Consider the following 144179-nt stretch of genomic DNA (forward strand, 5'->3'; position numbering starts at 1 on the left):
GGTGGCCGGTTCGAATCCCGCTTGGAGTGCATACTGTCGTTGTGTCCTTGGGCAAGACACTTCACCCACCTTTACCTGTGTGTGAATGTGTGTGAGTGATTGGTGGTGGTCGGAGGGACCGAAGGCGCAGAATGGCAGCCACGCTTCCGTCAGTCTGCCGCAGGGCAGCTGTGGCTACAGAAGTAGCTTACCACCACCGAGTGTGACTGAGGAGTGAATGAATAATGTGATGTAAAGCACCTTGAGTATTAGAAAGGCGCTATATAAATCCCATCCATTATTATTATTCGTTGAAACAGGGCGGACCACGTGAAGGTTGCAATCTCCCACCTCCACCACAGACTTAATAAGGGGCATGATTTCCTGACTTCCCCTTTCTGAAGCCTACAATAAGTTAGTCTGTAACACAAGGCGTAGCTATGGGCACACGCATGGGCCCCAGCTACGCCTGCCTCTTTGTCGGGTACGTTGAACAATCCTTGTTCGAGGCGTACCAGGGCCCCATCCCCGACCTCTACCTCCGCTACATTGACGACTGCTTTGGTGCCACCTCCTGCACCCACACACAACTGACTGACTTCATCCACTTCACCACCAACTTCCATCCGGCACTCCAATACACCTGGACGATTACCGACACTTCCCTACCATTCCTTGACCTCACCATCACCATCGCAGGGGACAGACTCCTGACCGACATACATTACAAACCCACTGACTCACATGGCTATCTGGACTACACGTCTTCCCACCCTGCCCCCTGTAAAGACTCCATCCCCTACTCCCAATTCCTCCGCCTACGCCGCATCTGTTCCCAGGACGAGACATTTCATACCAGGGCATCGGAAATGTCCTCGTTCTTCAGGGAACGGGGATTCCCCTCCGCCACCATAGATGAGGCTCACACCAGGGTCTCATCCATACCCCGTAACACTGCTCTCTCTCCCCATCCCCGCACACGCAACAAGGGCAGAGTCCCTCTGGTCCTCACCTTTCACCCCACCAGCCGTAATACAACATATAATCCTCTGCCATTTCCGCCACCTCCAACGTGACCCCACCACTCGCCACATCTTCCCATCTCCCCCAATGTCTGCCTTCCGCAAAGACCGCTCCCTCCGCAACTCCCTCGTCAATTCTTCCCTCCCCTCCCGCACCACCCCCTCCCCGGGCACTTTCCGTTGCAACCGCAAGAAATGCAACACCTGTCCCTTCACCTCCCCCCTCGACTCCATTCAAGGTCCCAAGCAGTCGTTCCAGGTGCGACAAAGGTTCACCTGTATCTCCTCCAACCTCATCTACTGCATCCGCTGCTCTAGATGTCAGCTCATTTACATCGGAGACCAAGCGTAGGTTGGGCGATCGTTTCGCCGAACACCTCCGCTCAGTCCGCAATAACCTACCTGACCTCCCGGTGGCTCAGCACTTCAACTCCCCCTCCCATTCCCAATCCGACCTCTCTGTCCTGGGTCTCCTCCATTGCCAGAGTGAGCAACAGCGGAAATTGGAGGAACAGCACCTCATATTCCGTCTGGGGTCCTTGCGTCCTTATGGCATTAACATTGAATTCTCCCAATTTGGCTAGCCCGTGCTGTCTCCTCCCCTTCCTTAACCCTCTAGCTGTCTCCTCCCACCCTCCCATCCGCCCGCCCTCGGGCTCCTCCTCCTCCTCCCCTTTTCCTTCTTTCTTTCCCCACCCATCAGTCTGAAGAAGGGTTTCGGCCCGAAACGTCGCCTATTTCCTTCGCTCCATAGATGCTGCTGCACCCGCTGAGTTTCCCCAGCAATTGTGTGTACCTTCGATATTCCAGCATCTGCAGTTCCCTTTTGAACAATACGTTAGTCTTGTTGACATTGAGCGAGATGTCATTGTTGTGGCACCACTCAACGAGCTGTTTATCTTTTTCTCAATACTGACTCACCACCGGATGACCACAATGATGTCCTCAGCTAATTTATAGATGGCATTGGAACTGCTCTCCCAGTCACGGGTGTAGAGAAGTGGGCTTAGCAAACAGCTTTTTTCACCTGCACTAATTAACAATGAGGAGGTGTTGCTCTGCTGGAGGTCTGGGGATGAGGAAATCTAGGATCCAGTTGCAAAGGGAGGGACAGAGATCAGGATCAAGTTCATTGTATTTGAAGTTGTGACAATTTCCTACCATTCACAGTAGAGAATCAATTTGTGCCATTTGGATATAATGCAGGGAGCTAGGTTTAACTAGATAGGCTGGTGGTGCATGTAGTCAATTGCTTCAAAAACACATGTATAGCAGAACTGGTCATTCTGCATTGACATGATGTTGTAAATAAATGTGATATTGTCTCCTCGGTGATTTGTGCATTTGAGAGGAAAAGAAAGTTTTGAAATATTACTCTTCACTTTGCACTTTTAATGCAGAAAGTATTAATGAAGTCATTAATATAAGTAGGAAAACATAGGAAAAAAAGGAAAAGTTTGTGGAGGTGACCAAATTTGCATCAGCCTTTGGGTTGAAGACATGCTTAGGCGAAGAACCACAGGGCATTTGGAGGGAATTTCAGATAATGGAGCATCAAATGGGGAGAAGCCAAGTGACCATGGTTATGGGACAGTATGTTACAAAGGGCAGGCTGCTGCAAAGAGTAAACTATGGTCTTCTTCTGCCCTCCCAGTACCATCTGTTACTGCATCTTAGCTGATAGGATGCAGGCAGATTTCACTCAACATTCTCTTAAACCAAGGTAGTAGGCAAACTATTGGATACACAACCGAGACAGATCCTGTCTTCACTTAGGTACCTTGGAAAAGGATCCATTTATGGCCTCCTGCAAACAGCCTTTTTTTTTTATGGCCCTGGACACACATTAAAACTAAAATCCAGTAGATTACGTTTGTACATTTTACCAACTGAACTTTATTAAACAATTGTTATTGGTGATAGGCTGTAGCTGCTGGATCTGATCTGATCTGTATTTATGCCTAAAATATTCTGTCGTGCTGCAGCAAGCAAGAATTCCATTGTCCTATCTGGGACACATGACAATAAACTCTCTTGACTTGACTTGACTTGGATGATTCAAAAATCAACAGATGGGAGTATACACTAAATTTCCCGTCTACTAGTTTCACCACGTTTTGTACCTAGTGGTCAGCCTGTTTGTATAAAGACCGGCTCAAAAATAAATTGTGCTATTGGTAACTTGATAAAATGTCACATTTCCTGTCTATTAGTGTTAATCAGTTCACATGTTTGCATGCAAACTAGATTAGTTAAAAATGATACTTGCATGGTATTTCATTATCTTTATTAAATGTCAAAAAAATGTTACAGTAGGATTCCTCAATTTAACAAATTTCAGTGGATTATGCAGTCTGGAGTGGACACAGACAAAAGAAAGTTCATATTTGACTTTCCATCATGCGTACCAATCATTTGAAAGACTAAAAAACCTTAATTCAGTTCTTTGCCAGACAGTTTTTCATTAAAAAAGGTGGCATATTTCAGAATTGTGATTCTATTGATTTCTCTCCTTCTACTCCATTTTTGAATATACAGAATATGAAAATTGTTGTAAGTGAATTAAGCAGATTTATGATGGTTTGCTTTGTACTGAGGGTTGAACAATATCAGAAATAAGTTTGCAGTGGTTAACTTTGGTTCTTCCAGACTCCAAATTGTACAATTCTTGGCAATACAATAGAAGAATCACAATGTTCTACAGCCAATTTATAAAATTTTAGTTAACCAAAAAAACCTAAAACCATTTTAGCAGGCTAAGAGACATCGCAAATTTTAAAAGGAGATAATGGTAGTATTCTATCTACACACTAAATAGACTTTTAATTATAAACATGCTGAAAACACAAGTCAGTCATTGGTCATTAAACCCAAACAAGCAGGTTATCCTTCTGGAGCCTTACGAAATATTTAACAGGTCTTGCGTGTATTAAACACTTTCACAACTCATGAAATATTCTGCTAAATTTTGAGTCAGGGAATGAAAACAAATGTGCCCCAGTGTAGTCATATTAACATCAAGACACAAAGAGCTATGGAAACAGGTGCAGTTCCACTCTCATACTTAAATACAAGTTTTCTACCTTTAAATAAGTTCACTTTCTCATACGCAATGGAAGGATGAGAGAAATCAATGCATTCTGAAAAAACTAATCATCATAACTGACTAAACATCATAACTGCATCACTATCTATGTATGCAAACTTGCACTTTTAGTTATGCATCACAAAGCAAGTTCAAGTATATTATATACTAGATATAAATCTGTACATTTTCCAAAAGAAAACATCTAAGAAAGTCATATAGACAAAAGTTTTAGAAAGACGATTGCGAGGACACAAACATTAAAGAGGAACACGTACAAAATTTGCAGCCCCTGGGTGAATGAAAGTTGAATCTAGTGACCACAAGTTACAATCCAAACACTTGAACAGCTCAAGATTCCCAAAATGCAGGCTGTGGCATCAACCTTTAATTTTAGCAGCTTGCTCTTCCTTCTGCAAAGCTTGTCGCAAGGCTTTCAAGCTTTCTGCAATTAAAAAGACAAATATTTTAATATATAGAGACCAAGACAAGTTTGATGTTCAGATAAACAACATTGATCACTTCATGAAACGGAGTCGCAATACTTGAATACTCAGGTCTGATTTTGCACTCCCATTAAGCAATATCTTAAACACAAAAAGATAACTGAGAGCAAATATTGCTATATTAGTCAATGCTCCAAAGTAAATTAAGTGCATTATTCTTTATTTTGATAAAAAATCAAAAAATACACATGCAATTTTTATAAGATAGCAAACATTACTAGTATAAATACCATCTCAGAATGCGGAAAATGTCAACTTTAATTCATTTTGTGGGTTTGAGATCATTGCTGTATAGATTACTTGCTGTTACGGGATTGAGCATCTTTTTCATAGTTCGTCGAGGTTCAATGACTACACTGATAAACATTTGTTCATATTAAGATGGAGGGTTAAAACTAGATTGGCCAGGTGGGATTCAAAGCTGCAGTGAGGCAGAGAGGTTGGAACTTGATACAGAATTATATACTTAAGAAAGTCTGTTGAGTTCAATTGCATTTAATTGTAAGTTCATAATTTCTAGGTGCAGAATAAGGCAATTCAGCCCATCAAGTCTCCTCCGCCATTCAATCATGGCTGATTCGGCTCTCAACCCAATCCCCTGCCTTCTCCCCATAACCCTTGACACCCTAATGGGCCTGTCCACTTAGGCGATTATTTGGGCGACTACAGACGACTACTGCAAAAGTTTTGTCGTAGGTTGACGTAGGTGTTGTTGTAGGTTGTTGCCAGGTGTCGTAGGTAAATTCCATTAAACAAGTCCCTGGCAGTCGCCTAAAGAGTCACCTAAGTGGGGCAAACCCATAAATGTCTTAATTTCTCATGTTGAAAAATTAGTGGCGACCAGAATTTTAACACCGTGGAGAGTAGCGAGAATTCTCGTGACGTAGGTGCAGTGGTAGTGGGTTGCCAGGAGGTCGTAGGTTGTCGCTGTTGCTGACCGGTGAATTTCATTGGCTCATTGGGGGAAAAAAACTTAAACAATAGTTTTCAGAACCGACCAGCAATGTTAATGTCCGCCGAGCTTCACAGGCGTGTTTCTCTGGCTTCTTAAAAGTTGTTTCCACTCCTTCTCTCCACCCCATCTCCCCCACTCTTTTAAAGGACTTAAGTGACCCTTCCCGTACACTGTGCTTTGACCGTCTTAATTACAGCACCCCCCCCCGCTTGCCCTGTCCCCCAGCTGGTGAAGGAAGTTAGGGGTGTGTGTGTGTGTGTGTGTGTGGCGCTGTGTGTGGCTGTGTGTGTGTGTGTGTGTGTGTGTGTGTGTCTGTGTGTGTGTCTGTGTCTGTCACCTGCTACGATTTGACAGTCGCCTGAAAAATTGCCTAAGAGGGACAGGCCCATTAGTAATCAAAACTGTCAATTTCCACCTTAACAATATCCTCCACAACTGCCTGTGACAATGAATTCCAGATTCACCACCACCTGACGAGAAATTCCTTCTCATCTCCATTCTAAAGGCACGTCCTTTTATTCTGAGCCTATGGACTCTGGTTCTAGAGTCTAGACTAGCGAAAACATCCTCTCCACATTCACTCAATCTAGGCTTTCATTTCAATACAAGAGGCCTGATGGGCAAGGTATATAAACTTGGCATGAATAGGTACGTGGGACTGGGCCATTATATCCATTACGGAAATGCGGTTAAGGGAGGGACAGGACTGACAACTTAATATTCCAGGTACAGTTGCTGCAGGCAGGATAGAGGTGTAAGAAGGAGAGGAGGGGGAATTACATTTTTGATAAAGGAGAACATTGCAGCAGTAGTCAGAGATAAAATTACTGCGGGATCCTCCAGTGAGACTATGGGTAGAGATGAAAAATAAGGGGGTGATCTGGTTGATCCCATTGTCCTATTGGCTACAAAAGAGTCAATGGAAATTAGTGGAACAAATATGAAGGGAGATTCCAGAAAGTTGCAAGAAGAGTAGAGTTGTTTTACTAGGGGATTTTTACTTTCTAACATAGAGTGGGACTGTGTGAATAGCTTAAGTGGGTAGGATTTGTTGAATGCATTCACAATAGTTTCCTCAGGCTATATAGAGTACAAAGCTTGACCTACACTTGGGAAAATGACTGAGGTGCCAGTAGGGGAGCATATTGGGACCAGTGACCATAGTTCTATTCGTTTTTAGATTGCTAAAATGGTTCAAAATTTAGTATAAATCGGGCCAACATGGACTGGAATAGGTTGTTTGCAGGGAAAGGGACATCCAGTAATCCGGAAGCTTTTAATAGTGAGACAATGAGAATTCAAGGTCTGCATGTTCCAGTTAGAGTGAAGGCAAGGTTGACAGGAGTACAAGAACTCTGGATGACGAGAGATATTGAAGCTCTAGTACAAAAGATGGAGACATGGGACAGATACAGGATCAAATGACTCAGGAGGTGTAGGGGATGCAGGAGTAAACTCGAGGAAATAAAGATGGCAAAACAGGGCATTGTTAACTGTTTGGAGTATGGTGTTCAGTTTGGTCGCCCTGCTATAGAAAATATGCCAATGCTGGAAAGAGTGCAAAAATGATTTAAGATGTTGCCCCGCTCTCATTGACCTTCTTGGTTACATAAACAAAAACGGAATCAAATTCGTGAGATACGATCTCCCATGGACAAATCTGTGCTGGCCATCCCTAACCAACCCCCACCTTTCCAAATGCATGCACATCTTATCCCTCAGAACCCTTTCCAGTAACTTACCTACCACAGATGTTAGGCTTGCTGGTCTATACTTCCCATTTTTTCTTTAATTAAATTTGCAAAATCAAACAAAAATAATTAGCTTCAGTGTCTCTTTCGATACATCCAAAGCTAGTGAGATGTATCAAATGAGGCACTAAAGTATAGTAACATAATAGTTTTGGGATGTTAGGGAGAGGGATACATATGTTGACCTATATGTAATCTCAGACACATTGCTTGCAATCATTACACCAATGGTTGGAAAAGAGATGGTGATGGGAGCATGCAGTGGAACAAAATGGACCATTGTAAAATGTCATGCCCATTTTGCACTAAAGGGCCTGTCCCACTTAGGCGACTTTTTAGGCAAGTACAGGAGTTCCCGCATTCTGGGAACTAGTCACAGCCTCAGTATGGTCACCGCAAATATTTCAACTTGTTGAAAATATTTCTGTGACCGAAAATTGGTCGCCATGGAGAAAATCGCTAATCCTGTAGTTGTAGGTGCGGTTGTAGTGTGGTCGCCATGTAGTTATACGTAATCGAGGTAGTCGTAAGTAGTTTTAGTTAATCGCCTTTGCTGACCGGGCATTTTCATTGGCTCATTGGGCAAAAAAACCCATAAGCACGAGTTTTCAGAACCAAGGATAACCAAGGACAATGTTAAATGCCCGCCAAACTTCACAGCTGTGTATCTCTGGCTTATTAAAAGTTGCCTGGCTTCTTAAAAGTGTCTCCACTCCTTCTCTCCCCCCCCCCCCCTCTTTTAAAGGACCTACCGTACACTGTGCTAGCCGTCTTAACCTTCCTGTTCATTGCGGTGTGCGTCTGTATCACCTTGGCTTTGCACCGTGTGAATTTCAGACAGCACTCCCCCGCTTTCCCTGGCCCCCACCTTTGCGATGTGTTTGTGTGTGTGTTCCACTCTGACACTCGCCGTTCCAGTTCCCGGTTTTTCAGCGAGTGCCGCGAACTTGACAGACGCCGGCAGTCCGCTGAAAAATCGCCCAAGTGGGACAGGCCCTTAAATTCACTGATCGTAAAGAACAATGGCATATTAAAGCAAGTGGCCTTTTGTCACATTGAGTCTAATTTCCAGTTCCTTTAGTGAAGTAAGATGACTGATGAAAGGTTGAGAGCATTATGAATTGCACAGATATTCAACCCTTTGTTTTTACATATTCAGATTAATTCTCCTTCATTGAATACAAGAACATAAATTTGAAAACTGTACTGTCAAATTCTTCGAATATTTCCATCCTCTCATCCATGTACGATTGCAAGATGTTGGTGTAGGTTTCAAGATTAAAGTCAGGTAGTTGAGTCATCTTCAAGAGCTTGTTATCTGCATCGCCCCACTGCAGTAATTTCTGGTGAAAAGATAAATCATTACTTTCCATATGAAACTACACCCTCTTCTGGTGATTGTTGGTATAGAGAACAAAAAATTAAAAGAAACATTAAGCATTAAGCAGATGCAAGTTTACAAAAAAGTGCTGGAGTAACTCATCAGGTCATGCAGCATCTCTGGAGGGCATGTTTAGGTAACGTCTTGGGTCAGGACTTCTTCAAACATTAAGCATTCCTATATTTGGCATTGCTCATAGTGGACTAAATAGCTACTACCCTGTTCAACGATGGTTGTTTGGCAAAATATTTGGGAGTCATTTCCTTTTAATTTGCTTTGCAGGATCCTTTGAGGATCATTGGTACATTTTTATATTATGAATTATTTGGTTATGTACATCATAATAAAAAAACAGTTTCATATGAACAAGGAATTTCATTGCAATTAATCTATCCCAGGCAGTTTCCCCACAACGGTGGGAGATGCAACAGCTGACCCTACACCACCTCCCTCACCTCCATCTAAAGATCCAAACAGCATTTCTAGGCAAGACAGATTAACTTGCAACTCCTCCAAACATGTCTACAAGCATTCAGTGCTCTCAATGTAGCATCCCTTACATTCGTGAGTGTGCAGACTAGTCACTGCCTTGCTAAACAGCTGCACTTTAAACAACAACTTGATCTGGAGTTCCTAGTTGCAACCTATTTTAATTCCTGCACCAATCTTTGTCCACAGCCTCCTCCACTATCAGAGTGAGGCCAAATGCAAACTAGAGGAACAGCACCTCAAATTCCACCTGGATAGTCTAAAATCTGATGGCAAGATCACGGAATTCCCAAATTTCAGGTATTCTGCTCGTTCCTTTCTCTCTCCTTCTGATATACCCAGGTCCTCTCACACACCACCTTTTCAACCCACATCCCATTCCCATCACCCAGTTTATTCCCCCATCCACTTCATCTGTACTTCACCCACACTCCAACCACTGTTCTCATCTGCCAACCCTACCTCCCTCATCTGGTTCCATGCTTCACTTGCCTGTCTATCTGACTCCACCATCTACTGTCCTTTCTTGCCTCTCCCCATCACCTCGCAACCTCTCCATTTCCACCCTTCCCTCTCCCTGACTCCATCTGCCAATTAACCATTCCTCATTGGAAATAGACACAAAGTGCTGGAGAAACTCAGTGGGTCAGGTAGCATCTCTGGAGGAATAGGATGGGCGACGTTTCAGGTCAGAACCCTTTTTTAGGCGGCTCCCTTTGGTCTATCTTTTACCCATCTTTAAACCAGCATGTGCAGTTCTTTGTTTCTACATGCCCTCCTCATCTGTATCACCCATAGCTTGCCATTTCTTGCCCCAACCCACCCTGTACCGGCTACTTCCCCGCTACTCCTACAGTTCAGATGAAGGGGCTCGACAGAAATGCTGACTCTCCATTTCCCTCCATAAATGCTGCTCAACCTGCCAAGTTCTTCCATCAGATTCTTTGTTGATCAAGGCTCCAGCGTCCGCAGTCTGGTGTCATCAACTGCAATGCTCTGTTTTATATGGAATTCCAAGGAAAAAAGGGATTTGGCGGGAGGCACTGCCTAGGACCAACCCTATCATATGTATTGATTCAAAGGTAGAGTACCATATCTTTGTGGTCTCATTGACATTACGAAATCAAAATATTCTGGCAATCATGAAAATTGCTTTGTGCTATTGCCAAAATACATCACCATTCCAACAGAGGTAGAACAATACTGGATGAAAATAACTTTCAGGCTCATACTGCGCTAAAACAAACTAAGGTTGTAATATTCCGGGGTTTGGAAACAGCACAATTATTTGGTCTCTTAGTTAAATGTTTCTTTATCAAATATCATCTTGCAGGATATTACGAGCAGACTAGTAGGTTGTTCTATTAAAATTAAATAAGTGATTTGTATTTTTAGTCAAAGTTTTCTTAAAATATTAAATACACAAGCATTTTAACAAACTGGATCAAGAATTCCATCAAAACATTTAATGAAATAGTAAATCATGAATCAAATAAGATATTGTTAGAGAGCCTTAACTGGATAAAAGTAGCCCACTGTAAGTTGGAGGATGGGGAGGAGAGAACACCGAGGGAAGGCCTGTTATCTTAGTTCTTCCAGTTGTAGCACTTAAAGCTGTCCCAAATATAATTAGCTAAGATATTGTGGGGACAAATCAGAATCCTGCCGGTGTAAACGGTTCAGTTATTCACCCACTGGGGAAAAAATAAATTAGTCAATATTATAATTTTTGCAAAAGAACGTCCATTTCTTACCTGCTGAATTTCTCGATGTTCATCCACCACCTGTTCTTCCAATTCAAGTAGTCTAGAAACATCTACGTGCATGTCACAAATCTTTGATGGTGCCTCCTTAAAATAAAAGTTTATACATATGTAAGAAACCTTTTAAGTTCAAATTTTAAGAAGCTTGATTCAGCTGACAAAGACCAATGCCATTTAGTTAAACGTGGATGTAGATTATTTCTAAAGTGTTTGTAATTTTAGAAGTAACAATGTTTTAGTCTTGCAACGTACTCTAAATCAAAGGGAAAATTGGGTGTAATCATTCTTGTTGCATTGGTGGCTTGTCTCCAAATTTGAGCAAGAAGATTATGTAATTGAAGTAAAACATGACCTGATGTCAGATATTACAGCTTTCATCAATTATTATCTCGACCTTGGCCTTAAGTAAGATAAATGACACATTCAAGTAACTGGCTGATTTTACTATCTTTACCTTCGACATTATGGCCAATTAACCTTAAGGTTAGATTTCAGCCAAGCCAACAACAATTTTTAAACAAATACCATGAACATTGGAAGTCTGTCCTGCTACAGATTAATATTAAGAACCTGAAAATAAAAGACCCCAGCTCAAATTATTCTGGTGTTCGCTAAACACAAGTCAGAAGCATTTTGCTTTTATTCGAAATTCCTATAACATTGACTAGACAGCACAACTTATTAGAATGGACAATTAGTAAAGTTAGTTTGAGCAGTTTCATTTTTAGAAGGGTGTGGAGTAGAAAATTGGGGAAAATCAAGTTGAAAATGACAAAGCATCTGAGTATTGTTCCCTTCGTATGTTGCTTAAGAGCACTATACTTTTAGTTACTTTCCTACATTAAGAAATAACTTTGATCAGGGCTGTTTCAGATACATAAGATGGCAGTGATTTGAAATTCTTGAACTGCATCCCATTTTCTTATCCTCATTGAATAAATATACCTGCAACTTCTGTTTCATGTGTACACCAAAGTCTCTACTCATTCATCATGGTGCATTATATATTCCCAATAGGCATACTAGGCAAGGACACATTCTCCTCAGAAGTTAGATTTTTCTATTGATCTGGGCACACCAAAATGCAGCCAACCAGACTAACTTCAAATTATATGCTTGTTTCAGAAGATAATACATTATTCACAATGAGCCACACTCGTCTACAGGGGTAAATCTAAAATGTCCTGCACTAAGTGGACAATTAAAAACAATACAACCTTGACGTGGTACAGGAGATGCAAGGGGACAAGTTTAAACACTCATGTTGGAAGTGAAATAATGTTTACCTAATTTTGGTTTATCTACCTATATAGTACTTTCCACATACAGATTGAATACGTTTCCCCAGTAGCCACCCCCATTCCACCCATTCTATTACTGTGTACACTCAGAATTGCTCCAATAGGAAAAAAAATCCCCAGTACTGGCTTACCAATACTTTTCCAGAAAACCCTCCTTCCTTAGTACTGTCATTGTCAGAGGGTTTTCAAACACAGATCATTCACATTCTGCTGGGAATATTATTGTCCCTTTTTGAACTTGAAATAAAAATGCTACTGCATTTGGCAGATAATATAATAAACATAATTTACCTGAAGCCACAACATATTGAAACGTTATGTCTAGAATGCTCTGCATTTCCAGTTTAACATACTCATTGCCCGAGCATCTGCACTCTTCTAGAATAAGAGTGTCAAATACTTGATCAATTCCCTATCTTAAGGCCCATTTTACTCCACAATTCCTCTCAGGATTTCTTGTCCCATTTTACTCATGATCACTAGTACCATTTATTTTGTCAATTATTGACTACCAACTCAGCCTCGGTATTCAGCTGTATTTTATTAAAGTCCTTTATTAACAACATTCCAGGAGGCATAGGGGTAAGGGGTGTCATCAATGACCAAAAACTCAACTAAAACTGCATGCAAATATACTATGGCCGAGAGCAGGACAGAGACAGGGTGACCTTTGTTTGAATGATTTGCCTCAACATTTTAAAACTCCTTCCTCCACTGACAAGACAAAAACGTTGCATGATAGAATATTCCCAATACATCTGGATGAATGCTGCTTCAACAACACTCAAGCAGTACAGCACCATCCTGAACACCAGCCCGCTGCAGTGTCAACTCATCCACCAGCCAAACCATGTCCTCCACCATCCGTGCACCACAGCTGGATTATGTTCCAATAAAATGCCTCTTATGCCCGTCCCACTTAGGAAACTTGAACGGAAACCTCTGGAGACTTTGCTGTTCCCGGAGGTTTTTGTCAGTCTCCCTAATGGTCGAAAGTGGTTTCCGCTTCTTCTATATTCCGGCGATTATTTCAAAAAATTCGAAACCGGCCGCGACTAAAAATAGGTTGCCGTTTTAAAAATCATTCATTTTTTAGTCGAAGCCGGTTGTGTTGCTAGTTGAAGGTGGTTGCAGGTAGTGAAGGTAAGACCTTTTGAATTTTTTGAAATAATCGCCGGAGCATAGAAGCGGAAACCACTTTTGACCATAAGGGAGATTGACAAAAACCTCCGGGAACCGCACGGAAACCTTGGGTGGGGCTCAAAGTCTCCAGAGGTTTCCGTTCAGGTTTCCTAAGTGGGACAGGGGCATTAGTTAATCATCTCGATATGTTGTAACACTCCTAGACCCATAACCTCTCTAGGACGAGGACAGGGTCATAGGGAATAGGTTGAATTAGTCCATTCGGCCCATCAAGTCTACTCAGCCATGGCTGATCTATCTCTCCCTCCTAACCCCATTCTCTTGCTTTCTCCCCATAACCTCTGACACCTGTACTGAGGGTTAAAATAGAATACAGTAACCTCAATCATTTGTAGGTACGTGCCAGGTCATACATCATTCTAAATGTGAAAACTTGAGATTTGTTCGCCAGGTACTCAACAGCATTGTGAAAATAACCACCGTGGCTCAACACACAGCAGTTCACCCTCTTTGACCAATTAGAGATTGGCATGCATTAAATACTGGCCAAGTCAGCAACATGCATCCCAAGCAAAAACTCTAAAAACAGCCCCGTAAAGTAACCAGCTTTGGAAAAAGGTTGTGTCACACCAAACACAACTCTTCAAAGGCAGCCGTGCGTGCTACCACTTCACTGCTGAAAATAAACACGCAGATAGTGCCAGAGCCTAGATAATGCAACAAAAGGCAATTCAGCATCACATTTCATTAAAATCGTAAGTTTAGAAATGTTGATACAGATTTCAAGCAGTTCCCCGAATAAAATCTGAAACAGCCCTGAGATTTGGGAAAGCTAGTAAGAAACTATTAGCCTAACCTGAGGTACGTCCAAACCACCTTGCGCTGTAAACATTTCCTGATTCTCACTTAGAACTTCATTTTTGCCAGGCTTTAAAGACAATATCAGAGGGGAGAGTGAGAAAGACAGTGCTCTACATGCGTTACCTTAACAGAGATTAGATTACATTCCGTAGCAAAAAAAATGAGAACAAGGAGCATTGTTTCCAGTTCTCCTGTGAGCTTTTAATAGCGTCTCACAAAAAGAATTGTCCATTTTTGATACAAATTTGATCAAATTATTCTGCCAAGACTTGTAAACAATGCAAAACAATTGATATTGTCTTTATGCATGCATTCACTGTGAAACCAAAAAGGTACCAAGCAGTAGATGTTTAGAACATGCAGTGTTAATTTTGCCAATGTTTTCTTTGTACAGTAAACCCTCTTTAGAAAGGACCATTGAGGGGGAAATGGTGTCAATTATTGCCAATTGTCCACTATAACGGAGTAAGAGATTACGGAGTAAGAGATTACGGAGTAATAGAGTATCATTGCACAAGTAATAGAAACAAAGAACGGCAGATGCTGGGTAATACACAAAAGGAGACAAAGTGCTGGAGTAACTCAGGTCAGGCAACATCTCTGGAGAACATCGATAGGTGACATTTGTGGTCAAGGTATTTTTTTCAGACGCTGTCTTGAACTGGGCCTGGAAATCAGCCCTGGTCCGCTGCCGCTGGGGGATAGGAAGAGTCATTGGTCGCGGCCCTCAGGCGGCGGGACTGTAGGTAAGGGTTAGTGGTTGCAAGCATGGCGTAGAAGCTGTGTGGGCTGGCAGTAGTGGGGAGAGGAAACCATGTCCCGCTCCGAGAGATTTCACAACCACTTCCCGCCTGGACCTTAACTCTATCTCCTTCAAAAAACACTAACCCGCCTGATCTGCTGAGTGTACGTGATACTTTAACAAAAAATGGATTTTTGTTACTGCAAGCTAAAATACGAAAGACCGTTTGTTGCATTGTTTAATGGAGTTAAAAGTCCATTGAAGCAAATGGTTGTCAATTTCAATTACCTCTGCAGAGTAACCAGCTTAAACAGTTTGTCCGTTATAATTTAAATTTGATATTAAGTGGTCCACAATAACGAGAGTTTACTGTACTTAAAAAATGGTCTTCAAAAATTATACAAATTGCATTGCACATCATTTTACACCAAAGCTACATTAATTCTCAAGACCAAGATTAAATTAACATTAGGTGACAAAATAGTTAATAGGAATATTTATGATACATTACAATGAATAACTATGCAGAAAAAAATTATGATTACGTGGCAGAGTGCTACCATTAAGCCAATCCTGAATCCAGAAATTGGGACGAAGTTTATTTTTGTAGAATAAATATGCAATATGTTATCTAAACTCAGTAAGATGTTATTTTATTAAAAGATTTGCCATTTCTAACTATCTGCATTAATAGCGATCTTTTCCATTTTACTTCAATGAAATGGACCATTCTTTTCCAAAAAAAAAGTATTCTTACGTGGAATGGGATCCATGTCCTTGTTTTGAGCAGATGGTTAAAATAATTGAATGGACAAGTAAAGCCACTAATCAAATTTGATACAGAACCTCATTCTTTAAAATGAACTAAAAATGTAATATACAAGACATTGTTCCCTCCCAGATGAATATGTTCAAGTGAGTTTATTGTCATGTTTGTCATATTAACATTCCGGTGGCGCTGGTGTCAGCAGCCTCCACCTACAGCCCGGTATCTTTTTGTTTTTTTGTTTATTTAGTTATGTTAAAGTGTGTTTTTTTGTGTTTTTATGTGGGGGAAGAGGGTACGGTGCGGGGGATACCGTTCTTCAGTCGCTTCCTGGAGAGGACGCGACTATTATTCGAGTCGCGTCCTCGCCCCCCCCCCCCCCCCACCCCAGCGACCTACCTGGATTGGCGCGGCCTTTCCTGCCGGGATTGACCGGAGCTCCAGCAGTGGCGGGACAGCGCTGTAACATCGCGGGGCTGGCGATGCCTTACCGGGGGTCGCCGTCTGGAGCCCGGAGTGCTGGACCTGCTGCACCGACATCATGGAGCTGCGGTTTGCGGAGCTCCCAACGCGGGCGGCGCTGATGGGCAGCGCGGGGTCCTGCGACTCTGCCAAGCTCGGCCTGCGGACTCGGGAGCTGTGGACTCCGGCTGCGGGAGGCGGCTGATCTGGAGGAGGATGATGTTCACCGTCGGGGTTCGGCGTCGGCGTTCCACCAGCCCGGCGTGAGGGCCTGAACATCGGGCCACCCGGGGCGGCGACTGCGGGTGCCCGGAAGGCCCAGACCACGGATGAACATCTGGGAAGAACGGAGGGGAGGCTGGCTGGACTATGGTGCCTTCCACACCTTGGTGCCATTTATGTTATGTTGTGTCGTGGACTTTCTGTGTTTGTGCTTTTTTATAAATTCTATTTTATTTTTAATATGTTTTATTATTAATTATTTATTAATTTTTATGATACTGCCTGTAAGGGAAATTCATTTCGTTGTCTCTAATTGAGACAATGACAATAAATTGAATACAATACAATACAAACATCAGAATCAACCCGAATTCATGGGACATCTTATGCCCAGAGAGTGAGTTCATGAAACAGATTATTCCAAATAATCACCAGGCACAATTCATTTGGCAGCAGAAAGATGTAGTGAGTTAACTTACACTCTGAAAGTACCCTGCACAAAGTCCAGTGCTGAAATTGGGGGAAAAAAAGATTCCAAACAATTTTAGTTTAAAATAGATCAGAATGTTAGGTAATGAAAATGTCAGAAAGTTAGTAAAAAATGAAGTGGACATTGCCTTGGAAACCCAGAAATTATAGAAGTCCTGCAATTCAATATCCATTGGTTTGGCTGCTGTCTAACCAAGACACAACCCACTCTTCCTCTCTTCCCCCAATCCCCACCCCCTCCCAACCTCCACATGCATCATGATTAATTTAAACTCATCTGGTTCATTGGAAAATTATACAACAGTGTAACAGCTATATACAAAAATAATAAATTTAAGCATGTTGGTATATTAATGAGATTAATTTTAAATAGTCTTGAAAATCTGCCAGTCCCGCAAAGAAGATCTGAGGATATCAGAGATTTACTGTGCTTTTGGCACGTGCAAAATTGTTAATGTCATTTCAAAATATCGACTTTAGAATCTGAGATTATTTCAAAAGAGCAGCTCCAAACCATACTTACAATTTGCTCACAAAGCAACCGAATATCAGACTGTTCCAAGGATTCATTGATATCGTTCCCTTGAGAGATTGTAGAACATTCTGGTTCATTGGGAGCGTCAACACACAGTTCTTTCACCCTTTAACAGATATGAATACAATTCAGCACCACTGTAATTACTTAATAATGGGCAATTAAGTTTAAGTCACACAAGTGTTTTATAGTTCTGCTAATGCTAGATTCACCCAGCAAAGACATCTTTAAATTTTTATACAGTACCCTCCATAATGTTTGGGACAAAGACCCATCATTTATTTATTTGCGCCTGTACTCCACAATTTGAGATTTGTAATAGCAAAAAAATCACGTGGTTAAAATTGTCAGATTATATTAAAGGCCATTTTTATACATTTTTTAATACATTTTTATACATTTTGGTTTCACCATGTAGAAATCACAGCAGTGTTTATATAGTCCCCCTATTTCAGGCACCATAATGTTTGGAACACATGGCTTCACAGGTGTTTGTAATTGCTCAGGTGTGTTTAATTGTCTCCTTAATGCAAGTGTAACGAGATCTCTCAGCACCTTGTCTTTCCATCACCTGTGGAAACTTTTATTGCTGTTTATCAACACGAGGATAAAAGTTGTGCCAATGAAAATTAAAGAATGAGGCTAAGAAACAAGAATAAAACTGTTGGAGACATCAGCCAAACCTTAGGCTTACCAAAATCAATCATTAAGACGAAAAATGAGATTACTAATCGCAAAGGGACTGGCAGGCCAAGGACGACCTCCACAGCTGATGATAGAAGAATTCTCTATATAATAAAGAAAAATCCCCAAACACCTGTCCGACATATCAGTAACACTCTTCAGGAGTGGATTTGTCAATGACCACTGTCCGCAGAAGACTTCATGAACAGAAATACAGAGGCTACCATGCAAGATGCAAACCACTGGTTAGCCACAAAAATAGGATGGCCAGGTTACAGTTTGCCAAGAAGTACTTAAAAAAGCAACCACAGTTCTGGAAAAAGGTCTTGTGGACAGATGAGATGCAAATTACCTTATATCAGAGTGATGGCAAGAGCAATGTATGGATGAGAGAAGGAACTGCCCAAGATCCAAAGCATACCGCCTCATCTGTGAAACACAGTGGTGGGGGTGTTATGGCCAGGGCATGTATGGCTGCTGAAGGTACTGGCTCACTTATCTTCATTGATGATACAACTGCTGATGGTAGTAGCATAATGAATTCTGATGTGTATAGACACATCCCATCTGCTCAAGTTCAAACAAATACCTCAAAACTCATTGGCCAGCGATTCATTCTACAGCAAGACGATGATCCCAAACATACTGCTAAAGCAACAGAGGAGTTTTTCAACGCTAAAAAAAAGGTAATTTCTTGAGTGGCCAAGTCAATTACCCGATCTGAACCCAATTGAGCATGTCTTTTATAGGCTGAAGAGAAAACTGGACGGGACTAGCCACCAAAACAAATGTAGGCTAAAGATGGCTGCAATACAGGCCTGGCAGAGCATCACCAGAGAAGTTGTCCATGAATCACAGACTTCAAGCAGTCATTGCGTGCAAAGGAGATGCAACAAAATACTAAACATGACTACTTTGATTTATTTGACATTGCTGTGTCCCAAACATCATGGTGCCCTGAAATAGGGGGACTCTGTAAAAAAACATTGCTGTAATTTCTAAACCAAAATGTATAAAAAATCCTTTATTAAAATCTGACAATGTGCACTTTTACCACATGTGATTTTTTCTATTGCAAATCTCAAATTGTGGAGTACAGTGGCAAATAAATAAATGACGGATGTTTGTCCCAAACATTATGGGGGGCACTGTACTTCCACTTAATAACCCAGGTAGGTACATTATGCTTATACTATCTTAATTTACAAATTGTTGTTCATGAAAGATTACTTCGGATAATTGTATTTTTAAGTATCGTAGCTTCTTTGACAAAGATTTTCGAGCTCAAGAACAATACGAGAGATGTTATATTGGAACTCATGGCCAATAGCTTTTTGATTTATACATTTTCAGTTAATCCTTTTTCAAAAATGACCTCTTCATGAATCAAGGAACAACTCATTATAACTCTCCCCTGAGCACATTTTTAAATATCTGAATGCAAGGAACTAATACATGACTGAACAACAGGCATGGCACATTGAATTAATTGAATACCGTCTTATGCTCCCATTTGTCTTCTTCATAAAACATTCCCAAAATTGAACTACAAAGTTTCAAAAGTTACCTGTCTGCATATCTCAATGTGTTTAGAGTGTGCTCACACGAATTTAAGCCTGGTGAAATCATTGCCATCTAGAAAAGAGAAGAAAATATTACCTGATGATAATGACAAAAGGCTTTCCACAGATCTACAGTGCCCTCCATAACGTTTGGGACAAAGACCCATCATTTATTTATTTGGCTCTGTACTCCACAATTTGAGATTTGTAATAGAAAAAAAATCACATGTGGTTAAAGTTCACATTGCCAGATTTTAATAACGACCATTTTTATACATTTTGGTTTAACCATGTAGAAATTACAGCAGTATTTATACATAGTCCCCACCCCCCCCCCCCCCCACCACATTTCAGGGCACCATAATGTTTGGGACACAGCAATGTCATGTAAATGAAAGTAGTCATGTTTAGTATTTTGTTTCATATCCTTTGCATGCATAGACTGCTTGAAGTCTGCGATTCATGGACATCACCAGGTGCTGGGTGTCTTCTCTGGTGATGCTCTGCAGGCCTGTATTGCAGCCATCTTTAGCTTATGCTTGTTTTGGGGGCTTGTCCCCTTAGGTTTTCTCTTCAGCATATAAAAGGCATGCTCAATTGGGTTCAGATCGGGTGATTGACTTGGTCACTCAAGAACTGACCCTTTTTTAGCTTTGAAAAACTCCTTTATTGCTTTAGCAGGATGTTTGGGATCATTGTGTAAGAAAGAACTGCAGATGCTGATAAAATCGAAGGTAAACACAAAAATGCTGGAGTAACTCAGTGGGTGAGGCAGTATCTCTGGATAGAAGGAATGGGTGATGTTTCGGGTCGAGAACCTTCTTCAGACTGATGTCAGGGGAGGGGGCGAGACAAAGAATAGGATTAGGAATACTTTATTGTTACATGTGACGAGGCAGTGAGATTCTTTGCTTGCATACACAATGTATGTATAAATAGCAGCCACCTACGGCGCTGACAAAGTTACAAAGCACGCTGGCTCCCCCTTTTGTCCCCCCCTCCCCTCCCACCACAGCAGTTCCCCCACACCGGGTCCCCATTGTATTTTGTGTGTCCCCCCCCCCCCCCCATTGTCCTTCCACTCTCGGCGGTCCTCCATGCTGGGTCCTCCATTGTTCTTCCCCTCACCCTTCTCTCCATGCTCTCATCGACCGCGGGTCGACCCGCGAGGCTTCACCACCGCCACGAGGCTTCACCGCTGCAGCCATCGAGGCCTCACCCCTGTCGACGCCCCACTTGATGCCTCCGTGCTGCCGACCTGGGCTCCAGCTGCGGGCTCCGTTGGCCGCTTCGCCCGACCCAGACTTCTACCCACGTGGCCCCGGCTGGGCCCTATCCGGGCTTCTACATGGCGATCCAGGAGGCATCGAGACCGCGGCGCCTCAATAGAATGTAGGCGGAGACAGTAAGAATGTAGGTGGAGACAGTAAGACTAGTGGGAGAACTGGGAAGAGGAAGTGGATGGAGAGAGAATGCAAGGGCTATCTGAAGTTAAAGAAGTCAATGTTCATACCGCTAGGGTGTTTGGGATCATTATCTTGCTGTACAATGAACCCCCGGCCAATGAGTTTTGAGGCATTTGTTTTAACTTGAGCAGATAGGATGTGTCTATACACTTCAGAATCCATTATGCTACTACCATCAGCAGTTGTATCATCAATGAACAGTACCAGTACCTTCAGCAGCCATACATGCCCAGGCCATAAGATCCCCACCACCGTGCTTCATAGATGAGGTGGTATGCTTTGGATCTTGGGCAATTCCTTCTCTCCTCCATACTTTGCTCTTGCCATCACTCTGTTACAAGTTAATCTTCGTCTCATCTGTCCACAAGACCTTTTTCCAGAACTGTGGTTGCTCTTTTAAGTACTTCTTGGCAAACTGTACCCTGGCCATCCTATTTTTGCAGCTAACCAGTGGTTTGCATCTTGCAGTGTCGCCACTGTATTTCTGTTATGAAGTCTTCAGCGGACAGTGGTCATTGACAAATCCACATCCGACTCCTGAAGAGTGTTTCTGATATGTCGGACAGGTGTTTGGGTATTTTTCTTTATTATAGAGAGAATTCTTCTATCACCAGCAGTGGGTGTCTTCCTTGGCCTGCCAGTCCCTTTGCGATTTGTAAGCTCACCACGTGCTCACTTTCTTCTTAATGATGTTCCAAACAGCAAGCCTAATGTTTTTCTGATGTCTCTAAGTTATATTCTTGTTTCTCAGTCCCATAATGGCTTATTTGACTTTCATTGGCACAACTTTGGTCCTCATGTTGATAAACAGCAACAAAAGTTTCCAAAGGTGATGGAAAGACTGGTGAAAAGACTAGGAAGTGAGAGCTCTCTTATACCTGCATGAAGGAGGGAATTAAACACACCTGAGCATTACAAACACCTGTGAAGCCATGCATCCCAAACATTATGGTGCCCTGAAATGGGGGAATTATGTATAAACACAGCGGTATTCTCTACATGGTGAAACAAAAATGTATAAAAATACCCTTTAATAAAATTTGACAATGTGCACTTTAACCACATGTGATTTTTTTTCATTACAAATCTCAAATTGTGGAGTACAGAAGCAATTAAATAAATGATGGGTCTGTCGCAAACATTATGGAGGGCACTGTACATGAGGACAACATTGTTTCTCACAAAATGTTAATATATTTTTGCTATTTATGCATGGCCCTTCACATGTCATGTTGTTATCAAATCTTAAGTCACAAACATTCCCATCTTCCAGTTTATTTTGTGAACAATCTCATACAGAACAGAAGACATGGGCAAATGCTTCTAGCCATTAGAGAAAAAACAAGTGCAAAATCTGTGGTGGGCTACCATTTGTTTTTGGCTTTGAATCTTAGATGCTGTGTAATGCAAACACGAGCTATGGATACACCATTGGCCATCATTTGCTGTAGAGTTAATGTGCACTGAGTGTACAATATGTACAGCAATGCATTGCCAAAATAAATCAATATTTACAGATAATTACTTTTCAGCATCCATGGCTGGAAATAAAATAAAAAAATAATTGGATTCTGATATTCTCCTGTGAAGTGAAAGTCACCCGCAAATACATTATATGTGGAAAAATCATTCTATATAATGTTACTGTTAGGATCATATACAAATAATATTTAAGTTAAAATAAGTTTTACTTGATATAACCCTTTTAAGAAACAATAACCCTCCCTAGTGCAGAATTTTAAATACCCGAATTAAAGGAACTAATACACAACTCTGTAAACGACTTGAATCAGTTGAATAATGTGTCAGGCTCCATTCTCCTGTGAAGTGAAAGTCACCCATGACTACATTATATGTAGAAAAATCATTCTATATGGGATCGGAAGAGCTGATGTTACTGGTAGGATCATGTACAAATATAATACAATTAAATGATAAGATTATAAACCCCACTTTTCAAATGTCAACATTGATATTCATTTGAATGCAGAAATTTGATTGTGGACATTATAGACGTGTTAAATCATCAAATGAATATTGAAGATACCACATGCAACTACTCAGATGTTAAAATATGTAACTGTAAGAGCATTCAATTGCCATCTGGAGGAGGGGGGGGAAGAATCACAATATTCACTAGAAGCAAATCTTTATCTTGGGATGAAATCCTACCATGCAGGTTCTCGAGTTTTCACCAATAAATGAATCTCTCAGCACCAAAGTTAGCTTGCTCGCTCGGAAAGGTGTATAGCTATTATTCTGGCCCAATGATCGAATGCACTCCTGGAAAGCAAGGAAGTAATTATGGCAAAGCATACATGTAAAAATGTTTAAGCTGATCGATTAAGCCTTCCATTTCTTCTAATATACCATTTCAATAAGGCAGTTTAACAAATTGGCCAAATCAGTTAAACATACGCCGAGTTAGAAGTGCTATTTCAGTAGAAAAATGCGATATAATTTTTCAATGGAGTAACGGCAGAATGAAAGGCAGCATCCAGACTAATTTTGTACTCGAGCTTGACTTGTAATATTCGTGTATTATGTTATCTGATTTTGTTTTAAAATAGCATTGAAACAAAAAGTTTTTCACTGTACCTTGGTGCACATGACATGACACATGAAATATGATATAGCATTTTTCTACTGAAATAGCACTTTAACTCGGCGTATGTTTAACTGATTTGGCCAGTTTCGAAGTGCAACTAATTATAGTAGGTCGCGTCTATCCCCTCTTAATTGTTCTTGTGTATCGCCCACCAAAAATGCATAAGAACTTTATAAGCCAATTTGCTGATCTGATCTCTAGGCGTTTGCCCAAATTTGACCGAGTCTTGATGATTTTAACATTCATGTCTGCTGTCCTACAAAGCCTCTAGTGAGTGAATTTATGCACCTGGTTGAGTCCTTCAATCTGACTCTACTTACCACTGGACCCACTCTCAAACTTGGCCATACACTGGACCTGGTGCTATCGTCCGGTCTCCCAATTTGTAATATAGAAATTATTGATGCTTGTCTGTCAGATCATAGTGCAATTATATTTGATGTATCTCTGCCTTTCTCTCACTCAAAATCCCATCTCCATGTTCGCTACTCCCGCTACATCAACTCATTGATTGCCAGTAAGTTCTCCGAGGCTCTCATAGCTGCTCCCGACATTTGCACCATCGAGGCTCCCCCCCCCACCCCCCCCCCCCCCTCCCCTCTCTGCACTGACAATCTCATTTTTTATTCAATACCACTTGCTCTTCCATCCTGGATTCTGTTGTTCTTCTTAAAATGAAAAAGCCTAAGCCTCAAGATTAGCCTTGGCTCAATGACACTAAGAGAGTGCAGAAAATCAGAATGGAAGTTTCAAATGTGATAAGCTTCAAATTTCCTTCAAATTTCTGAGAAACAATCTTCTCAAATACCAGGAAGCAGTAAAGTCTGCGAGAACACAATACTTCTGCGACCTTATTTCCAAAAACGCTCAAAATTCCAAGGTCCTATTTAGTACTATTACCTCCGTCATATGTTCCTGCCAAGTACAAAGAATTTGTATTACTTTCTTTCTGCGTTTACTTTTATTGGAAAGGTTATTTACATTCTTCAAACAATTCAGGTTCCAAAGGCATCACACTTAAGAGGTGCCAGGTATTTTGTATTTACATATACAAGTGCAATGGAAAGATGGGTCAATAACTGGATAATGCAAAGTTAAGGTCCATTGGTAAAAAAGGAGATTAGCTGTGAGCTTTTAGTCTCTAAAACTTCCTGAAAGAATGGAAAAGACAAAAGGGAATTTGGAACTTGGGAAACAATCCAAGACTAAGTAACAGTTTGGATCACTAACAATTTTTTTTCAAATTGATACGCTGAGCCCAAGTCTATTTCAGATTTTCCACCACTGCAACAAACTTTAAAAAAAAATAATTTTCTTCTCCTTTCTTCTTGAAGGAATCAACATTTTACTGGGATATAATCAATCATCCTCAAATACCATTCTGACATTCATAAAATCAAGATAAATAGAAATTATCCAGTTAATATATCCAAATGTGAAGTATTACCTTCAAGGCAAGTAGACTTTTATTGATTTCTGAACTTTCCATTCGTGTTAGTCTGTCTGCACTATTAGTGTCAGCACCTCGCTCATTTCCAGCCAGATCAATGAGCGAAAACTGGCCATAAAGCTTATCCTTCTTTCGTAGAATTATTTGGAAGACTGCATGTGACCTGGATGAGTAATTATTTGCAGAGGTTTGCCCCGAAGTCCTATAAAAACAAAAAAGGAACCTTTTAGAAGCAAACTTGAAGACACCAATTAGTTTTTGAGAGAGCTTTTAACATTGTGCTTTTATAGCATTATGCTGTATGAATGATGAATGTTAAAATGTACAAATAATGGACAAATTCCTGAATGTGATAAGCCACCAGCACTTGCTGCTCACATTCCTGCAACGCTTATTTCTACTTGAAATGACCAAGAACTTCCTTATTAGCCTCATTAGCAAACTCATTCCATGTTTGGAGATAAGGCACCTCTCAACAGTGCAGAACAAGTCTACATTCAAAATGTGTCTTAAAGTTGCAATAATAGAGTGTGCGGACAACAAGTTGAGATTATAATCAGAGAATCCAAAGCCTTATTAAATGAGAATAACAGGCTCAAGGAACTCTTGATCCTAACTCCCATGTCTGGATGATGACTTGGAATTGTGCTCTTGCTTAAATACAAAGTTTCCAAGGGTTTGCTATATTTGTACAAATTAAATTTTGATTGCGAGGATTTAGAATACACTTTGCTCTACCAAAGCTCATACTTTGATTCATATACACCAGGTAGAAACTAAGTCACCAGGTCGAAACTATTTTTTACACAAAGTTATCTCGAGATTTTTTAAACACAAATGTCCACACAATTTTTAAAAAACAACTAGACAGGTGGGACCCATTGGGTCCCTGTCACACGGGAGGCCTGGTCCCCCAACGTAACCAATTCCCCAAACGCAATATTCCACCTCACCCATATCTCCCAAGGGAGGCCTGGTCCCCCAACGCAACCTGCTCACCAACACGATATTCCATCACTCACCCATAGCCCACAACTGTGCAGGTGCGGCTCCTTTCCCCTCAGTCCCTGCCCCTTTTTAAACTTAACAACAAAAACAATTCCCTTGCCCTGCCACTGCCCATTACAGTGTTCCAAATCAGAGGACTCTGTGTCCTGTCTTTGTAACATTGTAACGGACATGGGAATTGGATTTTTTAAAAAAGTTTAAAAAGAGAGAGGGTGAAGGAGGGAGTGCTGGGCGATGAGGGGAAATGAGCCGCGCCTGCACAGTTGGGGCTATAGTGAAAAGTTAAGTGAAATGTTAACATTTTTTAAGTTTAAAATGTGAATAACTTGTAAAATATAATATCAATCGGAAGGAAACTTTGATAACACACCACAGGACAATGGTGTGTTTAAGAAAGAACTGCAGATGCTGGATAAAATCGAAGGTAGACAAAAATGCTGGAGAAATTCAGCGGGTGAGTCAGCATCTATGGAGCGAAGGAATAGGTTATGTTTCGGGTCGAGACCCTTCTTCAGACTGATGTGTGGGTGGGGGAGAGGGCGGGAAGAAGAAAGGAAGAGGCGGAGACAGTGAGCTGTGGGAGAGCTGGGGAGAGGAAGGATGGAAAAAGCAAGGACTACCTGAAATTGGAGAAGTCAATGTTCATACCACTGGGGTGTAAACTACCCACGCAAAATATGAGGTGGTGCTCCTCCAATTTGCAGTGGGACTCACTCTGGTCATGGAGGAGGCCCAGGAAAGAGAGGTCGGATTCGGAATGGGAGGGGGAGTTGAAGTGTTGAGCCACCGGGAGATCAGGTTGGTTAACGTGAACTGTGCAGAGGCGTTAGGCGAAGCGATCGCCAAGCCTGCGCTTGGTCTCACCGATGTAGAGCAGTTGATACCTAGAGCAGCAGATGCAATAGATGAGGTTGGAGGAGGTGCAGGTTAACCTCTGCCTCACTTGGAAAGACTGCTTGGGTCCTTGGATGGAGTCAAGGGGGGGAGATAAAGCAACAAATGTAGCATTTCCTGCGGTTGCAAAGCGAGTAAGGTGGCCCAAAAATGGTAGCACTATCAGGTACTGTTTTGGCGTAGTTCCGGGAGCACATGGGCATGCAGGCAGAATCACAAACGAGAGTTTTAGTAAAATATATAAATATTATCTCAAATGTCCCTTAGCCACTAATCCCAAAATAATTGTTATTTCATTGTCTTCAATGCAATGGTTTATTTTCCTTGGGATAGAGAAGATTGAAGGGGGCCTGATAGAGATATATAAGTTTATGAGGCATAAATAAGGTAAATATGATAAATTTTTTCTTCGGCAGTGATATTTTAGACCATGTGATTTCAGGCGAGTAACAAGAGGTTTAGCAGAGATCTGGGGTAGAATGTTTTCACTCAGAGCGTGGTTGCAAACCAAATGTCACTTCTGGTATTCTCACATTTGAGAATCGCCAAAAGATTGATTAGTACAGGTGTTAGGGGAGAAGGCAGGAGAATGGGGTTAAGAGAGAAAGATATATTAGCCATGATTGAATGGCGGAGAAGACCTGATCGGCTGAATGGCCTAATTTTGCTCCTATCACATGAACTTATTACTGGCAATAAACCAAGTGTAGGCAAATCAAATTAGTATAGTTATGTACTTGTTGAAAGATGGATTTGTTGGGCAGAAGGACCAATTTCTGTGCTGTATAACTCTACCACTCTGACAAGTTATTTTGCACCACTGTATTTCTTCTTGTACAAATCAACCTGGGTTGAGGGGAGAAAGCAAGAATCCCTGACAAAGAAAATTGAAAGATTGAGTGTGGAAAGAGATAATTACCTGTAATTACTCCCCATATCAATATTCATGATCACATCATCTACACAGAAGACATCCTGCTCTAGCAGCCCTACTATCTGCACTTGTTGTTTGTTGTCTTCCATTATACGCAACTTTGTTTTCTTATTCAAGAGATCAAATACCTGCAAGAGAATTTTCAAAATGCGAATTAATCAATAGTCAACTAGGGTAAACAACATTTCTTTCAAGTGTACAATATTAAATATGCTTTTGCTTGCTCAACTTTTAGCTTCACTGAGAGAACACTAAAAGATAAGCAGTAAAAACCAGATACAGAAAAAGAATGAAACCTACTGCCTATTAATTTTTTAAAGACACCAAATTTATGACCATTTTCCAAACACACTTCCTTCATTGAGCTTCTTTTGAAAGTCACGTTCTACATTTGCCATTTTGCTAATGCTGTTTGACTAACTTTAACTATTTAAAGCAATCATTTCCTTTCTTCAGTAGTGATATTTTAAACAATTATACATCAGCTCTGACAACTTCCAAATATAAAAGATTGAACAAAAAAGTTAAGAGCCTGTTAGCCAATAATTTCCTTCAATAGTTATTGACTGCAGCATACATATATAGTTACATTCATCCGTAATTTCAACACCTTCTTTGACAATGGATAGGTCGCATCATCGCCTCCATCATCATTTAGTTAAAATGTGGGGGATAGTTAATTTGGAGACATATTTCAGCAAATAAACTAGTAAAATGCACTAATGATAAGTCTCAACTACAGAAGAATAAATGCACAGAGGCGGTTCCCATCATAAACACACTATGTATTGACATGAGTAACTAGAAGCAACTTTATACAGGCTGGGAGCACACAAATACACCTTTAAAAACAAATGGTGCATTTTTCTCCATTTCATTTTTGCCTGTTGAACAGCCCCATCCTCAATTACTTTTCTTTCTGAATTGTTTCAAATTCCTTGAGAATTTGAGTGCTTTTCTAGCTCACATTTTTATTTTTATGATTTCCATTGGTAGTTAGCACACAACTTATATACACCTTTGATTTATGAAATGTGCACTTACCTTACCGCTATAGATTTCAAAAAAGCTTACAAATACTTTCAGATTAAGATCCTTGTATCGGGGCTGTTCAAGCAGCGAAAATACATCTTGAGCTGAAGGAAAAAAAAGGAAACTTAATAATTGTGTCACAAACACATTATATTTCCATCCATTTTTTATCCATTGCTTACTTGCAAGTGCGTAGATTCCTTTGGAAGAGTCTTGATTCTTCCCAGAGAAATCACCACCCATTGTCTAAAAAAAGGAAATATTAAAATGTTTGTGTTACCGGTACACTGGAATAGTTGAAGAAACAAGACTTGCTGTTGCAAATTAAGACACTGTCACAAAAGCAGACAATAAGTCATGCAGGTAACATCCTCAATTTCCCCTCATCTTATTATTTTCATGTGTCATAGGTTGGGGCTCACATTTGCGAGGATTCAATTAGTCATAGATCGTGGAAACAGGCCCTTCAGCCCAACTTGCCCACATCCAGCCAAAGCTACACTAGCCCCACCTGCTTGCGTTTGGCCCATATCCCTCCAAACAAGTCCAATCCATGTATCTGTCTAACTGTTTCTTAAATGTTGGGATGGTCTCTGCCTCAACTACCTCTTCTGGCAGTTCGTTCCATACACCCACCACCCTTTGAGTAATAAAGTTACCTGCCAGATTCCTATTAAATTTCTTCCCCATCACCTTAAAACTGTCCTCTGGACCTCGATTCTCCAACTCTGGGCAAGAGACTCTGTGCATCTACCCTCGATTTTTATCTAGCTTAGATTTTTCCAGCATCTACAGTTCCTTCTTAAACAACTGTGCATCTACCCGATCTATTGACCATATGATTTTATACACCTCCAAGATCAACCCTCAACCTCCTGCACTCCAAGGAGTACAGTCCCAGCCTACTCAACCCTCTCCCTATAGGTTAAACCCCGAGACTCTGCAAACATCCTCAAAAAAAATTTCAATTGGGATTTATTATCTATTTAAGGTGGTTCACAGCTTCCTTTGTGGGAACACCTCTGGGTTTTTTTTTCCAGATGGCCACTTATAAACAGGCATGTACTATATTTCACCAGTCCTTGCTTTTATTCTGTTTTCCTGGCACTGGATTCGCCATCCCAGCACTAGAACCATAACTTTAAATTATGCTCCAGATTTTGTGCAATGAATTTGCACCAAATTAGAAATGGCATAGGTTCAACTTATATCACTAGACAAAACAACTTCAAGGCAAAGGAAATAAATATTTACCAATTGATTTATTTAACAATTATTGGCAAGAATTAGAAACTATTTAATTTTAAAATGTGCCCTTTTAAAAAGGTGTTTGAATATTTTAGCTGACCAGCTGACCATAAATTCTCCATTTTAGGTGAATTTATTATGGGGAACAAGGAAATGGCAGACAAGTTGAACAGGTACTTTGGGTCAGTCTTCACCAAGGAAGACACAAACAATTTCCCTGATGTACTAGTGGCCAGAGGATCTAGGGTGACGGAGGAACTGAAGGAAATTCACATTTGTCATGAAATGGTGTTGGGTAGACTGATGGGACTGAAGGCTGATAAATCCCCAGGGCCTGATATTCTGTATCCCAGGCTACTTAAGGAAGTGGCTCTAGAAATGGTATACGTATTGGTGATCACTTTCAAATGTTCTATAAATTCAGGATCAGTTCCTGTGGATTGGAGGGTAGCTAATGTTACCCCACTTTTTATGAAAAGTGGGAAAGAGGAAATAATAGACCAGTTAGCCTGACATCGGTAGTGGGGAAGTTGCTGGAGTCAATTATAAAAGATGATATAGCGGCACATTTGGAAAGCAGTAACAGGATCGGTCCGAGATAGCATGGATTTAAAAAGGGGAAATCATGCTTGACTAATCCTCTGGAATGTTTTGAGAATGTAACTAGGAAAATAGACAAGGGAGAACCAGTGGAAGTAGTGTACCTGTACTTTCAGAAAGCATTTGATAAGGTCTCACATAGGAGATTAGTGCAAAATTAGAGCACATGGTATTGGGGATAGGGTGCTGACATGGATAGAAGATGGGAGACAGCACAGGCTAGCCAAATTGGGGGAATTCAATGTTGATGCCATAAGGAGAGCACCCGCTGAGTTTCCCCAGCAATTTTGTGTACCTTCGATATTCCAGCATCTGCAGTTCCCTTTTGAACACAGTGACTAGTGGGGTTAATGTTTCCACTTTAAAGGAAATTACCCGAAATTCGGGAGATTCTGGTTGTCCTGGTAATTTTAGGGAAATGGATTAATTTCGGGAAATTTCCGCATCCGGCCCTTGAAAGGGGGGGGAAAGGTAATACACACAGCATTGCCGGTTTGGCGCTCAACGGTTTAAACGGAGCGCTGTCAGTTTAGTATGTGGGAATTTAAACAAAGAGCTGTCGGCTGCAGCGCTATGGGTTCTAAATATAGCGATACCGGCTGCAGCGTTATGGGCTTTAAACATAGCACTATGGCCACATTATTTTTCAGGCAGTGGTAGAATTCCTAGTGGTGAAAAGTTACCAGTGGGCGGTGGCATTGCAGTTACATTGGGATTGGCTTTATTTTACAGAATGGTGGGTGGGCTCAAGGGGCCGATAGGGAGAGAGGGAAGGGTAGAGAGGAGGGAGAGTGGGAGGGAAAGTAAGAGAGAGTAGGAGAGGGAGAGGGGGAGAGAGAGTGGGGGAGGGAGGAACTGAGACACATGAGAGCTGGTTGAAAAAACGACGACAGACAAAAGCTGTTGGAGGCAACGAAAGCTGCCTTACATAACACTTTACAAGTGAGTAACAGAAGCAGGCAGATACGGTGTAGTTACATAGATCTATTTTGCCTTGTTCTTCTTTGTGTTGTTAACGTGCGCCCGCGAAAAAACCCCAATAGCACGCAGGAAGCATTTTTGAACATTTCAGGAAATACCATCAAATTCCAGGAAATTTGGGATTTTATTTAAGGATTTTTTTGTTTTGAGGAAGCACTGAACGGTTTAGATCAGGGACCTCCAAACTTTTCTGCGTGAGGGCCACATCATATATTTGGCACATTTTTGCGGGCCGTAGGAAAAAATTAAGAAATGTCAGTTTTGCTGCACGTTCTCGATCTTGGAAGGAATATTCCAGTTCCGATGCGCAAACAGGGGTAGTGGATAGACATGATAGCCGGTGGCATCCGCGGGCTTTGAATGGACTTTGGTCACTCGCGTTTTCTCTGAATCGGAGATAGAGACGGCGAGAAAGCGAAGGGAAGAGTTGGGGCTCGAGCAGAGGAAAGTGGGAGCTGGTTGGAAACTGGCAGTGAAAGAGATGAAGCGTTAATGCGACGAACGAGAGCAGGAACCAAGGATACAGGCATGATGTACCTGAGAGAGAGGTGAGGGAAGGGTCTGGCGGCAACTCAAACAAGGAATGAACTATGCACTCTACAGGGAGAGAGACAGAGCCTGAGCACAACGGGCTCCCACCTGGAACGGGGAATTCAGTTTGAACCCATTCTTCCAAAGATCCGTTCCGAAGAAAACAAATCTGTTGTGTGGAGAGCAAATGCTGCAAACATAATACAACTTTGAGTCGCTGGACTTTAGGACCCGGGGAGCCTGGAGCTCAGAGCTTGCTGTGGGTCGGATAAAATCTCATGGCGGGCCGGATGTAGCCCACGGACCATAGTTTGGTGACCCCTGATTTAATAATAATAATAATAAATTTTATTTGTGGGCGCCTTTCAAAAGTCTCAAGGACACCTTACAGAATTTAACAAGAGTAAAAAACATATAATCGGAGTAAAATAAATAGTAAAGACATCACCAATACACAAATTAAAGACAGAATTCGATCCAAAGACAAAAAAAATCAAAAACACAATGTGAAGAGAGCAGCGGCAGCTAAACCGCGCCAGCGTCCACTCTCCCTTCCGACAGCCATCTTGGACACAAACTAAGATAATCACTTACACACAAAAATCATCCCCCCACAATGGTTACCACTGTGGGGGAAGGCACAATGTCCAGTCCCCATCCCCAGTTCTCCCAAAGTCAGGCCTATTGAGGCCTCCGCTATTGCCTCCACGGAGGCCCGATGTTCCTGGCCGTTCTCGCCGGGTGCTGTTGCCCCGGCGTCGGGAGAGTCCTCTCAGCGGCTGGGCCACCTGGAACGGCCGCTTCCTTACCGAAGACCGCGGCTTCCGAAGCCGACAAGGCCGCGCCGGTTTGGAGCTCCCAGGCTCCCGATGTTGAAGTTGGCGCCGCCCGCTCCGCTCCGCAGACCCGCAGCCCGGAGGTGTTGAACTCGGCGGTCACAGCTCACCGGAGCTCCAGCGCGTCGATCCAGCGCGGCGACCCAGGCAAGGCATCGCCCGCTCCGCGATAGCGTTCCAGCGCTGTGCCGCCACCGAAGCCGAGGTGCTGGGCGGTCCCCGCCAGGAAACGGCACTCCACGCCCGCTGGTAGGCCACGAGGACGGGTCGACGGGGCAGCCCGGAGAAAAAGCTGCTTCACCGACCAGGTAGGGACCTAGAAATATAGTTACCCCCTTCCCCCCACATTAAAAAGTATATTTCTCCCACAAACAAAACACAGGACTCACTAGAACTACAAAAAAAAAGTGAATTAAACGGACGGCTGCTGGTTAGCAGCCGTTCCCCAAGATGGCGCCTCCTCTGAATTAGATGAAGGGATTCAAAATAACATCAGCAAATTTGCAGATGACACAAAACTGGGTGGCAGTGTGAACTGTGAGGAGGATGCTATAAGGATGCAGGGTGACTTGGACAGGTTGGTTGAGTGGGTGGATGCATGGCAGATGCAGTTTAATGTGGATAAATGTGAGGTTATCCACTTTGGTAGCAAAAACAGGAAGGCTGATTATTATCCAAATGGTGTCAAGTTGGGAAAAGGGGAAGTACAAAGAGATCTGGGGGTCAATGTTCATCACTCACAGAAAGTAAGCATGCTGGTACTGCAGTCAGTGAAGAAAGCCAATGGAATGTTGGCCTTCATAACAAGAGGAGTTGAGTATAGGAGCAAAGGGGTCCTTCTGTAGTTGTACAGGGCACTAGTGAGACCACACCTGGAGTATTGTGTGCAGTTTTGGTCTCCAAATTTGAGGAAGAACATTCTTGTGCAGCGTAGGTTCATGAGGTTAATTCCCGGGATGGCGGGACTGTCATATGTTGATAGAATGGAGCGGCTGAGCTTGTATGCTCTGGAATTTAGAAGGATGAGAGGAGATCGTATTGAAACATATAAGATTATTAAGGGATTGGACACACTAGAGGCAGGAAATACGTTCCCGTTGTTGAATGAGTCGAGAACCAGTGGCCACAGTTTAACAATAAGGGGTAGGCCATTTAGAACGGAGATGAGGAAAAGCTTTTTTACCCAGAGAGTTGTGAATCTGGAATTCTCTGCCTCAGAAGGCAGTGGATGCCAATTCTCTGGATGCTTTCAAGAGAGAGTTAGATGGAGCTCTTTAAGATAGCAGAATCAGGAGATATGGTGAGAAGGCAGGAACGGGGTACTGAATGTGGATGATCAGCCATGATCACAGTGAATGGCGGTGCTGGCTCGAAGGGCCGAATGGCCTACTCCTGCACCTATTGTCTATTGTCTCTGGAAATATCAGACATTCATAAACATTCCAAGCATTTTGATAGCTAGTCGTTTGGATAAATCCGGGATGGGAAAGAGTTAGCTTTGGCAACTTGCTCTACTTAAGCACTGAGGCAGACCAGACAGAAAGATGCAGTTAAGAAATGGTCCAAATGTTGCTCCCCTCAGTGAAATCGTGAGCAATATCAATACTCGGGTTCAGGACATTCCTTAATTCAATCCAGTTAATTGCAGTATGGCAGTGCACCTTCTGCCTGTGGCTGGACTCAGCTGGCCTATCCAGCATAACCTCGTTCAGATGAATGGGGTTTCGATACTGGATGAAAAATTTGAGCAAATGGGAGGTCTTTCCCCTCCCTCCCCATCCCACATTCATTAGGCTTAGTACTTCAAGCCCTGTTTTCTAATATCATTCTAAATGCAGATCATAAATGATTCTAGAGCAAAAATAACATATCAGTAACTCCATACAACCCCAAACAAAATCATAGGGTTAAAATATTTTTTTTACAAGGAATCCACGTTATGCATAATATCTTACATGAGTCTTGCCACTTCCAGTCTGCCCATAGGCAAAACAGGTAGCCATTCCTCTTTCAAAGATGGTTTGTACCAAAGGCTTTGCTGTGAACCTAGGATAAAAAATTACATTGAAAACACGGCAACATTTTTACAAACATACATAATTATGATCAAACTCAAGGATTTAATTGCTAAGCAGGAACAACATGAAGGTCTTACTGCAGAACCAAGTCATTTTGAAACCAAAGATAGGCTACTAATCCCAAATTTGATAGGATCGAACATGTCAGAAGTGTAATCTGTAGCATGCATTAAGATTCAAATCCAGGCAGTTAAGTACTTTATATAACTGAATGCATTATTATTACATTTCAGCAAGTTTCTTTTCAGAATTTCCATGTGCAAATGCCTCCCAAGATAACTTGTTTTCCTCGGAATAAACCGACTAAGAAAACAACAGCTGAAAGAGTCAGACCTGAAACAAAACCACAAGCATTCAGGCTTGGGTTACCCATGTTTGGGATGCAGTTGTATACCTATGGAGAACACTATGGGTAAACAAGGCCAGATCATTGAAAAATATAACATACATTTTCCTCAAGCTAGTAATATTAAAATAAACGTTGCAAAATCTGAGCACCAAGTAGATTGCAGAGCAGCCACCGCTCAAACAATCCACACCACTATATATGTACCAATTTACCTCAATACACATCAATGCAGTTTATCCCATCAATAACATCCTATTGGATTCTATTTTTTGTAAATCCAACTTCCTCTTAAATGTATACATTCTAATGTGATAGTTCCACATATTCATTACTTAAAATCTCCATTAGCTTTATTGCCAATATTATCCAAATAGCTGAGTTCTTGGCTTTTCTGCCATTGACCACTTTATATATGTATTTAGTTGAAAATAATTTGAGTTTTATCAAGGATCTTGGTTTTCTCTTACGTAAATATCCAAGCCTCCCGATTTTCCTGCGAGTTGCAGCTTTGATATAAAACAGGTTTTTCCCCCCAATTCTAGTTGCCTTGTGTAATAAAACTTGAAAAGCACCGTTTTAAATGCAGTCTCAAGGTGACATACAAGCAAATTGTTTCCTTCTAGTTCAAGAATTTAGCCCTAGTTAATTCTTCAAACAATTTAAGACTTTGTAATGCTTGGTTACTTCAGTTAATGAATTGTGCACCTTGATTCCAATGTGCCTATATCTTACCTTCGACATGTGAGGCTACCTCGTTCTTCCTACTGAAATGCATAATTTCAATTTCCCACTTAATTAGGCTGAAATTTGTTCCAAACATATTTTATTTTTCTGCTTATCACCTCAGTTCTTTATAAAATGCTGCAACTGTGTTCATTCAGAAATAATGATAATAATGAAATAATAATTCTTTCTTTGTGATCAAACCATTAATTTGGATTTACTGGGTCATTTTATAATATAGATATACACAACAGGAATGTCTACAAAACAATGCATTTGAGATATTGGACAATTTTGAGATGCAATTGGACAAATTGCCTAGTTCAGGGAAAAATCTTTTTAGCACATTTTGGACATAAAGTTAAACCAATACATCTTCATATAACATCAAAGGAATTGTCTGAAACATTGTTAGAATAACCTAGAACAATTCAATTTTAATTTCAAAGAATGGATAAAATTTATGGTTGAACATAAAATTTGGCAATATCAAAGCCACAGCTCAAATCCAATTCAAAATATGCTATAACCATATAATAACCATATAACAATTACAGCACGGAAACAGGCCATCTCGACCCTTCTAGTCTGTGCCGAACACGTATTCTCCCCTAGTCCCATATACCTGCGCTCAGACCATAACCCTCCATTCCTTTCCCGTCCATATAACTATCCAATTTATTTTTAAATGATAAAAACGAACCTGCCTCCACCACCTTCACCGGAAGCTCATTCCACACAGTCACCACTCTCTGAGTAAAGAAGTTCCCCCTCATGTTACCCCTAAACTTCTGTCCCTTAATTCTCAAGTCATGTCCCCTTGTTTGAATCTTCCCTACTCTCAGTGGGAAAAGCTTATCAACGTCAACTCTGTCTATCCCTCTCATCATTTTAAAGACCTCTATCAAGTCCCCCCCTTAACCTTCTGCGCTCCAAAGAATAAAGCCCCAACTTGTTCAACCTTTCTCTGTAACTTAGTTGCTGAAACCCAGGCAACATTCTAGTAAATCTCCTCTGTACTCTCTCTATTTTGTTGACATCCTTCCTATAATTAGGCGACCAAAATTGTACACCATACTCCAGAATTGGCCTCACCAATGCCTTGTACAATTTTAACATTACATCCCAACTTCTATACTCAATGCTCTGATTTATAAAGGCCAGCACACCAAAAGCTTTCTTTACCACCCTATCTACATGAGATTCCACTTTCAGGGAACTGTGCAGTTATTCCCAGATCCCTCTGTTCACCTGCATTCTTCAATTCCCTACCATTTACCATGTACGTCCTATTTTGATTTGTCCTGCCAAGATGTAGCACCTCACACTTATCAGCATTAAACTCCATCTGCCATCTTTCAGCCCACTCTTCCAACTGGCATAAATCTCTCTGTAGACTTTGAAAATCTACTTCATTATCCACAACCCCACCTATCTTAGTATCATCTGCATACTTACTAATCCAATTTACCACACCATCATCCAGATCATTGATGTACATGACAAACAACAATGGACCCAACACAGATCCCTGTGGCACCCCACTAGTCACTGGCCTCCAACCTGACAAACAACCATCCACCATTACTCTTTGGCATCTCTCATTCAGCCACTGTTGAATCCATCTTGCTACTCCACCATTAATACCCAACAATTGAACCTTCTGTGAGGAATCTTGTCAAAGGCCTTACTGAAGTCCATATATACAACATCCACTGCTTTACCCTCATCAATTTCCCGAGTAACCTCTTCAAAAAATTCAAGAAGATTAGTCAAACATGACCTTCCAGGCGCAAATCCATGTTGACTGTTCCTAATCAGACCCTGTTTATCCAGATGCTTATATATATTATCTCTAAGTATCCTTTCCATTAATTTTCCCACCACTGACGTCAAACTAACAGGTCTATAATCGCTAGGTTTACTCTTAGACCCCTTTTTAAACAATGGAACAACATGCGCAGTACGCCAATCCTCAGGCACTATTTCCGTTTCTAATGACATTTGAAATATTTCTGTCATAGCCCCTGCTATTTCTACACTAACTTCCCTCAATGTCCTAGGGAATATCCTGTCCGCTATATTATATATGAATTGAGAATGACTCCAAATTTAAAGAAATAACAGTTGAGGAGACAGGTCATAAGATAAGAGACCTTCATGGTTAAAGTCTCACTATCGTGTATCCGTACCCTGCTCATTTCACACACCTCCATATCAGTGAAAATATAATTAATAATCACTAAAACCAGGAATATATTACTGCTGTTCAAACTGTCACTTTCAAACAAGATTTACAGTACCTATATACTTCTTCGTTGATAGCTGAATCATCAAAGACATAGTCAAATTTGAAAGGCTGGTTATCCAAGAACTTGGTGAGATCAACTTTCATCTTTGGCTCATGCACAAGGACAACATTTTTACTTGAAACGGTAATAACATCAATCTCTTTTTTCATTTTTTCTGTGAAGTAAAAAAAGATTAAACCCCAAACAGGTCATTTAAGAAATCATATCCACTGCCACACCTACTCTTACGTTAGCAAGACTACGTTATTCCCTTTTATTCAAATATTTGCAAACCTATGATTAACACATGCTATTAAGACATGTGGCTAACCTCTCTTTTCTCAACAATGCACAATATCTTTAATTATTATTATTTTTTTAAGTTATCCATTGAGTGCAACAGAAAGAAAAAATCTATTCAGTGGGAAAGAACCCTGAGGGTCTTGAGTTTTAAAATAGCACACCCAATAAATTGCTTATTTCCAAAAGCATGATAAGTGGACAATAATTCACATGCATTTGGCAATTGAAAAAAAAAGCTATTTTCATTTGTTTACTGGAGTTTAATAAATATAACTACACTGGCAACTTCAGATTTAAAGTAAAGGTCATAGTTCACAAAAAGGTAGGGAAGAGATGGAATAAAACAATATTTAAAATGGGTCCCGTCTTAGGATCCTGCACAGTAGTTTCATAATATGGAAGTTTTTGTATGTAGCCTTGATTCTAATACTGTTGAATAAAGAAGTTTCACCCAAATTCCTTCCTGGATTTCCTAATGATCATCTTAAATTTGTGATCCTTCATTAGGATACACAACAATTGGTAAATGGCTTTATGAAGCATAAGCTATCATGTATATACGATCCTCTTCGGATTGTTTACCTTGTCGTGGTGAAGAAGCTTGCTAGTCCCCATGATTCTGAGAGCGATGCCGACGGAGGCACCAGCTTCTGGTAGGGCCACCCATGGCGGAGTAAGGTCGAGGATGAGGGTCCAGACTAAGAACAATCCGATCCAACCTACAAGACCTCAACGGCGGACCAGGCGGACAATTATCTTGAACTCAATGGCTGTGAAGGCGAATGAAGGCTGCAACAGATCTATCAGCTCCAATTGTCTTGGTTCCCTTGCCATTGGAATAAGTTGATTGATTTGTGAAGGACCGTGTGCTTCTTGGAGTGCAACATCAAGTATACGTTTAACAAACAGGCATCTTCGTTCTGTGAACAGCACAAAACCTCCAAAGACTTTCGGCGATCGGGAAAGGGCAACGGGAGCAGGCCATGTGATGGCTGGAAGCTCCTAGTCAAGAACTGGCACGGAAGCGGCAAATACTTGATTCAATCGTTCAACTTTGGACAGAAGCAGGAAAGTTGTTCGGTAGCAGTATTCATGTCTGAGCAGCCCTATTTAGGATCCACTCTGCTCACCCCGAACTGGGAAGGGGCTAGAAAAGGTGCCCTAAAAATAGTCTGCTTCGTCTCGTCCTGTCTTGAAAGCCGCATCCATTATGCGGTCGAAAACCATCAAGAAACAAAATTATGAAACTCAGAACTTGGAATATACAAACTCTGATGGACAACTCAAACTCAGACCGACCAGAGGGAAGAACCGCCTTTATTGCTCGGGAACTCCGAAAATTCAGCTTTGACATCGTTACTCTGAGTGAGTCCCGCAGAGCTGGAGAAGGGAAACTAAAGGAAGAACAAGGTCAATACATCATTTTCTGGAAAGGTCTTGATCCTAAGCAACCGAGGATCCACGGAGTAGGTTTTGCCATCCGAAGCAGCCTACTTCAGAAGCTGACAGAACCACCACTGGGAATCAACGAACGTTTTATGACTCTACGAATCCAGCTCGTCAAGAACCAACACACCACCACCATCATCAGCGCCTATGTTCCAACTCGGGACACTGAAGATGAAGTAAAGGAGAACTTCTACGCCCAACTTGACCACGTCCTATCCTCTGTTTCCAACGACGACAAGATCATTCTCTTAGGAGACTTCAATGCCAGAGTCGGGACAGATCATAGGCTCTGGACTGGAACAATCAGCAAGGAAGGAGTTGGCAAGGTCAATGCCAATGGAGCACTCCTCCTCCCCAAATGTGGTGAACACAACCTGGTGAATACAAACACCTTATTTCACCAGAAAAACAGGCACAAAGTCTCCTGGCAGCATCCACGTTCCAAACACTGGAACCTCGATTACATCATCGTACGATCCGGTGACCAACAAGATGTACTGAAAACAAGAGCTGTTGCTGGTGCCGACGAGTGCTGGACAGACCATCGTCTCATCTGGTCCACCATGAGAATGAAGATTCTGCCCAAAAGGAAACATCAAAACCAGAACACCATCAACAAATTCAATGTTGACGTCCTTCAAGACATCAACCATGTCCAGAAGTTTCAACAAAAACTTCAAGAACAATTGACTCAACAAATCCCACCATCTGTCGAAGAACACTGGAATCGATTAAAGAACGCTATCATCGCCTCCTGCAAGGAAACAATTGGGTTCTGGTAAAAAAAACGATCAGGATTGGTTTGACAATAATGACAAACAACAACAACTCATCGATGAAAAGAGAAAAGCTTTCATCACATTGCAAAATGACCAACAGTCGGCTACCAAAAGGAAGTGCTATCAGAATGCAAGGCTGCAGTCCAGAAGAGCACCCGAAACCTGAAAAACCAATGGAGGAGGGAGTAAGCTCAGGGAATCCAACAACTAGCAGACGGCAACGACACTGGAGGCTTTTTCAACCCCATCAAAGCCATTTTTGGTCCATCCACTCACGGTCAAGCCCCTCTCAAAAGCAAAGATGGGTCAACCATTCTGAAGAGCAATGCTGACATCAATTCTAGATGGAGGGAACACCTTGAAGATCTAAATCAAATCACCTCATTTGACAGGAATGTGATCCCCAACATTCCAAAGCAGCCTGTTGCTGACTCCCTAAGCAGATTACCATCACTTGAAGTCAAAGAAGCCGTCAAAACCTTGAAAAACAACAAGGCAGCTGGACTCGATGGAACACCAATCGAGGTCTACAAAATTGGAGGTAACCTGCTCCATTACCATCTGCATCAACTTCTCATCAAGATCTGGATAAACAAAGACGTACCAAGAGATTTTAGAGACTCAGCAATCGTTGCCATCTACAAAAGGAAAGGCGATCGATCTGACTGCGAAAACTATTGTGGAATTTCCCTATTAGCAATAGCAGGCAAAGTCCTCCCCCACATCATGAACAACCGACTCAAACCTTTAGCCGAGAAGATCCTTCCAGAGACACAAGCCGGTTTTAGACCATCATGTGGAACAGCCAAATTGATCTTCACAATACATCAACTACAAGAAAAATGTTGTGAACAACTTCAACCTTTGTGCGTGCCATTCATCGACCTCACTAAGGCCTTCGACTCTGTATCAAAGGAACTCTTATGGGACATCCTATCCACCTTTGGATGTCCTGAAAAGTACATTCGAATCCTGAGACTCCTCCCCGATGACAGGCTTGCCACAGTCATGGCCAACAACAGCAACTGTGAGCCATTTCAAGTCAGATCAGGAGTGAAACAGGGATGCGTGATTGCCCCAACACTGTTCACCATCTTCAATTTGACAACCATCCACATCATCCAGGATGACCTACCACCAGGAATCGTCTACAGAACAGATGGCAGACTTTTCAATCTTGCCCGTCTCAAGCCCAAAACTAAGACATCTATGAGCTCCCTCATCGAGTTCCAATACGCAGACGACAACTGTGTTGCAGCTCTCTCAGAAAATCATCTGCAACAGATCCCGACTGCCTTCAACAGTGCCATACACAAAACTTGGACTTACCATCAACTCAGGTTATCTACCAATCGTCACCAACTGAGATAAATCGGAAAGAACCGTCAATTCAACTTGGTGAAACAACCCTGGAAAATGTGGATCACTTTCCGTACCTTGGAAGTCACCTCTCCTCCAATATCGATCTTGATGACAAGATCCAACAACGCCTTAAGTGTGCTGGAACAGCTTTTGGACGTCTTCGAACGAGTCTTTCAAAATTGTGACATCCGAACAGACACCAAAATGTTAGTGTACAAGGCAGTGGTGATTCCAACGCTCCTGTATGCATCAGAAACCTGGACACCATACCGACACCATCTGAAAACACTTGAAAAGTTCCATCAATGATGTCTTCGGAGCAGCTTAAATATCAGTTGGGAAGACAGAAGAACCAACGTCAGCGTGCTGAATGAAGCGAAAACATCTAGCATCCACGCCTTCGTCATCAAGAACCAACTAAGATGGGTAGGTCATGTTGTTCAGATGGAAGACAAGCGTCTACCAAATCAAACCTTCTACTCCCAGCTTAAAGAAGGCAAACGGAAAAGAGCCGGACAAAAGAAGAGATTTAAAGACGCCTTAAAGGCCAGCATGAAGAAATGTGCAATCGACATCGACAATTGGGAAACCAATGCCAAGGACAGGAAACTCTGGCGAACCTTCATCCAAGAAGGAACAGCGACCTTCGAAGCCAAGAGATGTGCAGAATTAGAAGAAAAGAGAAGAAAACAGAAAGAGAGGCAGCAACAACCAAAGCCCGATCTGCCATCTGGAATTACCTGTTCTGAATGTCGAAGAACTTTCAAAGCCAGGATTGGACTCATAAGCCACCTTAGAGTCCATAAAAACAACAGAACGTAAAAACAACAGAACGTAGACCATCATTCTCGACCTCGAGGGATAGCCACGACAATCATGTGTTTAAAAAGGAATCTAGTGAAACACAGATGCAGGGCTCGAAACTAACGGTTGCCCGGGTGCCAATGGCGACCTAAAGTCCTGCCGGGGAACCTAAAAGCTGTGCCATTTTGCCCGGCTCGGCAAGCACCTACCGTTCAACTCTGAGCGGGCCCCCCTCTCTATCTCTCTCTGTCACTCTCCGTCTCCGCCCGCCATCCGTTTACCATTGTGAAAGCAGATCTGACTTCTGGCACATGATGTACAGAACAGAGCTAGCGAGGGCATGAGCGAGAAAATGTGCAAAGGTGAAACTTTGTTTGCCTATTCAAAACAGGCATAAAAGGCATTTGGCTTATCCAGTAGAGTTGCGTCATAGGTAGAGATCACCCCCAACGTCAGCTTGTAAGGGTATTTAAGCTCTGCCACAGTCACCTTGCATAGACTTAATTGAATTGAGCCTCTAGCTAGTTTTTGAAATGGCTCTTGGAAATCCTCTTGGCATTTGGAGATTCTTCTTGAAAGGGATTATTCTTCCTGAAAGTCTTGGATCTTGACTTTAACAGAGAGTGAATACCACTGTTCATCCAAAGTTTCTCATAAGGGTAGGCCTGTCTTTGATAGCAATTGAGAACGCATTTCTTAATGAAACTGTTGATGTTGGAGATAATACTCATTCAGGCTAGATGAAGTGGTCTTGAACATGTTCCAGTCTACCAGGCAGTCTCGATATAGATCCTTGGCCTCGTCAGACAGCTACGGTATTCCTGCCTCGCGATTCAGTCTCTACACACCTACAGGAGCAGCACTGACAGAGGATTGAGACATGGGTAGGGGTAGTTATAAATGCAACTGATGGTGGTATAGCAGTGGTTAAGCGTGTTAACAATGCATATGGTAGGAGACATGATGATTATAACTGAGGAGTACATTAGCACGAGATTGGCACTGCACAATTTAAGTACAAGGCAATGCAACATATTGAATGGTAAATTTGATTTTAGAATTTATCAGACCCATAAAAGGTGGATACCCTTCCTCACTCCAAGGCAAGACAAAGCCAAGCATTGACGATAAATTCCAAGCACTTTTAAGCCTACGGGGCAGCACAGCCTCAAAAATGTGCAATATTTTCTTATCTACAATTATAATATAATTGAACAAACCTTTTCTGCTGAGTGGCCGTTTCCGGACACAGACGCATATTTTGTGCAACTCAACCTGAAAGAATTTAAAAGGCAACATAATGAAAAGAGCACTCAATGTAAGATTACACCCAAAATCTTCAATTTCTGCAATGAGACAAATCACAAATCCCAAGGGTGCAATTGTCTGGACTAAGCTATGGTCACTATATTGTAAATATTTAAGATAACCAGCACAAAACCATAATATCGGGAGAAAGCAGGAACAGGGTACTGATTCTCGATTATCAGCCATGATCATATTGAATGGCGGTGCTGACTTGAAGGGCCGAACGGCCTACTCCTGCACCTATTTTCTATGTTTCTATGACTGTGCTTTTGTAAACAAGTTTTTTAGCAGTCAGTTCAAAAGTATTACTATGGTATCTTTATCTTGCGCCACTGTTCAAGGTAGACTTCAGTTTCATGCTACAATTTGCTAGAACAGGGCAAGTGTACTCTTCAGATGCCAAACCTTGAGGCCAGTTCTCTTTGAGGATCAAGGCAAAGAGTACGGCATCACTGATAGCCATTACATCCAAATCATTAAGCATGATACAAGATTATTACTCACAGGATCGGAAGTAGACTGAGGATGATAATAATCTAGAGATGCTCTAAATTCTGTAATCATTTTCATGAATTCCCAGTTTGGATTGCTGGTGTCATATTCCTGTAACAATTAAAAAAATGAAAAATATTTAGCTGCAGAGAGCTTTTAAACAATAAATTAAAAATAGATTTGCATTTTATACGAAGTATAAATTACACACGGTAAAGTGAAATTGCAGGGAAATATCATCTTTTAAGATATAGGGAAAACTGAATCAAGACAGTCCAAAAAAAAAGTGTTTTTTTGGAGAAGGTATCAAACTTCAAAGTTACATTTTATATTCCAACAAAGATGCTATTTATTCAACTTGCTCCATGTCTGGATGTGCACAAGTTCCTACCTGAGTACGTTTCCCCCTTATTTCGTGAAGCTGCGTTCGCCTATCATCCCGCTGTTTCTTCATTCTTTCAGTTTCTCTTACACAAGTGGATTTTCTTCCTGCAAAACATTTCACTACTAAATTCACTACTAGGATTTTAATTTTACCAGAAACATGAACCAGCAGGGAAAAAACGAACATATGCAGCAAATTCTTTCATCAATTTCTCATGAATTACTTAAAGAAGCAATGTATTTATGGACCCACAGAATATTTAAACCTACCACATCATTCAATTTACAAGGGTACGCAAGTAGTCTACAATTTGAGAGGGAGATGGGTAAATCGGAGGTGTCGGTATTACAGTCGAGCAAAGGGGACTATGGAGCCATGAGGGAGGAGCTGGCCAATGTTGACTGGAAAGATACCCTAGCGGGGATGACAGTGGAACAACAATGGCAGGTATTTCTGGGAATAATACAGAAGGTGCAGGATCGGTTCATTCCAAAGAGGAAGAAAGATTACAAGGGGATTAATTGAATACCTTTATTGTCATTCAGACCTTATGGTCTGAACGAAATTTCGTGCCTGCAGTCATACATACAATCATACAATAATAAACAACAATAAACACAAATTAACATCCACCACAGTGTATCCTCCAAGCACCTCCTCACTGTGGTGGAGGCAAAAATCTTAGGGTTACTGTCTCTTCTCTCCTCTTCTCCCTCTGCGCTGAGGCGATTCCCCACCAGGCGATGGTACAAACAGTCCCGCAGCTCACCGAACCCCGCAAACGGGCCGGTTCAAACACTGCGGCCCGGGGGTGGTCGAAGCTACCGCCCTCCAGTCCAGCGTACGCAGCCGCTGGCCCGCGGCTGAACCCCAGACTCAGGTCACCGCCGCCAGAACGCCGTCCCAGCCACCGGAGCACCGTTCCAGTCCCGAGCCGGATCGCCCTCATGTGAGTACCGTTCTCCCTTGGGCTGGGCCACTCCGACAGGAGCACCATTCTCCCTCGGGCTGGGCCACTCCGACGGGAGCGCCATTCTCCTTTGGGCTGGGCCACAGCCCCTCACGGGAGAGTCTCTCAGCCCCTCGCCAGGCCGCTCTCACGAGAGCGCAGTTCCAGCCCCGGGCTGGGCCACCCTCACGGGAGCGAGCCCAGGGCGAGTCCTGTCAGCTGCCTTCAAAGTCCCGAGGTCGCCGGCTCCGCCATTAGGCTTCAGCATAGACGGAGGCAGAGAAGGGGGATACGACAAAAAGGTCGTAAGGGGAGACCGTTACTGACACGGGAAGTCAGGGAGAGTAAAAAAATAAAATAAAGAAATATAACATAGCAAAGATGAGCGGGAAGCCAGAGGATTGGGTAACTTTTAAAGACCAACAGAAGATAACTAAAAAGGCAATACGGGGAGAAAAGATGAGGTATGAAGGTAAGCTAGCCAAGAATATAAAGGAGTAAAAGCTTTGTTAGGTACAGTGGCTTGCAAAAGTATTCATACCCCTTGAACTTTTACACATTTTGTCACGTTACAACCACAAACGTAAATGAATTTTATTGGGATTTTATGTGATAGACCAACACAAAGTGGCGCATAATTGTGAAGTGGAAGGAAAATGATACATGGTTTTCAAATTTTTTTACAAATAAAAAAACGGAAAAGTGTGGCGTGCAAATGTATTCAGCCCCCTTTACTCTGATACCCCTAAATAAAATCCAGTGCAACAATTGCCTTCAGAAGTCACCTAATTAGTAAATAGAGTCCACTTGTGTGTAATCTAATCTCAGTATAAATACAGCTGTTCTGTGAAGGCCTCAGAGGTTTGTTCGAGAACATTAGTGAACAAACAGCATCATGAAGCCCAAGGAACACATCAGACAGGTCAGGGATAACGTTGTGGAGAAGTTTAAAGCAGGGTTAGGTTATAAAAAAATATCCCAAGCTTTGAACATCTCACGGAGCACTGTTCAATCCAGCATCCGAAAATGGAAAGAGTATGGCACAACTGCAAACCTACCAAGACATGGCCGTCCACCTAAACTGACAGGCCGGGCAAGGAGAGCATTGATCAGAGAAGCAGCCAAGAGGCCCATGGTAACTCTGGAGGAGCTGCAGAGATCCACAGCTCAGGTGGGAGAATCTGTCCACAGGACAACTATTAGTCGTGCACTCCACAAATCGGGCCTTTATGGAAGAGTGGCAAGAAGAAAGCCATTGTTGAAAAAAAGCCATAAGAATTCCCGTTTGCAGTTTGCCACAAGCCATGTGGGGGACACAGCAAACATGTGGAGGAAGGTGCTCTGGTCAGATGAGACCAAAATTGAAGTTTTTGGCCCAAATGCAAAACGCTATGTGTGGCGGAAAACTAACACTGCACATCACCCTGAACACACCATCCCCACTGTGAAACATGGTGGTGGCAGCATCATGCTGTGGGGATGCTTTTCTTCAGCAGGGACAGGGAAGCTGGTCAGAGTTGATGGGAAGATGGATGGAGCCAAATACAGGGCATTCTTGGAAGAAAACCTGTTAGAGTCTGCAAAAGACTTGAGACTGGGGCGGAGGTTCACCTTCCAGCAGGACAACGACCCTAAACATACAGCCAGAGCTACAATGGAATGGTTTAGATCAAAGCATATTCATGTGTTAGAATGGCCCAGTCAAAGTCCAGACCTAAATCCAATTGAGAATCTCTGGCAAGACTTGAAAATTGCTGTTCACAGACGCTCTCCATCCAATCTGACTGAGCTTGAGCTATTTTGCAAAGAAGAATGGGCAAAAATTTCAGTCTCTAGATGTGCAAAGCTGGTAGAGACATACCCCAAAAGACTTGCAGCTGTAATTGCAGCAAAAGGTGGTTCTACAAAGTATTGACTCAGGGGGGCTGAATACATTTGCACTCCACACTTTTCAGTTTTTTATTTGTAAAAAAATTTGAAAACCATGTATCATTTTCCTTCCACTTCACAATTATGCACCACTTTGTGTTGGTCTATCACATAAAATCCCAATAAAATACATTTACGTTTGTGGTTGTAACGTGACAAAATGTGGAAAAGTTCAAGGGGTATGAAAACTTTTGCAAGCCACTGTATATGAAGAAGAAAAAAACTAGTTAAGGTCAAAGTTGGACCCTTGAAGAATGAAATGGGTGAATTTATTATGGGGAACAAGGAAATGGCAGATGAGTTGAACAGGTACTTTGGATCCGTCTTCACTAAGGAGGACACAAACAATATTCCTGATGTAGAGACCAGAGGATCTGGGGTGGCGGTGGAACTGAATGAGATTCACATTAGGCAGGAAATGGTGTTGGGTAGACTGATGGGACTGAAGGCTGATAAATCCCCAGGGCCTGATGGTCTGCATCCCAGGGTACACTTAAGGAAGTGGCTCTATAAATCGTGGATGCATTGGTGATCATTTTCCAATGTTCTATAGATTCAGGATCAGTTCCTGTGGATTGGAGGGTAGCTAATGTTATCACACTTTTTAAGAAAAGTGGGAGAGAGAAAACAAGGAATTATAGACCAGTTAGCCTGACATCGGTGGTGGGGAAGATGTCGGAGTCAATTATAAAATATAAAATGGCGGCACATTTGGATAGCAGTAACAGGATTCGCAGGATCCGAGTCAGCATGGACTTACGATGGCGAAATCATGCTTGACTAATCCTCTGGAATTTTTTGAGGATGTAAGTGGGAAAATGGACAAGGGAGAGCCAGTGCATGTAGGTTACCTGGACTTTCAGAAAGTATTTGATAAGGTTCCACATAGGAGATTAGTGGGCAAAATTAGAGCACATGATATTAGGGGTAGGGTGCTGACATGGATAGAAAATTGGTTGGCAGACAGGAAACAAAGGGTAAGAATTAATGGGACCCTTTCAGAATGGCAGGCAATGACTAGTGGGTACCGCAAGGCTCGGTGCTGGGACCGCAGCTATTTACAATATACATTGATGATTTGGACGAAGGCATTAAAAGTAACATTAGCAAATTTGCAGATGACACAAAGCTGGATGGCAGTGTGAACTGTGAGGAGGATTCTATGAGAATGCAGGCTGACTTGAACAGGTTGGGTGAGTGGGCACGTGCATGGCAGGTGCAGTTTAATGTGGATAAATGTGAGGTTTTCCACAGGTGGCAAAAACAGGAAGGCAGATTATTATCTAAATGGTGTCAAAATGGGAAAAGGGGCAGTACAACAGGATCTGGGGGTCCTTGTTCATCAGTCACTGAAAGTAAGCACTCAGGTACAGCAGGCAGTGAAGAAAGCAAATGGCATGCTGGCCTACATAACAAGAGGAGTTTAGTATAGTGGGTATTGTGTGCAATTTTGGTCTCCAAACATGAGGAAGGATATTCTTGCTATTGAGGGAGTGCAGTGTAGGTTCACGAGGTTAATTCCCGGGATGACGGGACTGTCATATGTTGATAGATTAGAACGGCTGGGCTTGTATACTCTGGAATTTAGAAGAATGAGAGGGGATCTTATGGAACCATATAAGATTATTAAGGGTTTGGATAAGCTAGAGGCATGTTCCCAATGTTGGGGGAGTCCAGAACCAGGGGCCATAATTATGGCTCGTACCAAGTCATCCAACGCCTACCCTAAAGTTTTGTGATCAATCAGAATGGAAAAACTGACACCATATCCGTCGACTGATTAAAGCCAGCATACGTCGAGAATCAACCGACTACCTCACCCACAGAACCAGCAAAGTCACAAGACCCCAACACTTCCTGTCAAAGAGCTCCCACACTGCAGTACCAAACAAGATCAGGCTGTAAAATCAATCCGCCACACTGGTACGGGGCAGGACAAAGCCAGGCGGTCGCCACCTTGTATGACTCGTTGCCTGAGGGGGGAACTGTGGCGCCAGCTACAAGAGCCCAATATCAACTCCCATGCTCAGACGCACTAATTGGTCTTATCTGCACACGGGTTATGATTAGTGAGAATTAAGGTAAGAGGCTTCTGAAATAAACGTGACTCAAGATGTCTGGCTCAGCTAAGTGTCGCTTGTTCTCTACTTCCTGTCGTGAGATTTTGTAGATTATACAATACCACCTCATCTGTGAAACACGGTGGTGGGGGGTGTTATGGCCTGGGTATGTATGGCTGCTGAAGGTACTGGCTCACATCTTTATTGATGATACAACTGCTGATGGTAGTAACATAATGAATTCTAATGTGTATAGACACATCCCATCTGCTCAAGTTCAAACAAATGCCTCAAAACTCATTGGCCAGCGATTTATTCTACAGCAAGGCAATGATCGCAAACATACTGCTAAAGCAACAAAGGAGTTTTTCAAAGCTAACAAATGGTCAATTCTTGAGTGGCCATCATCTGATCTGAACCCAATTGAGCATGCCTTTTATATGCTGAAGAGAAAACGGAAGGGGACTAACCCCCAAAACAAGCATAAGCTAAAGATGGCTGCAATACAGGCCTGGCAGAGCATCACCAGAGAAGACACCCAGCAACTGGTGTTATCCATGAATTGCAGACTTCAAGCAGTCATTGCATGCAAAGGATATGCAACAAAATACTAAACATGACTACAGGTGCACAACCTTTTATCTGAAAGCCTTGGGACCAGACACTTGTCGGATTTCGGAATTTTTCGGATTTCCGAATGGAAGATTTTTAGCGTAGATTAGGTAGGTAGCGCGGGCGGTTTGAAAAGTCTGGAGCGGCTGCCTCCTCCCCGGAGACCAGGGAATCATAGTAAATCATTGCTTAAATGTTAGTCAGTTAGTTTGGAGGGATTTTATGTGGTGGGGGTAGAGGTGAAGGGGGAAACTTTAATTGTTAGTCCCCTACCTGGTCGGAGAGGCGGGGAGCGGGCAATGCCTTACCAGGTCACCGTGCAGTAAGTTCCGGAGCGCTGTGGCCGCCGACTCCCAACATCGCGGAGCTGGGGGCTGGGGGCGTCCGGCCGCGGGCGGCGCCGGTTGGAGCTCCAACCCCGGCAACTCTACCCCTGGCTGCGCGGCGCTCCAAATCCAGCGCGGCCCGCGGCCGGACGCCCGCAGCCCCAGCTCCGCGAATGTTGGGAGTCGGCGGCGTCGCAGCGCTGGGATACCAGCAGGGAGCGGGCAATGCCTTACCGGGTCGCTGTGCGGTAAGCTCCGGAGCGCTGTGGCCGCCGACACACAACATCGCGGAGCTGGGGCTGCGGGCATCCGGCCGCGGGCCGCGCCGGATTTGGAGCGCCGCGCAGCCAGGGGTAGAGTTGCCGGGGTCGAAGCTACAACCGGCGCCGCCCGCGGCCGGACGCCCGCAGCCCCAGCTGGGAGTTGGCGGCCACAGCGCTCCGGAGCTTACTGCACGGCGACCAGGTAAGGCATTGACCGCTCCCCGCCTCTCCGACCAGGTAGGGGACTAAGAATTAAAGTTTCCCCCTTCACATAAAAGCCCTCCAAACTAACTGACTAACATTTAAGCAATGATTTACAGATGTTTAAGTGTCTCCCCGGTCTCCGGGGAGGAGGCAGCCGCTACAGTAGTACAGACCTGGGCTGACCGTGGGTCGTTTCGGGTCAAGTTTGGCGCCAAACGCGAGCTTTGGTGTGCAGACGACATCCTGGAAAAAATGGCCGGTTTTCTGAGTTTTTGGGTTTCCGGAACTCCGGATAAAAGGTTGTGCACCTGTACTTTCATTTACATGACATTGCTGTGTCCCAAACATTATGGTGCCCTGAAATGTGGGGGGAGGGGGGAGGAAACTATGTATAAACACTACTGTAATTTCTACATGGTGAAACCAGAATGCGTAAAAATGGCCTTTATTAAAATCTGACAATGTGCACTTTAACCACATGATTTTTTCTATTACAAATCTCAAATTATGCAGTAGAGGTAAATAAATAAATGATGGGTCTTTGTCCCACGCATTATGGAGAGGACTGTACATAGTGCTTCCCCACCCCCCATGGAGATATTGCTGACAGTTACATGGGACTATATTGGCAAATCCTGACAAACTTTGGACAAAACTATAAACTAAATTGCTTTACCAAGGAAACCTCCTCTAAAGCCATCTTTGTGGCGAAGTGACGTGATGAAGCCATGCTTCATGATTGTAAATAAAGTTTTGATCAAAGCCTATCCATTACATGTACCATAGCACGAGGAATATTCCTGAATCTCATCACAAGGTGATGATGAATGACATGTTTATATCCGATCAGATGGAGAACAAAAATATCAATATAATAAACATTAAAAGAGAGCTTCAGTGAGAGTGTGCATTTAATATCAAAACAGGCCGTGTGACAAGCCTTTTACCTGCAGAGACGTTCTTGTAGTTTACAGGTTCTACTTCAGCCATTCTCAAATTGGGCGCAATTTGTACTTCCAATGCAGCTTGTGCTCTTGAACGAGTGGACCGTACTTGGAAAACAGATTAGAAAAAGACCATATTTTAACATCTCAAAGCCTAATTCAGTGACTACTCATTTATCCCCAAATCTATTTTGTATTAAGGACCCAGATTCCATTTTACACCCAATACAACACCAGAACCCCTGTAGAGCAAACCATCCAGCAAATCCATTTTGACCTGGCCACCATCTTATGCAACTCCCATTAATGCGCGTATAGCACAAAGTAACAGTCCCACCTACATTATGGAGTGTTTGCTATTCATACCATCTGATCGCCACTTCATCAGCAGAAATTCAACAAATGTCCCAAAATGTGTAATAAAATGGAATATCAAAAACACTGAATTATTAAATAGACTTGGCAATACCAATTTTGTTTTTTTAATGGATAGAGCGCACTCTGCACTGGTCAAGGAACAAGGCATATCCTAGAAATAGAAGCTGGCAAATAAGGCAGAAAATAAAATACAGCTAGGTTCTCTGGATGGTGTTCTACATTTACACTGATTATACATGCTGTCAATCAGAAGTGAAATGGTCAAGCATTCATACCAGTGAAAGTTTGTAATTATTTAGATAAAACTATAAGCGTTGCACTCAGGAAACACTTTTAATATCACCTCAACATAGTTCAAAGTGTTAAAAAGAACCAGTGCTGCAAAAACTAGACTGTACTTCATTAAAGTGATTGAAAGATATGATACAGTGCAACTTGGTGAATAGCATCAGTAAAGTTACCTTCATGATCATCAGAGAGAGGGTCTAGAATATTCATCACATGAAAAGATAAAAACTCCATTAGATTCTGCAAAACCTTTTCCTCTCTTCTACCAACCCAAATGGTTGCAGACAAACAAATCAGTTTGATATTAATTTGTATTTAGATGCAAGATCTTATTTAATTATGAAGTTTCAAACATTTAACATTGCTTCCCATATAGTAATTAAATCAACCAGCATGCTGTAACAATACAATAGACTTTCAGGTCAAACTTAGAATACAGATATATTTTTTTTAATTACAACATTCCAATTTGACATCTTCATCCACCAATGGCAGAAATTAAAGCTCTCAATTGCAACGAGAACCAAGCAAATGAAGTGATATTTTAATGACACTAATTCTGCATTTGATACAGTCTGGTTGTTTATGATTTATTGGAAGAATTTATTCTCTCAGTATTTTCTCCCACACCTTTTCCTTCCTGTAATTATCACCTGCTGACAAACGTATAATTTCACATCTACCAAGGTCAAGAGCCAAGTGGAATTTGCTTCCAGACCTTAAATATCATCAGGTTATTTCTGTGTCCCAAAGATTATGGTGCTCTGAAATAGGGGGACTATGTATAAGCACAGCTGTAATTTCTACATAGTGAAACCAAAATGTATAAAAATGGCCTTTAATAAAATCTGACAATGTGTATTTTAACCACATGTGATTTTTTTCTATTACAAATCTCAAATTGTGGAGTACAGAGGCAAATAAATAAACGACGGGTCTTTGTCCCAAACATTATGGAGGGCACTGTGGTTACAGGAGTGAAACAGTGCTGGAACGCTTCCATTGAGTTATGTTGCATTATTGAACATCCTCTCCACATTCCCCATTGAGAGAACCTATAACTAGAGATCACTATTTAAATCAAGATGAGGCAAAATTATCTTATGGTTTTGTCATTGTAACACCTCTGTCAGTGAATAATGAAAGGTGTGTCTGATTGTTATTTTAAGGCAGAAGTTAAAAAAAAAATCTGGATAAACTACAGGATGAAAAGCTACTGGGAACAACGTTGAGGTCAGCATCATTGCTTAGCTCAAAGGGCCAAGTGACCTACTCCTGCTTCCAATGTGAATTCTAATTTGTATATAATGACTGACCAGCATAATCATACAGAAATCTGCCAGTTAAGCAATAGCAGGAAGGATATATTTTAATCAATATCCTTTCTCAAACCTGTAGCACTTTAACTTAATTAAATTGTTTTACCTAAAAGAAAAATGGAAATGGAAATGGAAAGAACAGATATTATTGGTTGAAAGCCCAAGATCATAATTATTTATTAGATTCACCTCCATCATGCAATCCGTGATATCTTGCACACAAATAATTACATTTGGTTTTAAAAAAAGGTCCATTATTAGGTAAGGGGGTCCAATGTTATTCCTTTGTTTAAGAAGAGAAGTAGATCATGGGCCAGTAAGTCTCACATCAGTGACTGCGAAGCAATTGGAGAGGATACTTTGGGATAGGATCTATTCTCATTTGGAAGATAATGAGCTAATTAGGCACAGTCAGCATGGCTTTGTCTGTGGCAGGCCATGTCTTGCAAACTCGATTTGAGGTATTTTTTTCTTTAAAAGAGGTGACAAAGGTGATGTGCAATGAGGAGAGGGCAGTGGATGTAGTTTACTTGGATTTTAATAAGACATTTGATTTAAATGTTTTTATGGTAGGTTGATCCACAAGTTTAAGATGCATGGAATCCATGGCGAGATGGTTGTTTGGATTTAGAACCGGTTTACCCATAGAGGACAGTTGTGATGGAAGAGGGTTACTCTGACTAAAAGTCTGTGACCAATGGAGGTCTGCAAGAATCTGTGCTGGAACCTCTTGTTTCTTGGTTTCTTGGTCCTCCAAAATATTCCAAATGGAATTTAAACTGGAGGTTTGTGATAAATATAAACTTGGATGTAAATGCAGATGGAATTTTACATATTCCGATAGAGATTTATCCCGTGGTCCAAAATCGCTTTATCTGAAAAATTCTTGCATTATTTCCAGAGTTATTAATGAAAATGTTCACAAATCTCAAAAAACGTGGAAAAAACTGTATTTCACTTATTCCCTGTGCTTAGCCCTGCTCACAACATTGTTGCTATCCATGTACACTGAGTCCTGCTAGCCCTAGCAAGTGCAAATGCTTTTTTTAAAAGTCACAGTACACTGAGTTCTGCTAGCTAGCAAGTGCAATTGCATTTTTCTTTTAAGTTTAAAAATGAGGGAGGGTGAATAAGGCAAAATGAGCAGCCCCTGTGTTGGAGAAACGGACGAGTGGTGGAATATTTCCTTGGGGAATGGGTTGCGTTGGGGGACCAGGCCTCCTGTGGGGGATATGGGTTAGTGGTGGAATATTGCGTAGGGGAACCGGGCCTCCCGTGTGACAGGGACCCAATGGGTCCCACTTGGTCTAATCTATTATTATATAAAACTCTGTGGCTGCCGCCTGCCGTCCGGCTGCCTTTCTGCCTTTCGATTCGTTCCATCGTGTGATGTCACAATGCCCAATACTCGATGTCCAATCGGAATGGCCGATGCTCGCAGATGTCCAATCGGAATGGATCCATTTACATGTACGGCTGCCGGCTGCATTTCTTCCTTTGATTCCTTGCCACGCCGAATCCAGACGCACAATCGCCGAGATCTTTTCCATTTCGGTAGAGATTTCACTTTTCTTTCTAAGTATCCGCTCCTCATTACATTTTGTCGTGTTTAAGTACACCTTTTTAATCAAATCCCCCCCCCCTTTTCTTCCCCCTCCCCCCACCCCCCAATATTTCAAAAATAAACTGGCTTCTCACCCATAGAAGCAGCCATTTCGGTAGACATTTCACTTTTCATTCCAACTATCCACTCCTCATTAGATTTTGTTATGTTTATGTCCACATTTTTCATTAAATCCTTCTCCCCCCCCCCCACTCACTCATTTTGTCGCTTCCTGCTGGCCAGCGGCCATAACGGATGCTGGCGCCCGCATCTCGCCTCAAAGACGCCATTTAAAACCAGCCGCACTGCTCATTCCTGAGCCGCTTGAGTTGGAGGACCACGTCTCCCGTGGGGGCTACGGGTAGGGAACGGCTGCGTTGGGGGAGCAGACCCAACAGGTCTGCCCTTGGTCTAGTAGCTATTAAAACTCTGATCTTGGATGTGGATTTGTATGTTTATTTGTTCGTGTGTAATCACATCTTCTCGAAAAACGACACGCTAACAGTAAATTTTTTACATATTCCGATAAAGATTTATCCTGTGGAGTCCAAAATAGTCGTATCTGAAAAATTCATGCATTATTTCTTATTAATGAAAATGTTCAGAAATCTCAAAAAACGTGGAAAAACCCCGTCTTTTCTTATTCCCTGAGCTTAGCCCTGCTCGCAACATCGTTGCTATCCAAGGCAAAATGAGCAGCTCCTGTGTAGTTGTTGGCTATGGGTGAGTGGTGGAATATTGTGTTGGGGGAACGGGTTGTGTTGGAGAAACAGGTGAGTGGTGGAATATTGCCTTGGGGAACAGGTTGCATTGGGGGACCACGCTTCCTGTGGGAGCTATGGGTGTGGTGGAATATTGCGTTGGGGAATGGGTTGCATTGGGGGACCAGGCCTCCCGTGTGACAGGGACCGAATGGGTCCCATTTGGTCTAGTAACGATTAAAACTCTGATCTTGGATGTGGATTTGTGTGTTTATTTGTTCATGTGTAATCACATCTTCTCGAAAAAACGACGCACTCAAGGTAAAATTTTCACATATTCCGATAGAGATTTATCCCATGGAGTCCAAAATACTCTTATCTGAAAAATTCATGCATTATTTCTCGAGTTATTAATGAAAATGTTCAAAAAACGTGTGAAAAAACTGTCTTTTGCTTATTCCCTGAGCTTAGCCCTGCTCGCAACATTGTTGCTATCCAAGTACACCGAGTCCTGCTAGCCCTAGCAAGAGCAAATGCACTTTTTTTTTTAAAGTCACAGCACACTGAGTTCTGCTCGCTAGCAAGTGCAAATGCATTTGTTTAAAAATGAGGGAGGGTGAATAAGGCGAAATGAGCAACTCCTGTGTAGCTGTTGGCTATGGGCGAGTGGCGGAATATTGCGTTGGGAGAACGGGTTGTGTTGGAGAAACGGGTGAGTGGTGGAATATTGCCTTGGGGAACAGGTTGCATAGGGGGACCAGGCCTCCCGTGGGGGCTATGGGTGAGTGATGGAATATTGCGTTGGGGAATGGGTTGCGTTGGGGGACCAGGCCTCCCGTGTGACAGGGACCCAATGGGCCCCACTTAGTATATAGCATATTACTAAAACTTTCATCTTGTTTGTTTTTAAGTCTGCCTATCTGTGATTATTCATGCCCGGAACTATGCCAAAACGGTACACGCTAGCGCTACATTTTCTGGACCACCTTACTCACATTTGTCCTGTGGTGTGTTTTTAATCGTTTCGTTCAGATTGACGTTATACTTTACAAGTCATTCACATTTTTTATGTTACAGAATCCCACTTTGTGAAAAGTCTTTCGTCTGCACTGGCAGTTAGCAGCTATGAAGTCACAATGGGATCTCATTTACATAAACTGCCCGTCAACAGTGTTCGACCCAGTGCAATGATAAATTTGTTACATTGTTGTAAGGAGAGGGGGGAGGGGGGTAGAAATGTTATTTTAACATTGTGTTTAGTGGAGGAGTTGGATAGGGGAGAGGAGTGGGGGAGCAGGGAGATAGCGGGAGAGGAGGGGAAGGGAGAGGGGTTATGGAGGGAGGCAATGGCAGTGGATAGGGGAAAGGAGAGAATGTAGGGGAGGAGAGGAGAGAGAAGAGGGGGAGGGGGTGTTGGGGATATGGGGAAATGAGCCATGCCTGCGCAGTTGGGGTGTGGGTGAGTGGTGGAATATTGCGTTGGGGGAACGGGTTGCGTTGGGGGAACGGGTAAGTGGTGGAAACGGGTTGTGTTGGGGGAACGGGTGAGTGATGGAATATTATGTTAGGGCAACGGGCCCCACTTGGTCTAGTATATTATTTTATTATATTATTACATTACTAAAACTCTCACCTTGTTTGTTTTTGAGTCTGCCTGTCTGTCTGTAATTATTTATGCCCGGAACTATGCCAAAATGGTATACGATAGCGCTACTATTTTTGGACTACTTTACTCACAATTGTCCTGTGGTGTGTTTTTATCAAGTTCCGTTCAGATTGATGTTATATTTTACAAGTTATTCACATTTAACTTTACAAAATCCCACTTTTGAGAAAAATCTTTCACCTGCACTGGCAGTTAGCAGCTATGATAACACAATGGGATCTCATTTACATAAACTGCCCCTCACCCGTTTTCCACTGGCAGTTAGCAGTGTATGACGTCACAATGGGATCTCATTTACAAAAATGCCCGTCAAGTGTCCACCCAGTGCAATGAGAGATTTATTACATTGTTGTAAGCAGGAGGGAGGGAGTGGGGGAGGAGTAATACATGCATTTGAATTTGCATTCATCTTTAACTTACTTGCGATTCCATTCCTTGGCAGAGCCAATTCACGTTTTGGGATCTAAAATAGATAATAAGGTATTTATTGTAACTGGAAGGGGAATGCAAAATGTTCCATTTAGTCCCTTTTTAAAAAAAAATACAGCTTTCCATTATTTTATGATCTCAGCATAGACATTGAACATGCAATAGCCAGTTTCATTAAGAGTGGAAAATAATTGCACGTGACAATTAATAAACTAAATTAGTTTGTACCAATAATATACTTTTCCAAAACAAACAAATATTTGATTCAATTACACAAAAACATGAAAAGAGCCAGCTGAGAAATTAAGCAATGTAGTTTGACCTTTCATGTTAGGGTTCAGGTCAGCAGAATCCATAGGTACATATTTGGTAGATTTCGTAGTAATCTCTAAATAATCTTAAAATTAGTCAAATTAATTGATATGTCAAGAAATTTCATACATAGTGCTATGTAAAACATACAAACAGCCATTGCTTTCAGCTCAATTATTTTGCCATTTTTTGGTAAGAAATTTCACTAAAGATGCCTACAACTTCTCCCTCCCCACTCTCAAAAGATGTTATGTCCCATGGGTAGCTTACAACCCAGCAGGAAACAGCATCTCAGTTCTCTTGGGTAGCTTAGGATGTTGAATTATCTACACCTCCCTCCCCTCTCCATTAAAAGTCCATTATCCAGCTCCACAGCTCGCAACTACATATCCCTCTTGGGCGTATACCTGTCTCTAGCCAACAGGTGGACTATCGGGGAACCCCATTGCCTGAGGTCATCTGTTGCCAGCCCTGATATGTCCTGTTTTTTTCAACACCTCCAATTCCCCACAATCGTTCTGAAATAGGGTCACCTATCCATTTGCTCCAGAAATGCTGTCTGACCAGCAGAGTTGCTCCAGTATTTTGTGCTTGTCTTTAACAAAAAGATGCCATTTGGAATTCTCTTTCAAACCCCAAGCTGGAAATGGTCCTCAAAACCTCTTGTTTCCACATATGGGCGTTTACTCAAGATGGGTAAATCGAGTTGGGGATACACAAATAAACATGGCACACTTGGGAATTTTTGTGATCTGGAAAATCCACAAGTCACACTTCAAAGTTATTTGTTAATACTCTCTCACATTAAATTATTAAGATATTAGAGTGGCATTCCAGTGAACCTGGCAGGTTTAAAGTGCTGGAATCCAGGCCAAAGTGAGGGAATGGGGAGCACAGCAAGCATCATCTTGCGAGGCTGACCATTGAGTAAATCCAGATATTGAGCCATTGGGACCTCCGAATGGTCAAATATTAGATAATCAGTGTTACTGTTTCAACTATGATTTAACTGAATAGTAGAACATGATTAATTGAACTATTCCTGCATATGTGCAATACTTTTCTCCACTTAGCTACCATTCCTTGTGGGGAAAATGAGTTACCAGTCAAATAAGGATATTGCAGGAATTAAAATAAATATATCAACTCCCATGAGCCAAGAAATTAAAACTTGCCTGTGTTCTCCTTCTTGGGAGGCTTGGAGGTGGCATCTTTTCTACTAAGTTAGGATTTAACAACAGCAAGTTTTCAATGTCAATCTAAAAAAGCAAAATAAATGTATTCAGAACTCAACACAAAAGTTTGTGACAACATAAAACAAGTTATGTGTAGGTTGATACTCAATGAGTTCTATGGTGAAGGTAGACACAAAATGCTGAAGACAGAAGGGTCTCGACCCAAAACGTCACCCATTGCTTCTCTTCAGAGATGCTGCCTATCCCGCCGAGTTACTCCAGCATTTTGTGTCTACCTTTGATTTAAACCAGCATCGACAGTTCTTTCCTACACAAGTTATATAGTGATATATACCAAGATGCCTTTACTACAAAACAAATGTCAAATGCATATGTCATCATCCATAAGTTATCAGCATACAAACCTATCATGATCGTTATTATATGGAGACAGAGCAAATATCTGAAAATTTACAAAATAGGAAAATGTAGGTGCAGGTTGTGCATAAAACGCAGGGTTTTTATTTGTGGAATCTGAAAAAAAGACTACAGTGATGGATGAATATTTCCTTGTCATCAGCTACGGGATTTCCACAAGATGACAATTTAATTTGTCTTAACCACACTTCAACATGTAACAGATCTATCCTTAACCTTTTCCCAAACGGCTATTCATTTGGAGGCCACAGGATAGCTTATGGATGATGGGGGCAGGGATGTGGGGAAGGGGATTTCCAAACACATCCCAAGCTCCTACTACACTGTAGCTATTCCCACTTCCTAATTTCCCACTAATTAAGGATAGATGTTTAATAATCACATTCATGCTAACTATGAACATGGAAAATAAAGTATCACCTCCCCACACAAAAAAAAAACATATACAGAAACCTCACCAGCACTTAGAATGCGTTCCCAGGAACAAGTGCGTTAACGAACTCTGTGCTAAAAGAGCTGCCATAACGTTATACTTGGAAGAGTTGTTGACAGTAATGCTGCACCACGAGCTGGTGCAAATACCAGTCCCCTCATTGTGTGCATTGCAAAGACCTAGTGCAAATTACCCCAGGTTTGGAGAGCCTGCTTAGAAACATTAGTGTTGGGCAGGCTGGGGCAAGCAGAGCAGTTGCTCATTGCTGAGATACCAGGCTCAGGCTACATTCTGTCCAGCAGGGAATTATGGGCCATTGCTGAGAATGGGTAGAGGATGCGACACGTATTGAAAAACAGCTCTAAACTCTGTGTCCCCACTGGATGTGATGGAAGCTGCCACCTTCCATTCTGTCAACCTGCACAACTCTCCCAAGCACAAAAAATGCAGACTGAGGCTTTATAATACTCATTGCACAAACCTGTGAGGACCACAAACACTATAACAATTCAATGCTCTGTGGCACAGCAATGGCAGTGAGGCACCAGTATAACTGTGCTTCATTACAGTCAGTGTCATAAATATGGCAATGGAAACACAGGACGGCACAATGGTAGAGTTGCTGCCTTACAACACCTGGGACCCAGATTTGACCCGGACTACAGGTGCTGTCTGTATGGAGTTTTGATGTTCTCCCTGTGGTCACGTGGGTTTTCATCAGGTGCTCTGCTTTCCTCCACATTCCTAAGTTGTGCAGGTTTGTAGATTAATTGGCTTCCATAAATTGTCCCTCGTATGTAGGATAGAACCAGTGTGAACGGGTGATCGATGGGCAGCACGGACTGGGTGGGTCGAAGGACCTGTTTCCATGCTGCATCTCCAAACTAAACTGGCCCATTGGAACACTGAAACCACATTGACCATCAAGCATCCATTTATGCTAATCCCATTATTTGTTTTCTTGCAAAAAAGGTTCAGAACTATTAATTTATGTTCAAACAAGAATAAATAGGAAACAAATAAAATGGTGTTAAGTTAAAACAATACTTTGTGTCAGTCTTCATGACAGATGGTACCGGACATGTCCAAAAGGTAACACGTTTGTTTCACGTGACAAAAAAAACCACTATCACCTTTGAAAAAGTACACCATCTCCAAAAAAAGCAAGATTCATATCTGACAGAGGATTTCATTACCTCTTTGGCTTTCGATATGGAGTCCTCCAGCCACTCGACTCTTACGACAGATTTTTCAGCAGTCACTTCAGTTATACTTGCATCTTGTATCACCCCTATGAAAAATGGTGCCATAATCATCATAAATGAAATATGGATAAACAAAATACATTCTCTTCTTCCAAGCACGAGTAACATAACATTGTTGTCTCAAGTATATAGCACCCATTTTTTAAAGCAATTTTTCATGCTTAAAGTTTATTTATTGGCATCTACATAACGAGTCATTGACCCAAACGCTGTATTCAGACTTTGCAAAATTGACTAGGCTGGGAGTGACTACTCCTTAAACATCTGGGGTCAAATTTCAGGAGAGCTGTCCCACAAGTCCCGCATTTGATTAAACTTGGCCAAATGGACTCCTAAATTATGTCACCCACCAGGGGAGATGCGGAGTAATCTTCAGGACAGGAATAAGAGTCTTAGGGTTTCCAATATCAACTCCAGTACTGAAAGTTTCATGCTAGCAGCAAACCTCCTCGGGAGTACCAACCACTGTCTTCCCTCAATAATGTGCTCCTCCATGTTGAATAATGCCTGGAAAAGGCATAGAAAACAGGGCAGAGAAAGTACTCTAGCTTTGGGATCAACATCCACTACTATGAGTGACTTAATAGACCACCACTGACAGATTATCGTCCCGAATGTCATAACCTGCAGGTCTAGTTTTTTTTAAGCAGGGACTGAGTGAACCAAAGATAGACAAAATGCTGGAGTACCTCAGCGGGTCAGGCAGCATCTCTGGATAAAATGGAAAGGTGATACTTCAGGTCAGGATCCATCTTCCGACTGATTATAGTGAAGGAAGGGGGGTGGGAGGGGAGGAAACTTGAAGCAAGAAACGAACTAGGACAAATTAGGGCCTGCAACAGATTACCTCGGGCAAGGAGGTTCCCTGATAGTCCAATTGCTGGCTAGATCCATCTTAAAGGCATCTCGAGAACTTCACTGCCAGAGCCTGTTTTTAACCATTTTGACACATTCATTTCACGCAATATCAAGAAATAGCCAAGAGCACTAGAAATAATAAAAGGCTATATATCATTCCAGATATTGCATTGAAGACCCATGCTCCATGCACCTTCTTTCTAACCTGGTCTGTTGCATTCAGTGCTCACAATATGGCCTCCTCTACATCAGTAAGACCACGAATTGATTAACCAGTTGTTCTGTAGAGCACCTACATTGTCTGCAACAGTAATCTTGAGCTTCCTGTTGCATATCATTTCAACTGCCTTGCCCATTCCCAAACTGACCTGTTCATCTTCTGCCCTCTCCACTGCCACAGACAGGCCAAATACAAACCAGAAGGACCTCTTCTTTCTGCTTGGGTAGCTGCAACCTAGTGGTATGAATATTCAATTATCCAATTTTCAGTTACCCTTGCCGGTCAAACCCCTTCCTCACTCCCACCAGTCCACCCAGATTCTCCATTCTTTTTTTTACTTGAAGCCAGATTGAAATTGTTCAAAGATATTATTTGTTTTCAAGGTAGGTCTGGAGTTGAGATGAAACTACCCTCTCAAGAATTTTGGAAATGAATGGCAAGTTGGAAATAGGCTGGTAGTTGTTTTAGTCACTAGAGTCCAAACCAGATATTTTCAAGGTTGGTCTGATTATGGCAACTTTCAGTGAAGAGGAAACTATACCAGTGCACAGAGAGGAGTTAATAATGGAGGTTATCAGGGAAATGATAAAAGACAGGCATGCTTTAACTAGGGTTGTGGCGATTGGATCCAGGTGACATGTGGAGTTATTGGACTTATGGGGACAGTTCATGGTGCTTATTGATGGTAATTCAGTCTGCATGATGCTGGCAGAGGTCAGCTGCTCATGGATTGTGTTAATTTTGGAGTTGAAAAACTTCAAAAAAGCAGAGCATTGTTCATTGGAAAGGTTACTGTTCATATTGGTTTCAGGTGGTTTCAGTAGCCTTTTCACTGTGGAGAAGAGAGTTTTGGTATTTCCTTCACCCGTGCTGATGATATGTGCATAATAAGAGGTTTTAGCTATTGAAAGCTATTTTTGTAGTGGAGTAGATGATCAAAATACATTTGTTTATGAACAGCAAGTTCAGTCTTGGTGCAGCCTTTCCAGGCGTTGACCTAAAACTTTGAGTAGTTCAGGTGTGTACCAGGGAGCAGTATGGGAAAATGAGACAACCCATGTTTTCAGAGGGGATATATAATCAAATGCAGAAGATAAAGTGTTGTTGTAGTAGTCCATTAGATCTTAGAGTGAGGAGGCTGGAACAGGAACAGGGTTCGAGGTAATTAAACTGATGAGATCTTGTGGATTACATGTCTGATGTTGCGGTTTGACATGATGCGATGCACCCTTGATTTACTGAGCGGTAGGTTGGTGTTGAATAATACAGCTTTATGGTCCGTGATGGGTAGTTCAGCGGAGGTGATGTTATATGGTGTAATGCCAGAACAAACTAGGACAAAGATATGGCCCTTGGTGTGTGTTGTAAAATTGATATATTGTGTTAGGTCGAAGCAATCTAACATTTCTTTAAAATCTTCAGTAAAAATATTGTCAATGTTATCAAAATGAACATTAATATCCCCCATTAGGATGATATTAGGAGACATTGCACTAAGGATGGTTAAAACTGTCGATAGTTCAGAGATAAAAATATTAAAAAATGGTTCATTTGAGACTATTCTTTCAAAACTTTATGCTCACTTCACCCCGGAAAATATTAAGACAAAGATTACTTAAAGAACTCCATAGTGAACAGATGTTGCAGGAATAAAGTCTACAGCCAGAGGTTGCATGTATTGGCCAGGATTGGACAATGACATAGAAGCAATGGCAAGCAAATGTAGCACCCATCAGTTATAGAAGTAGGCCTGCCCAAACCCCTTTGCAAACATGGTCTTGGCCTACTAGACCTTTTCAGAGGGTTCATATGGTTTTCAGTGGGTTCAGAGGGTTGTGTCATGTGATATATTCAATATCAGTCTCGTGAATATGCGCAGTGTACTTTTGCAAAATAATGACGACCCACACTGGCAACAGCATGTACTGAAAACCTGTGCTTGTTTCTATCTACATGCTGAAGCCATAATGTCTTTCAATGGTGGCAGGGATCCGATAGAGTTTGTGAACTTAACCTTTAAATACAGTGCAGGACTGTTTTGTAATTTGCAGTATTGTTTACCATTTTAAATAGCAAATATAGAACCGTGTTGCAGTTGTTTGCGAACTGGACACAATAGGCCACAGATCCTTCTATACATGGGATTGTAGTTTAAAACAGCAGCTGTTCAAAGCGTCTAGCGTTTGTCAGGCTATCTTTTCGTGTCTACGTGGCAAGATGGCATCCTTGGGATACAAAGGCCGACTAGGAACTTTTGAAAAGAACTGTGAAACCTTTACCTCGTGAATGGAAATGTTTATTACAAATTACATTATTGAAGCTGAAGAAACAGAAGATGACAATCAAGTGCAGGTAAGAGCACAAAACAAGTCCACCCAGGAATGAATGAAAGCCTTTCTATTAACTGAAATTGGTCCTGAAGTTGAAGAAACTCTCACCAACATCCAAGCCCCAGAAAAAGCAATGTTTCATTTGAGACTCCTTTCAAAACTTGATGCTCACTTCAACCAACCCGAAGCTCATAGAGATTGCAGAATGTTACACATTTCACATAAGAAACTAGGTCTGGTGAGACTGTGGGTCTCATTGATGAAGTTGTCCTTACACTCATCTCATTGATGAAGTTGTCCCTACACTGCAATTTTGCAACATTTCTGGATTGAGCTTTGTGTGATAGATTTGTATGTGGAATGCTGGATGAGTGAATCCAATCAAAATTACTGAGCACACCAGCCCTTACTAAGCGCCTTGAGTATTAGAAAGGCGCTATATAAATCCCATCCATTATTATTATTATTACTTTTGATTTGGCATGCAAAACTGGTTTGGCCATGGAGCGGCATGTCAAAGTGCACATGAGTTTCCACCAAAACATGCTGGCCACAGTCAACAAGTCAAAAAGCAGTTCCAAAACACAAGCATGACAAGACAGGGAAAAGGCCTTCACAACAAAGTTCTAGGAAAAGCACAGATATGTGCTATTGGTGCTATTGTCAACATAAAGGCAAGACTTAAGTTGCCAATAGTCGTTGCAAGTTATGTCAATAGGCTAACGTTAATGGGCAAAAATTGGCTCAGCTTACTGAAACGGGACATCTGTATTCCAAGTCGAAGCTTAAACATAACTGGATCGGTTGTTGCAGAAACATCATGCTATGTGCAATCACAGCTAAGACGACATAAAGGGTGAACAAGCACACATCAGGATTCGACCAGATGTGGAGCCTGTCTACTGTAGACCGCGACCAGTGCCCTATTCGCTGAAAAGTAAAGTGGAAGCCGAAATCAAAAAGTTGGAACAAAATGGTGTACTGGTTGAAACAGATCGCAGTGATTGGGCTACTCCAATAGTAGTGGGCTCGAAAGCAGACAACACAGTGAGATCGCATGGAGACTACAAAGTGATTATCAACCAGACAGTAGATGAACAGTATCCACTACCAACCTCTAGATTTATACACTAAACATACTGGTTCCAAGGTATTCTCTAAGCTAGATCTGTCACAGGCATATGCTCAGCTAAATGTTGATTGTAAAATCCAACAGTATCTCACGATAAACACATACATGGGGCTGTATTCCTACACAATACTACCCTATGGTGTGCAGTCAGCACCAAAAATCTTCCAAGCTACAATGGACAAAAGATTCTGCCAGGAACATCACATTGTTTGAGCAAACAAGATGACATGCTGATTGCAACTGTTACTGAGGAGGAGAATCTAGAGGTACTCAGTGAAGTTGATGATCACAATATAAAGTTGAAAAGAAGCAAATGTGCATTCTTACAGACCAAAGTAGTGGAGCTTGGTTTGAAAGTGGATAAACATGGACTACAACCAGTGAAGGAAAAGATTGAAGCTGTAGCAAACGCACCAACACCACAGAATGCGTCTCAACTCCCCTCCTTCCTGGGTATGGTACAGTATTATACACAATTCTTACAAGTTAGGAACACAAGATGTTGAAAAAGGATAAAACATGGGAATGGTCCAAAGAGCAATAAAATGCTTATGATGCATGCAAGAGCTTGACCAGTGTTGCATTACTTGTTTACAATGATGCAAATTGCGAGTTAAAGTTAGCTTGTGATGTATCTAGTTGTGGGGTAGGAGCTGTGATTTCACATGTAATGGAACATGGACAATAAAGCCTATAGCATTTGCATCATGCACACTTACCAAGAGTTAGTGTAATTATGCACAAATCGAGAAAGAAGCCCTTGGTATCATCTTTGGGATCAAGAAATTCCATCAGTATCTGTTGGGTAGGAGATTTCACCCTGGTTACTGATCATAAGCCACTTCTCATTCTTCTTGGTCCTTGGCAGCCTTGAGGATGCAGTGCTGGGCAGTTCTCCTGTCATAGCATGACTACAGCATTGAGTAACGCAGCTCAAATAAAAATGCTATTGCTGATGCATTGTCGCATTTGCCTCATGAAGAATCAGATGTGGGCACTGAAGGTGTCACAGAAGCAGTGGACAATGACTTTCCAGTCACAGTAGCTGAAATTGCCGCTGAAACTCAAAAGTACACTGCGCATACTCACACATATTCATGAAACTGATAAGATATTGAATATATCACATGACACAAATCATACCAAAGTTACAGTTACCATTATATACACTACAATGGATTTTCAGCAGCCAGAGATTAACCTCTAGGTACTCCAAAGCCTTGCCTCAGCTATGTGGCTTAAATAACCAGTATGATAGCATGCACCAGTACGATAGTGTGCACTCCAACTTTCAAGAAGCTCAACACAACCAAGGATAAAGTAACCGTTGAGTGGAACGCCATCCACCATCCCAAAACGTCACTACACTACAACCACTCCACTACAACCACTGTACTCCATCAATAAAAAACAATTACAGCTACCCATTCAGGCTGCTCCGACAGCAACTATCAAGCCTGTAATTCCTATCCCCAAGGGCAAAGGCTAGGGCCGAAGGAAACACCCATGGGTTTCCACCCAAGTAAAAGTATTCTAACTTGGAGTTGAAACATTGGCCCTTTGTTGTCCCTTGACCCAAATCATAGAACGTCTCTAGAACTTTTGGTAATAAGCGAGATTGGTATTCCGACTGCGCATGGCCAGGACATAGGTCACTAGCTATAAACAGTCTCGGCAACGGTGGCGCTGCATTGTGTGCAAGCTTGCGTTTCGTCCATGGTCGGGGTCGGGCCTGGCTCTCCATCACTGCGGGTGCTCTTGAGTTGCTGCTGGGCCGGAGGAGGCAGAGCCCAGGCTGGCGCTCAGGGTTGTGGATGAAGTGGCAGAGGGTACCGTAGGGGCAGAAGTCAGTTGTGTGCAAGGTGCGGCACTGCTCCATCTTGTACTTGGGGTGGCGGCTGAGGGAGCGCAGCTCGGCCAGGCCGTGGGCGAACTGGCACTTGCTGCCGTACCGGCCCATCGGGAAGCGGGTTCCTCAGGAGTTGGAGCGGGGTTGGGCTGGGGTCGGCGCTGGCTGTGGGTTCTCAGTGCTGACGGTTGGCCTGGGTGCTGGTGTCCCGTCGGTCCGGATGTCTTGGGCCGCCCCCTGGGGATGGGACACTCCGGGGGGGGGGGGGGGGGGCAGAAACCGGGGTCGGTCCAGTGGCGGTTCGGCAGCCCTTGCGGCGCCGGGGTCACGGGTTCGATCCTGGCTGCGGATGAGGCACTGTTCTTTGGATGAGAGCCGGTCCAGTCTTCCCCCACCCCTGCCCGGTTTCCAACTGAAAAAAGACAAAAACAGACCCAAACTATACCCTCAATCTACAGCGCTTTGTTCGATTTTTATTTATAACGTATGACCTTTGACAAATCCCATTATTCCTTGCGTAATTCGGAATACCGAACTCGCTAATTGAATTATATGTTTTAAAAATGGTTGATTTAGATTCTAAAATGAAGCTACAATAATAAAACCAGTGTACAATAATAAAAATAATCAATAGTAGGCAAATGACTCTTCTATACATGCTTACATTTTTCATTAGAAGTGGTAGATGTTCTGTTCAAACCAAGAGATATCGCTACAAAGTTAAAACAACGTCATTATATTTTTTGTTATCAGATGCGTGAAACAGCTAATTAATGATAAGTATTGCTTCTGAACACATGAAACTGCAATCCATGTTGTAGGAAGCATGATACAGGCAATATAATTTGCCATTCACAGGTTATTCACATGGTCCTGGCAGAATCACTATAATGGACAAGAACATTTCAGCCAAATTTATCATGGCTTCGACAGTCATCAATCCATTACGTTAATCGTCTCTCCTGCACTTCCTCTCTCTGCCCAAAAGTTGCTGCCTGATCATTTTCAGCATTAGTTTTTATTTCTTCTTCTTCTGGGGTTTTAATTAGATTATTACTTCTTGAACACTTGAGAATTGGCAATGAAGGCCAACAATAAAGCATTTGTGGTTTCCTGCCGGCATTTAATACATTACATAAAGAAAGTTTGTTGCAATGAGTGTTGATCATACATAAAATAAATATTCAAGTACGTATGTAATGTCATTAATTAAATGTGCATACCTTTGAGAAATTCAGTCATTCCAAGCATTACTTTTAGCAATAGTTACCAGTAAAGGGGTGGGGATGGGAAAACATGACATGAGTGGGATCACATAGGTGGTGAAAATGTTGGAGGATGGTATACTCAATGCTGAGGCAGGTAGGGGGAAGGCAAGGACCAGGGGAGCTCTATCCATGATCCATCTGGGGGGAGGGGGAGCGAGAGCAGAACCCGAGGAGACGCGGGTGAGGGATCCATAGTGGATCTCTCATTTGTTTCCCAGATACTTTCCCCTGTAACCACAGGAGATCCAACTATAGTCCCTGAACCTCCCCACTCACATCCATCCAGTGACCCCAGCAGTCCTTCCAGATGAGAGAGAAATACCACTTGCTTGTCCTCTAATCTCATCTACCTTATTCTGTGTTCCCGATGTGGCCTCCCTTACATCAAGCATCAATTCGGCAAATGTATCGCCGAATACTTGTAATCAGTCTGCCAAGGCCTGCTGAATCTCCTGTTGCTAACCATCTTAACTCCCTTTCCCATACTGACCTTTCTACCCTGAGCCTCCATTGCCAGAGTGAGGCCACACGCAAACTAGAGGAACAGCGCCTCCAACTTACAACCCAACAATATGAACAACGAATTCTCAAACTTCAGGTCACTAACCTACTATAAATCCCACCCCGTCACTTAACCACGCCCCACCTGGATCTGCATCCAATTCTTCCCCCCATAGCCACAATTAATCCAAAGAAGGGTCCCGCCTCAAAATACTTCCCCACGTTCTCCATAAATCCTGCCTCACCTACTGAGTTACTCCGGCACTTTGTGCAGAGATATTTATGAGGATGTTGCCAGGATTTGATGGTATGAGCTATAGAGATAGGTTGGGCAGGCTAGGACTATATTCCTTGAGAGCAGGACGATGGGAGGTGATTTTAAAGAGGTGCATTAGATTATGAGAGGAATAGATAGGTTGAATGCAGAGTCTTTTACTCAGAGCAGGGGAATAAATAACCAGAGGACATAGATTTAAGGGGCGAGAGGAAAAAAATTATAGGAACCCGAGGGATAAAATTTTCCACAGAGGTTGATGGGTATATGCCAGAGGAGGTAGTTGAGGAATATACAATAACAACATTTAATAGACCTTTGGACAAATACTTGGATAGGAAAGGTTTAGAGGGATTATGGACCAAAAGCAGGCAGTTAGGACTGGTGTAAAATGGGCATCTTGGTGGACGTTGGGCCGAGGGCCTTTATCCCTGCTGTATGACTATTGTGGCTTTTTGTTAAACAGCATCAGCAGTTCTGTGTTAGCATTTAAATGGCATATGGACAGGTAAATGAATAGGGACAGGTTAGAGAGACATGGGCTCAGGTATGTGGCAAATGAGAAAAGCTTAGATGAGGCATCTCAGCCGGAATGGATGAGTTGGGCCGAAGGGTCCATTTCCATGCTGCATGACTATTAGTTTGAAACATTTGGTACAACAACCCAATCCAAAGGATATGTTGAAAAGTACATTAACCACAAAATATCATTGAGTGAACACAGGCAAGCCACTGTTCAAAACCAAATTTGTGACATTTTAGGCACACTTCTCACATTCTGAAGAGTATCCCAATTTTTCATTCTGTCCAAGGTTTTAAAAGTACTTCAGCTAGTCCAGAAGATGTGATGAACATTAAACAGACAAATTCATCTTGAAACACAAAATGTTGGATGGGAAATGTGGCCTGATCACACTGCTGAAATAACTTTTAAATCATCATGAGAAAGATATTGTGACATCATAGAACAGGTTGATTACCATTTGTGGTTCAAGTTTTAGTTTACTTATAGTTTTGAAAATACAGCCAGGAAACAGGCTCTTCAGCCAACCAAGTCCACGCTGACCATCAAACACCTGTTCACACTAGTTCCGTCGTCCAAATTTCTCATCCACTCCCTACACCCTGTAATTTTAGAGGCCAATTAACCTACCAACCCGTACGTCTTAGGGATGTGGGTGGAAACCACAGAGGAAACACATGTGCTTACAGGGAGAACATGCAAACCCCATGAAAACAGCACCCAAGTTCAGGATTGAATCGGTTTTTCTGGCACTGAGGCAGTAGCTCCACCAGCTGTACTCTGTACTCTGTACCACCTTAAAATACAATAGTGTACAAGGTGTACCAAGCAGATTCAACAACTCTCCACTTAGTTTTTTAATTCTAATTGTTCCTTTTCAAGATAAAAGAAACATTGTCAGCATATTTTTGCTTTAATATTCATTGAACTCACTAAACTAGAACATTTTTTAAAGACATCCCAAAAGTTTTGATATTCTTTCTTATTGGTAGGAAACAAAGCAGTGCACCGACATACAATATTCAATGACAGAGTAACAGGTATTTTGTCACTCGACTAATAACCCAGGAAGTTTCTACCAGCAATCTGGAGACGATTTCAAAGCCCATCATGGAGATTATAAATTTAAATTCATGAAATCAGATCGGTGAAAAGACTTATGTGGTTACCTAATATCCTTTGAGAAATCAGCTTCCCAAAGTTCATTTAGCCTAGGAGATGGTAAATCATTACTAATTTCTTTGGCTCTTGACTACCTTCTAAAATGATCTAGAGAGCTATTGAGTGTTAAAATGTAGAATTTGAGATGACAAATATTACCCACAACTTATTCAATGAAGAAATATAAAAGCTGTCGGATACCATGACATCAAATTTCAGCCCACTGGTTTGAGTTATACAGCAGCCTTCTAATTCAGCCCAAATTTTAAGTGCACAACTTCTCTAAACTGCTGGGATGATTGTAAACTTTCTCTTCTTCAGTACTTTAGCTTAATTTTGAGCAGAATGACCATGGAATCACAACTCTGTCAAGATGAAGGGTCTCAAACCAAAACATTTATTGATCATTATTTGGAAAATGTTGCCTGACCTGTTGAATTCCTCCAGCAGCTCTTTATTTTGCTCTACATTCCAGGACCAATCGCAGTGGTCACAAGAGCATGTATTCAGCTGCAAACACTCACCACCCATCACTCTAAAGACTTTCAACCAGCTACAAGACAAGAAGTAAGATGAAATAGTCCTCATTTTTCTGGATGTGCAGCTCCAACAACACTCAAGACTCATCTCTATCCAACGTCGCACACAGTACTTTCAACACACTCAATGTTTTGAACATTAATTCCTTTCATAAACAGGGCTCTGATATCAACAACAAAACACAAATTATAAGGGCAGTCGAATCATCAGCAGTCAGGGCGTTCGAAGCCCCCGCGATCAGGGCGGTCGAAGTTCCCGCGATCAGGGCGGTCGAAGCTCTTGCGGCTTGGATTTGCCCGGTGTCTGTCTCTGATCGGAGACCAGGTGCTCCACAATGTTAAAGTCGGCAGGCTCCCGCAGTTGGAGCTCAGAGATCGATCCCATGCAAAGAGATTGCGAGCTCCGTGATGTATAGTCCACAGGCTTCCACGGTGGAGCTCCCAAAATCGGTCTCCAGCAAAGGCCGCTGACTCCTCAACATTAGGCCGCAGTGCAGACGGAGATACGAACGGAAAAAATAATAAAAATTTGCATCTCTGTCGAGGCAAGAGGTTTGAAAAAGTTTCCCCACAAACCCCCCCCCCCCCCACACATAAAACAAGCTAAAGAACAAAAACGTACATTTAACACATACAAGCAAACAACAAAGAAGGAAGGGACAGACAGACTGTTGGGCGAGGCAGCCATTGCTGACGTCACTCAGTGGAGATACAGTAATTAATCATACAACATTTCCCAAAGCATGACAACCATGAAGGTTAAGAGCAGTAGGCAGATCTACAAGTCCCCTTGTCAACATCATCCCAACTTGGAAGCATATCATCATTCTCTTATAGTAACTGGGAATTTCCTAACAAGCCCTGGGATTACTTTTACTAAAAAAAAGACTTCAGTGGACCAAAACATTGCCTCAAAGGTAATTAGAAAAACAAATGGTCATGTTGCAAAAATAAAGTTTCCATACTACTCATGATAAATATATAATTGGGAGGTGGGAAGTTAGGGTGGTGGAAAAAGAGAGGAAAATGGCGAGAGGATTTCTCTCGTTACCAGATTTAAACATATGAAATAGTAATTAATTGTCAAAATGTATGATAAAATAGGCAGTTTTAAGCAGCTCTACTCCCCCACCTGCTGCCCAGACAGCAACTCTAATGAACAACTGGCAAGGACAGATAAAAAGTCATGCCTTTTACAGTAAATGTCCACATTTATGGAAAATGTGGAAATATAAAAACGCAACAATGAGATCACCTATATGGTTCAGCAATAAGAATTTACGATCCAACCAAGCTTTCAATTTAGAATCTTAGAAATGACAGCACTTCATCTATTTGTACCATCATCAGTAATACTTCACATCATGTAGATATGTTTGAAACCTGCACAAAAGGATAAGTACTGTTAAAAATGATAATACGCAGGTTTGCAGGTCTGTTCCGTTGAACTGCGGCAGAATGACTACAACTTGGTAAAAAGGGTAGTGAAGAGGAATAGAAATATCAAGAAAAATGCAGTTCTTTACCCCAGGGTCACTTTGAGTCTGATTACATTACCATTTTTTATCACACTTGATACAGATCACTGATAAGAACTCCATCTGGACTCAATACCTTCTTGGACTGCAGACTTGCCAGTCCATTTACAACCTAACTTCTTTACCCTAGTTGAGTACATTTCAGTTACATAATACTTAACTACATCAAGATAGCATCTTTAGATCTAGACTACAAAAAATCTTCCAATCTCACAAAAACAATGGTCATCTTTAACCACAATTAGTTTTAATTTTCCATGTTAATTCGATTTACGAAGGGGAAATCATGCTTGACTAATTTTCTAGAATTCTTTGAGGATGTAACTAGGAAAATGGACAAGGGGGAGCCAGTGGATGTAGTATACCTGGACTTTTGATGTCCCAAATAGGAGATTAGTGGGCAAAATTAGAGCATATGGTATTTGGGAGTAGGGTACTAACATGGATAGGAAATTGGCTGGCAGACAGGATACAAAGAATAAGGATAAACAGGTCCCTTTCAGAATGGCAGGCAGTGACTAGTGGGGTACTGCAAGGCTCAATGTTGGGACCACAGCTATTTACAAAATACATTAATGATTTATTCTAAGCCTTACATTAGTTATCATGAATAACTTTACTATTCTATTCCCTTGTAAGATTATTATTAATATTGTTTATTATGCAATGTTAAGTTTCCTGGGGGTATATATTCAGGGATAGATAACATATCAGTTCACAATCTCATGGAATTATTCCAAAATTTTACACTATATTGAACTGATATAAGACAAATGTGCTGGAAATAGCCAAGTGTTTAATTCTATGAGATAAGGTCAAACCATCTTGATACACGTCAATAGGTAGACACAACATGCTGGAGTAACTCAGCGGGTGAGTCAGCATCTCTGGAGAGAAGGAATGGGTGACGTTTCGGGTCGAGTCCCTTCTTCATACAAAGAAAGAAAATGGGCGGAGACAGTAGGACTCAGGCGAACTGGGAAGGGGAGGGGAGAAATCAAGGGCTATTTGAAATTAGAGAAGTCAATGTTTATACCGCTGGGGTGCAAGAAGGAACTGTAGATGCTGGTTTAAACCGAAGATTGACACAAAAAGCTGGAGTAATTCAGTGGGACAGACAGCATCTCTGGAGAGAAGGAATGGGTGACGTTTCGGGTCTGAAGAAGGGTCTCGACCAGAATCGTCATCCATTCCTTCTGGATCTGGCTGTAGTATGCTGAAAATCTCTAAGTAGAGCATCACTCAGCACTATGATGGCAGTGGTCCTCTCCAGAGATGGGGGTGTAAGTTGCCAAAGTGAAATATGAGGTGGTTCCTCCAATTTACACTGGGCCTCACTCCGACAATGGAGGAGGCCCAGGACAGAAAGTTCAGATTGGGAATGGGAGGGAGAGTTGTGTTTTTGATTTTTTGGCTTTGGAGCGAATTCTGTCTTTAATTTGTGTATTGGTGATGTCCTTATTATTTATTTTACTCCGACTATATGTTTTTTCTCTCTTGTTAATTTTCTGTAAGGTGTCCTTGAGACTTTGAAAGGCGCCCGCAAATAAAATGTATTATTATTATTATTAGAGTTGAAGTGCTGAGCAACCAGGTGTTGATACAAGATACATTTATTTGTCACATGTACCAATTGGTAGTGAGATGTGTGGTCACCATACAGCCATACATATTAAAAAAAACACAACACAGGATAGACTCCATCATAAAACATCCCCACACAGCAGAATCAGTTTCCCACTGTGAGGGAAGACTTGCTTCAGTAAGTCAGTAATTATTATTTGCAAACAATAATTACATGGGCTTGTTTTACTGAGTAAACTCTTTTAATAAAAACTACTATAGCAAATCTATTCTGTTTTTGCAGGTCTCATAGGACTTGCTGCAAATTCAAACTCCTCGTGTCTGATGAATGGACAGTCCGACGTTGACGTTGACGTCACAATGCAGCGGTCGTCCAATCACTGTCGGGATCTCCAATGAGGCGGGTCCGATGCGGGTGACGTCGACACGGCGGGACATTCGAAAAGGAAATCATGGCCTCACTGCGCATGCACGGTCTCCCCGTCCAACAGACAGGCAAGCCGCCTGCTTGTATTAAAACCTCGTCCCGATCAAAATAAAACGGCGAAACAACCCTCTCCCCCCTCTGTGGTGGAATCGGGGCGATTCGTTTCAGCATTGACAATATTCCTTCGTTTAGGGAAAAGTAACGCCTTACCATTGCTGCGTTTAATTTTAACCATGAGGCCCACTTTCAGGTTGACTATGTGCGCGTCCATCCCGTGGCGCGGCCGTTAACTCAGCTCAGCTCAGCTCAGCACCGACCGGTCGTCCGTCCGTCCGCGCGCCGCCGCCGCCGCCAAACTGAACAAACTTTCAAAACACGAGCGCTCCGGCGAATGAGCATGCGCGGCAGGGGCGTCACACAACGCTCCGAACTTTAAAAGCGATACTTAAAGGCGAGGTCCGAGCAGCTCTCAGGATGGAAGTTAAGAAGCGGTGGAAGGGGGCTAATCGCCGCAGTGCCTTTAAGAACGCAAAGGGCCAGCATAGACTCTGCTGGAGAGAGTGAGAAGTACAGACTTGCATTTATATAGCACCTCTCACGTCCCTTTCATGACGTGTCAAATTTACTTTACCCAATCAGGGGTCATGGGGAGAAGGCAGGAGAATGGGGTTAGGAGGGAGAGATAGATCACTCGTGATTGAACGGCGGAGCAGACTTGATATAGGAATGTTACAAAATTTTGAGATTTAAAAAATCAAGCCTGTAATTTATCCCATCAGATAAAACATAAAAATAACTTTAATTTGATACCTAATTAATCTTCATATCTTAAGTATTTAAAAAGTTATGGTCATTTTAATACTCTGAAATTAGCATCTTGTTGCTTTTCCATTGACTTAAATCAAAAGCTGTGATTTTGACAGTCAAAAGCCCATTACTTTCTTAAAAATTAAGAGAACTGAATGAAATTTTCAGTTATTATAGTTGGAAACATTCTGAAACAAATATGAACCATTTTACATGGATGACCTGAAATTAAAGCATATAATTAATTAGTTACCTAATCGTCTCCAGCTTGTTCAAAATGTTGCCGCTCGCCTTTTGACTGGAACTCGAAAGAGGGAGCACATTACGCCAATTTTGGCCTCCCTACACTGGCTCCCAGTGCACTTTCGAGTTCATTTCAAAATTATTTTATTTATTTTTAAATCGTTGAATGGGCTCGCCCCGCCTTACCTCTCTGAGCTGCTCCACCTATATGCTCCTGCCCGGTGCCTCAGGTCAGCTGATCAGCTGCTCCTTGAGGTACCAAGGTCTAAGCGGAAGCTCAGAGGGGATAGAGCCTTTTCTGTTGCTGCTCCGGCACTCTGGAACACCTTGCCGCTGCACATCAGACAGGCCCCCTCATTGTCCATCTTCAAATCCAACCTAAAAACACATTTTTATTCTTTGGCTTTCGACACTGGCTGAGGCATTGCTCCTGTTTTTAGTGCTTTTAATGTCTTTTAATTTTTAGTGTGTTTTTTATAGTCCTTCGTTTTACGGTTTTTAATGGTTTTTAATTGTTTGTAATAGCTTTTTGTTCATGAGTTCTCATGTACAGCACTTTGTGGCAACTGTAGTTGTTTAAAGTGCTTTATAAATAAAGTTATTATTATTATTATTAATTACAAAATTGACCGTTGTGACGGAAAGATAATAAACACCCAGACGAAAATTCAAAAATGTCATATTCTCAAGATTAGAACTTTTTTTTTTTTTTTTAATATTTTAATTAGAAGTAAGTACAGTCATATGGCACCAAAGTGCCTAATATATATTTTCATAAAACATTTTATGTACAACTTCTTTTTTTTTTGTTACATTGAAAAAAGATTAGAATAAGAAAAAGAAGTTAGATAGTAAAGGATAGAAAGATGTGAAATATATAGTGTGTGAAAAAAGAAAACGAGTAAATGAAGAAAGTTGAGAGAGAAAATAGAGAAAAGAAAATAAAATAAAAAAGAAAAGGAGATCATTATTTATAATCTTGACCAACCCTCGTCCAGTCCTGAAACAGTTATTTTTTACAATTGTGTTGCACCATATGATTCCAAAAAAAACGACGAATGGAGACCAACTCGTTATGAATTGGTCTGATTTATCCATTAGGAGGAATCGCATTTCCTCAAGATGAGCGGTGTCCAACATACTTGCAATCCACATTTTAAGCGTTGGTATTGATGTACCCTTCCAAAATTTAAGAATTAATTTTTTTGCTGTTATTAAACCATAGTTAAGGAATAGATTTTGAGATGTGTTCAATTTATTCCCATCTTCCATTACGCCAAATATAATCATTTCAGTATTAGGTTCCATTCTTGTCTTGAATAATTTTGTAAATATTTCAAAAATATCATTCCAAAATCTATAAAGTTTTATGCAGGAAACTACGGAGTGTGTTATAGTTGCCTTTTGGGCTAGACATTTATCACAAGTGGCGGATATATTTGGATAAAATTTGTTCAATCTTGTTTTTGAATAATATAATCTATGTACAATTTTAAATTGAATTAGATTATGTCTTACATTAATTGAACATTTGTGAATATATATCAGGTATTTTTCCCATTTAACCTTCATAATTTTTATCATTAGTTCCCGTTCCCACTCTTCTCTAAGTACCTCTGTCGATGGTAGGTCTATATTTAGAATACTATTAAGATTAGAACTTTAATATTATTGTATTATATGCTGTAAGTCCGTAACAGACAGGTAAAGAAATTACAATTTCTAGTAAAAGACCAAGTCTTTATGGAGAAGATCAGTTGCTAGCTGGTACATTGGCATATCATAATCAGTAGCATCATCATACTCCTCAGATTGTAACCAATAAGCAACCCTGTACACCTTGTTTTTCCTCAACTTTTCAATTTTGGCATTGTATACTACAAGTTTTTGCTCTTCAAACCATGCATGACATGCCTTTCTGCCCACTACTTACCCATTAAGAATATCCTGTACAGGGCTCGAAATTAGAGGTTGCCCGGGTGCCATTGACCACTCAAAGTGCAGCCGGGCAACCTAAATGCCGACTCATTTTGCCCGGCTTGGCAATCAAACACTGGTTTATACCGATAGACACAAAAAACTGGAGTAACTCCGCGGGTCAGGCAGCATCTCTGGAGAATAGGAACGTGACGTTTCGTGTCGGCAGCGGCGGCTGTATTCGTCTAGTATCTTTGATTGTGGGGCAAAGATACTAGGTGCGTGGTGACGAAGTGTCGGAGCGAATGACGGGACCTGAACAGCGGCAACAGCGGCTCCATCCCGCACCCCGCCCGGCGGAAGGAACCTCCCTCCCTCCTCTCGGCCTCGGCGTGCTCGAGGGGTTGTGAAAGCTCCGTTGGCGGATTTGTAAGCAGCGGCGGCTATCGCCCTGATAACGGTTGCTGCCTGCAAATTCACCAACAGCGGTTTCAATACAACCCCTCCCGCACGCCGAGGCCGGGAGGAGGGAGAGAGGGAGGCGGAGGCCTCCTTCCGCCGTCTGAAGCAGCTGCACGACAGATCCTACAGCTTTTGGATCTTTGAGCTGCACCGCTCGGCCCCGCACCTTCCAGTCGGCTGACGGAGGGGGAGAGGCGGTGGCGTGGTGGCGGCGGCACTTTGGCGTTGGACAGGGACGGCCAAGGCAGCGGGGCGATGTTGTCCGAGGAGCGCTGACCTTCCTTCCTCCCCACCTCCTCTGCACCTTCCACCCCTCTCTCTCTCTCTCTCTCTCTCTCTCTCTCTCTCTCTCTCTCTCTCTCTCTCTCTCTCTCTCTCTCTCTCTCTCTCTCTCTCTCTCTCTCTCTCTCTCTCTCTCTCTCACTCTCTCTCTCCCCCTCCCTCTCTCTCTCTCTCCCCCTCCCTCCCTCCCCCTCCCCCCTCCACCCCTCTTATCCTGGGACCCTTCCTCTCCATCCCGCACTGATCCCCATGCCATCCTAAGGTACTGGAAGAGAGAAGGTGGGAGACAGTGAGAACGGGAGGGAAGCATGGAATGCCAACGTCCCCGGGTGTTGTACCTCTTGTGAACAGGTTCACCCACTTAGAAGCTGTCGGGACAGAAGAGGTGTTTACACTGGGCGGCGGACTGGCTTGTGATGCGAATAGGGCTGTTGAGCCAAAACCAAAAAGACCATTGTGAGAGGTACGGACAGGGGTTTCTGCGGCAACAGACGGGATGCGAGGATGGTGTGCTGCCTTCCTGGTGCCAGGATCCAGGATGTCACGGACAGAGTGCAGAAAATCCTCAAGGGCGAAGGTGAACATCCGGAAGTGGTAGTGCATGTCGGCACAAACGATGTCGGAAAGAAGGGGATGAATATTCTGCAGCGTGACTTTAGAGAGCTCGTAAAAATGCTGAAAAACAGGACCTCCAGGGTTGTTATCTCCGGTTTGCTTCCAGTTCCTCGTGCTGGGGAGAGCAGGAACAGGGAGATACAGGACCTGAACGTGTGGCTGAGGAACTGGTGCACGGGGCAGGGATTTAGATTCTTAGATCACTGGGATCTGTTTTGGGGTAAGGGGGAACTGTACAAAAGGGACGGATTGCATCTTAACAGGTGTGGGACCAGCATTCTGGCAGGCAGGTTTGCCACTGCTACATGGGTGGTTTTAAACTGAATAAGGGGGGTGGGGTGTCGAATGGGCTAGTGGAGGATGGAGTTAAAGGGAAAGGGTTTCTTAAATGTGTGAGCGTAGAGACAGAGGGGTGTAAAATGAGGGTAGAAGCAATAGGTAGCAAGGTGAAAAGTAAAAGTGGCAGGCCGGAAAATCCAGGGCAAAAATCAAAAAGGGCCACTTTTCAACAAAATTGTATAAGGGGTAAGAGTGTTGTAAAAACAAGCCTGAAGGCTTTGTGTCTCAATGCAAGGAGCATTCGTAATAAGGTGGATGAGTTGAATGTGCAGATAGCTATTAATGACTATGATATAGTTGGGATCACGGAGACATGGCTCCAGGGTGACCAAGGCTGGGAGCTGAACATCCAGGGATATTCAATATTCAGGAGGGATAGAGAGAAAGGAAAAGGAGGTGGGGTAGCGTTGCCGATTAGAGAGGAGATTAACGCAATGGAAAGGAACGACATTAGTTTGCAGGATGTGGAATCGGTATGGGTAGAGCTGCGAAACACTAAGGGGCAGAAAACGCTGGTGGGTGTTGTGTACAGGCCACCTAACAGTAGTAGTGAAGTTGGAGATGGTATCAAACAGGAAATTAGAAATGCGTGCGACAAAGGCAAAACCGTTATAATGGGTGACTTCAATATACATATAGATTGGGTGAATCAAATTGGCAGGGGTGCTGAGGAAGAGGATTTTTTGGAATGTATGCGGGATAGTTATCTAAATCAACATGTAGAGGAACCAACGAGAGAGCAGGCTATTTTAGACTGGGTATTAAGTAATGAGGAAGGGTTAGTTAGCAGTCTTGTTGTACGTGCCCCCTTGGGCAAGAGTGACCATAATATGGTTGAGTTCTTCATTAGGATGGAGAGTGACATTGTTCATTCAGAAACAATGGTTCTGAACTTAAAGAAAGGTAACTTTGAGGGTATGAGACGTGAATTGGCCAAGATTGACTGGCAATTAATTCTAAAAGGGTTGACGGTGGATATGCAATGAAAGACATTTAAAGACTGCATGGATGAACTACAAAAATTGTTCATCCCAGTTTGGCAAAATAATAAATCAGGGAAGGTAGTGCATCCGTGGATAACAAGGGAAATCAGGGATAGTATCAAAGCGAAGGATGATGCGTACAAATTAGCCAGAAAAAGCAGCATACCGGAGGACTGGGAGAAATTCAGAGACCAGCAGAGGAGGACAAAGGGCTTAATTAGGAAAGGAAAAATAGATTATGAAAGAAAACTGGCAGGGAACATAAAAACTGACTGCAAAAGTTTTTATAGATATGTGAAAAGAAAGAGATTAGTTAAAACAAATGTAGGTCCCTTGCAGTCAGAAACAGGTGAGTTGATCATGGGGAACAAGGATATGGCGGACCAATTGAATAACTACTTTGGTTCCGTCTTCACTAAGGAAGACATAAATAATCTGCCGGAAATAGCAGGGGACCGCGGGTCAAAGGAGTTGGAGGAATTGAGTGAAATCCAGGTTAGCCGGGAAGTGGTGTTGGGTAAATTGAATGGATTAAAGGCCAATAAATCCCCAGGGCCAGATAGGCTGCATCCCAGAGTACTTAAGGAAGTAGCTCCAGAAATAGTGGATGCATTAGTAATAATCTTTCAAAACTCTTTAGATTCTGGAGTAGTTCCTGAGGATTGGCGGGTAGCAAATGTAACCCCACTTTTTAAGAAGGGAGGGAGAGAGAAAACGGGGAATTACAGACCAGTTAGTCTAACATCGGTAGTGGGGAAACTGCTAGAGTCAGTTATTAAAGATGGGATAGCAGCACATTTGGAAAGTGGTGAAATCATTGGACAAAGTCAGCATGGATTTACAAAAGGTAAATCATGTCTGACGAATCTTATAGAATTTTCCGAGGATGTAACTAGTAGCGTGGATAGGGGAGAACCAGTGGATGTGGTGTATCTGGACTTCCAGAAGGCTTTCGACAAGGTCCCACATAAGAGATTAGTTTACAAACTTAAAGCACACGGCATTGGGGGTTCAGTATTGATGTGGATAGAGAACTGGCTGGCAAACAGGAAGCAAAGAGTAGGAGTAAACGGGTCCTTTTCACAATGGCAGGCAGTGACTAGTGGGGTACCGCAAGGCTCAGTGCTGGGACCCCAGCTATTTACAATATATATTAATGATCTGGATGAGGGAATTGAAGGCAATATCTCCAAGTTTGCGGATGACACTAAGCTGGGGGGCAGTGTTAGCTGTGAGGAGGATGCTAGGAGACTGCAAGGTGACTTGGATAGGCTGGGTGAGTGGGCAAATGTTTGGCAGATGCAGTATAATGTGGATAAATGTGAGGTTATCCATTTTGGTGGCAAAAACAGGAAAGCAGACTATTATCTAAATGGTGGCCAACTAGGAAAAGGGGAGATGCAGCGAGACCTGGGTGTCATGGTACACCAGTCATTGAAAGTGGGCATGCAGGTGCAGCAGGCAGTGAAGAAAGCGAATGGTATGTTAGCTTTCATAGCAAAAGGATTTGAGTATAGGAGCAGGGAGGTTCTACTGCAGTTGTACAGGGTCTTGGTGAGACCACACCTGGAGTATTGCGTACAGTTTTGGTCTCCAAATCTGAGGAAGGACATTATTGCCATAGAGGGAGTGCAGAGAAGGTTCACCAGACTGATTCCTGGGATGTCAGGACTGTCTTATGAAGAAAGACTGGATAGACTTGGTTTATACTCTCTAGAATTTAGGAGATTGAGAGGGGATCTTATAGAAACTTACAAAATTCTTAAGGGGTTGGACAGGCTAGATGCAGGAAGATTGCTCCCGATATTGGGGGAGTCCAGGACAAGGGGTCACAGCTTAAGGATAAGGGGGAAATCCTTTCAAACCGAGATGAGAAGAACTTTTTTCACACAGAGAGTGGTGAATCTCTGGAACTCCCTGCCACAGAGGGTAGTCGAGGCCAGTTCATTGGCTATATTTAAGAGGGAGTTAGATGTGGCCCTTGTGGCTAAGGGGATCAGAGGGTATGGAGAGAAGGCAGGTACGGGATACTGAGTTGGATGATCAGCCATGATCATATTGAATGGCGGTGCAGGCTCGAAGGGCCGAATGGCCTACTCCTGCACCTAATTTCTATGTTTCTATGTTTCTATCCTCCTCTATTCAGTCCTCACTGACATCCCATGTGCTCCCCTCCCCATCTACGCCCCCCCCCCCCAATCGATTCATCACCCTACCCACCTCACATTGATTCTCCTGCCACCCCCCCCCCCCCCCCATCCATCCTACACTGGTCCCCCAATTCATCCTGAACTGACTCCCCTTCCCATCCATCTTGCACTTCTCCCCCCATTCATACTGCACTGAACCACCCATTCATCCCGTACTGACCCACCCTCCATTTACCCTGCATCAATCCACCCCATCCATCCTGTAGTGATCTTCCCATTCATCTTTTACTGATCCCCCATTCATCCTGTACTGATCCCCATTCTTCCTGTACTGATCCCCTCATGCATCCTGTACTGATCCCCTCATTCATCCCGTACTGATCCCCCATTCATCCTCTACTGATCCCCTCATTCATCCTGCAGTGATTACCCATTCATCCTGCACAGACCCTCCGATCCACAGTCCTGACCCCCCCAATTCATCCTGTACTGATCCCCCCCATTCATCCTGTGCTGACCCCCCCCCACCCCCCCATCCATCCTGTACTGATCCCCCCCCCCCCATTCAAGAATGGGGGGGAACAGTTTGAAGAAGGGTCTCAACACGAAACATTGAATATTTCCTTAGCTGTAGTAAATCAATGGGACAGGTAGCATCTCTGGATAGAAGGAATGGGTGACGATTTGGTTGGAAATCCCTTTTCTGAAGAGTCCTTCCTGCATAGTAACAATGGTGTTGATAGTAACTCAATAATCTGTGGGAAATTGGGGCATGAATATCTCAAAACAAGGATGCTATGTACTGTACCTACTGTATCACTTACACAACCCTTTTCATCCCCAAATCCACCTCTCCTTCCAGTTCACTCTACTTGTTTAAAAACATTTTATAATACCCTATCATTTTTTAATCATTTTTGTACATATACATATTTGTCTATAAATGCATTTTGTTTCTTTGCAGGAATGTCATTATTCAAGTTGTTAAGAAGAAAAGAAGATCTATGAAGGACACAAAGAAAGTTACTCACAAAACCAGTACAGATTTCTGCAGCTGTCACCTATGCATCCAGAACAGCAGAGAGAATTATTGTAAATTGCCCTTAGAATAGGTGAATGGTAGGAGAATCTTTACACTACGATAGTTGGTCTATTGCTATTTTTCAGTTTTTGCATGATCTAGTTTTTTTAAGATAATTTATTATATGTTTCTTTTTGGTGTTGTTGCATCTAATGTGCCTATAAAGCTGCAGCAAGTAAGAATTTATTTGTTCTAATTGATATCGGATGCAAATTACAAAAATACACAAAAATACATATAATGGAAATTATATACACAGAGAAGAGGAAAAATGGGGGATTAGAGCAGATGTGTGCATGATGGTAAACACAAATGGGTGGGCCAATTACACGTTTCCATGCTCTACAGCTTGATAACTGCTTAAGATAAATAGGCTCTTCACATGATGGATGTAGAATGGAAGGTTTCTGTTGTAGGCAATGTATTAAAAATGAAAGGTCACCCATTTGAAAGAAATTTGTTCTAAGAGTGCTGGGGGTCAGGAGAACTATTTTCCTCAAAAGAAGATGGAAACGGAGTCTGGATATGTTTAAGTCAAAGGCAGATAGTTTATTGATAACAAGGGGTGAAAGATTCACTCCTGATCACAGGTGCCGTCAGATTGAAATTTGAACATTCTGCCCATGACATGGGTGTGTCTGTGGTTGCTTTTGTTTCCTCCCACAGTGCAAATAAATGATGGTAAGCTAATTGATTACTATAACTTACCATTTAGTATCATGCAGAGTTGATGGGCAAGTGAGAGAGAAATAAATTGCAAGGCTCCAGAGAAGGTGGGAAGTGGAATGATGAGCTTGCCCTATTGGGAGCTGATATTTACCCAATGGACTGAATTACTTCCTATCACAAGTGGACAAGAACATGGAGTTGAGGCTACAATTCAAACAACAATAATCTTATTAAATTGAGGTGTAGACTCATGGGGCTGAATGGCTTTCTCCTGTTCTTTAATATGAATGTTCATAAATACGGATAAGATGGAGGACCCCTATTTTGTGTCAGTGCTTAATGCAGCTGCCCTGTGGTTTTACTGGTGTTTCAAATATTTAACAAACTGTCCCTTCTTCAAAGCAATTATTATCTGCCTCTCTCATTCTGTGGCATACGAGGCAAGATCGTTAACCACTCCTGGAGCCATAAAATGGAAGATTACAAAAAAAGAAGAGAAGTATTTTACTTCAAATATTTTCTCTGTCCAGCATCATTTGATTAGTTCAATGCCTGCACTAGAGCCTGACTACCACGTGGTGGCATAAGACAATTGCTTTAAATATATTTGTAGAATCTACTGAATCCCACGACAGAAAGTAAAGAACAAACGACACTCAGCTGAGCCAGACACCTTGTGTCTCGTTTATTCCAGAAGCCCCTTTTACCTACATTCTCCTCAATCATAACTTATGTGCAGATCAGGCCAATTAGTGCGTCTGACCTTGGAGTTGTTATTGACTGGATCTTCTCGTGAGGCTGCTGGCGAGTAGCCAGCGGTAACAGGCTGTATGCAAAACCAATGTGGGCGTGAAGGCGCCACATATTAATCATTTGAATAATCTGCACTGGTCAAGATCATCTTTGTTTATGCTCCCTATTTTTGGATAAATTCAGTAAATGAGTAAAAGAGGAAAGTGAGCTCAGATGAGGAGGCAAATCCTTGCCCCTAAGCAGATCTACTGCAATTTTCTTTTTGTGGCAATGATGGTAATTAAAAGATCCAGTAATCTCTATGGTGTGTACTTATTTTCCAATATAAATTGGTCAGATGAGGAAATCACTGAAGTTGAACAACCTATCACATTACAGAATTCTTATAGACTGAAACATAGGCAGTTATGTTAAAATGTTCTGACTGTCTATCCTAAACTATACCTCATAGAATTTGTACATACAATTATAAGAGGGATAGATAGCATAGACAGTCAGACCTTTTTCCCAGAGTGTGAATAACACTGAACACATGTCTACTAATCTGCGTGTGGTTTTACTGACCTGTCAGTGCCCTTAATATGGTTTGAAAATGTAGTTTGAAAATGCAAAAGTGTTTTTTGGTTTGAAAATACAAAAGTATTTTTTGGTTTGAGAATGCAAAAATTGCCTTGCCTAATTGAAAAGTTGGTTTGAGAATGCAAAGGTTGCTTTGCCTAATTGAAAAGTTGGTTTGAGAATGCTAAAGTTGCCTTGCCTAATTGAAAAGTTGGTTTGAGAATGCCTTGCCAAATTGAAACGTTGGTTTGAGGATGCCTTGCCTAATTGAAAAGTTGGTTTGAGAATGCAAAAGTTGCCTTGCCTAATTGAAAAGTTGGTTTGAGAATGCAAAAGTCGCCTTGCCTAATTGAAAAGTTGGTTTGATAATGCAAATGTTGCCTTGCCTAATTGAAAAGTTGGTTTGAGAATGCAAACGTTGCCTTGACTAATTGAAAAGTTGGTTTGAGAATGCAAAAGTTGCCTTGCCTAATTGAAAAGTTGGTTTGCCTAATTGAAAAATTGGTTTGAAAATGCAAAAGTTTGCACCGTATATTGATTTTAGGAAAAATGCTACCACGTACGGCTGTGAATTTTGGCCATCTTACTCAGAGTCCCCCTCCGCTCATCAGGTGCCGAGGACTTTTCCCATCGATGAAAAATAAAAGAGTTATTAGTGTTTAAAAAATGTTGAGATTCTCTCTCCTGTCAATCACGCCATGAAGGCCACGTCCTTCTGGTAGGAGGAACTATAAAACCTGGAAGTGTGGGCATGTCTCAGTCTCTGCAAGAAGGGGGAGGGAGAGGTCACGACTCTCTTTCTTTAGTGGCCTTGCACCCTGCTTGAAATGGTAGGAAACTGCACTCAAATTTGGTGGCCTTGCAACCTGCTTGAAATGGTATGAAACTGCACTCGAATTTGGTGGCCTTGCACCCTGCTTGAAGTGGCATTTCAAGGAGTCGCCGTGAGTCAACTGCCAGCCCACCAGCCTTGAGTGAGTGAGCTGCCAGCACAAGAATCCATTCGGCCCACAATGTCCAGACTAGCGATCTGGAAACCAGTCCCTTCAGCCCACAACACTCATACTCGCGCACCAGAAATCCCCCTTCCCCCCCCCCCCCCCACCCCCACTGGCCACTAATATTGGAATTGGTGGAGAGGTGGAATATTGCGTTGTGGACCAGCCCTCCCAACGGGTCCCACTTAGTCTAGTATATATATATCTGGGGGAAGTTGGGAAATCTAAATGGGAGTATGTAGAGAATAAAAAAAGATTGTTCTCTGTTTGCCACATCAGGCGAAACAGCAAAGTAATCTATCACCAAAATGAAGTGCATAGTCCATTTAGGGTGGACCTGACTGAAATCTGATTTTATGCTTGCCTATCTTCGGCCGCTGGTCAGATGCTATAATTGGATACTTACCCTGCCCAAGGTCCTCCGAAGGCCAATTGCGTTTATTTAGGAAAGTTTTAGCAGTCTAAAGCCAGTTTAAATGTAATCTTCTCTTTGCCTTGGGAAGTGATTGAGTTATGAAAGTCAGAAGAAAGAAGCAGGAAGCACCTGGCTTCTTTTCCTTTCTTAACATTTACTTTCAAGATATATTTATATATATTTATTGTTAGGTTTCCTTTATATGTAATATATCAAGCCTTGTAGTATAGTTTCCCCAACACCCACAGGCGAGTCATCTGCACCTCCCCTGAGTTCCAGTCCATAGACACCATTTGTCATAACAATACACTTTTCCTAAATTAAAGACCTTTTGTCGAGTACATAGAAACATAGAAACATAGAAAATAGGTGCAGGAGTAGGCCATTCGGCCCTTCGAGCCTGCACCGCCATTCAATATAACCATATAACAATTACAGCACGGAAACAGGCCATCTCGGCCCTTCTAGTCCGTGCCGAATGTATGATCATGGCTGATCATCCAACTCAGTATCCTGTACCTGCCTTCTCTCCATACCCCCTGATCCCTTTAGCCACAAGGGCCACATCTAACTCCCTCTTAAATATAGCCAATGAACTGGCTTCAACTACCTTCTGTGGCAGAGAATTCCAGAGATTCACCACTCTGGTGAATCTCTGTACAGATTCTCACCTCAAACAAAATTATGTCTGTTTGTATATAATATATAAATAATATACACACAATATGTTTTCTTCCAGGCATTTCCTCATCCCTCATGTTAAGTTATTAATGTAGATAGTAAATTTCAATACCAACATTGAAGCCTACAGGAAGACACAGATAATGAGTAAACATTGTATTAAAGGAAATAAGTTATCTGGAATATTTTCTATCAATCACAGTAATCCATGAAATACTAAATTGACATTGACATTGAACAATGGTGGTGGGTTTAAATTTCAAAGATTTGAAAGCGTATGGAGTGTGCCACATAGTAATATTCAAAAGAAAGAACATTTAGCACTCCCTGACAAAAAAAAACAATCCAGGTTGTTAGCAAGGTACTGTCTTAGAATGCCTTTCAGTGACCACCATTAATGTAAAAAAGAACAGTCACTCTAGCATTTCTAAATCTCAATACAGATTGAACCTCAGTTCTGCCCAACTTGGCATTTGAGCATTTAACATCTTCCACCCAGTCAAGAATTGTTTTTACAATATTAGTGAAAATAAATGTGAGATTACAAGCTGTGATGCCAATAGTACTGAGATGAAGGACATGAAATGTGCAGGATACTTTGTGAAGAGGCAAACTGTTTTGTTTTGTTTTGACTTTACTTTAGACTTTAGAGATACAGCATGAACACAGGCCCTTCGGCCCACCGAGTCTGCGAACACCCCATACACTAGTATTATCCTACACACTAGGAACAATTTACAATTTACAGAAGCCAATGAACCTACAAACCTGGAGATTATTGCTCCATACAGAATTTAAAATATTTAAAGGATAAGTATTAAAGATGCCTTGAAGAATTGCTGCAATGTACCTTCTGTAATTAAGGGAGTGTGATTAATGTCTGTGATTAAGGGAGTGTTGCTGCAAAGCCATTCTTCACTTCCCCTTTGCCATTCATTTCCTTTAATGAACTGAACATCATCCAGAACTCATTGCCATTTATGCCTACATTGCCAATAGGTATTTTTAGCTTTTGATATGCCAGTAATACCATTAATTGTTCAGTTTCAGTACCATTTGAAAATAGTGACATACACACCTTGTAAACTTTCATATATTTTGGAGTGAATGACACATTCCTTCATTCAACCAAGGCCCTCTCCCCCCGCCAAAACCATCTAAAAAACAAGTTAGGAGTTGCCTGCGTAGATATATGTAATCCAATAACATTCCCAAGGAATTCACCATCTTTCAGGACAACTGCACTTAGTTGGCACTCCATCCACACAGCCTTCAATGTTTTCTCCGTTAATCACAGACATTAATCACACTTCCTTAATTACAGAAGGTACACTGCAGCAATTTTACAAGGCATCTTTAACACTTCTCATAAATCACAATCTCTACGAACAAAAGCAAAAAAGCAACAGGCACTTACGAACAATAACTCCTGCAAGTTCCCTTCCAAATCATCCACTGGTATGACAAGAAAATGTATCTCGTCCTTCACCTTAATTGGATCTAATTAAAGGAATTCTACAGCATAAAAGAACTGCAGCAATATCATCTCAGGGCTGGTTAGGGATGTGCAGTAAATACCGGGTTTGCTGATAACATAGCTGAGTGTAAAAAAAATTAAAAAAAAACTTTAAAAAAAACTTAGATTATATCAATCACCTACTGATGAAATCTCAAAGAAATGTTATTGATGTTTTAAAACAATGTAAAGTTTAACTTAGCTCGTGAGCCATAAAAGATCAGGAAAGTCAAGAGTTGAGAAGAGTGTTTACTTCTGGCAGTACTGGGAGTGGAACAATGAAATTCTTAATCTGCAGCTTTCACATACATTAAAGCAACAGCACAACGTAATCTAATCAAATAGGGACAAGCAGAGATCTAGTTCTCTGAGTTTGGTGATAGGTTTAAAGGGGATGATGTCTTGTTGCTGAGCTGTAGTTGATGACTAACAGCCTGACATATGTGGTCTTATTGGCCGAGTGATCTAGTGCAGAGTGGAAAGCCAGCGAGATCGTATCCGCTGTTGATCCGTTGTGGCGGTAGGCCAATTATAGTGGGTCCACTTCATGAGACGTGAATTGGCCAAGATAAACTGGAAATTGATTCTAAAGGGTTGACGGTGGATAGGCAATGGAAGGCATTTAAAGACTGCATGGATGAACTACAAAAATTGTTCATCCCAGTTTGGCAAAAGAATAAATCAGGGAAGGTAGTGCATCCGTGGATAACAAGGGAAATCAGGGATAGTATCAAAACAAAAGATGAAGCATACAAATTAGACCGAAGAAGCAGCCTACCAGAGGACTGGGAGAAATTCAGAGTCCAGCAGAGGAGGACAAAGGGCATAATTAGGAAAGGGAAAATAGATTATGAAAGAAAACTGGCAGGGAACCTAAAAACTGACTGCAAAAGTTTTTATAGATATGTGAAGAGAGAAAGATTAGTTAAAACAAATGTAGGTCCCTTGCAGTCAGAAACAGGTGAATTGATCATGGGGAACAAGGACATGGCAGACCAATTGAATAACTACTTTTGTTCTGTCTTCACTAAGGAAGACATAAATAATCTGCCGGAAATAGCAGGGGACCTAGCATGAGATGGAGGAACTGAGTGAAATCCAGGTTAGCCGGGAAGTGGTGTTAGGTAAATTGAATGGATTAAAGGCCGATAAATCCCCAGGGCCAGATAAGCTGCATCCCAAAGTACTTAAGGAAGTAGCCCCAGAAATAGTGGATGCATTAGTGATAATTTTTCAAAACTCTTTAGATTCTGGAGTAGTTCCTGAGGATTGGAGGGTAGCTAATGTAACCCCACTTTGTAAAAAGGGAGGGAGAGAGAAAACGGGGAATTACAGACCAGTTAGTCTAACATCGGTAGTGGGGAAACTGCTGGAGTCAGTTATTAAAGATGGGATAGCAGCACATTTGGAAAGTGGTGAAATCATTGGAAAAAGACAGCATGGATTTATGAAAGCTAAATCATGTCTGACAAATCTTATAGAATTTTTCGAGGATGTAACTAGTAGAGTGGATAAGGGAGAACCAGTGGATGTGTTATATCTGGACTTTCAGAAGGCTTTCGACAAGGTCCCACAAGAGATTAGTATACAAACTTAAAGCACACGGTATTGGGGGTTCAGTATTGATGTGGATAGAGAACTGGCTGGCAGACAGGAAGCAAAGAGTAGGAGTAAACGGGTCCTTTGCAGAATGGCAGGCAGTGACTAGTGGGGTACCGCAAGGCTCAGAGCTGGGACCACAGCTATTTACAATATATATTAATGATTTGGACGAGGGAATTGAATGCAACATCTCCAAGTTTGCGGATGACACGAAGCTGGAGGGCAGTGTTAGCTGTGAGGAGGATGCTAGGAGGCTGCAAGGTGACTTGGATAGGCTGGGTGAGTGGGCAAATGCATGGCAGATGCAGTATAATGTGGATAAATGTGAGGTTATCCACTTTGGTGGCAAAAACAGGAAAGTAGACTATTATCTGAATGGTGGCCGATTAGGAAAAGGGGAGATGCAACGAGACCTGCGTGTCATGGTACACCAGTCATTGAAAGTAGGCATGCTGGTGCAGCAGGCAGTGAAGAAAGCGAATGGTATGTTAGCATTCATAGCAAAAGGATTTGAGTATAGGAGCAGGGAGGTTCCACTGCAGTTGTACAGGGTCTTGGTGAGACCACACCTGGAGTATTGCGTACAGTTTTGGTCTCCTAATCTGAGGAAAGACATTCTTGCCATAGAGGGAGTACAGAGAAGGTTCACCAGACTGATTCCTGGGATGTCAGGACTTTCATATGAAGAAAGACTGGATAGACTCGGCTTGTACACGCTAGAATTTAGAAGATTGAGGGGGGATCTTATAGAAACTTACAAAATTCTTAAGGGATTGGACAGGCTAGATCCAGGAAGATTGTTCCCGATGTTGGGGAAGTCCAGAACGAGGGGTCACAGTTTAAGGATAAGGGGGAAATCTTTTAGGACCGAGATGAGAAAAACATTTTTCACACAGAGAGTGGTGAATCTCTGGAATTCTCTGCCACAGAAGGTAGTTGAGACCAGTTCATTGGCTATATTTAAGAGGGAGTTAGTTGTGGCCCTTGTGGCTAAAGGGATCAGGGGGTATGGAGAGAAGGCAGGCACAGGATACTGAGTTGGATGATCAGCCATGGTCATATTGAATGGCGGTGCAGGCTCGAAGGGCCGAATGGCCTAATTCTGCACCTATTTTCTATGTTTCTATGTTTACTAAGGCAGGAGTTGATATCTGTCATTACAACCCCTCATCGCTCTTCATTACAATGGCAGTGAGTGCCATTGATTGCGAGTCATTGAAACATGTCACGTTGCTATTCTAGATGTGCTTTTTACAGCTGGTGTGGCAGTTGCAGTGAAAGGTTGGAGATATCTGTGAAAACCACAACGCTTTGGTCCATGCAGGTTTTAAAAATGCATCCAGGTACACCTTCAGGGTAGGACACTGTCCAGGGGTTTACCTAATAAAGTACCTTCTGACGTTGGCCTCGGAGACAGGGGCTTTAGTGGATCAATTCCGAAGTGAGTGTAGAAAGCAATGAGCTCGCCGGGGAATGATACATTGCCGTCACATAGAGTCAAATGAGCATGCAAACCTGCCCTTTGGCCCAAGTCATCCATAATTACCATGATGCTAAGCTAATTCCATTTGCCCATGTGAGGCCCACATCTCTCTAAATCTTTCCCATCCATCTCTTGAGCTACTTGGTTTCATCTTATAGGAAGTAACAGCTCTTTGCTTTCTTGATGGTCTTCTCAAGGTCATTCCTGGACTTAATATATTACCAGACAAATTTATTTGTATCAATAAACAAAATGGGAACATATGTCACTGTTATGAGGTTGAGAGATGATAATTAATGTCCATAAATAAATAAAAAATGACAACATGAATGTGGTACCAGTAATGGTGACATAGCGGCGCAGCAGTATAGCTGCTGTCTTACAGCGCCAGAGACCCAGGTTTGATCGTGACCACGAGTGCTGTGTGTACAGAGTTTGTACATTCTCCCTTTGATTGCATGGATTTTCTCCGGGTGCTCCGGTTTCCTCCCATACTCCACAGGCATGCAGGTTTGTAGGTTAATTGGCTTTGGTAAAAATGTAAATTGTCTAGTGTGTAGTAAAGTGCCAGTGTTAGGTGTGATCGCTGTTCGGCACAGACTCGGTTTGCCAATGGGCCTATTTCTGTTCTGTATCTCTAAAGTAAAAAACCTCGAAAGTAAATTACAAAAGTATGGTTGTAGCAGTTCGGTAAATTGTACCCCAGCTTGAGCTCATAGCATAGAAAGTGAATACAAAAAGGGGGAAATGGAACAATGGTGATTCCATGTGTAAAATCACTGACCTCACCAGAAGGCAGCGAAGATAAACCTAGTTATCACTAATGAGAAAATGATTGAGTGTTGAAATACTACAAGGCTTAATGTAGCAAAGTGATTTCATAAGATGGATATTGAGAGACATGAGGCTGAGGAACACATTGGCTTAGAATAACATTATAAAACGTCAAGTCATTAATTTATGATGTAGCCCGGTACTTAATGCTATGAATATTGATCTATCTGAAGAATTCAATGGAAACATAATAATTTATTGATGGAGCAAGAAGCGGGATAAGAATTTGTTTGGGGAAAAGTTGAAAAATGGCCAGATTGTCTGCCATAACATGGTATTATAGATCGTACATTAGAATATGAAGGCCAGCTAAGTGAGCTATTGAATTTAATGGCTTTTCACTCCTTCAACATTTTGTTGCCCTTGACCTTGAACGAGGTTGATACTGTTTGATTTAATATGCAATTATTATTATAGCGGCACAGCTATAGCGCAATTGGCCTCACAGCACCAGGATGGGCAGCATGGTGGCGCAGCAGTAGAGTTGCTGCCTTACAGCGCCACGGGTTAGATTCTGACTACGGATGCTGTCTGTATGGAGTTTGTACGTTCTGCCTGTGAGCTGCGTGGGCTTTTCCGGATGGTCCAGTTTCTTCCCACACTCCACAGACGTAAAGATTTGTAGGCTAATTGGCTTGGTAAACTGAGTTCAATCTTGACCTTGGGGGCTGTCTATGTGGAGTTTTCACATTCTGCCTGTGACCATGTGGGTTTCTTCCAGATGCTCCAGTCTCCTCACCTATCCTAAAGATGTGCTGGTTTGTAGACTAATAGGTCACTATAAATTATACTCTGTTTGTGAGTGGTAGAATCTGGGGGGAGTAGATGAGAATCTGCAAATAATTTGCAAATGGCTGTTGCAGACTCATAGGGCCAAAGGGTCTGTTTCAGTAACATCTGTCTCCATGATTCTCCAATTATATGACTTCAATGAGGAGACCGAACTACAAAAGAGACATCAGAAGGAATTTTATGAATCAGAGAAGTGAGAACACCAATTAGTAGTTTCTTTACCTTCTCTCACCCGTGATGGCATTGATTAATTTTAGCGGCGGTAGAGTTGCTGCTTTACAGCGCTAGATTCCTGGGTTTGATCCTGACTGCGGGTGCTGTCTGTGTGAAGTTTGCACGTTCTCCCCGTGACCGCTGTGGGCTTGTTCCAGGTGCTCCAGTTTCCTCCCCCATTCCAAGGACGTGCAGGTTTGTATGTTTGTTGGTTTCTTTAAATTGTCCCTAGCATGTAGGATAAAACTAGTATACGGGGTGATCGCTTGTCGGCATGGACTCAGTAGGCCAAGGGCACGTTTCCACGCTGTATCTCTAAAGTCTAAATCTTTAAAGTCTATTGCTATCATGTTGGTGGTGGGTTATGTTCTTCGTTAACAAATATTACATCTCAGAGTGAATGCTTTTGTGGTTATCAAACTCAATTGTGGGCTGAACAACCTGCCCCTGTGCTGTACTGCTCAATTTTCTATGTTCTAATTTAGGCATGGAATCTTTTTCTGCACTGAGCATAGATAAGCTCTGGTTTTGAGTGATCTTTCAATGAGAATTACAAATAATCGTTTCAACTTTAGGATCTCTGATGCAGCAAACCTTCTTGCCAGATGGTCTCCTATGGGCAATACTAGTCCAGAGCAGACCATCTGGCAAGGCGCCTTTTGAGCAAACTATTCCCATTCATGTTACATCAATGATGCTGAGATTCATTGTTGTTTTCAAGTAGCTTTCATACCTTTTGTAACCTTCCACCTCGTGATCACTTACCTTTCATGAGCTTTCATGGAATATCTTTGGAAAATGGTCGTTTGGATAGAGGCAGCATAGTAGTGCAGCGGTAGAGTTGCTGCTTTACAGCGCCAGAGACCCGAGTTCAATCCTGACTGTCTGTACGGAGTTTGTACATTCCCCTTTGACCAAGTGGGTTTCCCCCGGATGCTCCGGTTTCCTCACACACTCCAAAGACGTTCAATACAGGTTTGTAGGTTAATTGGCTTTGGTGAAATTGTAAATTGTCCCTAGTGTGTAGGATAGTGCTCGTGTACGGGTGATTGCTGATCGGCATGGACTCGATGAGCTGAAGGGCTGTTTCTGTGCTGTATCTCTCTCTAAAGTAAACTAAACTAAATAACAAAGTTTCAGTAACATGTACCTGCTTGACCTTAGAGCATGAATTAGACGTATTTTAAAGGGCTTTCACTGTCGAGCTGCTATCACTTTACATAAGTATATAATTGTATACCTGACAGTAAAACTTGAAAAATATTTTGTGTACTTTGATCAAGTTGAGTAGAATGATAGGTCGGTAAATAGAGATTAACAGATGGCTCGACATTAATTCAATTATATTGTCCTGATAAAGTCATAAATGTATTGAATCTTTTTAAGTGTAAGATAACAGAGAGCTGGTGGTGAGTTATAAAAATGTCAACCAATTCAGTACCATGAACCACAGCAACTACATATGGTATAACACCACATAGTAGCTTAAATAAATCAGACTAGTCAGCAATTTCAAAAATGCAGACAGCTCAAACATGATAATCTACTGAAATAGACTTGAATATAAGCATATGAAATGTAGAAGTAGTTAAATTTGAATTGCATTGTGATTAAAACCAGATGAAAATTAGGTTCCAATAATATGGAAGGTCCATCATTTGTCACCGCAGGAAAAAAATACAGTTCACAACAGGACACCCAGTGGTTGTGAGAGAAATTCATGAAGTGGAGTACAAATACTTAAAGTAAAGAAATAATCTCCTATTGAAGTTAGTATAAAGTCATAGAGCCATACAGCATGTAAACAGACCCTTCAGCCCAACATTTCCACGCTGACCAAGATGCCTCCTCTCTGCTTGTCCCACTTTCCCACATCTGGCTCATATCCCTCTAAACCTCTCCTATCCATGTACCTGTCAAATATCATAAGCATTGTTATAGTATCTCGCTCAACTACCTCCTCGGGCAGCTCAATCCATATACCCACCACCCTCTGTGTGAAAACGTTGCTCCTCAGGTTCCTATTAAATGTTTCTCCTCTCACCTTAAACCTATGTTCTTGATCCCCCTACTCTGGGTAAAAGTGCATTCACTCTATCTATTCCCCTCATGATATTATACACCTTTATAAAATCTCCCTTTAGCTATAAGTCCTCGCAAAATCCATGTAAATCTAGTCTGCAACCTTTCCAGCTTAATGACATCCTCTCTATAGCAGAGTGATCCAAACTTAATGCAATAATCCAAAGCAATATCAAATAGTAAAGGACTTAAGGGATAGCCCTGTCTAGTACCTCGAAAGAACCTGAAAAAAGGGGGTCGCTGATTATTAGTAAATACAGAAGCCTGAGGTATAGGATATATCAGCTTGATCCAAGAAATATATTTTGGACCAATCTTAAATTTTTCAAGTGTATTGAATAAGTATTCCCATACTACTCTATCAAACGCCTTCTTGGCATCGAGTGAGATGACACATTCTGGGGTTTTATTAGACGCTGTATATACAATATTCATTAATCTAACGTTAAAGTATGAGTAACGATTTTTAATAAAACCTATCTGATCTTCAGAGATAATTTACGGTAAAATCCTTTCCAATCTCATAGCTAATATTTTGGAAAGAATTTTGAAATCTACATTTAACATTGATATAGGTCTATATGATGTCATTTCAGTAGGGTCTTTATCTTTTTTAAGAATTAATGAAATAGAAGCTTCATAAAAAGATTGTGTTAATCTATTCCTTAAAAAGGCTTCTTTGAATACCTTGCATAGTCATGGAGACAATAAATTTGAAAAATACTTTGAAAAATTCTACTGTAAACCCATCTAAACCGGGAGCTTTACCAGAATTCATTGAAAAATTTGCTTTCTCTATTTCTTCTTCCAAGATGGGTTCATCTAACAACAGAGACTCATTATATGGTAAATTTGGTACGTTCAGTTTCTTTAAAAACTCATGCATTATATTGGAATCAGTAGGAAAATCTGATTGGTATAGGGAGGTATAAAATTCCTGAAAGGATTTATTAATTTTGTCATGGTTTGATTAATAGTTTCAATGGTGCGTGATCAGAAATAGCAATTGCATCATACTCACATGTAGTGACCGATGGAACTAGCCGTGAATCTAGTATAAAATCTTGGACGACAGATGGCACAGTGGGCTAAGTGTTCGGCTGGCAACCGGAAGGTAGCCGGTTCGAATCCCGCTTGGAGTGCATACTGTCGTTGTGTCCTTGGGCAAGACACTTCACCCGCCTTTGCCTGTGTGTGAATGTGTGTGAGTGATTGGTGGTGGTCGGAGGGGCCGTAGGCGCAGATTAGCAGCCACGCTTCCGTCAGTCTGCCCCAGGGCAGCTGTGGCTACAGAAGTAGCTCACCACCACCGAGTGTGACTGAGGAGTGAATCAATAATGCGATGTAAAGCGCCTTGAGTATCTAGAAAGGCGCTATATAAATCCCATCCATTATTATTATTATTAAAATAGTCAATCCTAGAATAACTATGATATACATGAGAGAAAAATGAAAATTCTTTGTCATTTGGGTGTAAGAATCTCCAAACTTCTAACATTCCAGAGTCAAGTAAAAAATAATTAATAAAATAGCTGATTTATTTGGAAGCACATGATCAGATGTAGACCTGTCAATCGAGGGGTTCAGACAGCAATTGAAATCTCCACCCATTATTCAAAAGTGTTCATTTAAATTAGGAAAGGATGCAATTAACTGTTTAAAAAACTCAGGGTGATCAATATTTGGTGCGTAGACATTCACCATAGCAACATTTTGCATATAAAGAACACCGGTAATCACCAAGAATCTGCCATATGGATCAGAGATTGTTTCATAGTGAACAAACGGAATTGAGGAGTCAATAAAAATAGAGACTCCTTTCACCTTAGCCTGCGAATTTGAATGAAACTGCTGTCCTTTTCAAAACTTGAAGAATCGTAAATTGTCATCTTGCCTCACATGAGTTTCCTGAACAAAGATAATCTGAGCATTTCTTTAAGCAGAATTGTATTGTATTGTATTGTATTCAAATTTATTGTCATTGTCTCAATTAGAGACAACGAAATGAATTTCCCTTTACAGTCAGTATCATAAAAATAAATAAATAATAGATAATAAAGCATATTAAAAATAAAATAGAATTTAAAAAAAAGCACAAACACAGAAAGTTGGTGAGGAAGGCACCATAGTCCAGCCAGCCTCCCCTCCGATCTTCCCAGATGTTCACCCGTGGTCGGGGCCTTCCGAGCACCCGCAGTCGCCACCCCGGGCGGCCCGATGCTCAGGCCCTCTCGCCGGGGCTGATGGAACGCCGATGCCGAACCCCGATGGTGAAAATCCTCCTCAGCGGCCCGGACCTCCCAATCAGCCGCCTTCCACCGGAGTCCGCAGCTCCCGAGTCCGCAGGCCGAGCCGATCAGAGTCGCAGGACCCCACGATGTTTGTCAGCGCCGCCCGCGTTGGGAGCTCCGCGAACCACAGCTCCAGGATGTCGGTGCCGCAGGCCCAGCACTCCGGGCTCCAGACGGCGATCCCCGGTAAGGCATCGCCAGCCCCGCGATGTATCAGCGCTGTCCCGCCGCTACTGGAGCTCTGGTCGGTCCAGGCAGGAAAGGCCGCGCCAATCCAGTAGGTAGGCCGCTGGGGGGGGGCGAGGACCCGACTCGAATAATAGTCGCGTCCTCTCCAGGAAGTGACTGAAGGACGGTATCCCCCTTACCATGCCCTCTTTCCCCACATTAAAACATTAAAAAAAACATAAAAAACACACTTCAACATAAAAAAAAAAAAAAAAAAAAGATACCCGGCTGAAGGTGGAGGCAGCTGGCACCAGCGCCACCAGAAGTACCACATCATATTTAGCATTGAGATTTGTTTTTTCAAGTTTTCGATTTGTTTTTCTAATCTTCAAAATCTCTTGCTTTTTAAGTTTGTTTTTAATAATAATAATAATGGATGGGATTTATATAGCGCCTTTCTAATACTCAAGGCGCTTTACATCGCATTATTCATTCACTCCTCAGTCACACTCGGTGGTGGTAAGCTACTTCTGCAGCCACAGCTGCCCTGGGGCAGACTGACGGAAGCGTGGCTGCTAATCTGCGCCTACGGCCCCTCCGACCACCACCAATCACTCACACACATTCACACACATTCACACACAGGCAAAGGTGGGTGAAGTGTCTTGCCCAAGGACACAACGACAGTATGCACTCCAAGCGGGATTCGAACCGGCTACCTTCCGATCGCCAGCCGAACACTTAGCCCATTGTGCCATCTGTCGTCCCGTTTTTGTATGGTGAAAAGGAAGTTACTCACCACCCTCCACTGCATTGCTGACTTCATGTGGCGGCCGTGGTCACCACTGACTTTTCTTTCATTTGTAAATAAACTATCCTATTTCCTACTTCAGAGAATGGTAAGAGACCATTCAGCACAACCAATTCATGCTGTTTATGTTCAGTTCAAATCTCCTCCTGTCCTTCTTCACCTAAATGTTGTGTTTCCATTCTCTAGATTTCCTTATGTTCTCACCACAGGTCAGCCATATTGAAGATTGATGGAATAGAAGCATTTATCTGCATAATTTAGTTTAGAAATACAATATGGTAACAGGACAGTAGACACAAAGAATGGCAGATGCTGGTTTATAGCAAAGATTAACACAGTGCTGGATTAACTCAGCAGGTCAGACAGCATGTGTGGAGAAAAAGGATGGGTGACGTGTTAGGTCGGGACCCTTCTTTAGATAGTGTAACAAGACTTTTGGCCGACCGAGTCCATTCCAATGATCACTCACCTGTTCAAAGACTACAGCTCTACTTTCAATACCATTATTCCATTCTAGTTCATCTCCATATTCATGGAACTTGGAGTTAGTATTCACCTCTACAACGGGATCCTCGACTTCCTGACCAACAGACATAATCAGTGAGGATAGGGGACAAATCATTCACTACAAAAATCTTCAACTGGTGGCACACAGGGATGCGTTCTCAGCCCCCTTCTTTATTTCTTATACACTCATGACTAAGCAGCCTTATGCCGATCCAACACAATTTACAAATTTGCCGATGACACCATCATATTGGGCCGGATATCAAAAAATGACAAAACAGAGTACAGGAAGCAGATTGAGAACCTCGTAACCTGGTGCCAAGACATCAACCTCGCCCTCAATGTCGGCAAGCCAAAAGTCGATGTGGACTCGGTGGGCTGAAGTGCCTGTTTCCATGCGGAATGTCTAAAGTCAATAGAGTGCCTCTTTGGGTGTCCCAAATTGGGTGTGGCAGACTCCTGGTAAAGAGAGTAAAGTGATGATATCATTAGGTGTGTTCGTGGCGCCGAGAGACTGTCAGCCCCACAAAAACATGAATCGTGCATGATATATGACCAGATCAATTTCACCATGGGCGTGATTCTGCCTGGACATGATTGATGGTATGAGTTACAACTGATTAAAAAGTTGCAACTTGCTCAAAAATAACATACTAATTGATCCAATTTCTGGGCCAACTCTTTGTTAACACGTTGAATTTTTATTTTGTCAGCAGGATTGACAAGAGAAGATGGCTTCAGATCTTCTGAATTGTAGCCATTGGGCTATGATTTGCCTGACAGTGTCGCAAAAATAAAATCACTTATTACCACCCTTTAACTCCTCCAAAAGCTCCCACCATATTTTTAGTCTGTACAGCATCTGTGGAGACAGAATCAAGTTAATAACTTTTCATTAACCTGATAAGGATAGTCAGCATTTTCTATTTTTACTTCAGACTTTCAGCATCTGCAGTTCCTTTTCCTTTTTTACTTTTCACATCTATTAAGTAAGTAACTGGTACCAGTGTTGGTAAATTATAAGGAAACAGTGATCTCGGCAAAAGTAGGCTGAAAGTATGTACAGATAAAAATGAAGAGATATGCTTGTTGGACTGGAAGTGGACAAAGTTCGGTCAGATAAAAGGGAGGGGAGAGTGATCCGGTCCACTGATTCATGGTCAGAAATCTTCAGACATAGAATGATGTAAAAATAAACAAAAAATGGACATACAGTATCAAAGAATAGAATTTTGCTGATGGACCCTACATGTAAAGTAGAGCTTGAAGGATGTACAGTATGTTGCAACTACTGCTGACAATGTTCAAGTTCATCATAAAGAATAACAGAGTGTGGGAGGGTGGTGGGAAAAAATAATAAAGGGTAATGTCACAGAAAATAAGTGATAACTTAAAATCACATATGAGCTCTCGTAAGAAAAAGAACGGTAATGGAATGAGCAGGGCCGGTTAGGGAGAAGAATGTGGGAATACTAAATAAATACTTTGTGTTAGATGCTACACATTATTTAGAGAGCAAAATAACTGGTGTACTGAAAGGTGATACAGCTGCCTAGAGAGGGAGTCAAACTCAGCAAGTCACTTTCTTCATGGTTGTTGTAAATTTTCAGAGAAAGGATTACAGTTGAAGATCCTGGCAAGCAGCGTGGCAGGAATATCCAGGTAACTGTAGACAAGGATATTTTAAAGTCAATTGTGACCAAAATTTAAGTTCCATTTTAATGTGGACTGGGAATTGGATAGGTTAAATTGCTGACAAAGTAATCAGTGAAATATGTTAGAAATTCTTGGAGAAGGTTCAAAAGGATATGAAGCTCTGAAGTAGTAAATATATCAAGGTCAATATGGTCTAAAGCAGAGGCTAATCAACATTACTGGGATGCAAGTAGGTACTGATTGTGTACTTTGTAAGAAAGAGGACAAGGATCCACAAACCTGTCTTCATCGACGGGACAGTGGTGGAGAGAGTCAAGAGCTTCAAATTCCTGGGCTTGTTGGCAACTTTCTGAAGATGTGGCCCCTGAACCCAGCACATTGTTACAATCATAAAGAAAGCCCATTAATGCCTCTACTTCCTGAGAAGACTGAGGAAATTTGGTGTCACCAAATACTTCTTTGAAATTCTACAGGTGTGCAGTTCAGAGGATATTGCACAATTACATCAAAAGACACTTGGTCAGGTACACAGAAACAACAGGTCTGGAGGGATATGGGCTAGAGTAGACAAGTGGCATTATCGCCAAGTTCAGCAACCCGAATGTCCAGGAAAGAAGAAGATTGCAAAAAGTGGTGAACACTATCTAGTCCATCATCGGTATTGACATCCCCACCATCGAAGGGATCCATAAGAGTCGCTGCCTCAAAAAAGCAGCCAGCATCATCAGAGACCCACACCATCCTGGCCATGCTCTCATTTCTCTCCTACCATCGGGTAGAAGGTATAGGAGCTTGAAAACTGTAACATCCAAGTTCAGGAGCAGCTTCTTCCCTATAACCATCCGGCAATTAAATACTACAACCTCAAAATAGGCTCCAAACTATATAGACTTGAGGGTCATTATTTTTTACTTTGCACTATTATTGTTTCATTATTTGTCTGTTTTTGTAATACATATATTGAACTTTTTGCTGTTTATTATGTATTATACAGAGTACTATGTTTACATATCCGTTGTGCTGCTGCAAGTAAGAATTTCATTGTTTCGTTTCAGGGCATATGAGAATAAAACATTTGACCCTTGACTCTTGATTATATGAGACATCCTTCAAGCTTGGCCAAAGAAATACCAAGTTTTGATGCATGTTGACAGGGACTGAAAAGATCTGGAGAGGGATGTGATTGTCTTTGTCAAAGTTCATTGTGAACAACTGTGTAATACAGGATTGTATGTTAAATGGGCCGTTTGCACAGCCAGATACTAAGATACTGTAACTTCATTGCTACCAGAAGATCACCAACATTTTGGTCTGCGTGAAACTTGCTGAATTTCCTGTGTGGGGAGCTGTTCACAACCGAATGTGCTTACTGGCATATTCCAAAATGCAGCAGTATATGCTGAGAGATAGACTGAAACGTGGTGCAACCACTGCAAAGGCTAGGATCCTTACACCGGCACTGGGTACTAAGGGACGGAGCTCAATGTAGCAAATTCTCAAACCTATCGTGTATGAAATGCTGGGGATTTAAAAGTGATACCTTGTTGACATGAGATAAATATTGTAGGCAAATGTAATATTATGCTTGGTGCAGTGAACAATGGTGGATGCATGACCTGTGTTGTATAATTGTGAGTTTTACGAATGAAGTATATTGGTAGAGAAAAGTAGCCTGAGGCGTACCCTGGGGCTTACCTGGATCAGGAGCTGCTCCAGTACATTCGACTTTTGTAAATGGCGGCAAAATATGGCGACTTGTGCATGTGTGAGCTATGCAAAAAGAATTTCACGTGCAGTGCATACGTCACATTAAAGAACCATTGTCAATTTTTTTTTTAACGTTTTAAATGGTGTCAGAAGACTAATTTGAGTGCTGCTGCTGTTGTCTGGGATTCTCACCCATCTTCACTCAGTAGTTGGCTCCTCAATGTGAGACAAGCAAGGCAAAGGAGAGAGGATAACCATGTCTGACATAAAATTTGACTGGGAAGATTTCTGTTTTATTAGAATTAATACCTGTGTAGAGCAGTCATATCCATTTGTGAAATTCCCTCCTCAACGCCATTTCGACAAGCATGTTCATCATGTATATATGTGAGATATTCGATCTAACTACTTCTCCTGTTCCAAGTTGACTGAGCAAGTATCCATTCTCCAGTTTCGCTGGTAAGTGATTTTGTCCATAAGTAGCATATGCCTTTCAGGGGTCTTCCTGCCTGGTATGACTGAATCACTAGTTCCAGGAGTGACTGGGTCTCATTTAGCCATGGCAGACATAATTTTGGAATTTCATAAAAGCTATGGAATAAGAGAAGTTACTGAGGACACCAGAAATAAGATAGACACAAAATGCTGGAGTAGCTCAGCGGGACAGACAGCATTCCTGAGATGCTGCCTGTCCCGCTGAATTACTCCACCTTTTCGTGTCTATCTCCAGTTTAAACCAGCATCTGCAGTTCCTTCCTACACCAGAAAAGAGGTTAGGAGTTGTGAGATATATTTCCATTGAACAGTTATGAGAAGTATAGATAACCGGAGTCTTTTTTCCCAAGGTTGAAATGTCAAGAATGAATGGGCATAGCTTTAAGGTGAGAGGGGCAAACTTTAAAGGAGATGTGCAGGGCAAGTTTTTTTTACCCTGAGAGTGGGTGCCTGAAACACATTTCTGGGGATGGTGGTGGATCCTGATTTAATAGTGGCATTTAAGAGGCGTTTAGATAGGCATATTTATCCTGGCATCATGTTTGGCACTAACACTGTGGGCTGAAGGCTCTGTTCTTGTGCTGCACTATTCTATGCTTTATGCTCAGCAGAGAAGAAAAACGACACATTAGCACAGGGGACTAACCCGGCGTGTCACGATGCAGCAAATGGTGGGTTATCTGAAATAGTTAGGTCTCTTTGTGTGGGAATGGAAGTTGAAAACATAGGTGTTGTATGGGAATCTGTTGTAACAATGGGAATGGTTATTAGGAATGAATAGTGGACAGGGAGTAGTGAAGGGGGGGGGGGGGGGGGGGGGGGGGGGGGGGGGGGGGGGGGGGGGGGGGGGGGGGGGAGATATGTCTGGTGGTGGCTTTCTTTACCCTGGTGGAACTCTGGTCTCTTTAATGTGCATTCTGATGGGGTGGAAGGTGAGGATAAATGCATCCTTGCTCCGACCATGAAGAGAGGCGCGTGAGAGCAGAGCTGCAGGAAATAGATGAGATGCAGTCAAGCAGTCTGTTAACTATGGTGAAGTTTCGTGGTGAAAGTAACTATGGTCATTGTTCAGAAAGAAGGATGATACAGTACTTCAGAAGAACTTCTGGGAAATTTCAGACAGAATCTGTGGAAAGAGAAAAATAATAACATTTCAGGCTGAAGACACTTCATCAGAACTTGGTAGCTGTGCCTTATGGCAGAGGTCCCAGCTTCCATTATAACATAGATGAGGATCAGATTGCTGCACTCTAAGCCGTGTTTACTGTCAGTCAAGGTTTGGCTACAAACACATGACACTCAATTACCATAGTTGGTTTGGGCATCAAGGCTGGGATCCATCTCATAGTGGACTAGAAAGCCTGCAGATGCCCTGGCTTGAAAGAGTAATGGTGCATCTGAGAAGGATGGATACGCTCCAGTTCTTGGTTGTACTGCAAGTCAATTGGATTTTTAGCAGATGGAGAGCGCGAAGACTTTGATCAGACTTTGACAATTAATCTGCAGTCAACTGTCATCTTAAATGAATTGTAACTCTTTCAACAAACAGCATGTGATTCCTTCAAATGCAGAGCCTAGTGCAATTGTGACCTGACCTCATATGAGTATTAATTGCACAACCATGATTTGATTTCACAAAGCAGCCTGGGAAACTGTTGAAAGTGGATTACTATCGCCTTTGCACACTCTAAGAGTTCGGCAGTTTGGCACGGAAGTGTCTGACCAAGGGATTCATCGGGTGCTTTGAGCATTATCGTTGCCGCCTGTGTTTTGTATAGGATTTGCATGGCAAATCAATCTTACAAATCTGTGCTATGTCAAACTTTAAAAGCATGTGCTGCACAATTGAATTTCTAGGTCACAATGTTCTTTAGTGAAAAAGGCAGCTCCTTTTTGAAATATACTTAAATTCCCCATTTTTCCCAATATTTAGTCTATTCAAATGTGGCTTTCAAGGTATTTTTTAGTTCAGTTTAAAACGTGACATAGGTCTATTTTTGAACTGGGGTAATGTCTCCAGCACGTTCAAGGTTAGCTGCAGGAGGTGTCCCCAGGACACAAAGATGGCCGAGTGAGGAAAGGGACTTCGGTTCGCCGATCTTATCCTGCAGGAGCCTGGTGCTTACCAGGATTTGGAACAGCTCCACTAGACCGAGCGTGTGGGCGGGCCAGACTTTGGACTTTGGAAATGGCGCCAAAACATGGTGGCGTCCGCATGTGTAAATATGCAAAAGGAATTTCATTGTTGCATATGTCTACAGTTGCATATGTGACAAATAAAGCATTATTGAATTAAACCATTGCAGGGAAGACAAAGAATGAACTCTTTCTGCCGCTCAGCTTTTAATAAACTGATATTACTACAGCTTTTTGACAACGTGAAAATATGTTCTGAGGTCCTGAAATCAATTCAGACTCGAATGGAAGGAATAAACAATTAAAACATGTTAAAAGAATAGTTCATATTTCATGGTTGGATTTCTTATTTCTCTTGAAATGATGTGACACTGATTTCTGATTCATGCTGTATTTCTTTGCCTGTGTGTTGCAACAGATCTAGAACAGACGATTTCTTCTTTAAATCATTTGATCAGATAAATGTCAACGGGTGTATTTCCTTGTTCATCAGGCTGTGTAACTCTCCTCCTCAACCTTGAATTAATTGCGCTTTACAACTTGCAGAGGAATCCTTGCTGGAGCCCCTGTAATCAATCCAGTGTGTCTCCACACTCCAGCCTCAATTCAACAATAAAGCGTGCCGTTAATGCATATAACTACAAACTGCCATTGCAAATATTTTAAAATGGCAGGTTTTAAGTCTTGTAAAGGAAAATCCTTTGTTACTCTAGACGTAAAAAGGGCATCTGTTGCATATGGTTTCAGAGCAAGGGATCTGTTTTTTATATAACCGAATTAGAGCCAACATTATAATTTGCCTCAATATACCCGTGCAATATTGGTAGAAAAGCAAACTGACATGCATGCTGGAAACAAGAGCAGAAGAACAGAAGAAACAGAAGCAATCAGGCCTCAGCATGCTCTGATGTTAGTAAGTGCCTATGAGCACTTTCCCATGTGATTCCATATCATCTGATTGCCATAGAAATAAAATAACAATACTAGGAATGCTCAGCTAGTTATTCAGCATTGATGGGGAGAGATGAACACTTCAGATTGAAGACGCTGAGAAATATGACCCTGGAAATGAGTTTTGATCAACAACTGACCGGGAACAAGAAATGAAACAGAAACTATTGAGGGTGAGCAAGGCAAAAGAGATAAACGGAAATCCAGTTGGAGAAAAGTGACCGTCTTCTTTAAGATTAGGATTCCTTGAAATAAAACACTGCCGCTGTTGGAATCTGAAATGAAAACAGAAAATGTAGCAAACATACAGCAAGTCAGGCAGGCATTCTTACTGTTGAGGGAGTGCTGCGTAGGTTCCCGAGGTTAATTCCCGGGATGGCGGGACTATCACAAGTTGATAGATTGGAGCGGCTGGGCTTGTATACTCTGGAATTTAGAAGGATGAGAGGATATCTTATATAAGATTATTAAGGGTTTGGACACACTAAAGGCAGGAAACATGTTCCCAATGTTGGGGGAGTCCAGAACCAGGGTTTAAGAATAAGTGGTAAGCCATTTATAAAGGAGATGAGGAAAAACTTTTCACATAGAGAGTTGTGAGTGTGGAGTGTGTGGAATTCCCTGCCTCATAGGGTGGTGGAGGCTGGTTCTCTGGATGCTTTCAAGAGAGAGTTAGACAGAGCTCTTAGAGATAGCAGAGTTAAGGGATATGGAGAGAATGCAGGAACAGGGTACTGATTGTGGATGATCAGCCAGATCACATTGAATGGCTCGAAGGGCTGTATATATATATATTTTTTAAACAAAATAAACAAACAATAAAAGAGCGAAGTCGATAACAATGTCCCCAAGTCTATATCGTTTGGAGCCTATTTGGAGGTTGTAGTATTTAGAGACATGGGAGGGATATAATTTGGAGGTTGGAGTATTTATTAGCCTGATTTTTATAGGTAAGAAACTGCCCCTGAACCTGAATATTACAATTTTCAGGCTCCTTCACCCAATTCCTGATCGCAGAAGTGAAATGAAATGAGAATGTGGCCAGGGTGGTGTGGGTCTCTGACGACGCTGGCTGCCGTTTAGAGATAGCGTCTCTTGTAGATCCCTTCAAGGCTGCCAGACGTTGATACCCATGATGGACTCGGCAGTGTTCACTTTTTGCAACCTTCTGGGTATTTGAGTTGCTGATCCAGGCCATTATGTAGCAATGTTACAAAATTTTGAGATTTTAAAAATCAAGTCTGTAATTTATCCCATCAGATAAAGCATAAAAATAAGTTTAATTTGACACCTAATTCACTTTCATATCTCAAGTATTTAAAAAGTTATGGCCATTTTCATACTGGGAAATGAGCATCTTGTTCCCTATTGATTTTCTATGGACATAACAAAAAAGCTGTGATCGTGAACAGTCAAAAGCCCATAACTTTCTTAAAAATTAAGAGAACTGAATGAAATTTTCAGTTATCATAGATTGAAGCATTCTGAAACAAATATAAAATAATCTTACTTGGATGACCTGAAATTAAAGCATATAATTAGTTAGTTACCTAATTGTAGCTAATTTCAGACTTCAATTACTAGATCTAAACATCTATCCATTTCTTAATAAATGATTAACATTTTTAAATAGCCTAAATGTCCAAATAATATTCACAAATAATTCACAATAAAACATGATTTTTAAATCTCATTTACATTAATTTATAGGCCAAATGGAAGGAATTTAGTGTTTAATTGCTGTAAATAAATGCCCATTTAAATCAGCTTTCCAGTGGGTCCCTGTGGAACGCGCTGGTTTAGAACGTTCACATTGCGGTAGATTTGTGCCCCAAATGCCGAGAAAAATACTGCGCGATATAATGGGCCCAAATTGAGCTACTCGCAATATTAAACTTAGTATAAAGGGATCTTTAGAAGCCCTTTTTAATGTAAAAATATACAACCTAACTTCTGCTATTTGCTTTATGAGACCCTGCGGTTGCTGGCGGTCGCGGGTTTAGAGATTGATTTTTAAACTACTATAACTATTATTCAAGGCCTTTAAACCTAATAATAGCTTTTGCGACGGGGTCTTCCAGCGATTTTTCGTTAATAATTAACTAGGCTGAACATTTTCGATTGGAACAGCTTAGAGAAAATCGCGTTTTAAACCCGCCCCCTCTAAACGGCGCCAAAATCGCGCACACCGCCAGTCAATATGCTCCTGCTGTACAACCGTAGAAGTTCAAGAGAGTATTCAGTAACATACCGAATCTCCTCAATCTTCTAAGGATGTAGAGGCATTGATATGTATTCTTTATGAATGCTGGGTTTAGGACAGATATTCCGATATACGCATGCCCAGGATTTTGAAGCTTTCTGACTGTTTAAAAAGTATTATCCCTTTCTATTTTTCATACCATAGAATACTGTTTAACCATTTCCCATATTTTGCTCCTTTTTGCCCACACACTCAATCTATCTACATCCTTTTCCTCAATTTCCTCTGATGATGGATTGCAGATGCTGGTTTATACCAAAGATAGACACAAAGTGCTGGAGTAACTGGCAGTATGAAAAAGGGTTCCGACCTGAACTGTCACCTTTTATTTCCCCAGAGATGCTGCCTGACCCGCTGAGTTATTTCAGCACTCCCGCTGTGTTACTGGAGCACCTGGAGTGAACCCTTGATGTCACAGGGAGAATGTGTAAACTCCACACAGACAGCACCCGAGGTCAGGATTGAACTCGGGTCTCTTGAGCTGTGATGCAGCACCTTTACCAGCTTTGCCACTGTGCTGCCCCAAAGAAATATGGACTAAGCAAAGTTTCAACCTTGTTTCTGACAAAGTAATGTGGTAGATTGGGAACAGCACAAAGGAATTTTCCAGTCTCTGTAACAACTTCATGCAACCACATTCCAGCCCCATGTTCTAATGTAGATGGATATGCCCCTACAAGTTTCTCAGCTGGGCTGAGCTTTGCTTCAGTCACATCTATCTCCGCATTTGTCATCAGTCTTTCTTTCCTTCATTGCTTTACAGACTTTCCATTTTGATTTGCCCTGCCCACTTTCTTCTCCTCCATTATCTTTAACTTTTCCACATTTTAGAAAGTTTCTTGGCTGAAACATAAACTCTGTTTTTCTCTCCATGGATGCTAACTGACCTGCTGAGTATTTACAGGATTTTCTGTGTTATTTGAATGTTATTTTGAACTTGTCTTACTGTCATTCCTTAAGATGAATATTACCAACAGGAGTGCAAATAAATGACACAAGTATGCTTTTAATGAAAAGGTGCTTCTGTACTGGTTTTACTAGAGTGTTAGGCTGGCAGCTCCCGACTGTTCGGTTACACGCTGCCAAAGTAAATAATGAAGTCAACTTCAAAGAAATTTCTTGTTGAAATGCTAAAAGCCAGTAGCTGGATATGGTTTGCTTCTTGAAAACTACAAGCTAAAAACCACCCTAAACTCAATACTCCCTATATATCCGCCCACGCTCAACTATTTTTTTTAATCCAGTTTAATACAACTGGAAATGTCATACCTTGCTCCTTTTAGGCACGCAAATATCCAGCTTCAGGAACTAGTTATGCAGTTCTGAGGATTTCCACTCCATACATTCTCCCTCTGGCCAACAAATAAATGGGTAATTAAAATCTCCTAGAATTACATGCACTCATAAGAGACTGCTGATGCTGTCAAAAATCTTTATCAAAAACAATGTTTTTGGAACTTTAGGCAGGAGCTCAACAAGTCAAGCTGCAACTGTGGTGGGAAATGGACAGAAGTCATTTCAGGTTGTGATCCTTCTTCAGATTGATGGGGTAGGGAGAGAAAGCTGAAAAAGGGAGGTATGAGTGGGGCAAAGCCTGACAAGGGACGGGTATACCATCACCTGCAGGTTCCCCTCTAAGTCACGCACCGTTCTGTCTTGCAAGTATATCTTCTAAATTCTGAAACCCTACCCAACATTTTCACCATTCAGTGGCTCAAGGCGGTGACTCGATAGCACCTTCTTAAGGAAAATTAGCGATGGACAGTAAATATTGAACTTACAAGGTGTCTACTTTTTATGAATATATAAGAAAATACATCATGTTTAGCATCAGCCTCTTGCTTAGTCTTTGCTTTTACCAAGCAAGAGGAGGATTGAAAGCATCATGTAAATGATTAGGGCTCAAACCACTGAATCATCCTTGCAGTCATGATGTACCTATTCTACTCATTCAAATGGCTCCATCCCATCAATACTGGAAGCTTTTCAGCTACTATTGTGAGCAGATTAGCTTCCTGCCCTGTCTCCAGAGAATTCAGGGTATGCGTGGAAGAGTGTGTGTGTGTGCGCGTTTTTGCCAATGTATGAGTGCATTCGAACAGTAGAGTGAAGTCAAGAATGGGACAGGAATAGTCTGAAAGTTTAGGAATGGTGTGACTTTAATTTTTCCAGCTTCCATTTATTTCAGCAACTTCCACTGGGCTCCGAATATGTGTACATCCTGGGGTTTTCCCCTGCATGGACCTGTTTCTTTATTGGCACACAGCACAGTGGTGAACCTCACCCAAGTCTGAGCCATGGATGCAGCAACTCTCTCTGGTGTCTATCCCAAAGTGTCTCAGTGATGTGCTAAAGTGGAAGACTGCCTTGTGTGGCATCTATATGAGCGGCAACTGAGTATTGCAAATGTTGTCTTCTATGCCTAGAACTAATCAGTGTAAGCATGTAAGGTCAATTCAAAAGTCATGTATCCCCTCCTCATGGCTATGTAATCACAAGTGTAAAGTACACTTTTAGGTCCAAAATCAGTAGCAGATTTAAAACAGAGGTCTCTTAAACTGAATGATTTAGATTAACGTTGCTCACCATTGCTCCATCTGTCTCTGCTTCTCTGATGTCCTTGATTGTGTTTTTCTTCTTCTAATTTTATTTTCCCATGTGTGAAATTTGTATACATCAAAACATTTGCTTAAAATACGAGATATGCACTTATGCATGGGCATTTCTCACCTTGTAACATTCAAATCTTTTTTTCCTGGAATAAATTGACTCCAGATACAAATAAATAAGCAGAAACCAAGTTTTTAATACTCTGTTCTCTTGCCTGTATTGTGCTTGCCAAAATTGAGTAATTAACCTCTCAAATGGAAACAGCCCTGGAGCAAATATGAGAGGTGAAAATAATCTTAGTGACATTTTTATATTGGTAGACTATTTCAAAATCAAGTGAGATACAAGAGGCTGCAGATGCTGGAATCTCAACTGAAAAAACAAATTGCTGGAGGAACTCAATGGATCAGGCAGCATCAGTGGAGAGACAAGGATACGTGATGTATTGGATCAGGGTCCTTCTTCAAGACCTGAACCATTTCCCTCCACAGAGGCTGCCTGACCCGTTGAGTTCCTCCTGCATTTTATTTAAATTGAGTACGATGTAAAACAAGCTGCCAACTTGTTATTGCCTCCCTTCAGGCATCACTGAAGACTGTTTTCACTTTAGTATCCCCTTGAGGGGCTGAATGGCCTGGTTTTTGTTCTGATATATTGAAACATAGTCAAAATATATGTTTTGAAAACTTAATGCATGGGTGTACAAATAGGCCATTTAATATTTTCCTTTGGTTTATTTTGCTCCAATGGACATTTGGAATTTTAGTCGCAATGCGATAATACACTGACCATAAAGTTTTAAAGAGTAAACTTTTTTTTCAATTACTTAAATTTTTAAATTAAATCATATTATGTCCGATTAGAGTGGAAGCTATTTGTTCTGTTCCATATAATGTTAAGCAGATGAAAAATACCACTAGCTATTGAAAACATTATTACATTAATAATAGAATTTACTACTTCATGGGCGGCAAGAAAAATGCAGGGTAGGATCCTATTGAATCTGCAGCTCTGCATAATTAGAACTGCAACGCATTCCACAATGAAATTATAATTGTTTTGTGGGAGTGGAGGGCTCAGTCCACCCCACTTCACATCAGGTTTGCATTATACCAGTAAAGAGTGGGCGGGAGTGGTCTTGTTTTATTTTGATTGAATGCTTGCCAATGTACGAAACTCACTACAGTATCCTGAGAAAAGGGTAGTGGAAAGAAAAGATTTGTTTTGTCATATCTCACAAGCAATTCAAAGATTTTGCCATTCATTTTGCCACTATGGTTAGAGAGACTTTTTTTTTCAGTCGCAGGCCTTACACAAACCAAGACAGCAATGAAAGCAAAGGGATGAATGACCAGTTCACCTGGTTCTAGCAACTGAGGTGGAAGAAGAAACAACACATATGCCTTGGTGAAACTTGCTGATCCTTCAATTATATGCTGAAATGCTTAACATCTCCACAATGCATTGAAACAACCCTTCAGCTAAGCATTACATCCAAAGAGTGGAAATGAAGAATGGAGCTGTGAAAGGTTTTGCAGTTTGCAATGACTACCCTCTTCAAATCTGGCAGGTAATGGTTAAGAGGACCAAGCAACCCAATCAACTGAGTTCTACTGACTGAACTGATTTAGGATTGATCCAATTTTTCAGCCTTCAAATATCTTATGCTGGAGAAAAGGGAGGGAGGCCTAGTGATTTAGCCCTTATGTATCCTTTGGTTTCTTTGATGGCCATCTAGAAATGCTACCCAAAGTGGGTTACAACGTATCAGCCGTGGCTCAATTAGTGGTAACTAGCTTCTGAGGCAGATGGATGGATATTTGTTATCAGTTTATTATTATCATGTGTAACAAGATACAATGAAAACTTTATTTGTGTGCTAACCAGGTAAATTATCCATACATGATTATAATCAAAACTTGTATAAGGACAACAGGTAATGCAAAAAGACAAAGGATACACAGTACAGAATCTAGTTTTACATAGCACAGAAACTGCTCTCCTCAAAGTCCTCAACGACCTCCTCACCTCTGCTGACACTGGTTCCCTCAACATCCTCATCCTCCTCGACCTGAGCGCAGCCTTCGATACAGTGAACCATAACATCCTGCTCACCAGACTCAAAGACCTCGGCATTGAAGGCTCTGCACTCAGCTGGCTCCGTTCCTACCTTTCCAACAGATCCCACTTCATCTCTCTCCACAACCACACCTCTGCTACAGCCGCAGTCACTCAAGGCGTTCCCCAAGGCTCCGTACTCGGCCCCCTCCTCTTCATCATCTACATCCTCCCCCTTGGTCAGATACTCCGCCACTTCCATCTGGACTTCCACTGTTACGCTGATGACACCCAGATTTACCTTGGCACCAAATCCCCCCACAACCCCCCCCCTCTCCCATATCAACTCCTGTTTGTCAGCTATAAAAACCTGGATGCAACATAATTTCCTCAAACTCAACAGCGATAAGACAGAATTCCTCCTCATAGGCTCCAAAGCCACACTCAGCAAAATCAATAACCCCACTCTCACCATCGACGGCACCACTGTCTCCCCATCTCCCCAGGCCCGCAACCTTGGCGTGATCTTTGATTCCACCCTCTTCCTTGAGCCTCACATCCGCCATGTCATTAAAACCTCCTTCTTTCATCTCCGCAACATCGCCAAACTCAGACCCTCTCTCACACCGCCCGCTGCTGAAAGACTCATCCATGCCTTCATCTCCTCCCGACTGGACTATTGCAACTCACTTCTCCTTGGCATCAGCTCCACCTACATCAACCGACTCCAACTGGTCCAGAACGCAGCCGCCCGACTCATCACCCATACCAAATCCTGGCATCACATCACTCCAGTCCTCAAACAACTTAACTGGCTTCCCATCTCCCACCGGATCACCTACAAAATCCTGATCCTCACCTACAAAGCCCTCCACCATCTGCCCCCCCCCCCCATATCTCATTGACCTCCTCTCCCCCTACCAACCCTCACGGTCCCTCAGATCCACATCAGCCGTTCTCCTCTCCATCCACAAGTCCAACCTCCGCAGTTTTGGGGACAGAGCCTTCTCCAGGGCAGCTCCCAGGCTCTGGAACTCCCTCCCCCAACTGATCCGCAATTCCGTGTCCCTCACCATCTTCCAGTCCCGCCTCAAGACCCATCTCTTCACCTCTGCCTATCCTTAGCCCCACGTCCCCGTCCCTTTTCATCTGTGCATTAATTGCCTCATACTGTGTTTTGTATTGAATTCTGTCTTTACTTTGTGTACTAGTCATGTCTCTACTATTTATTTCCTTCCCCTTACATGTTTTTCCTCTACATGCTCAATTTTTGTAAGGTGTCCTTGAGACTCTTGAAAGGCGCCCATAAATAAAATTTATTATTATTATTATTATTATGTTAGCTGATTTCCCAAGACAGCATGAAGTGTAGATTTTGTCACAGAACATAGAACAGTACAGCACAAGAACTGGCTCTTCAACTCACAATGTCTGTGCTGAACATGATGCCAAGTTCAACTAACCTCCTCTCTCTGCACCTGACGTTTCAGGTTGATGCCCTTCTTCAGACTGAGAGTCAGGGGAGGTCCATTTCCCTCCATTCCCTGCATATCCATGTGCCAATCAAAAAGCTTCTTAGATGCCACTATCGTATTTGCCACCATCAGCATCCGTGGCAGATTATTCCAGGCACCTACTACTCTCTGTGTTATAACCTTGCCCCACACATTAATAAACTTTGGCCCTTCTGATTAAGTTACTGATTGTATGCCTCCATGTCACCTTCCCCATGGTTGACAATGAACCATTCTCCATTTCCTTTATCATTGTCTGCTTTGATCTACTGTTTTCACATCTTACCCTTCCATATCTCTAGACTCCCTCGCCACTGTCTCTCAGTCTGAAGAAGGGTCTCGACCCGAAACATCACCTTTCCTTTTCTCCAGAGATGCTGTCTGACCCGCTGAGTTACTCCAGCTTTTTGTGTCTATCTATCTATCTATCATTTGCCTGGCTTTATCCTGCTCCCACCTCTCTTCCAGCTTTCTGCTCCCAACTACAGTCTAAAGAAGGACCCCAACCTGAAACATCACCTATTCATGTCCCCCCAGCAATGCTGCCTAACCCACTGAGGTACTCCAGCACTTTGTGTCTTTTTTTTCCCCAGCAATGATTAAATTGTAAAAAAGGGTGGAATAATTTGGAATGGAAAGCTAGTTTTGTACAGACTGCTTTTTATGTTTGCATGTTTTAAAGGTGGTATCAGCATTGTGTTTAGGATTTACTGAAATGCACAATGATGTGATCCAGAAGGATCATACGGCGATGGCAATAGCAAGAAGCTTCAGTAAAATGATCGGATGCACCACAGTTTCTGCCTGTCTTATTGCAGGCAGCCAAGATCGAAGAGAGTCACTTTGGGAATAAGTCGTCACAGATGTGGCTAGAAGGTCATTCGGTTTGGCTTTGTGCAAAGAGAAAAATATTTAATAAAAAAAACAAGTAAAGAATGTTGTAACAAAACAGTTAATCTGTTCAAACACAGCACTGTAGGAATAGACGAGAAAAGGACACATTGTAATCTAACCGTTAAAAGGTTAGTGGATAAGTGCCAAAACTTCACGACTGAGGCATTTATTGAGCTGCTCTGCACAAAAGAAACAAGGAAAATGGTAGAATTCTCTTAAGAATGCTTCTATTTAGCCTCTATTTAATCGGTGCCCTTTCAGTACAGAGGAAGGGCTTTTCACTTCACACTCCACATCAGCTCAACGGGAATCTGTGCCACGTTCGAGATGTTCCCCCACCCTCTTATCTGTCACCAACCTTATTTTAAACAGTGCTTTCAGCCACCGGGGAATCTGTAGCTTAAGATGCACTATTTTCTATTGTTTTGACTACAGTATCCAAGACTGCTCCGATAATAGAAGGAAGGCGTTTTATAATACACAGCCTGATGAGTCAGTTGGGCCTATGCCAGAGGCATCAAATAGAGCCTTTGTCAAAGTCTCTGTTGCCCATCTTTTCCCACTAGTTGAGTGGGAATAATCAGCTTTTGAAAAACAAATGTGGTATTCCCTTTTTAACCAGTTTGTGTAGGCTGACTGCAGAAATATAATCTACTTTTTAATAATCAGTCATTTTTTTCTTCAATGCATGTTGATTTATGTCAGAAATTAAGAATTTTATGACATTTTGGTGAAAACAAACCACCAAACACTTTTGTTAAAGTCATAGTCATAAAGCATGGAAACTGGTCTTTCAGCCCAACATGTCCCATCTACACGAGTCTCACCTGCCTGTGTTTGGTCCATATAATTCTAAAATTTTCCTATCCATGTACCTGTCTAAACGTTTCTTAAACGTTGTGTTAATACCTGCCTCAACTACCTCCTCCAGCAGCTCATTCTATATACCTACCACAATTTGTGTGAAAAAGTTACTCCTCAGGTTCCTATTAAATCTTTCCCCCCTCACCTTAAACTTATGTCCTCCTGTTTTCGATTCCCGTACTCTGGACAAGAGACTCTGCGTCTACCCAATCTATTCCTCGCATGATTTTGTACATCTCTACAAGATCAAACGTTCAAAGGTTATTTTAATGGTCACATACACCTAGGTGTAGTGAAATGCTTCTTGCCATGCAGCACATAAAGAAAGAATACAGACATAACATTAATAAGATATTTAAACATAAAAAACATCCCCCCACAATGGTTCCCATTATGAGGGAAGGCACAAAGTCCAGTCCCCATCCCCAGTTCACCCATAGTCGGGCCTATTGAGGCCTCCACAGTTGCCTCCATGGAGACCCGATGTTCCAGGCCGTTCTCGCTGGGTGATGGTGCTCCGGCGTCGGGAGAATCCTCACAGCGGCTTGGGACACCTGGAACGGCTGCTTCCGTACTGGAGGCTGCAGCTTCCGAAGCCAACAAGGCCGCGCCGGATGGAGCTCCACTACTGACGATCTCATCGAGAGATCCCAGGCTCCCGATGTAAAGTACAGCGCCACTGCCGGCCGCTCCACAGTCCCGCAGCTCCGCGGTGTTTTTCTCGGCGGTCTTCAGCTCACCGGAGCTCCAGCGCGGCGACCCGGGCAAGGCATCGCCCGCTACGCTCCGTGATAACGCTTCAGCGCTGTGCCGCCGCCGAAGCCGTGGTTCTGGGCGGTCCCCGACAGGAAACGCCGTTCCAGGCCCGCTGGTAGGCCGCGAGGACGGGTCGAAACTGCAGCCCGGAGAAAAGCCGCCTCTCCGACCAGGTAGGGACCCTGAAAGATAGTCTCCCCCTTCCCCCCCACCCCCCCCCCCCCCCCCCCCCACCCCCCACATAAAAAGTCTAGACCTCCAGAACAATAACACTCTAACTAAAAAAAGACGGACAGCTGCTGGCTGGGCAGCCATGCACAGGACAGCGCACCCTCTCCCTCATCACCCCTCATCTTCCTGTGCTTCAAGGAATAGAGTCCCAATCTGCTCACTTTCTCTCCACAGGTCAGGGCCACGAGTCCTGGCAACATCCTGATAAATCTTCCCTGCATCCTTCCCAGCATTACAACATCGACAACGACAAAATATTTCCCCCCAGTTCTTGTTAGATTTATTCGTGCCATGCATCATTCCTAAATCTCTGCCAACTTCACTCTTTACCTGGTAGAAATAACGGATTCGGATTCAGATTAGTTTCATGTTGTATACATCAGGATGCAATGAAATTCTTTGTTCACATGAAGCTCACTGAGTAAAGAGTATACATACTGTCAGTGTGCATGTGCAGCAAAAAAAAAAATTGTACGTTTTTCTTTTCTGCATGTGTAGATGCCACTGGCGCAATTACAACTCTTATTTTATTGAAAGTTAATAACTAGCTTTTAGGATTGTTTATATTACAAAAAGATTACCAAAGTTTAAAATATATATATTTATTAAATTAGGCAATTAAGTCCTTAAACAGGTTGTAGGATGACAATCCACTATGAACACAAGCTGCAAGGAATGATTTGAGTGCTGACACCTTTTTGTCTCTTAATAAAAAGCACTACATTCAGTATAGATAAATAACACAATAAATCCAATGACAAGTGCAAATCAGCAGAATGGTGCATGATGGTGGTGCAATCTGAAGTATTGCAAAAATATTAAAAGTACAATGTTAGAATAACTGAATAAGGTAGAGTTAAGAGTAAGAATATGTGGCAGCACCTCTGGGAAGAATGTGTGAAAGTGGTTGTCGTTTCAGGAGTCTGATAACAGAGGGGAAGAAGCTATCTTTAAGTCTGGACTTCTGAGCTTTCAAGTTCCAGTATCTTCGGGAAAAAAAATAAAATAGTGAAAAGTTATGGCCAGAGTGGCAGGTATTCTTGTCTTCCTGATGCATGAAGATGGTCTGGATGGAAGGAAGTGACAAGTCTGTGATGGACCGTAGATAGACACAAAAACCTGGAGTAACTCAGCGGGTCAGACAACAATTCTGGAGAAAAGGAATAATTGACGTTTTGGGGCAACCCCACCAGCTTTTTGTGTCTATCTTCGGTGTTCCTTCCTACACACTGTGATGGGCCTTGCTGTGTTCATCACTCTGCATGTTCAGGTTGTCAAGAGCAGAGCAGTTTTCATACCAGTCTGAGATGCATCCCATCAGGATCCTTTGAATCATTCCTATGTTATTACTTCATACCTTCTCCCCTCTGTATCTACTCAGTGCAACCTCTTGATAGTATAACCATTTTACTCACTACTCACGTGGGAATCATTGATACAGGGCTATATTTTTGCCAGATAATAAAATTAGGTGGTAACATCAGATACCATTATGACAGCACGTGGTTCAAGGCCCTGCAGGCCAGGAGCCAAGGCACAAAATGGTCAACAGCAACACTAACACAATCCCCGATTCGACAGCCAGAGACAAACTTCACCTGTGGAAGTTGTGTGAGGGACTGCCTGTCAAGGATAGGCCGAGTCAGCCACAGCAGGAAATGCAACCGCAGATGAAATATTCCCCACTCCAAGAAGGACAACATCAAAGCCGCACCATCATCTCGCAGATGGACGGATGCCAACTAAATATTAGGTAATGTTAGAACATCTAATCTCTGTGATATAATTCTTCTGTGGATTCATCTAAAAGATTATAAAGTGCAATAGGATCTGCCATTTGTACAAAATTACCTCTGTCTTTTCGGGGAATATCTTGGGCAGGGCCGGATTTAGATGAAGAGAGGCCCTAAGCTGTTCCACTTGTGAGGCCCCCCCCCCCCCCCCCCCAATCCCCCACCCCCACGACTAGAGGAAGATGGCCCACCAGATTGACACCGATTTGCAGATGAGCGTGGCCAATGAGATAAGGGGCTGGAAAGCTGTGCTTTATTGATTGATTTATTTATTTATTGCCAGTGCTAGTGTCAAGTTATTGGCTTAAAACTTCTCTGGTTGGGAGTTCATTTTCTGGTGAACCCGGATGTGATCCACATTCCCACCTTAAAAGATGGTGGTGCAATACATTGGAATTTCAACATATTCTACCACTAAAACTACTAATCCTTTAATAAGGTATCACATTTAATGATATTGCCAGTCAGACATGCAAAGAGAAGTCTGATGGCTTAACATTAGTGAAAGTTGAATATTACTGTGAGAGAAAACCCACCTAACCTGGTTTTAAGGAGTTCCTCCCATCTCAGATTCTATAAAATCCATTTAAGCAACAATGAGTTGTTACAATGTACAAGGAATATAGAGCAAAGAAAGTGGTGATTGATATCTGGCAAATAAATAATTGGAATTTTGTCTGTTTTAAATTCCTGTGCAGATGCTTATTAAATATTGTTACTGTTCTTGCCTCTGTTACCCCCTCTGACAGATCGTTCCAGATACCACCTACTCTTTATATGAAACATTTACTGTTTAAATCCCTTTTAAACCTCTTCCCTTTCACCTTAAATCAACGCCCTCAAATTTTAGACACATGTGCCATGGGAAACAAACATTGGTTATCTGCTCAATCTATGCCTCCAATACTTGCATATATCCTTATCATGTCACCTCCCATTCTCCTTCATTCCAGAGAAAGCAAACCCCCTTAATGTCTTAATTACATCCTTCCTATGGTGTGGTGACCAGAACTGCACATTACTTCCCAACTTATATTCACTACCTTGGCCGATGAAAGAAAACATGCATATGTCTTTTCCCCTCCCTGTGCATCCATGATGACAATTACCACAGTGAACCATGTTCTTGTACCCCTAGTTCTCTCTGTTCCACAACACCCATTCACTGTGTTTGTCCTGCCCTAGTTTAACTTCCCAAAATTGTGATTGATTGATTGTTACTTTATTATCATATGTGACATGGCACAGTAAAATTCTTTGTTTTGCACTAACAGGAGTCCCAGTTAAATTCCATCTGCCATTCCTTTACCCATTTTCCCAGTTGATCCAGATCCTATTGTAGCCTTAGACAACCACCTTCACTGTCCACTATACCACCAATTTTGGTGTCGTCTACAACCTTACTAATCATGCCATCTGCAAAACCATAATATAGTTAATATATATTACAAACACCAAAGGACACAACATTGAACTGTGTAGCAGACCAGTGACCACAGCCCTCCAATCTGAAAAACAATCCGCACTAAACTACCTTCCACCACCAAATCAATGTTGTATCCATTTGACTCGCTCATCCTGAATCCCATGCATTCTAATTTTCCGGAACATTTTACCATGTGGGACCTTGTCAGCAAATCTTGTCTCTTGCCCCACTTAACATCCTAGGATACATCCACCTCTATGCATTTCAAAACCTCCAACACCTCATTTTTAATGTTGATATGGTCCAGGATACCATTGTTCTCTCCCCTGAACTAACTAACTTCCATTCCTTCTCTACAGTAAATGCAGCCAAGAAGCTTAAGATTTCCTTCCCTTTTCCTGTGGTTCCACACAATATTCCTTAAGGGGACCTAATTTCAGACCTGAAGAAGGGTCTCGACCCGAAAAATCAGCTATTCTTTTCCCCCAGAGATGCTGCCTGACCCGCTGAGTTACTCCAGCATTTTGTGTCTATCTTCGGTGTAAACCAGCATCTGCAGTTGCTTCCTACAAAGAGATATCTTAAGGTTCCTTTCTTTTCATTTCCTTTTCCAGCGCACTCCTACATTCCTTATATTCCGCAAAGAACATGCTTTATCTCAGGTGCCTATACTTGACATACGCGTCCTTCTTTTTCCCGATCAGGTCCTTAACATTTCTCTAGTGAAGGTATGGCTGAGAACACCAGTGGTGGAAAGTGGCGGCAGGAATGGGGCAGAAAGGGGGTAATCGGTAAACGATGGAGAGTTAAAGAATGCGCCTACCTGCAGGAATATGAACCTGTCTGACTTTCTAAGAATGGTTCAGTTAGAGTGGAATCCTCTAACGAGCACTGAAGCAGGCCTCAGAGCCCTTGTTAAAGTCTACTTTGGTATTCTTGCCAAGATTGTGCAACAGAATTCAGAGCAAATGATGTTAAATAAGCACTGCACAGCAATTGATTTCACTGATCATGATTATTATGCAGAAATGTCAACACCAGTTGTAATCTGTGGTCTTCTGCTGCAATCTGAACATGACCTTGAACCCCAGAGGTTTATACTACTTTGAACTGCGCAACAGAATTTTTCTCCCTCTCACTAAGCACCCCAATACAAACTCCGCAAACCTTTTCTCGCCTTAACTTTTCATACATCCCAGACTTGGATTATTTTCTCTGGAACGTTGAATGTTAAGGGAATTCCTTTTAGATGTATATACAATTATGAGAGGCATTGATAAGCTAGACAGTCAGAACCTTTTTCTCCAGGTTGGAAATGTTAAGGACGAGAGGGCATAGCTTTAAGGTGAGAGGAGAAAAGTTTAAAGACGTTTTTTTTACAATGAGAGTGGTGTGTGCCTGGAACATGCTGCGAGAGGTGGTGGTACAGGCAGATATGATCGTGACATATAAGAAGCTTTTAGATAGCCACGTGGATATGCAGGCAATGGAGTGATCTGAATCGTGCAAGCAGAGGAGATTAATTTAACATGGCTTCATGTTCAGCACGGACATTGTAGGGGAAAGGGCCTATTACTATGCTACACTATGTTTTAATTACCTCCATTGATTATCTGCCTGACCACATCATTAGTCAATACCCCGAATAAGCCAATTCCCTAACAAAAACTCAACCATGGTCTCGTCCACCTTCATCTCTCTTCCTCTTCATGACCTTTACTTGCCCCCAACAATTGTTCCCTCCTCCATCTCACAATCACACCTATCTTTTCCATGACTTTCCTCTACTCAAAAACTTACTAAACCTGCTTTTTCCATGATCTCCACTCTCTGCAATGACAGGAGGATTCAGACGAAAGTGTGAGCTTCCCTGTAGAAGGCCTACTCTACTTGATACAATGTCTGGAGCCTCTTGCCTGATGGACTATCAGTACCAGCAGCCTCTTCCTCAACAACACTTGTAAATTCTGATGCAACACCATTCTAATCTGTTATCTAAACTGTGTTACAACTAGGATGGTGAGTTTCTCCTCAGAGCTTATATGATGTGAGATGATCTGAGATGTGTGTTTCAGCATGCGGTGTGTGGGCACCAGGCTTAGCATTTATGATTTGCCTCATTACCCAGAATATTCGGTAAATATCATTTTCTACAAAGTCAGGGAACTTTTGAAAATAATAGGCCTTTCTAGTGTGTGTAATGTGAATCATTCCTTGAGAGAATGCCAAGCACAAATGCCACTGCGACAAACTGTCAGTGAATTGTGGTCTGCGTGGACAGAGAGTTTCCAAAAGGATTTTGGTTGTCAACCAAACTGGGAACACCGTGAAAACCTTGTGTATAGTAATCGTACTAATGATGACTTAACCTTTGACCCTCGCTGGGTTGTTACTCTGAAAAATGAGTTGTGAACAATTTTGGCAGAGAGGAGTGAAACCCATTGCTCTTGATGTGGGACAGTCACATCTGATAATGGATGGTTAAACCAGTTGCATGGCTTCAAGTGTAAATTGATGGGGTGAACAAACAACACATTCTTTTAAGGGACAATATAGCAGAGCACAATGTCCTTTTCTAAGGGGAATGAAGTGGAGCGTGGCTCTGGATTTCACACTCAGCTGAGATGAAGTCATCAGCAAGAAATACTGTAGATTAACAACAGCGAGTTCCAATCATTAGCAAGGCAAATGTCAGAGCAAAAGCAAATTGGCATTCAGGGTGAAGTCATAACATTAGATTGAGCCTTCCTCAGAGAATTGTGGAAACAACTCCACTTCACCAGCCTCAATCCAACAAGATTCACCTGCATTCTGCATCCCGACCTATGGCTTGTTTCCTGTACTCTCACACTTCCCAAAGGTAATCCAGAATGGGATTGCAATTTTGAAATGAAATGTCAGCGGGTTTCTTTCTATTTTTGTTGTATGACTTCTTGTCAATGACATGTGGCTGGTGTGAGCAGAGCTGGTCAAAAGCAACAGGTGCTTCCTTTCTACTCCAGTGACAAAGTGGTATGATTGATCAAATTACTGATTTCTCTCATATTTCTGATAAATGGCAGAGAATTGTTGCAACAACATGCCCTACATGTCAGGGTGCAACTTGCTCAACACGGAGTGGTCTGTTCTCAGAGGAGGCTACAATAAGGGATTGAGGATTGTGAAGGGGGGGAGGGCCACATTGAAAGGCAGGAGGCAGGGTAGAGGCTGCGGAGTGTGACACAATTGGCAGGCAGAACCCGCACACTTTTCTTCTAGGAAAAGAGATACAATCAGCAAATACTACACCACTTCCTGGGCCTTTGGTGCATGCAACTTGCAAAGTACAGGGTACAATAGATTAAGTTGTTCAAGTTAGTGAAAGAAGCGCATGCAGTATCCTCCAGTGTCACCAGGTGGCACTGTTCTCAGCAGCCGTGGGGAGTACCAGTAATGATTATTGTAACCAGTGTGAGGAGAATTTAGCTTCAACTGACTAATTTCATGAGAAAATGCATCTTTTAAACCAACAGAATCATACATGCCAGCTATTAACCTGGCATCGGCATTGCAATTCACATTGTCAGTGTTTCACAAAGAAAATCAATTACTTTCCACAGGGCTGGAAGCCATCAAAATGAAGCACTCCGATCATTTGGAAGCACAACTGAATAATATCAGAACCAAACATTCATGCCAGCTGCAGAATATTTACACATCATTTATAAGTAGGTATTCTTGTGATTCTTCTGTTCAGTTTCTCCCTCTTGTACTTATCAATTTCAGCCACCAAGGATTTTACTACTTTGGCATTTTGGAGATTTAGAGACTGGTTTCTTCTTATTAGAGCCAGCTCATGTCTTTTGTTGCCAGATGATACTCCTTCCAACAAAACTTGAATCGCAAGCTTGCATTAATAAAAAATAATATTGGAGATATAATATGACTGAAAGTTATTAAATCTCCAGGACCTGATTCCCTGAATCCTAATTTTATGAAAATGGATGGAGATTGTGGATGCACTCGTTGTTATTATCCACAGTCAAGAACTGCTGCCACAAAATGGAAGATAGCAAATGTTGGTGCACTATTTAAGAAAGGAGCGAATGAGAAAATAGCGATCTACAAACAGGTAGCTTCCGTAGTACTGGAAATATCAGAACCTATCAGGGGCAAGTAGTGCAGTGGTAGAGTTGTTGCCTTATAGCGCCAGAGACCCGGGTACAATTCTGACTACGGGTGCTGTCTATATGGAGTTTGTCTGTTCTTCCCGTGACCATGTGGGTTTTCTCTGGGAGCTCCGTTTTCCTCCTACACTCCAAAGACACAAAGGTTGGATGTTAATTGGCTTCAGTAAAAATTGTCCGTAGCGTGTAGGATAGTGCTAGTGTACGTGGATTGTTGGTCGGCGCGGACTTGGTGGGCCGAAGGACCTGTTTCCGCGCTGTATCTCCAATCTAAACTAAATTGCAGGTACACTCATCCAAAATTCCAAAGTCAAGAACTGCTCCCACAACCTGGAAGATGGCAAATGTAATCGTACTAGTTAAGAAAGGAGGGTGTGAGGAAATAGAAACCTACAAACTGATCGCTTCAGTAACACTGAAAATGACAGAACCTATTATTACAGTTGGGTAGAGGCAACATGGATTTATGAAAGTTTGACAAATCTGTTTGTATGATATGAGGTTATTACAAGCAGAATGGATAAGGGGAAATCAGGGGATGTGATGTATTTAGACTGTTGGAAGGCCATATGCAGAAGAGGTCCTTATTAAAAATTAAAGCACATGAGATTGTGAGTTGTAATTTATGTAGATTATAGATTAGTTATTAGACAGAAATTAGGGCATTGTAATACATATGTCACTTTGACACCTGGAGGCTGTGACTATGGTGATGCTACAGGGATTCGATGCCAGGGCTCTAGATTTAGTTTAGTTTAGTTTAGAGATACAGCAAGGAAACAGGCCCTTCTGCCCACTGAGTCCGCACCGACCAGTGATCCCCGCACATCAACACTATCCTACACATACCAGGGGCAATTTACACTTATACCAAGCCAATTAACCTACAAACTTTTATGTCTTTGGAGTGTGGGAGGAAACCGTAGATCTCAGAGAAAACCCACGTGGTCACGGGGTGTGTGGACAAACTCCATACAGACAGTACCCGTAGTCAGGATCGAACCCGAGTCTCTGGCACTGCAAGCATTGTAAGGCAGCAGCTCTACCGCTGCACCACCGTGCCTCCCTAGATTTTCATAGTTGATATATTATCTGGAAGAGGGGGCAATATGTCCAAGTGTATTAATGATGCAAAGCTTGGTGGCAGTCTGGGTTGTGAGGAGAATGCAAAGAGGCTTCAAGGGTATATACACAGGCTAAATGACAGGCACAACCCTAACCTCAACCCTAAGTCAGCACCAAACTACTATTGGTTGTGTACTACTTTGGTTGCACTATTACTTTGCCTTGTACTATTATTGTCTGGTTTACCTAGAATAATGATTGTTGTGTTTAATGTGCCTATAAATCTGCGGCAAGTAGGAAGTTAATTGTTCCAGTCGTGGTGCATCTGACAATTAAACACTATTGACATTCGACTCTCGAATGGGCAAGGACATGGCAGATGGAAAATAAAATGCAAAAATGTTAGACATTCATTTGTTGTTTAAATGTGGAAAGTGAATATTTTTACATGGACAGAGTTTGGTGTTCAAAGAAGGATAGACACAAAATGCTGGAGTCACTCAGCAGGTCAGGCAGCATATCTGGAGAAAAGGAATAGGTGACGTTTCGGGTCAAGAACCTTCTTCAGACTTGGTGTTCAAAGTGACCCGAGTATCCATAGACTCCTGGAATCAGAGAGCTCTGCAGCATGTCGACCTAACACGTCCATACCGACCAAGATGTCCATCTGAGCTAGTCCAATTTGCTTGTGTTTGGCTCATATCCGTCTATACGTACACATCCAGATTATTTTTCCAAACATGTGATTGCAATATCCTCATTCATGAATTACTGTAACTGCAAATGGTAAGTTGGCCTATGTTGTAAGACGATTTGAGCACAAGAATGAAGATTCTCACCGTAATTATAAAAATCCTGGTGAGGACTGCACTGGAAATTGTGGACAGGTCTGGTCTTCATTTCCATGGAAGATATACTTGCAAGAGATGGATTGAACAGATTGAGCAGAGATTAAGTTATTATGTTATTTTTAGTTTAGAAGAACGAGAGATTACATCGTTAAAACAATAGATAATAGACAAAAGGTGCAGGAATAGGCCATTCGGCCCTTCGAGCCAGCACCGCCATTCACTATGATCATGGCTGATCATCCACTATCAGTATCCCGTTCCTGCCTTCTGACCATATCCCCTGACTCTGCTATCTTTAAGAGCTCTATCTAACTCTCTCTTGAAAGCATCCAGAGAATTGGTTTCCACTGCCTTCTGAGGCAGAGAATTTCACAGATTCATAACTCTCTGAGTGAAAACGTTTTTCCTCATCTCTGTTCTAAATGGCCTACCTCTTATTCTTGCAAAACTTGCAAAAATCTAATGATTTTGATAGAGTAGATGCAATAATGATCTTTCTACTAGCTGGTGTATTTAGAATTAAGTCATGGTCCCCAAATAGGAGGTACCTGTGGGCCAGAGATGAGAAAGAATTCCTGCACCCACAGGGTAATGAATCTTTTGAATTCTCTATCCCAGAGGGCTGAGTATATTTTCGAAAGAGTTTGGTGAATTTTGCGATATTACTAGAATCAAAGGACATGGGGTCAGTGCTGGTAAATGGTGCTATGGTAACACAATAGCCATGAGCTGAATGAATGGTTGTGCTAGATCGAGAAGCTAAACAACTTACTCCTTCTTATTAGGTTGTTATAAATGTAATGGTTTCATTAATAGTTCCTTTTAAAGACTTTTCAGTGGAAGTAAAATCATTAGTCAATAGAACCATCACTCCTATCCACCATTAATACCATTCCAAGCATGCATCCTCATGCAGGAGATAGACATAAACAGCTGGAGTAAATCAGCAGGTCAGACAGCATTTCTGGAGAAAAAAATTAGGTGACGTTTTGGGTCGAGACCCTTCTTGGGACAGGATATCCTCATGCAGGATATTGATATGGGAAATTTAAAAGTTAAAATACTTCTTTCTGAGGACCAGAGGGACATACATGCACAATGTGTCTTTACCTGTTACATTAATGGATAGTATTAAAATATGATTCATTGAGATTTGCATTACTACTTTCACTTTAATTTGTATGATATGTCAACCTTTTTCCGGGATAAAGAAATACTATTTGGTTCAACAGAGAGAAGACATAATCGTTGCAAAGTCCCACCGTGAAAGGGGAGAAATCAAGAATAATAAGCAAATAAACACGGTTAAAGAGAAAAGGAAATTGGTTGCGAGGAGGAAAGGGAAATGATTGGAACTGGGAGTGATGCCTTGGGGAGGGTGGGGCGAAAAACTGAGGTCACCTCTCTGCTGTGAAGAAAGCATTAATGAATGGAGTGGGGTGATGGGGGGAAGGTGCAGGTCAAAATGCCAGCAGCAACTGAAGGGGACTGGAAACAGAATGTCAAGATGAAATAAGATGTGGAAGGGTGCGCAGCATGGCAAATTGGGTTTGAGAGACTGGAGACTGCCAGCCTGATTAGATTTAACAGTGGGAGAAGAATTGTGGCAAGCTAAACGAAGAAATGACAAGGCGGCTGTTCCAAATCTATTGACAATTATTTGGAGCAGTTTTCAAGGGACACTGGTGTAGATATCATCTCTTCTGCTTCTATTCTAAATATACAGATATGTAATATGCCTCAGCCTCTTTCATGCCCCTGAGCAAGGATGAATTTAGCTGAACACAATCACTGAGGTAGGAAATGACCTACTGACACAATTTCTTTTTTTCCCCCACCCTCTTTATTTTAACTTTATGTTATTTAAGGTGATTTATTTTCTTTAGTAATCAAGGCAAGGGATGGTCCAATGATGAAATGATTGAGCTAATAACCTTTCTTTTCTCTTTCCAAATGTTAAGAGACTTTTGAGTATGTCCAGTGTTTTCTGTTTTAAATTCGGAATTCCAGCAGTTGTAGTCTTACTTCTCGGTGCCAATTCCTATTTCTATGGTTGGAAAGAATGCATTGTTGCCTATGGTTTGACTGACCCATTGTTTTGAATTAGGCCTGGGCATGATACGCCTTTTGTATCCTTGCCTGCGGTGGCATGTGTATGCACGGAGAGAGAAAAACAAGTTAATATTACTGGTGACAGATACGAAATGCTGGAGTAACTCAGCGGGTCAGGTAGCATCTCTGGATGATGTTTTGGGTTGAGACCCTTCTTCAGACTGAGAGTCAGGGAGAGGGAAACTAGAGGTATGAAAAGGTACAGAAATCAGAGCCGGCACTGATGACTCAGGGAAGGTGGAACCCACGATTATTGGCTGTGGAAGAGGCAAATTAGTTTAGTTTTTATTTCGTTTAGAATAGAAATACAGCACAGAAACAGGCCCTTCAACCCGAGTCTGCACCGAAAAGCGATCCCCGCACACTAACACTAGGGGCAATTTACAATTTTACCGCAGCCAATTAACCTACAAACCTGTACGTCTTTGGAGTGTGTGAGGAAACCGGAGCACCCGGAGAAAACCCACGCAGGTCACCAGGAGATTATACAAACTCCGTACAGACAGCACCGGTAGTCAGGATCAAACCCGGATCTCTGGGGCTGTAAGGCAGCAACTCTACCATTGCACGCCGTGCCGTCCCAGGTGATAACAAAGGGATACAAACAGTGAAACTAGCAGGGCAACTATGGGGTGGGGGAGAGTGAACAATCTTGCAGCAGAACTGCCCATTTTTAATACAGATAGCAAAAGCAAGTTGCCTGATATTGTTGAATTAAATATTGAAAACTAGAGGCCACAATACACCCGGAGGGAAGATGAGTTGCTGATTTACGAGCTTATACTGGGCCTTACTCGAACAGTGCAGGAGACCACAGATGTTAGATCAGAGTGGGCCAGAATCGGTCTCAGATGGAGAATTAAATTGGTGGACAATTGTAAGCTTTGTGTCACCCCACATATTGAATGAAAATGCTGCACAAAGTGTTACCCGGCCATATTTGGTTTCTCCAATGCAAAGCAAACTACATTGCATCACCTAATGCCATCAGCTAGATTGGAAGAAGAGTAAGTGAATTGCTTCTTCACCTGGAATGACTGTTTGGGTCGCTGGATGGTGAATGGGGACATTGTGGTTAGGTAGTGACTGTTTGACTGCCTACTCTTTCTTTTCAATTGAAGAACGCTAAGGCCAAAGCTATCTCTTCTGTTTCCAGGGTACCCCAGATCTATTAACTAACTCAACATGTACAGAAATGTAGTGGTACAGCAGAGGTTAGAGTACCAAGGAAGCAAGCCCCTCCTATCCCCAGTAATCATTAAAGCAAGTGGCAAAGTGGCAAGTGGCAAAGTGGCGCATCTGGTAGGGGCACTGCCTCAAAGTGCCAGAGATGTCGGGTTCGATCCCGACCTCAGGCGCTATCTGTACAGAGTTTCTCCCTGTGACCCTCCTGGTGCTCTGGTTTCCTCCCCCATCCCAGAGACCTGCGGGTTTGTAAGTTAATTGGCCTCTGGAAGTTGCCCCAAGAGTGTATGGTCATTTATGGTCAGCCTGAACTTGATTGGCCAAGGGGGCCTGTTTCCATGCTGTATCTATCAGCTAAACTAAAGAAGACATTTATAGAAACAGGAAACTGCAGATGCTGGTTTACTCTTGTATATCCCACGGTCTAGGCATAAGCTTAGGGGCGACCGCGCCTTTGTGGTTGCAGCTCCTAGACTGTGGAACAGCATCCCCCTTCCCATCAGAACTGCCCCCTCCATCGACTCCTTTAAGTCAAGACTAAAAACTTATCTATACTCCCAAGCCTTTCCTGACGTCCACTGAGCGAGGGCTATATGTATATATGTATGTAGTTTGTTTGTTTATACTATTCTTATAGCAAATGTAAAGCACTTTGGCCAACGAGAGTTGTTTTTTAAATGTGCTATATAAATAAATGTGACTTGACTTGACTTGACTTGAATTATCTCAACAGGTTTGGCAGCATCCCTGGAGAACATGGATTGGTGACATTTTGGGTCATGACTCTTCTACAACCTTAATACCTATCCATCTTTTCTAGGGATGCTGTATGGCCTGCTGAGTTACTCCAGTATTTTATGACTTTCCTAAGCAAGACATTTGATTTGCACTTATGACTTCCCATACGATTAAGGATATGCATGTGCACCTTTCAAAATGCTGCGTGACTTCTGCCTGCTCATTAGGTTTTTATAAGAAGAAATCGCGTATCTGAGCACCTATTGTCCTAATATGGAGAAGTACTTTCTGTAAAGGAGGGGAGAAGATAGAAGAGAGGACCAATATGTGGTAACCTCAACACCGGTCACTCCCTCTTCTCCCTTCTCCCATCAAGCACAGAAGTGTGAAAATGCACACCTCCAGATTCAGAGACAGTTTCTTCCCAGCTGTAATCAGGCAACTGAACCATCCTACTGACAACTAGAGAGTGGTCCTGAGCTGCTATCTACCTATCTTTAAATGGACTTTACTGGACTGTATCTTGCACTAAACATTATTCCCTTTTTTATGTATCTGTACACTGTGGATTGTAATCATGTATAGTCTTTCCGCTGACTAGTTAGCACACAACAAAAAGCTTTTCACTGTATCTTGGTACATGTGACAATAAACTAAACTAAACTAAAGTAACCTATAATTGGACTTACTAACAAATAAAATATACTTTAAATTCAGGAATCTAATTAAGCTTTGTATCAAGCTTACAGTTTCAGTGCCTGACATACCATGTTAACACTCCTTGGATTCAGGCAGCAAGATCCACCCTACTTGGTCAGTGACTTCTGATGTTTATTTTACTACTGTAATGTAATTACCTTGTGGACCGTGATGCGAGGAGGTCATTCTAGAAAAACCCTAATGTTTAAATAAAAGAAGATCCACACTGTATGACTATGACTTAATGGGACTAGTATAGATATGGCATATTGATCGGTGTGGGCAAATTGGGCCGAGGGGCCTGTTTCCACAGTGTATGACTATGACTCTACGACTCTATATGTGTGGAAATGTTTGCTTAATATTGGACTTTACAACATCTGTCTTATGCATACATGTGTTTTCTATTATTTAGTTTTAGTAATGTAATGGTCTGATTTCCTCTTTGGCAGTGATGGTTAGGAAACAGCCTTATGCTGGCTAAGATGTGATTTGGGAAGAAGAGATCAGTTGCAAGGAATAGGACCTATGGCTCCATTTATAGTGTCATAACTTAGGCTGCTAGAGTCAACATTCTGGGTTGGGTGGGTGAGATGAATGTGTTTGTAGATTTTGAGACCTCTGGCAACAAGGAGGTTATGAACATGAGCTCATGAACGAGTATGAAAAATAAAATGACTAGCCTGGCTTCTGTGCTGCTGCTGAAGCTGGAAAATGACCGTTGGCCAGTGAGGGAAGGGCGGTGTGGTACAAAAAAATAATCCCTGCAGGAATCGCAGCAAGTCTTCCTATGCAGAAGGTACAGAGAGGCCTGAAGTTCCACAACAGCAGGATCAGGAACAGCTCCCTATCTCCATCTTGAACCGATCTACACAACCCAAATCCGACATCAGCAACGGAACACTATTGACCACCTCTTGCAGTATTGTGGACTTTCCATTGGTGCATTGCACTAATCTTTTCTGCAAAGTCTTTATTATTCTTACTGCCTTGTAGAATTTATGCGTTTCATTTATGTCTTTGTCTGCTGCCTGAGTCTACAAGATGCAGCTGCAAGCAAGATTTCCATTGTACCGATGTCTCACCATAATTGTTCATATGGCAATAAACTTGGTTCGACTTGCATCTAAAAACTCCACAAATTACAAAATGATGGCTACCCACAACGCCTCTAGATAGAGAATGATTGTGCCCGTCACCCTGTGTGCTAAAATGATTGAAGGATTAAAGCCAGGCGAAGGTGAGGCTTAATACTAGCAGACAGAGCTGTTCAAGGTTGGAAAAGAAAATTGTTTTATGGAGGGCTTAATTGCATCTGACTTTCCTACATTAAAATGAATGGGAGGGCATCTGGGAAAGTACAAACGGGAATGATAATTTAGGCAGCCCTAAAATTAGAATTTTAGGAAAAGCACTGTCAGTGGTAATGTTATAAAAACACAAGATCACCAGGAATCAATCACAAACCCCCCAGAATGCCTTCATGAGGTTCAATTTGTATAAAATGAAAGAGTTAAACAGTCCGCACAGATCACTGCTGTCTCCTCCCTGTCGTGCCTCTACAGCAACTAACTTCACTACATCTGATGCTGGTTAAAAAGAATCTATGAGGAGTATTTCCTGTGGTTTTACTACGAATGCTTGGGTTTATCACTCTGATGGCCTCTTTCATCCTAATGAACCCCTTTTTTGACGTGTCCCTCTTTCACGTGTTCCGCATGCTCTCTGGTTTGTGAAATTAGTTTATGTATAAGTCTCACTCGGTAGATAGGATCAGATGGATTCACTGCTTGTGATCTCCACAAAACGGAGCTCGTTTTCATGTTGTGCTTTACGACCCTGCGTTGAAATGTGGTTTTTATTGCTGTTGTGTGTGAGAGGGGGCCAGAAAGCTCCTCTGTCACGAAAGGGATAAGGACTACCACCGGCTGTGGTTAAAGCAAACTATGCAGTCTCAGCGAGACACCAGCACTAATGCTGGGTTTGTGATCAATCAAATAGTGCAGAGTTAGCTCTCCAATAATGAAAGTCACATCAGTGTAACAGTCATCATGTTATCTTTCCAAATCCTTTGGTTTGATATGTGGCATAGGAAAGAATTAAAAGTCTTCAACAAAGTCATCTGAGAAGGTTTATTAAAGGGACTTTTAGGGGAAAATATAATACTAGATATTTATTACAATATTGTGATTAAGCTCTTATTCAAATTCAAAAATAGCAATTTAAACTCATCTTAAATGAGGATTTAAGGGATGCCAGGATCTGGCAGGTTTTTCCCTTCTTACCACAAACAACATGAGACTAATTATAGAGTTCCTTAAGCTATGCTATTGAGGGTGGCTATCTCCGCACAGCCCAGGGAGATTGTAAGGGACTTTTGCAGTCTGTGTGGCTCGCTGCCATACTCATTGTCAGCCTTATTCACTCAGGGCTGTCTAATATGATCTTTCATAACCTCTGAGGTCATTGGCATTACAGGTGAGAATCGAAACTCATAGTCAATTAACCAGAAAATTAATTCTTGGAAATAGGGTGTAGAGCACTACCCCTAAACTGCTTGATAGATTTTCAGAGACAGGCAATGTTAAATGTACATTTTCCTGGAATTAACCAAACGGTAAAATGTTTCTTGTGGTTACATGTACATCCTTGAATGATGCTCTCTCTGAGGCAATCAGTTCTTGATTCAAATCATCGCTTTTGTTACGTAATTATCCCCACCGCAGTCGACAATCCGATAATTGCGTCTGTGATGAAAAGGAGCAAAATTCCATGGATTTAAACTAAAATCTTTAGCCCAGAAAATAATCCGTGTTGATTTTCTAGCATTAAAGCAGCTTTGGCAACTTCCAAAAGTATTTCAAGTAGCTCTAAAAAAGCTAAAATTCACTGGTGTCAATTCCAAAACAATGGTGACAGGCTTCTTCCTGTAAGTACGCTCCTTCTGTACTGCTTCGGTATCAATGAGTTTAGGGTGGACTTTTCTATTAGAAGACCAATTTTCTTCCCAGTTCTGATCTGACGAAATAAGCCTCGACGAATTATACCACAACAACATCATTCTTTCAGAGACTGGGGAATGGAGGCAAGGAATGAGTGCAGGCTACGCTAATGGAGAATGGGGTGTGGAATCCTCCTTTGGGGGGGAGATGGGGGGGGAGGTGGGGGGGGGGGAGTCAAGGGAAGCTGCACAGGCTTTTAAAAATTAGTGGTACACAAAAATGCTGGAGAAACTCAGCGGGTGCAGCAGCATCTATGGAGCAATGGAGATAGGCAACGTTTCGGGCCGAAACCCTTCTTCAGACCCTACTAAAAATTAGTGTGTGATTTAGGTAGCCTTCCTATGCAAGGGGCATTCAGGGAAGGAAGTCTTGTAGAACTTCTGCAATGTCATTGTGAGCAGTCAAATTTCATATGCGGCAAGTGGCATATCTCAGCAGAGACATCCTGTAGAGATTATTCAGCAGAAAGAATCACAGCTCTGGCATGTTAGAGCAATCATCAAATGCGTCTATATTGATTGAACCAAAGGACCAAAAAGAAGAGGCAAGAACACTGTTGGGGTGTATAATAGACCTTCAAATACACTGGGGGAGGCAGAAGTGTAAATTTTAAACACATTTTGGACGTGCCAAAATGCAAGGGCCATATAGTGAGGTTTTCATGTGTCCTATTATTTATATTTGGTGAGGTGCAACAAGGAACATAGTTACACAATGAATTATAGGATGTTGAGAGCAGTGGGAAAGCTGAGGGTTCTTGGAGTACACAGAAGACTGCAGATGCTGGAAAATGGAACAAAATACAAACTGCTGGAACATCTCAATGGGTCAGGCAGCATCTATCTGTAGGGGGGAAAGGACCTTTTCCATATGAACGTATATTCTTGATTAGTAAGGGTGTCAGGGGTTATGGGGTGAAAGCAGGAGAATGGGGTTGAGTGACAAAGATAGATCAGCCATGATTTATGGTGGAGTAGACATGATGGGCTGAATGGCCTAATTCTGCTATTATAACTTATGTTCTTATGAGGTGTTTTTTTTTTCGGGTTGAGTGCCTGCATCAGGATTGAGAGGATCTTGGGGAATGTTCCACAGATCCTAAAAGGTAGCTGAACAGGTAGAGATAGGTAGCCCTTCAAACCTGATCCACCATTCTTCATGATCATGGCACCTCAGTGCCACTTTCGAGCACTATCCCATATTTCCTGCTAATCCTAATATTCAGAAATCTATTAATCTCTGCTTTGAATTAAGCTAACAACTGAACTCCTACAGCTGGTCACTATACAGTGCAAGAAGATAATTTCAGACATAAATGGCCTATATTTTTTGAAATTGAGACCCTTGGTCCTAGACTTCAGCAGCAGGGGAAATATGCTTAGGCTGTTATTCCATTTAAGAATCTTGAAAATTATAATGAGACATCTCATTCTTCTAATATCTAAAGAATACTGTCCTAGTGTACTCAAGATAGACACAAAGTGCTGGAGTATCTCAACGGGTCAGGCAGCATATCTGGAGAAAAAGGATGGTTAGCGTTTCGGGACCCTTCTGATTGAAAGTAGAGGGTGGGTGGGGTGGGGATGGTAAGTGAAGGGCTGGAGGTGAGAAAAACCATGGCCAGCCAGAAATGACCTCATGCCTGGTAGGTCCATTGTTGGCTGGGGAAGGTGTGATCTCAAGAGAATCAATGTGCAGAATTGTGGAACTGGTAAAATGATGAGGGAGGAAGAAGGGATCAAGGAGGGAGGGGGAGGGGAGGGGAGTATGAGATGTAGTAACTTAAAATTCGATAATTCAATATTCATACCCCTGGGTTGTAAGCTACCCAAGCGAAAAATGTGGAGCTGTTCTTCCATCCTCCCCATGCAGCTCACCTATCCTCTCAATCCGTCTGGTCAACGTTTGCTGCACTTCCTCTATGGCAAGTACATCCTTTCTTGGGTAAGGAAACTAAAACTGTGCGCAATACGCAAGATGTGGCCTCCCCATGGCTCTATTCAATTGCAATGAATTTGTATTTTGTAACTCCTGTAAACAAACACTGATAAAGAATGACATACCATTTCCCCGTCTAATCACTTGCTGCACCTGCACAGTGGCCTTCAATTATCTTAACTACACTTGTCTCTTTAAACAACAACACCGCCCAATCTCTCACTGTTTAACAAATACTCTGTATTGCTAATATGTGCACCATATGACTTCAGATTTGGCCATGTTTTATTCCATCTGCCATGTTCTCCCCCTTACACTCAGCTTGTCAGGGGTGGATGATTGCAACCTTCATGTGGTCCGCCCTGTTTAGACGAATGCAATCAACCCGGCGTGCACAATCAAATAAGATCAAATAGAACAAGTTGTCCTACAACTTTAGGCTGTGTACGCCATATGCAAGAAGAAGAAGAAGAAGACTCAGCTTGTCCATATCCCCTGATAGACACAAAAAGCTGCAGCAATTCAGTGGGACAGGCAATATCTCTGGAAAGAAGGAATGGGTGATATTTCGGGTTGAGACCTAGTAAACATTGAGGTATAGACTGATAAATTGCAGGATCATTTGCACCATAGGAGGTGCAAAGACAGCATCTATCTCCAATAAAAAAAAGTGTAGTCATCTACTAATGATATTTGGTGGACGTTCCTCAACATACCATTGAAGAATCCTCCACCATCAACATCCTGAGGGTCACCATTGACCAAAAACTCAAGTGTGTTGCCACAAGAGCAGGTTGGAGGCTGAGTATCTCATGACCAGTCTCTCGCATCTTGACACCCCAAAGCCTTTCCATCATCTACAACTCACAAATCATAGCATTGGCTCCACATGTCAGATGGTTGCAGCTCCAACAATTCTTAAAGCGCTCAACATTTCCCAGGACAAAGCAACCCATCTGGTGGGAGCCATTGTGGGGGGATGTTCTTTATGTTTAAATCTCTTATTAATGTTATGTCTGTATTCTTTCTTTATGTGCTGCATTGGCAAGAAGCATTTCACTACACCTAGGTGTATGTGACCAATAAATAACCTTTGAACCTTTGAACCTTTGAACCTTTGAATGGACATTTATTCCCTCCACCACTAGTACACAGCAGCTTCAGGAAGAAACATCTACAAACTACATTGAAGTTACTTATCGGTCTATCAGCAACTCCCAAACATTTAACCACCGCCATCAAGGAGGAGAAGAGCAATTGGTGCAAGGGAACACCACAACCTGCAGGTTCAGTGCAAGTCACACACTATCAGCAGACCTCGTCCAGCTATATTCTGTTCTTCCGAGAGCAAATGGGCAGGGATCCAGATCTCCTGATTTCAGCCTTTTAGCTAAAAAATGCTTTTGAATTCAATTCAATTCAATTCAATTCAATTCAATTCAATTCAATTCAATTCAACTTTAATGTCATTGCACAAATACTGAGTATGGGTACAACGAAATGCAGTTTTGCGTCCGTCCGTAGTAGTAGTGCATATAGAAATTAAAAAAAAAGAAGATACAGAATAATCAAAAATATAGAATAATTAAACAATGGGGACGGAGGGACCGGAGAAATCTATCGGCGGGACTCCGAGTTCAGCAATGTGATGGTATAATTGTAGAAGCTGTTCCTCATCCAACTGGTACGAGACCTGAGGCTCCTGTACCGCCTCCCTGATGGGAGGAGGGCAAACAGTCCATGGTTGGGGTGGGAGGGATCTTTAATGATCTTCCCAGCCCGTCTCAGACACCGTTTTCGGTGGAAGGCATCCATGGCAGGGAGCGGGGCACCGATGATGTGCTGCGCGGTTTTCACCACCCGTTGTAGTGCCTTCCTGTCCGCAACAGTGCAGCTGCTGTACCATACCGTGAAGCAGGTGGTCAGGATGCTCTCGATGGTACAGTGGTAGAAGTTGGTCAGGATCTGGGGGGACAGGTGGGCTTTCTTGAGCCTCCTCAGGAAGTAAAGGCGCTGCTGTGCCTTTTTGATCAGCTTGGAGGTGTTGAGGGACCAGGACAAATCCTCCGAGATATGTACCCCGAGGAATTTGTAGCTGGAGACGCGCTCCACCTCAGTCCCGTTTATATGGATGGGGGTATGACTGCCTCCTCTGACCTTCCTGAAGTCGACAATAATTTCCTTCGTCTTCTTGGAGTTGAGGACGAGGTTATTGTTGGCACACCAGGTTGTCAGGTGCTGGACCTCCTCTCTGTAGGCTGACTCATCGTTGTCACTGATCAGTCCTACCACCATGGTGTCGTCAGCAAACTTAATGATGGCGTTCGATCCGTACTTAGGGATGCAGTCGTGGGTGAAGAGGGAGTAGAGGAGAGGGCTGAGTTCAGTGTTATAGTGGAGGAGGTGAGGTTGTTGACCCTGACAGACTGTGGTCTGTTGGTGAGGAAATCCAGTGTCAAGTTGCAGAGGGAGGTGGAGATGCCAAGTCCGCTGAGTTTGGTGATCAAGCTGGCGGGGATGACAGTGTTAAAGGCAGAGCTGAAATCAATGAACAGCAACCTGATGTAGGAGTTGTTGTTGTCCAGGTGGGTCAGGGCAGAGTGTAGGGCCGCCGATATGGCGTCCTCTGTAGACCTGTTGGCCCGGTAGGCAAACTGATGGGGGTCCAGTGTGGGTGGGAGGCTGGCTTTGAGGTGAGCCAAGATCAGCCGCTCAAAGCACTTAGCAATGACAGGGGTGAGTGCCACTGGGCGGAAATCGTTGAGACTCCCTGTGGCTGACTGTTTGGGCACTGGCACGATGGTTGATGTCTTGAGGCAAGTGGGGACAACACCCTGGGCCAGTGAGAGATTGAAAATGTCGGTGAAGACTGGGGATAGTTGTCCAGCACATGCCCTAAGCACCCGGCCAGGGATGCCATCGGGGCCGGCAGCTTTGCGCTCATTCACCTTGCTCAGTGCATCTTGTACAGCAGAGGTGGAGAGACTGAGGGGTTGTTCATTCGGGGGTGGAGCAACTTTGATGGCTGGGGTTTTGTTGTCCCGGTCAAAGCGAGCATAGAAATGGTTTAGCTCGTCAGGAAGGGTGGCATTGTCTGGGGGAGGGGTGTTAACTTTATGGTAATCGGCAAGGGATTTGATTCCTTGCCACATGCGCCTGGGGTCAGAGTTGTTTTGGAAGTGCTCCTCAATCCGCCGTTTGTGATTGAGTTTGGCATTCCTAATTCCCATTTTCAGATTGGCCCTGGATGAGCTGTATCCCTCAGCGTTGCCAGATCTGAAAGCAGCATCGCGAGCCTTCAGTAGGAGTCTGACCTCCCTGCTCATCCACGGCTTCTGGTTAGGGAAGGTCTTTATCTCTTTGTGGGTAGTGACATTATCGGTGCAGAATTTTATATAGTCCATAACTGTTGAGGTGTATGAGTTGATGTCCACTTGTGAATTGAAGGTGGACTGAGTAGTGAACAGACTCCAGTCTGTCTGCTGAAACTGCTGCTGTAAAACAGAGACAGCCCCCTCAGGCCAAACCTTCACTGTCCTCATGGTAGGTTTCACACGTCTGATCAGAGGTGTGTATTTGAGGAGCAGGAACAGAGAGAGGTGGTCAGACTGACCAAGGTGGGGGAGGGGGAGGGCTTTGTAGGCTTCAGTAATATTAGTATAAACTAAGTCCAGAGTATTGTTTCCTCTGGTTGGGCAGGAAACATGCTGATGGAACCTGGGGAGTACAGTTTTAAGGTCGGAGTGGTTGAAATCACCCGCAACAAAAGGTTGCGGGTGAAGTACAAAAGGTTGTTAGAGGCTGGGGTGATATTCCCGAAAGCTTGTGGGAATTCCATTATGGTCACAGACAAATCACAGTATTTTTTATATTCTCATTTTAATTTTATGTACAGTATATAAAATATAAAATAAAAAGAGGTATCGATAGGACAGGCAGTCAGAACCTTTGTCCCAGGATGGAAAAGTCAAATACTAGAGAGTATAGCTTTAAGGTGAGAGGGGAAAAGTTTAAAGGTGCAGGACAGGCTTTTTACACAAAGGATGGTAAGTGCCTGAAACTTGCTGCCTGGGGTGATGATTGAGAGAGTCCACTGATATGATAGTGGCATTTAAGAGACTTTTGGATAGGCATATGGATATGGAGGGATATGGATTATGTGCAGGTAGATAAGAGTTGGTCTTAGCACAGACATTGTGGGCTAAAGGGCCTATTCTTGTAATTTACTATTCTATGTCCTAAGTTCTATGCATGTCCTGTTCTATTCTAATGTCATTTTCTAGTTTCAATTGGCTGAAGAAGTCAGAGCGGAATTTCTCAGTTTCTTTCTAATTAGACTTTTAAAAATTGGTTACCTTTGTCTCGCCTTGATGAAATAGTTCTGGCTGGGTAGACAATGTCTTTAAAATGTTGCATGTTGGAGCTAATCTGAGAGCTGATCTTTATTCTGATGAGAAACTTGACATATTTTGCGCAAGATATTCTGGAGGTTTAAAGAGGCTCGTTGGAACATTGATAGCAATAGAACAAGAAAGAGAGTAAATGCAAATGTGACAGGTTTATGCTATTATAAGGTGCACTGTACGGCATATCTCACACCTTCAGGTTTGTGCATCATCTTCCCTGACACATCCCGGAAATACATTTTGCACCTTGTATGCTCATCTGTCCTTTCAAATCTTGCTGAATCTACCAGTTTAAAAATTGCTC

The 144179-nt window shown here is 42.2% G+C and overlaps 1 protein-coding gene across 4 annotated transcripts; it reads right to left on the bottom strand.

The window, feature by feature from the left end:
- Positions 1-3271: 3271 nt before the first annotated feature.
- On the bottom strand, positions 3272-77550 carry kif2c (kinesin family member 2C). Of its 4 annotated transcripts, none has more exons than XM_033028750.1 (21): positions 77318-77550; positions 62835-62929; positions 60768-60851; positions 59272-59314; positions 53736-53759; positions 52900-53004; positions 45616-45728; positions 45237-45335; positions 44645-44699; positions 38740-38902; positions 35242-35332; positions 29273-29336; positions 29103-29194; positions 28044-28186; positions 25220-25424; positions 23337-23447; positions 19704-19771; positions 17441-17558; positions 10923-11018; positions 8506-8641; positions 3272-4531 (listed from the first exon to the last, which is right to left on the bottom strand). In XM_033028750.1, the coding sequence occupies exons 1-21, from the start codon at positions 77376-77378 to the stop codon at positions 4467-4469; spliced, it is 2031 nt and encodes a 676-aa protein (XP_032884641.1). In that variant the 5' UTR covers positions 77379-77550; the 3' UTR covers positions 3272-4466. The 4 variants fall into 4 exon arrangements, with proteins under 4 accessions (XP_032884641.1, XP_032884642.1, XP_032884643.1 ...); XM_033028751.1 differs by having other exon boundaries at positions 45616-45713; positions 77318-77541; XM_033028752.1 differs by lacking the exon at positions 53736-53759 and having other exon boundaries at positions 77318-77543.
- Positions 77551-144179: the final 66629 nt, after the last annotated feature.

Source organism: Amblyraja radiata, chromosome 10, assembly GCF_010909765.2.
Source record: "Amblyraja radiata isolate CabotCenter1 chromosome 10, sAmbRad1.1.pri, whole genome shotgun sequence".
Lineage (NCBI taxonomy): Eukaryota > Metazoa > Chordata > Chondrichthyes > Rajiformes > Rajidae > Amblyraja > Amblyraja radiata.

Bases quoted from the DNA above. Each gene is read 5' to 3' on its own strand.
- kif2c (XM_033028750.1), bottom strand. From the start codon at position 77,378: ATGGACGCGCACATAGTCAACCTGAAAGTGGGCCTCATGGTTAAAATT. The intron at 59,315-60,767 runs GCAAGTTTTAAT...TATCTATTTTAG, and splicing joins TCCCAAGAAGGAGAACACAG to ATCCCAAAACGTGAATTGGC. The intron at 17,559-19,703 runs GTAACTTTTGAA...TATCTGTTAAAG, and splicing joins ACATTGAGATATGCAGACAG to GGTGAAAGAACTGTGTGTTG.